This window comes from Acartia tonsa, chromosome 13 (genome assembly GCF_053477335.1).
Source record: "Acartia tonsa isolate MP-2025a chromosome 13, ASM5347733v1, whole genome shotgun sequence".
NCBI lineage: Eukaryota > Metazoa > Arthropoda > Copepoda > Calanoida > Acartiidae > Acartia > Acartia tonsa.
The window spans coordinates 8,302,864-8,424,726 of NC_137272.1; the positions used below are offsets into that span (position 1 = coordinate 8,302,864).

A 121,863-nucleotide genomic window follows, 5' to 3' on the forward strand; every position below is an offset into this window, starting at 1 on the left:
TATAGCTGGAGACAGGCCCCCTCTTGAGCAGTTATCCGCTCAGCAATTTCACCCAATTTAGCTTCATGAAACTCCATGTCCTTGTTTGGGTTGTATAGTGTGAGGGCCAACTCGGTTTCTAAATAACCCTGTTGGTATAGAAGACGGGCTACCTCACGACGTACTTCGTCACTGACATTGTCACCATTAACTATATTGAGAAGTCGTTCATATGTTATTGTCAATCTATTGCGTAGCGGCTGCCACATTTGTTGGTATTCTTCCTCTCCGAACATTTCGTGTCTAAACAATAGTAAGATTTAAACCTCACTAAAGCAAAGCTATAACCAAATTACGCGCGCAATAGCACGCCACAGTCTTTTTTAACATGACCCACTTTCACCCTTTTACCTTCAAAAAGGGGTGGAATCAATGGATTAATGATACGTTTTCGCCTTCCCTTAAAACCCCCTCCCCCCCCCCCTCTTCCTCTCCCATTTTGTTGCCCCATTCACAGCCATGCTGTGACCAGTTCTCAAAACACAAAAATCAGATTCCGGAGGAATCGAACCATACATATTTAGGGACACACTCCCATTATCAAAATACCAAAATCAGATTCCGTAGGAATCGCATATGACCTATTCTTAGGATTTTTTATATCCATTCTCAAAAATAAAAATCAGATTCCGTAGGAATCGAAACCAACCATTACACCTTGTTCACTTAAGTACACGATATGATTATTATTAGGGTATTCTTGTCCTTTTTTGGACTTTTCTTTGGTTTTTTTTTGGATTTTTTGGATTGGACCAAGTGTTATCGCGAAATTTGCCGTTATCCTGTAATTATTGGTGTGGAGATGTCCTTAAAACCCGGACAAAACTCCACTCTATAATGAAAATAATTTGATATAAAGGAAACTGTCTATTTGGAGCTGAAAAGGGATCTCAACGGGAATAGCGACTCCTTATGGAGGTTTTGGTTCCTTAATTGTTCCGAATTCACGCTTGGAGAAGTTGCAACTGATAGTAGGAGGATGTCTGAAATACACAGCAAGATATTGTTTCATTGTTAAGATTATTATTTATTTGCACATATAACATTGTATCGGCTTGGCAAGCGTCAAAGTACACCAGTGGCTCCACAACCCTTAAAGGGTTATGCCAACTATCTGGTACAATGTTGCATGGAATTTTTATTGTAAAATATTGTCTCCATTCAATTTAAACTGGCCTGGTAACTAGGTGGAGATGAAGTTCGGCCAATTCCATGCTAGGTACTTAATAATTGTTATTATGTATATTATTATCTAACCTGCACCAAACACAACAAACCAGATGAATCAAACAAATCAAGCATAGTAACATAATTTATAATATATATCTAATAAAATATGTTGTACCTTTGAGGAAAATAAATCTTATCTTATCTTATCTTATCTTAAAATTACCCAAGCTATTGATCCAACGATAAATAATACGAGGATATAAAACTATGGGTACTAGTGTATTTTACAGTCCAATGTCCACTCCCTCCCTTGGTTTAGGTATATTTTTTACAGATTACTAATGATGCCTTTTTTGAACTGTTTTATAAATACGTTTTCTAATTCGCTGGCTAAAAATCTTTATCAAATCTTGAATTGGTTTCTTCAAACTAGTATTGTCAGATTATAATTTAAATCTACTGAAGCCTAATTTTGTTTTTCGTCTGCATTTGGTATGTACATACATTTATCGTCCATCTCCATTGTCTTATTCCCTAAGATCCTGCAGTTTCGTTAAGAAAGAAGAAAGTTATGGCCTTTATAGGAGAGCCGAACGTTTAGACTTGCCTATAGAGTATTTTTGCTAAAACTACTGCATAACATATGTATAAACATTTACTTTAAATTGGTTGTCTAATTATATGGGGATTTATTATCTTTGAATAATATTAATTCATCTAAATCATTCTTAAAATTGACTTATATTGCCTTATTTGTTGTTTAGATAGTTGTAATAAAGCAATAAGTACTATGTAGTCCGTCCGTACATCCACCCGTCTAAATAAAATATTTTCTCGGCCGCTATGCAAAATAGGGATTTGCGAGGCGAGGGGACATTGGACTGTTAATTACACTGGTACCCAAATTTGACAGCCATGTAATCTTATTTGTTAGCTCAAAATTTTAGATACTTTTATGGAGTTTTTATTGGTTTGTTTCAAACTAGAAGTGTCCTAACATTCCAACCAATTAGGGATGCACATCAATTAATTGTCCATTGCCTTATCCCTTAAGATCTCTGGCTTGTGTATTGGTAAATTTGAGATGCTTCAGCAATTGATATGCTGAGCTTCTAACAAACATAATTATCCTTGTATTTAAATTTATTTTCCAGTATGACTTCAAACCGATTAATAGCCGCTGGATTAGAACCGTTTCTCAACTATACGGAAAACCATTCATAGGCTATAGCGTTGTATTACAGACAATTTTCCATGAAAATCAAAATAAAAAATCATGAAATTAATAACACTTTTGTTAGCCCAGGCATTTTACTATCTGTGGAAAAATGTCTATACTACGATGCAATAAAAGCTATACTATGCGTATATAATTGTCCTTGTATTTAAATATGTTTACTGTGCTTATTCGAGCAGAAAAAGAATTTATATATTCTATATAATCATCTTTTGCTTAGATATTTTTTGTGTAGAATCCTGCATTTTGCGATTGGTGCAACACGAACCTGCCCCCCCCCCCTTTATAAGATGATTTACTCTTGTTGAACCGACATTAAATTCTGGGGGTTAGGCGGTGGGTGCCTTTTAAAGAATTTTAATGATTCACCTAATCCTAATTGTTTTTAATATTCCCCTCCCCCCTCATTCATTTCTCTATTCTACAAAAGCTCCAAAAGACAGAATTTCACACTAGAAGCAAATACTTTTTTTTTGTGAGGGAGAGGTAGGTATAATAGTAGATAAAAAAGAGATTTTAGTATATTTTATAATCATCATACAAAGATATTTTAAAATCACTACACTGAAGAGGGATGGAAGTTCTGACACTCTACAAGTGTTTATGTTCGTTTTTAATACCGTCTAATTTTAGAATAACGCTTTAATGAATATTGTAATCCTTGTTAACATAGATATTACATGTTAAAATCTAAATAAGATCGGACTTTAAATTGTTTTAAAGAACAAATGTCCCTCTTTCTTTCCGATGGATATAAATTATTTCTTTTACTGTTTTTATAATTTGGTACAATTTAAAAAGTACACAATTTGTGGCTTCGCCGTTAGCCTCAGTGTTCGATAAATTTCTTGAGGCGATTAAATACTGCAATATGATATACTTGAGGCTGTGCCTTTAGCATCTAGGGAGTAAACTATCCTTAAACCTCAAGACTTAATGTTTAGGAGGAGGTACTCCACCCCCCCCCCCCAAAAATCAATTTAGTTATAAAAAAGAAAATCTTTTTGTGGGTAAAGTTTTAGAGATGATTTCTCGTGGGAGGTTGGTGGTACCCTACTACAAAATAGTTATTAACCTTCCCTTAACCTAAAATAAGCTTAACTATCAATGAGAGCCATATCAGTCCAGTGGTTAGCCACATCTTCAATGACGTTATAAAAATGAGGGATGAGGAACGGAGGAGTGGGAAGGAAGACCCCTAAAAAAGAGATGGATAATCCCTCGTTTTTAAGACGTAACATGCTGATTTTTTGAGTGACTTTCTTCGTCTTCCACATCTTCAACTACAGACAGACATACAAACAGACACAGATTATGTTACTTTTAATACAAGGATAGTAAAAAATTAGTAATCTCTATTAATTTTCAGAAACTATACATAAAATGTGAAGGGGAAATAAGTGAAAAAGTGAAAATTTTGTGAATCATGGCAGCTAAAATGAATAATAAAAAGGTAAAAATATTGTTCTATTGGCGGCTTCTCTATAATAAATTATGTTTGTTTGTCTGTTTATCAGTTATGTTCTATACAAAATATGTATACCCGCGACCATGGCTCAACACGTAGCGCATCCGCTCGTCGTCGGGAAGGTGATAAGTTCGAATCTCGGTCCGACACCGCGTCATAACTAAAAACGTTAAAAATGGTTCCTACTCCTGCAATGTCTGATGCGCGACATAAATAGTTAGAGTAGGGGGAATGCCTTGGCCCAAAACAGGCGCAACTTATTACTATGCAAAGTTAGGACATCTTAGACAAAGATCGTGCAATAAAAGGGTAGGTTGTCTGATGGATGTTGATACCCTAGGCGATTGAGCGTGTTACATTGCAATTTAAAAACAGAGTATGTTCAAAGATGACGTGGAGGGTACCCGAAGCGTTACTACGCTCCTAGAGTCAATAGTCAATACAAAATATGTTACGGTTTCTCTTAAACTGCTAGTCAAGCCCTCTCCCCTTTTACATTATGGCCACCAATCATGATTCAATTTGAGCCACAATATTAGTTAAAACTTTGAGTACCAATATAATTTATAGTCATTTTTCCCATTAGCCCAGAAAACTCTGACTTTCTTTTAAGTTAAATCTCAAAAAAATAATAAATTTAAACATAGATATAATGGAAAATTGACAAGTTTTATAATCGCCAATATTATTTCCCTTTCCCTGTGTATAATTAATGATATAAATTTTGCAATTTATTTGATATTTTTTGTATGTCCTTTCATAACTGAATAAATTTATAAAATAAATCATCAGACAAAGTAGATGAACTGAAATTTAATTTCCGAATGTGTACACAGTTTCCTCGGTGTTTCCTCATCCTATCTCAATATTTACTACTAGATAATAAACTTCAAACTGTAAAAAAATTTGAATGTTTTCTAGCTTGCTAGTAGTAGATATTGAGATAGGATGAGGAAACACCGAGGAAACTGTGTACACATTCGGAAATTAAATTTCAGTCCATCGACAAAGTATTAAGTAGAAAGGGCCCCTTTAAGAATATCATATTTATGATTAAGATAGGGAGAGAGGGGACATTGAATTTTAAATTACTCTAGTACCCAAAATTTTATAAACACACAATCTTTCTAGTTGGCTATAAAACTTTGGGTACTTTTATTGATATTGGTTGGGTTCAAAGTACTGATGTCAAAACTTGTCAAGCAATACTTTTAATGTTAAGAAGGAGTAATTCATTCGGGATGTATATTGCATATTTATTGATCTTCCATTGTCGTAACCCTCAAGTCCTGAAAGGCATTTAATAACTCTCTTTCTTTTCTGTCAGTCTATCCATTTTTCCATATTTTCTCTATTAGGCAATCCTTTTGGACTGTCTGTCCATCTGTCTATCTATCGGTCCATCTATCTTAATTTTTTGTGTACATCTATCCATCTATCTGTCTTTTTCTGTCTTTCTACTGTCCATCAGTCTGTCTGTCTGTCTGTTTATTAACCTAAAGCCCCGCCTGTCCTTTAAAATGTCGATTGTATAGTAAAGATATTTTATCTATTTTTTTGTTGCAGATTTGTCGGGGCACGTTTTTTGCTTCTCGACTGACTTTTCATGTGAATTTTTATACTAGATCTGTAAAATTTCTGGTCGCTAAAAAGCATTTGTAATACATGTACACTTTAGAAAAAAAATCGGGTATAGTCCCTTTCGTGGCAACGCTCCCTGACGGGCGATTATTCGTTTTTTTCACTGTAGCTTTTCTCCTCTTTCTAGCCCCTGCGGGTGGCTCTAACCCTGCGGGGCCAATTGCCTAACCCTGAGGGGCAATCACCTAACCCAATATAACCTAACCTAACCTAAAAAAACATATCAAAAGCCATTTCAAAAATACTACGAATCGCCCCTTAAGGGGCTTTGCCACGAAAAGGACTATTCCCAAATAATCTAATAATTCCCTGAGATGCCCTAAACCTACAGGGTTACATAATATTCAACATAACCTGACCTAACCTGACCTATAGTAATAAACAAACAAACTAAAAACTTTCCCCCTTCAATTATAAAAAAGGTGGTTGGGGTTTATCAGCGCTCAACAGACTAAATGTAAAAGCCTTGACAATTTTCTCATGAGTAATGAGCAAAAAACAAGTGTAACATCGCTTCAATTCAAGAAGCTGTATAAATCATTTAAATTAATCTTAGCATCCAATTTTCTCGGTTCGTTATAACTGTTTCTCAATAATAAATGATAATTCCAGGGATTTTAAGGGATAAAATAAATTAATGTACTTCCCATCACTTATTTTGTATATTTAAATCTTTGGTTGAATAGTTTGGATACTACTGTCTTTGGGTATTTTCATTTTGATTGCACGACTTTTTCTTAGAATTTTATTTTGATTTAATTTTTTTTTGTAATCAAGATGTATTATATATTTTTTCCTATGTATCTGATTCTTAAATTAATAATATAATTATAATTGAAATTATGTGAGATTTTTTATGTTAAGACCGGGATAGTTTTGTTTTCAATTTATAAATAATTTTGAATATTAAATGCGTTGTTAATGTTTGTTTATCGTACTTTCTAATTTCTTCAGCTTTGCTATTATGGATGTTGTCATCCTTGTTTTATTTGTTTAAAAATAACGCATAAATAAAATCGCGTCTACTACAAAATAATTGTTTAAATGTTAGATCGTCCGTTTTCTGACGATCACTACATAATCATATTATATTTGAATCTATTTTACTTCATATTGACTAAATTTTTATATAAAAAAGCGAGAATTGCCTAAATTTTAATTTTCTTCTTGATAAATTTGTCATAAGTTTTACTTCTTAAATACAAATTTTAGTCTTAAAATCAATAGCGAAATATACATTCTTATTACTTATATCAAATTTCATAAAAATATTTATTAATATATTCTATAAAATTTTTTATGTAATGTAATGTAACACAAATCAAAAGTAAAATTATATATTTACAAAAATCTTTAATATTAAAGTTTTCATATATTTAAGACGTCATAAAATATGAGTTGACTTTCCTTATATTCAGGAATCTTAAGGGATAGGATAATAGACGATAAATTGATATACATCCCAAATGATAATAAACAAAATTACCCTTTCGGTAGAATATAATCATTGGTTGACACGTTGACAAGTTTGGACACGTTTTGTTGGAAACTAACCAATCAAAATTCAATAAAAGTACCCAAAGATGATTTGGTTAACCACATTTGGGTACCAGTGTAATTTACATTTCAATGTCTCCTCCCTCCCTGCTAATATATTTTTTTTTGCATAATCTTAAATATTTTTCTCGTATTCATTCGAATCCGGTGGATAGGAACCGGTTCTCATCCATACGAAAAAACTATGTCTAGCATCGTATTATATCCAGCTTTCTACGAATATAGAAATGTACAATCATAAGATTAAAACCAGTTTTTTTAGCCGGTGCCTCCGGCACTTTGGGGCTAAAAAAATAGTTTTAATCTCATAATTGTACTTTCTATATCCGCGGAAAGCCGTTTATAATACGATGCGAGAAATAACTATTCTCGTATTCATTCGAATCCGATGGATAGGAACCGGTTCTCATCCATACGAAAAAACTATGTCTAGCATCGTATTATATCCAGCTTTCTACGAATATAAAAATGTACAATCATAAGATAGAGACCAGTTTTTTTAGCCCGTGCCTTCGGCACCTCGGGGCTAAAAAAACTGGTTTTAATCTTATAATTGTACATTCTATATTTGCGGAAAGCCGTTGTAATACTATGAAAGAAATAACTATTATTTTCTAGGAGTTTACTGTGGCCTTGCTACTCTTGGCGAATATTTCAGGTAAATATATCTTTTCATCTTTATATAAAAGTAACAGGATGTCTTTTTATATGTTTATATAGCGGAAATCTTGCTAACGGTGCAACTTTTCATAGTTCCAGGAAAGGTTTATACTTTATATTTGTTTTAGGGGAGGGTACTTCCAACACCTAGAAAAATAACCACAACCTTTTTTTTCAATTTGCTGTAAAATAATGGCGTGGGGTCTTGGGAAGGTGTTTTCTGTGCTCGATAAGGAACTTTGAGGGAAATTGCCGGATCATCGACAGAAATTGAAGTAGCGGGTTACGTCGTATTTTCACAGTATTTTTTTCCTATTTCTCTAATCCTGCGGGTTAATTATTAACATTTACCTATCATACCTAAAAAAGCCTATCAAAAGCTACTGTGAAAATACAACGAAACCCACGACTTCGTTCCTTTCCAAGATACAAATAGCCTCTAAATCTTCAAAAAAAATATAAAATGTTATGAAATTTAAAATTTGTATTTCTATTTATTTTTCCGCTTGTTAAATTAAAATGCAAGTAATTGAAATTTTAAAAAAATGTTTCCCTGTTCATAAAAGCATGTCTTGAAAATAAAACAAGGATGACATCATCCATAAGTAGTAAAGCGACATGTTTTGGCAAAAAAGCCCGTTTTTTTCTGTAAGTAAGGTGACATTGGAGGTCAATAATACTGGTACCCAAAGTTTTATAAACAAGTTCTCTTATTTAAACTTAAAACTTTGGCTACCATCATCAAATTTTATTGGGTGGTTCCAACTAGCAGTGTCCAAACTTTTCAATCCTACATTTAATATTCAGGGGTAATTTTGTTTATCCTAGCAACGCGTTATGCATTTAAGAAATTATTTAATTTAATCAATAATTTTCTCAGAAATCTGATGGCTTATAAAATTTATACTTTTTCCTTTTTAGTAGAGCGTTAAAAAGGAAACAAAACCAAATATTTTTCCATTTTCTAATTTTTTTTCGCATAAAATATGTTCGTTTTAATCCATTGCAAAAATAAATGAAAAGAACAAATTGAAATAAAACAAGAACATTAAAAATGAGACAACCAGCTAATTTATTACAAGTAATATACATCCTCAATGATGATAAACAAAGTTAGCCCATCTCCAAATTAAAATTATTGGTTTGAAAGTTTGAACACTACTAGTGTATGTAGAATAAACCAACCAATCAATGAAAGTATTGAGCCAACGGATAAGATAACGTGGTTATAAAACTTTGGAACCAATTCAATATAAAGTCCGATGTACCTTTCATGTCTAAAGGCTGTCTCGACGCATTGGATAGGATACCGCAAGGTTATGGCTCCCCGCAGGGCTTTAAGTTAAGACACAGCTAGCAGGAGCAATCCTGTGTAGTGACAAACAAACATACAGAAATAATAAATTATAGAGTAGCTTCGATGTTGATAATAATTATTTTCATAAAACTTACGGATAAAGGTTGTAATATAATACCCCCTTAATTTTCATAAAGCGTAAAAGTTTTTATTGCAATGCATTTCTTTAAGAAGGTTCGATCGGTCCGTTTACTCGTAACGGATAGCTCTCTGTTAAAATTGTACCTTTGATTTAAAACTGTGCATATATTGGTTTCTAGAACAATTGGGTAAAGAGTAGCAACACTATAATTGGCTTTTAAAGGGAAATTCTTAACATTTTATAGATATTTTGACATAGATTTTTTGTTTTTCTACTAAATAATTTTTTAATTGGTGATTCCTATAACGATTAACTACAAATTTACATCAATTTTTATGGAATGTTTATCAACGGTTGTTTGATTTGTTGAGCTTAGCAATTGTGGATGTTGTTAACCTTGTGCATTCATAATTTGACCCTAATAATAATATTTCCTTTTAAAATTGTCATATCCACAGTAGGGCGGTAAACGCAAACAAACGCATTTTTATTGGTTGAAATCTTAACCCTTACAGATCGGGCCCCAATTCCCACCTTAATAGATCGGGGGGGGGGCTCAAAGAGCCCCCCCCTCTATCTCGGCTCCTGGTACAGATAAAGACGTAAAATTTTTTTCTGGTGGTTCATGTGTATTTTTAGAGAAAATTACTTTTTCTAGTCATAGCAGTCAGACCGCTCCTTAGCCGCTTTTTAGCGGCCAGCCGCTAAATTTTGAAACAGCTGTAGAGCGGCCAATTTTGCAGCTAGGATGACCAAATTTTAGGACGAACTTTTATTTTTCATAACAAAAAAATTACTTTTTCTGATCATCGCCGAAAAACGGCAAACAACGGAAACCGCCATTTTCGGCGGTTACGGCGGTAAAACGGCGGTTGGCGGCGCAAATTAATATTTTTATCTGTTTATTATTGCTCAAGGATTTACCAAAAAAAATTATAGGTCTCTAGCTATGATAGAAGCCACGATATTCATGATTTATATCTGTAGTAAAAGCCGGACAAAAATCGGTCATAAAGTCGGTCAGGGAGCGGTCAAACGGTCATAACACCACTTTTCACAAAAGGTCATTGATATCTAAGTATTCCCCAAAAAAATTTTAGGTTTTTACCTTATACACAAAAGTCATAATGTAGAAATTAAGATTTATTTAGAATTTTTTCTAATTTTTTTTGCTACCCAACCGACTTTGACCGGACACCACGACCGACACAGACCAGATATCCTAATAAAATCAACTCTTGCCGACGTATAATTACTAAACTTAAAAAGTCATGAAGTTACAGCTCTCCATCTTACCTACAAAAAAAATGAGATTGAAAAAACTAGAGGGGGGGGCTCTTTGAGCCCCCCCCCCCGATCTGTAAGGGATAAAGCAGACCACGTCTTCTAGCAGTATCAAGTAGTAAGTTTTATAGGTTTTAAGCCAGTTTTCTGACCAAACCAACTCTCCTCCTCTAAAGGCTATTTCATTTATAAAGAATTTGATATCTTACTTACTGCTATTTTGTCAAATCCGTGACAATAATATTTAGGGCAGGGGGGAAGTGCCTTTCCCTAGGAAAAGGCGTGATTGTTATTTTAGAGTAAGGCAGTAATGGGTTGATTGACCTCCTTTCCTCAAGTGTTCCTGGAGGTCTCTAGGGGCGTATTTGTCTGAATAACAGTGTATTTGAACGAAAGAACATTTTTTCCCTTTTCTGATCAGCTGAAATAAATTTCCTATTCGAGCCCTAGTTTCCTAAAGTGTACAGCAGATAACCCAATTATTGCAGACCCTATTTTCAGCGACTCCGGTCAAATGGAAAAACGATTTAATGTATGAACGATTTATACATTATACATTCAAAAATTTTAATTTTCAAATTTCGATTTTTTTAAAGTTTGAAGCTTTTTTAGCTAGTAGCAAATATTGAGATAGGACGCGGAAGCTACGCACACTTTCGGAAACTAAATTCAGTTCATCCCTTTTCTTCTATATGATAAGTGAACTATTTTTTTCTAAACTGACCAAGCTAAATTTGCTTGATTCACTTCACTAAGAGATGCGATTGATAATGAAGATTTTTTTCTTTGAAATATATTTTGTTATGAAGCAGCAGTAGTTACTAATTTATAAATGTTATGGTTGAGATAGATTTATAATTGTTAAAAGTTTTTTGTTTAAGTTTGACGGAATTGTGTTTGTTTTACCATCTATAGTAATAGATCTATTGAAATCGAAATAATTGATTTTATTAGAATATAATTATCTGTTTATCCCGCCAATTATTACTATTTTTTCCAATGAATGAAAAACTATCATTGCAATGGATATAAAATACGTGGATATTGTGACGGAGGAATTACGTTGCAAATATAGTCCTCAAATATTGGTCAATACGTTTCTTTTTGGTCAAGGATGGGGATGGATGGTAAATTCATATGGGGGATGGAGGTATTAGCCAGCTTGGAGAAATATTTAATCAGGGTACGCAAGAATCTCTTACAACATCCATGTATTATATATCCATTATCATAGCATTGTTGTAAAGATTAAATTTCACCGTTAATATCATACGCATTATTAGTAGAGAAGCTACTCTAAAAATAAGGACAATCTGTTCGTCAGCGTAAGTGAACTTAAATTAGATTTTCTCAGAAAATATAAAAGATAGAGATCTGATTTTTCTTATGTAGATTCTCTTACCTATAGAGCATGTTTGATAATAAAATAACATTGGGAGCCATACTACTTCTTGACTAAGATTCATACTTTATGTTTCACATTATTTATATGTCCGTAATTCTATGGGAAAATGTGATTTTCTCTTCTTCTATTTAAAATAATCTATTGTACTAATTGTAATCTTTATAAAGGGTAATTTAGTGTATCATCATTATAAATGTATAACATTTCCTCAGCCAATATCTTATCCCTTTAGATCCCTGGTAAGATATACTTTACTAATCCTTTTTTAATTCTGTATATAGATATCATGATTATTTATGAAAATCTATGGTGGGGGGGGGGGGGGGCATTGAACTGTAAATTATGCTGATTCCCATCACTTTCTTTTATTCGTTGGTTCAAAAACCTTGAAGGCTTGAATTAAATGATTAAAAAAAAACAAGTGGTGTTCAATTTTTTCCAGCAATAATTAAAGTCTAACTAAATAATCAGAGAATAAGTTATGTATTACAATCAATTTATTTCTCGTATCATTCGAATCCGTTAGATTATATTCAGCTTTCTACGAATATAAAAATGTACAATCATAAAATTAAAACAAATTTTAAAAAAACTGGTTTTAATCTCATAATTGTACATTCTATATTCGCGGAAAGCTGTTTATAATACGATGCGAGATATAACTATTCTAATGTAATAATCCTGATGAATAATCATTTCTTTCCCAAGAATCTAAAGGGATAAGACAATGAACGATAAATTGATATGCATCCCCAATGATGATAAACAAATTACCCCTTCTATATATTGAAATTAATGGTTGAAAAGTCTGGACACTTGGTACCAACCATCATTGGTTTAGTTCATGAATCTCAAGGGCTAAGACAATGGACGATAAATTGATGTAAATTCCCAATGATGATAAACAAAATTATCCCTTCGTGGATGGGAATACTTACAAGTAGATTAAAAGTGTATTTATTAAAATCAAGTAGGTACAGATTTTTTTGAGAAAATAAACGCAAAACCTTGTTTTATTTTGTATGCTGACGACGGTCAAAGTAAATTACATAAAAAATGCACATAGCAATGGAAAAAAATTATTTTGATACTGATATCCCAAAAAAAATTTGAAAATTGGACCAAAATTTAAAAATGGCCAAAAAACCTGCTAAAGGGCAGTCTAACCGTCATGGTTGTTTTCTTTAAACGACGGGATATTTATCTTTGATATCTTTAACTGAAAAAAATTTAAAATCGGACCATAAACACCAACCATATGAATAAAAATGTGATAATACAAAAAAAGCCTAAAACCTGCTAAAAAGCGGTCCGACTGCCATTGATGTTTTATAGTTAATTGGGCTCCTTAATGATGGTAATATTGTCAAAAAGTTTCAGCTTTCTGAGTACCAGAACGGGAAGGCTAATACAATTTACGGTTCATTGTCCTCTCCCTCCTTGTCAATGTTGCGCCACTATTTGGAAATTTTAAAATAGTTATTTCTCGCATCGTATTATATCCAGCTTTCCGCGGATATAGAATGTACAATTATAAGATTAAAACCATTTTTATATTCGTAGAAAGCTGGATATAATACGATGCTAGACATAGTTTTTTCGTATGGATGAGAACCGGTTCCTATCCACCGGATTCGAATAAATACGAGAAAAACAATTTTACTTTTTTTGTTTCAGGTTTTTCTGTGTGCAATGGAGCACCTAATTCTCAAATATCAGGCAACAACAGTTAATAAACATACAGCTAGAGTTATAGAGAAGATTTGTTGTTAAGGATAAAAAAAATGGATGGCAACATCTATAAAAGCGAAGCTTCAAAATAAAACGAATAATAACAATTGTATATTGTCAGAAGTAAATAAGTCTCAACAAAATTGTATCTAAATTTGTTGCAAATTGCAGGCGTTCTTACATAATTAGATAATTATGCCATACAAAAAAATTGTTGTCAAAAAAGTTGATGATTGAGTTAGAAGATAAATTGACGACAAATATTACTCAATGAAGCCAATTAAAAACAAGGATGACAACATCTATAAAAGCAAGAGCATTCAATATTAAAAATAATCTAGAAGTCCTTGCAAATCGGTCTCATTATGCCTAATCGCACTGAGAATAACTTTAACAAATATCAAGATAATAGAAATTATAGTTACTGATTAGATCATGGATCTAATATTATTCTTACGATATTATTATATTTAAGTTAAATATTCCTGTTATTATTAATATTACAAATTAAATTTATTTGCCACAATGAACAATTTTAAGTGATTTGTATCATTTTTACTCATAAATGATTCTTAGAGTGACGCATCCATGATTTTTAAGCTTTCCCTTAAAGTAACTGTCGAGCGATAAAACCTCCTTTGTAATAAATAAAAAATGGGGCGAGAAATGGGAGGGGGGTGTAGTTTTTATGCGTATTGCATAAACCCTGCAGGTCCTATACTTGCGGTGCCCTAACCCTTCGAGGCTCACCAGTGCGAAATATAACCTAACCTAACCTTAGCCCTGACAAACAAATGAAAATTGCCCACACACGTTCTTATTCTTTATCTAAAACTGGCGGTGGGGGGGGGGGGGGGGGTTATAGGGTTGTTCATTACTTAATAAGATACTTTAGAGAAAAAGTCGTTTATAATTTATTAACTATAGTTAATTTATTTTTTATTCTTATATAAATATTAATTAACGTATATATAGGGACAATTAAATCCTGTAATGGTTACAATTTTTTTTAATAACACGTAAGTTTTTACTAGTGGATTGGATCAGGGAGAAAGGGACATTGGGCTGTTTAATACACTGGTCCCCAAAGTCTTAAAATAAAGTTTTCTTATTCGTTGGTTAACAACCTTGGGTCATTTGGTTAATTTAGTTCAGTGTCCAAACGTTTCAACCACTAATTGTAATCTACAGGGTATTTTTTGTATCCTCATTTGGGATGTACATGATACATGCACAATAACAAAAAGTGAATAACCTACAGACAAACATACATCAAGTTTTTGAAAGCGAAGCTTTTCTATAATTAGGGTCGGTCCGTCCGTCCGTAACGCATAGCTTTTTTCATTAATTTAGGCATGTTAGAATTGTCCTATCGATTTCAAATTTTCCATGATGATTCCTTTAGTAGTACGATTTAAAAAGCGTAGCAACTCTATAATCATTACCAAAATTTCCGTACGTTCAATTTTAACATGTTGATTTTTTACTTTTTTAACAACAAATTTTGATGTGATCTAATCATCCGATTGATCTGATTTTTGGTATATTGATTCCTGGGACAACAAAGTATAATTTTTTAAGCAAAGAAACTCTATAATCAAGTCCTATATATGTAAGTATGTCCGTAAACATTATCCTGTATAAAGCAGTTTTTCAACAAATTTACTTACAATTTTGCTTCGACTCTTATACATTTATATTCTGATTATTCAGTTCTGACACTATATAAGTGTTCATGTCCGTTAGTCCTACCGTTTCAGTGCTTCGCTTTTATGGATGTTGTCATCCTTGTTATATTTAATACTCAATATTGAGATAGAAATCGAACATTAATCTCCAATGATAATAGTATTGTCACTCAAATTTAAATTGAAATACGTTTTTGTACAATATTTTAAAATGAATTTAGAGTAAAAAGAACATTTTATTATCAAATATAACTCAATTCGTTTTTTAGTTGTAAAGGTAAGCGTCAATTCGACAAAAATTGGTGTGTCGGTCATTTTGTCGGCTTGTAATGCACGGATGTAAGAAAAATAAAAATCATAATAATAAATTCTTTATTATAATTGTCAATGATTTAAAGCTTTTTACAGGACAAGGCATTACCCTACTCCCTCACTGAATTCCCTGGTGTAGGCCTAACAGGGATCTTAAGGGATACGACAATAAACAAGAAACAATGAATTGAAATATATTATTGGTTGAAAAGTTTAAACACTTCTTGTTTGTAACCAACCAACTAAAAAAAACGATGAATGTACCAAAGTTTTTGAGCCAAAAAACACGATATCCTTGATATAAAACTTTGGGTACCAGTGTAATTTACACAGTTAGGGACTTGAATCCATTTTTATAGAAGCAGAAATATAATCTATGATTATGGTTTGGACCCTCTAAAACTGTAATCTACCTTTCCACTTTCCCCTCTCTTGGTGAAGATATCTTCAATGCCGATACGATTTTTGAAATGTAAGATTCTACTTTCCCTTCTCTTGGTGAAGATATCTTCAACGCCGATACGATTTTTAAAATTTAAGATTCCACTTTCCCCTCTCTTGGTGAAGATATCTTCTACGCCGATACGATTTTTGAAATTTAAGATTCCACTTTTGCCTCTCTTGGTGAAGATATCTTCACCAAGAGATACAAAAGTGGAATCTTATATTTCAAAAATCGTATCGGCGTTGAAGATATCTTGACCAAGAGAGGGGAAAGTGGAAGGGTAGATTACAGTTTTAGAGGGTCCAAACCATAATCATAGATTATATTTCTGCTTCTATAAAAATGGATTCAAGTCCCTAACTGTTACAGTCCAATGTTTCCTCAATCTCTATTAATATCTTAATGTCTTGTGTATGATGCAATTTTTTCTAATGCGGACAACTAGCAAACGTTGATGTTGACTAAATAAACACTAAACAATAATAAAAATTTTATAACTTTGTATTTCATGGTTAGTAATCTTATGTGTTTTTAAAAGCAAAGCTTTTTCTAAAATTAGGGTAGGTTCGTTTGTACGTATTAGCTCTTATCTTTAATTTAGCAATGTTAGAATGATCTAATCAACTTTAAACTTGACATGATAGTTCCTGTATCAACTAGGTATATTTAAAAGCGTAGCAACTCTAAAATCTTTACCAAAGAACCTCGTAAAAGTGTCTGACTATGACGTCAGAAAAAAAATAACAATTAACCAATGAGAAGCCATTATTCACTGTAATTGACCAATGGTAAAATATTTAGCGGTCTCTCATTGGTTAATTGTTAATTTTTTCTGACGTCATAGTCAGACACTTTTACTGGGTTCTTTACCAAAAGGTCAGTATGTCAATTTTAATAAAATCATTCTTCCTTTGTTGATAGAAAAATTTAATAGAAATTACTTTACCTATCTTGTTCTTGGTGGATTTTAAATTTTTATAAAACTTTAAAATGTTGCATACAATGTTTTAGTAAAAATAAATTACTTATTTAAGCAAAGATATAAATAATTTAAAAACACGTCTTAATTTATTTACAAAATCAGCCAAAAATGTCATTCAAATATTATAAATATATTTATAAATACGCGAAGCACAAAACCACATTTATAAATAATAAGGAAAACAAGGATGGAAACGACCATCGATGGAAAATAAACTGACAAAAGGGATCTAAATGGATAAGACAATGGCCGATAGATTGATGTAGTTCCCTAATGTTAATACACAAAATAACATCTTCTGTAGATTTCAATTAGTCGTTGAAACGTTTAAACACTCAACTTTATACCTAAACCAACCAATCAAAATTCAATAAAAGTCCTAAAGTTGTTAAGCTAACGAATAAGTAAACGTTATCATAAAACTATGGGGACTAGTGTAATAAACATCCCATTGTCCCCTCTTTCTCTCTGGATATCATCTGTATCCTAATGTAAAAGGTATCGATGTGTTTGCGTGTCTGTCTGTTTGTACCAAAAGGCCTAACTAACTGCTTGACTGAAACACCTCGCTCTTTAGATTAAGCCCCAAACCCCTCCCCAAATATTAAAGTCCGCCTTGAGGCCTCTTGGGGCGAAGCCGTGAGTTGAACACAAATGATTTAAATTGTAGATAAGGGAAGAAAATAACTGTAGAGATACTTTACTTTTAAAAATTGAATATTTAATATATATTTAAGTTTTAAGCTTTTTATTACTTCCCTGTCAAATATTATTTATACGGAGCGAAGCGACTTTAAAATTAAAAGGGATGTTAAAAGTTTTGCTTTGGTCGAAGTATAATTTATAATTTTCTATTAAAGGTTCAGTCTGTATGTCTGTTGGTCGTTAATTTAGTCTTTTTTGAATCGTTATATTGATTTAAAACTTTGTATGTTAATTTATGTAACAATCTATGTATAGTGAGCGTCGAAATTTTATAATCATAACCATAAAGCCCATATTTAAAACATGATTTTGACAATAATTTTTGTATGATAAAATGCCAATATACTGGTCATACAAAGGATTTAAGCAATTTTTATTTTTGTATTCCCCCTCCGATCCCCCCTAAAAAATACCCATACGCAAAAAAATAGGATTCTAATTGCTGAAGTGGCTTTTTTTTTTAGCTAAAATCATTGAAAATGTTTATCCCCCAACCGCTCATTGGAAGGATACCAAAAAGATTAGGGACGAAGTCACTCGTGTATTATAATATTATTGTTTCATTTACATAAAATTGTTTTCAAACTCCTAACTTTACTTATCCTCCCATTACATAAAAGCTTTTTTTCTGTAGCGAAGGATCTCGCTTCGTTAATCGTTGAACCGAAATGTTTTTCACTTACAATGAAGCTTCTTATAGGTCCTGAGATGGTTTTTAGGCTACTATCTCGGTATGGTTTTATTATAATTTTCTGCCCTTCCATATCCCTACGAATACAGAGACCCTAGAATGTAAGATATCAAAAATTTAATAAAAAATACAAATTCATCAAATAAAGGAATGATTATAACAATTAGCAGATAGATAAGATATGCAATATTCTAACCAATTTTGGTTTTATTTAATTATACGTTTTTTACTATAAATATTTATGTAAAAAGATCAACCACAAATTAAGGATGAAAATATGCAATTTTTAAAACCAAGCATAAGAATAATAGAATCCACAAAAGCGAAGCAGGCTTTGCTGAAATATTGAATTACTAGCCGCTCTTGAGTGAAGGGGGGTTGGAAGTCGACTTTCTATTTAAAAAGGAATAGTAAAGATATTTTTTTTCATCTGGGTTGTGGGTTCTAGGGATAATTTATCTTGGAAGACTAAAGGTAAACTATCCCCAAATTCCTTTACTGGATCTATAGGAAACTATACTGTAACGAAGAACCATATCGGTTAATTGGTTAGAAAGATCCTAAAACATAGTCAAACATACAAACACACGGACATCCTCCTGTTTCTTTTATATAATGTTAGTAAGGTATAGAGTAGCCACATCTAATAAATATATTTTGATGTAGGATGATTGATTCGTCTTAACTGATGCTGTTATAACAATGTATAATATATCATTCAAAATAAATAAAAAAATCGATTGTTGCATTAGAAATTTACTAATATCACCACTGTGTATTGATGTACATCTCCAATGATTCTAAACAAAATTACCCTTTCGGTAGATTTAAATTATTGGTTGAAGAAGTTTGGAACCAACCAATCAATATTCAAAGTACCCAAAGTTTTAAAGTCTTCGAAAAACCCATTATAAAACATTGAGTACCAGTGTAATTTACAGCCCAATGTCCCTTCCCTCCATACATATTTATATTGCTGCGTCGACATACAATAAACAATATGGTTATCGCTGACATAATATCGACTTGTAATAACATTTGTAATTTGTTATTAATTTCTCAGAGGCATAACTTCTTAATAGCTAGGATTTAACTGTCCGTTTGTCCCTCCGTCAAAGTCAATAATAAAAATTAATGTTGCAAACTTAAAAGTAAATTCATAGTGCGAAAATTTTAGAAATAGAAACAAAAAATGTTCAAATCAACAAAGCAAATAAAAACCATATTACTAATATGATGAAAAAGTTCACATAAAGAGAAATCAATCAATTTGTAATTCTAATAATAACTTCTATGTATATTGTTTTTATCAAAATTTGAGGTAATTCTTTAATTATAACTAGCGGATTCGCCCCTAGAACCTTATAAAAACTAGTGGCATCGCCCCTAGCCTCGAGGGGGTATTTTTCATTTTTTTTTTTTTTTGGGGGGAGGGGGGGGGGGTTTGGGGGTGTACCACCCCCCAAAGAAAATAGTTTTAAACCTTCTCGGGACCCGTGAGAAGCTACCCTGTAAAGGAGAACCCGATCGGTTCAGCGTTTAGCGAGATCCTTCGCTACAAACAGACAGACAAACAAACAGACAAACAAATAGACAAACAAACATCGTTCTACTTTGTATTATAGACTAGCGGCTACGCCCCCTAGAGGCCTCTGGTGGCACTTTAAATGTTTTTTTTTATATTTAAATATGTCTATGTTGCGTTTGACGTTTATGTTTCGTTAAACTCTCTTTCTTTAATCGAGAAAATTTGATTTTTTGTGATTTCTCTTGGGAGTGTGGTGGTACCCTCCCCCAAAATAGTTATAAACCTTCCCGGGACCTATGAGAATCTACCCTGTTAAGGATAACCCGATCGGTTCAGCGGTTAGCGAGATCCTTCGGTACAAACAAACACACTGAAACACAAACAGACATCCTGTTACTTTAGTATAAGGATAACAGGATGTTTTTTTGTAATGCTATCTGTCTGTAGTTTCTGTAGCTTAGGATCTTAATATCCGCTCGAGCGTTCTGGTTTTCCAAGGAAGGTTTGAAATAAACGTAATTGAAATACATTTTATTTTGCTTCCAATAGTTTTATAAAAACGCCATTTCTTTGGCTGACTTCAAACTTTGGGCACTTTAGGTTACTTGCATAGGCGTCCAAGGGGGGGGGTAATGGGCCATTTGGCACCCCCAAAATTTTTTGAACAATACCCCCCCCAAAAAAAAATTACCCCTACCTTGGGGGTGCCGTAGGCACCCCCAACGATTTTGGGGGGGGTAATTACCCCCCCCAAAATAAAGGTTCTTTAAAAAAAATTTTTTGGGGGGGGTATTTACCCCCCCCCCCCAAATTGAATGTTCTTAAAAAAAATTTTTAATGAAAATTTTTTTTGGGGGGGGGAGGGAGTAATCCCCGCCCCCCCCCTAAACCATCCCGGGGATCTATGATGTAATTGTACAGCACTGAAGATTCCATAAAATAGATACCTAACTAAATTAAATATTTCATTAAATAATGAAAAAGAATTTCTATAGGCGATTTCTTTTGGGAGGATGTCAGGGTGTCTCAAAACTAGTTATAAAACTTACCAGGACCTATAAGACGCTTCACTTTAAAGTATAATCATATTGGTTCATTGGTTAGTGAGTTAATTATTGTATTTTTATGTTCTAAAGAATGAGATACTACTATATATTTGAATAGTAGTGGCGTCCTTAGCATCTAAGAACTCGTGTTTTCTAAAGGGTAAAAAGGGAGGAGAAAAATAGCCTAAAACCACTCAAAGGATTGACCTATAATAGTGTGGAACCATCATGGGATCTATGTGAAGCTTTCCTAAAAAGGAGAACTCAGTATTAAAAGTAATGAAATCTGAAGCTATAGTCAAATAAACCTTACTTACTACTTTATGTTATAGGATAGTACTTATTAACTTAATAGATTAGGTAGGTGCTTTTTTTACATAATTAAATTACCCCCCCCAAAAATTTTACCCCCGGGGTAAATTAGTTTGGGGGGGTTAATTACCCCCCCCAACAGATTTGGGGGGAGTATTTACCCCCCCCAACAGACTTTAGGGGGGGTAATTACCCCCCCCAATCAAATTTTACCCCCGGGGTAAAAATTTTGGGGGGGGTAAAAAAAAATTTCGGCGCGCTTCGCGCGCCATTTTACCCCCCCCAAACACGAATTACCCCCCCCCAAAAAAAAAGCTTGGACGCCCCTGGTTACTTGAATCTTGATTTGTTGATTCCAACTAGCAGTGTCTATACCAAGGAAGGGAGGGGACATTGGACTGTGAATTGTTATGGTGCCAACAGTTTAGAAAACGTTTGGATCTACTGCAGTTCACGGTAAAATATTGCTGGTAACGAATATTGCCAAAAATCTATGAATTTTAAAGCCTGCTAGCTGCCAAACGGCTAAACGTACAGATCATACCCGCACACCATTTTAAGCGGTATAAGAAGGCCTACAAATAATCTGGAATAGCCAAGATCCAACGATGGACAGGAAAAGCTTCACTAAAAAAAAAACCGGGTAAAATAGGCCTTTTTCGCGCATTTCTCTGCACTTCGAGATAATTATGCATTATTCATTTGTGGCTATTCCAGATTATTTGTAGGTCTTCTTATGCCGCTTAAAACAGTGTGCAGGCATTGTCTGTACGTTCAGCCGTTTGGCAGCTATCAGGCTTTAAAATTCATAGACTTTTGGCAATATTCGTTACTAGCAATATTTTACCGTGAACTGCAGTAGATCCAAACGTTTTTTTTTATATAAATCTTTTTAGTCCTAACATTGTAAAAGGGATAATTTTATTTACTAGCATTAGGGATGAACATGAATTTACCAAAAATTGTCTCATCCCTTAAAAATCCTGATCTATACCCCTTTCTCTCAATTTTTATGAAAATGGGTGATTTTTTATTTAAATGCATTCGTACCATCCATAACCTTATTTTGACAGTAGCCGTTTCTGAAAATAGTTGGGCAAAGCAAGTATAATTTGTTTTCTTGAAACGGATAAATTGGGACCCCCTGCCTGCCCCATCATTTCTGAAGTGAGGTAGGAGGTTAATTATTTACCTTTGAAAGCCTTAATCCTGCGGCTCTATAACCCTGTTGGGCTATCCGGTATCCAATATAACCTTACCTAACCTGACCTATTTCATAAACAAACAAATGAAAAACTACTACACGAAGATGATTAAAGTCCCTCAATGACCTCATAAAAATGAGGGATGAGGAGAGGAGGAGTGTGAAAGAGATGGATAATCCCTCGTTTTTATGACGTAAGATGCTGATTTTTTAGGGACTTTTTTCATGTTTCATGTAATTGAAAATAGTAAATAAACAGGCGAAACTCATTATAATGCACAGTTAGGACTTCTTATACAAAGGTCCTGCAATCAAAGAATTGATTGTCTGCTTGTTGTTACTCAACCTAATGTCCACAATTAGGCATAGGAGAATAGACGTCCAAGGGGGGGGGGGGGGGGTTCAAGTGGGGATTACTCCCCCCCCAAATTTGTTTTCATTTTGCCCCCCCCCCCGTAGGCACCCCCAACCATTTAGTTTTAAATTTTTAATACTAAATATTTAAAAAAATTTAAATTACCCCCACAAAAATTTTACCCTGGGGATAAATTTTAGGCGGGTAAACAAAATTTACCCCTGCCAACAGATTTCAGGGGGGGTAATTACCCCCCCCCCCAAGCAAATTTTACCCCCTGGGTAAAAACTTTGGTGGGGGTAAAAAAAATTTGCGGGGCGATTGGCACGCCATTTTACCCCCCCCCCCCCCCAAATCAAATTACCCACCCCTTAAAAGTTTTACTCCCCCCCCCCAACAAAAATTGGACGCCCCTGCGTAGGAGTAATGCATCCCATTACAAGTGGATGATCACTTGAATTCGAAGGGGAATCCCGCCCCAATTAGATTATGAAATAAATAGCTGCATTATTATCACAAATTTTTTGGTAAGCTGTTATTTTAAGAGAGGAGCCTTTTTTGAGCCGCCTAACTGGAAAATGCAAATCAAAATGAATGATAGAATTACAGGAGCAGTTGTAGTTGTAGTCAGGGAGGGAGGGGACATTGGATTGTAAATTACACTGGTACCCAAACTTTTGTAACTCCGTTTTCTTATTGGTGGGTCAAAAACTTTGAATACCCCACTTTAATCCAATTAAATTTTTTTGGCCCAAAAATAGCAATGTCCAAACTTTTCAACCCATGATTTTGTTCTACATAAGGTTTAATTTTGTTTATTATAATGGGGGATGTATATAAATTTATTTACCATTGTCTTATCCCTTGAGAACCTAGAGTTGTAGTAACAAAACATGTACATTTGAAATTAGAATGTTTCAAATTTCTTTAAAATGCTGAATTTACAAAAAAATATTTTTAACAAGGATCTTTGGGTAAAGTCCCTTTTGTGGCAACACCTCTTAAGGGGCGTTTCGTCATATTTTCACAGTAGCTTTTGATAGGGTATTTTAGGTTAGGTTAGGTTATATTAGTTTAGGTGATGCCTCTCAGGGTTAGTCAATTGGCCCCGCAGTGTTAGAGCCCCACTCAGTGGCTAGAAAAAGGAGAAAATCTACTATGAAAGTACGCCGAAACGCCTCTTAAGAGGCGTTGTCATGTAAGGGACTATACCCGAATCTTTTAATAAGCATAGATGCCAACATCCATAAAAGCAAAGCTTTAAAATCTGTAGGACAAGCGCACATTAATACTTGCAGAGTGTCAGAACATAATAAGCAGAATATAAATTTTTAAGTCTAAACAGAGATGTACATAAATTTGTTGCAAAATTACTGAAATACAGGATACTGTTTAAGGATATAAATACATTTAAGGACTTAATACTTACATAATATTGTACCTAATTGTCTTGGGTATCATAGTTTTGAACCCTCTAATATACAAACTCCATACAAACCTAAACTTCACATATTTCTCCACGAATTTTGTTCAAACAAAGAAAATCAGAAATGCAGTTTCTTTCAGGAGTCTAAAGGGATAAGGCAATGGCCAATAAATTGGTTTACATTCCCAATAATAATACACTAAATTACCCTTTCTGTTTAATACCATAATTGGTTGAAACGTTTTGACGTTTTTTCAACTTAACCAACCAATAAAAATTTAATCAAAGTCCTAAAAGTTGTTAAGCCAACAAATAAGAAAACATTATTATAACAATTTGGGGACTAGTGTAATAAACAGCTCAATGTCCCCTCCCTCCCTGATTTTCTTTAAACAACGTTTTCTTCGGGGATATAGGGAAAAGAAACTGCTTTCTTTTCTAAATCTTAAAAATAGTAATTATTCAGACGAAATATATTATTTTCAATACATAAAATTTAATGATATGGTATATTCTATTATATAAAGTAGTAAGGATTTTGTTTGTTGCTTAAGATTTCGATAGCTACAATACCGATTGAGTTATTCATATTAGAGCAGCTCCACTTAAGTCCCGTGATGGTTTTAGGCTATTTTATTTTTAGATTTTAGTCTTGGTCTTAGGCTATTTTATATTTATTACCTGTTTTTCTATTTCTTTATTTCTGAAATGATTTAGGTTTTGTTATACATGTAAAAGCGAAATGATTTAAAATCACGAAAATCAAATTGGAAGATTTTTCTAAAACAAAAATTAGGTAAAAAGAGTAATCTTTGTTATAGTGTCAATTTTTGCAAGTAACCAAGGATTGGATAATGGACAATAAATTATATTTACATGCAGATTCTTAGGTGTTATCTTTTGTATTTGGTAGCATATTTTATTCATTGAAAGGTATATACCACTCAAAGAAAAACTTTAATATCCGTTCTTTGTAATGAGATTGCAATTTAAGGAATTAAAAAAAAAGATTTGTATAGTTCCCAGGCAGGATTTTAGCCATTTTATGGAGTGTTCTTTTTATTGTCTAATTATTGTGTTACTAATTATTGGGTCTTTGTCACTCAAAGTACCTTGTTGAGCAAAGAAACCCCACATCCCTTTTTTTTTATATTGGGAGAAAACTTACCCTCCCTTACTTTTAATTTATCTTAAAAATACGAGGATGGGGCATTTATTGATCGACACTTCAAAAACTATTTATAAATTACTAAAAAGCGTCAATTAGTTAAAACATACGAAATTTGGCCAATATTTAATCATCATGCGTTGTCCTATCCCTGCAGCAAAACTTTTTTTCCCATGAGTTTTTCGTTTTCAATTGAATCAATGAGAATTTTTTCTGCATGACTTTTGTTTTAATGTAATTAAGCAATACACACATAGAGAATAATCATTATGTGAACATTATGTGAAATTTATATACAATATGCATATTTACTTTTTGTGCAGGGAGGAGGGAGGAGACATTGGACTGTAAATTATAATAGAACTGAAAAGTCTTCGGCACGTTATCATTCATATTATCAAAAATATCATTCATAGGTATTATATAAGTTATGGAATTTTAGCTATCTATCTTAAATAGAAACTTATATAGGTCTCATTTATTAAGGTAATCTCACAAAAAATAAGTCTTAAATAGCAGCTGAGTTTATTAATAACAGGGAGTAGGGGAGGGGACAATGGATCGAATATTCAATTTTTAGGAGTCTCAGACTTTGGGGACTGGCTTAAAGGGAATGTGCAAGAATTTAGCAGTTTCTGACTGAGTTTGGGGACTTGCGCATAGAATGCTGCTACTCGTTATGTATGTTTTGAATATTGCAGACGGGGAGAAGGGATAAGTGAAGTGGGGGGAAGGGAAATAAACACTCGTTGTGTTAGTTTGGAATGTAGCAGACGGGGAGAAAGGAGAAGGGAGGTGGGGGCAAGGGGCAAGGGAAATAAACAGAATAAAAAGGGGCAGTCATATTCTTGCTAGCAGCTGGCCGGGTCCAATAATCTTTTAATATAAAAATCACACCAAAAAACCTCAATATATTTCATCAAAAACAAGTTGTGATTTCACTTTACATGACGCTATGGAAATCTATTATTCAATTAACAATTCCTTTATAATTTCCTACAAATCTATTGGATTAAACTGGATTTCATGCCCTTTCTTTGATAACTCTTATATTGAATTAATTGCCCATTGTCCCCTCCCTTACTCCCTGTATTAATAAGCAACAATTAATTTTTCCCTATGATATTAAATAGCAAGGTTATAGTCTGTCCGTAAAGATCTCGCTAGCGGCTGAATTGTTTGAATATAGGAAAGCTTTATACAAGTCTTGGGCATGTTTCATCTTAAAATTTACATGCTAGGGGCCCACCTGTAAAAGTCAAAAGACGTTGAACAAAAAACAGGTCTCTAGTATAGATGTACAGATAACTACCTGTCCCCCTTTTCCAAGGACCTTTTTCGTCTGCTAGCAAATTGTTTTCTGCTACTTAGCTGTGTTAATATTCCCGACACTATTGGTTCATTTTCAAAAACAATTGAGAGTCGGTACAATGTCCTTGAGATGGGGACATAACGGCATTCAAACCCTTCCCTCTCTAGTGTTTTCTTCTAATGAACTAAGTTACAGACATACAGATATGGAGCAGCTTTTTCAAATGACAAATTTAAATTCACAATTATATTTTGCTTAAATTTAACCATTATAGCATTCTAGTTTAGAAATAGAATTATATAATAGAGTATTTATTACAATAAAAAGTACACAACTTTACTATTGTTCTTATTCCCTTGTTACACTAATAATTTATCTTCCATTGTCTTATCATTGGGTTATGTAATATTCTGCATTTGATAGCTATTTTTAAGGAAAATTGGGGTGTAGACTGTAGATAGGTTTATCTGCCATTGTCATCTCCCTTCTTTAGTATATTTAGGAAGGAGGTCGACATTGGTAACCAAAGTTTTATAAACATACTCTCCTATTCGCTGGTTTAAAACTTTGAGTATTTTTTATTAAAGCTTGATTGGTAGATTCAACCAAAGTGTCCAACCTCTTCAACCAATAATTTTAATGTAAGGAAAATATAGACAAAGCTTGTACATTATTAAATAAGTACTCTTTTTTAAAATTCGATTTTAACCGTATTATTGTCTTTATTGAATAAATTAGAACCCTAAAATGGCCTAGGACGTATTTCTACGTGCCAAATTCATTTGGTGTACATACGATTCAGCAAATAGGTTAGTAATTAAAATAGCTAATGATTCCGAATTTTGTACGTTTAGAAACATCATAAAAAGCTAAAAATTCATCCGTTGAAACTAACCAAAAAAACCTTTTGATGTATTATTTTTTTTTCTGTTCAAAGTGTTTAATGTTATCAAAATTCTATTGAAAAAAATTTAAGGTATAAAATAAGATTTTTGATATATATTGCAATATTTCAATGAGTTTCCTAATACTTATTTATATAACACAAAGCTTTAAATACTTTTTTAGCTTAATAGCAGTGGCATTTTTCTAAAATTTTGCTATTTGGAAATTTAGCTGTATCTTATGAAAACCGCCAAAATTTCGGCTTTTGGAATAATTAACGTGAGGTGTGGAAAATAAATTTATGGAAATAGTTGTTATTCGTGTGTTTATGTGTGTGTGTGTGTGTGTGAGTGTGTGTGTGTGTGTGTGGTTGTCTAGTGGTTGCTAAGTAACGCAACATTTCTAAAATTTACTTTTACTGTCTACTTATTGGTCTGTCTTAACCCAGGGAAGGGGACATTGAATTGTAAATTATAATGTTTCCCAAACTTTTATGAACACGTTTTCTCATTCGTTGGGTACTTTTTAAAAAGCATAATTCAAACTAGCAGTGTTCAATCTTTTAAATCTTCAGAAGGAATAATTTCATCGCTGTGTATTCATCTAATTTATAGAACAATGATTCATAGGACAGCAAGGTACAATATTATATATTCGTTTATCTGATTTTGGAAATAGCTTTATGGATGCAGTCATCTCTTCATAAATACCCATATGTTAAGTTTTCAAATACAAACAGCTTTACTCAATTTTTTAAATTTTTTAAATTTGTCTATTTTTGTTATTCTAATATTTCTGTGCTTTGTTACTTAATGATTTTGTCATCCTTGTTTCTATTATAGGCCCAATGGACGATAGATTAATGTACATCCCAAATGATGTTCAAGAAAAATTACCCCTTATGTAGAATAAAATTATTGGTTTAAGAATTTGGACACTGCAAGTTTGAACCAACCAATCATGATTCAATGAAAGTACCCAAAGTTTTTAAGCAAACGAATGAGATGGATATAATTTACAGTCTAATGTCCCCTTCCTCCCTGTATAGACCTGTAAAAACTATATTATAAGCGGCTTCATAGATTTTTTTATTTGATAACTTGGATTTTGTGGTTTTTGCCATACTTGTTGGTCTAAATGTAGCATAACAAATTCTTAATAAAATTTAATTAGTGTATCATTTGTTAATTTTTAATTGCTACATAATAGGATATTTTTAACCTAATTAGCAGAGCAAACGTGAATTTTTTAATGTTTTATAAAAAACAGTTATTCATAAAAATGCCTTGTTGAGTATAAAACCCCTCAAATTTGCAATAATAGTGATTATTTGGGGGGGGGGGTAGTTTTTCGTTTATTTGTTTATTACTTTAGGGCTGGCTAAGTTAGGTTATATTGTGTACTTGGTAGCTCTGCAGGGTTAGGGCACACGCAGGGTTAGCATAGGAAAAACCACCCACCACCACTTATTTTCAATCTAAAAAATAGGAAGGTTAGGGTTCAGTACTCGACAAGCACTTTGTGGGAAAGCACCAAATATTTGAATGTCCGTTCCTTTAATTTCTGTGCTTCGCTGCTTGTGAATGTTGTCACCCTTTTTAATTGTAATGTACTAAAATCTAATTTTCTAACACCTAATCAAATCTCAATTATTTTCTATTCATCAAAATAAGAGATTTAGGGGTAGATCTATGGACAATTAATTGATCTTCCCTAAATTTTTGTTTTGATTTGCAGTTTGAAGCTTGTAAACATCGGGCAAAGTGTAATTTAGATTAATTTATATAAATGAATTACATTTAGCTAAGGTAATATAAGAATTAATGAGGGTTAAAAAGCTTCAAATTATTTTTTAAAGCTAGTATCTGTCATCTATCTTAACTAGCAGACAGACAGACAGACATTCTGAATTATAGAGTAGCTTAGCAAAAAAATTACCATTTTAAATATGATCGGACGTACGGATAGATCGACCCTAAATGTAGAATATCTTCGCTTTAAAATAAACAAGGATGACAACATCCATAAGTAGCGAAGCATAAAAAATAAAATCATAGATGGTAATACGCACAATTAGATTTAAAGTGTATTTATTAATTGATTTATTGGAAAAACTAAACACGAAACCCTGTTTTATTTTGTATAATGATGACAATCAAAGTAAATAACATAAAAGATGCTCATAACAATGGGAAAAATTATTTTGATACTGATATCCCAAAAAAGTTTTAAAATTGGACCAAAAACACCAAGGAAATGAGGAAATATGTAAAACATATAAAAATAGCAAAAACCTGCTAAAAAGCAGTCTGACCGCCATGCTTGTTTTCTTAAAATGACAGGAAATATAATATTTAAATCCTTAACTTAAAAAAAATTTGGAAAATTGGACTATATACATCAAAGATATGGAAAAATTTAAAAAATAAAAATTTAAACAACAGAAAATTTAATTATGATATGTATAACTGAAAAAATTTTGGAAATCGTACCATAAACACCAAAGATATGGAGAAAAATGTGAAAAATAAAAAAAACTAGCCTAAAACCTGCTGAAAGACAGTCTGACCATCATAGTTATTTTCTTAAAAGGACAGGAAATTTAATTTTGATATCTATAACTAAAAAAATTTTGGAAATCGGACCATAAACACCAAAGATATGGAGAAAAATGTGAAAAATACAAAAATAGCCTAAAACCTGCTTAAAGGCAGTCTAACCGTCATAGTTAGTTTCTTTAAAGGACTGAAAATTTAATTTAGATATCTATAACTGAAAAAATTTTGAAAATCGAACAATAAACACAGAAGATATTGAGAAAAATGTGAAAATACAAAAATAGCCTAAAACCTGCTAAAAAGCGGTCCTACCCCCATCGATGTTTCATACTTAATTGTGCTCCTTATTGATGGGAATGTTGTCAAAAAATTTAAGCATTCTATCTTTTATAGGAGCTGAGTAAATCCCATTTCCCCCATAGCGTTACGGACTGACTGACTGACTGACGGACGGACGGACAAAGTGAATTATAGAGTAGCTTCGCTACTAATAAATAATACTCTTATATAATCTTCGTGATAAAAGTGTTTAGCCAAGACAAAATGGATGCAATCAGAGCTTAAAGGGATAAGCATTTAAAAATATTTTAAAGCACAAATACCCTTTGTTTTGTCTGTTTATGTGCCAAGACATTCTGCCTAATCTTGTTAGCATAACGTACCAGATGCAGCAGTATTTTTGAAATTTTTAACGTCTCTAGTATGAAACAGTATTCACTACCCAAATGTATGCTAAAAAATAGTAGGAAAGTTTTAATGCAATGTTTTTGTTCAACTTTTAGGGAAACTATATATTTTCTAATCCATACTCTCTGTTTATCCTGTTGATCGAATGTATGTCGTCAGGAATGGAAGGGATATTGGTCTGTTTATTTTACTGGTACCCAAAGTTTTACATCCAAGTCATCTTATTCTTTGGCTTAGAAATGTGGGTACTTTTATTGAATTTTTATCAGTGTTTCAAAATGGTATTGTCCAAACCAATGATTTTGATCTACAGGAATGGGTAAATCCTTTTTGGGATAGTAAATCAATTTATTATCCAATGTCTTATCCCTTAAGATTCCCTGGAGAATGCAGAAATATTAAAATAGTTTTACATTTGCCGCTTGAGAGGACAGCACGACAATATTGTCCCTGTTAGACTTTGTACCTTTAGTTGACAAGAAGAGAGAGAGGTGACAATGGGCTGTTTATTACACTTGTCCCCAAAGTTTTTAAAATAACGTTTTCTTATTCGTTGACTTATCAAATTTGGGGAATTTAGTAAGATTCCTTATAAGTTGAGTGTTCAAACGTTTAAACCAATACTTTTACGCTACATCATACAGGATTTCCATCAATTCATCGTCCATTGTCTTATCCCTTTGGAATACGTGGATTTTGGATATTCTCGCATACCCTGATAACATGTTTCTCCCAGCTCCTCATCCCTATCCCTTTATGACTTTACCCAATCCCATCCCCTAACCATGGAGGAATGAATTGGCTAATATCTGAGGACAATATTAGCAACCTAAACGACGACAATTCCTCTGTCATAGTTGTTGACTCGGAATTTTAATGGTTTATGTCGACTTCACCATGACATAAAATTGTGTCCTTATTATATCAATAAAGTATAAAGCTATAATATTATTAAAAGTTCTATAAGTCGTTATTTTGTAAGCCACGACCGATTTTTATTTAAGCCAAATAGTCGACATAATTCCTTAATTTTTATGGATAAAGGAGTCAAGGCTTTCCTAGTATTACACAGTATTAGGTTGATATCATAACTGCATAAAACATAAAAGTTGAAATATTTTTTGGTTGAACTATATTTTTTATAAATCTTAATGTCCGATTTGATAATGATAGGGAGATCCTAACATTGACAAAATCATAAGTAAATCTATCGTAGTAATATGCTTTCTATAACTAATAATAATTGCAAGTTTACTAAAAAGCCCCTTCATCACAAAACCTTTCCCTTTTTGTTTCCTTTTCCCTTGTGTATATCTTTTTACTTTTGTTTCATACATTACAATATAAAAACATGTTTTGGGATTTATTATTGTATGGATAAAACAACAAGAAATAAGGTTTTAGCGAAGAGTATATTTGTTATGGGGGAGGGGATATAATATTTTTAAAAATTTTTTCTCAGGAATTTGTAGGAGTATGAAACCAATTATCAACCCTTCCCTCCCACTCATTATCCTTGCCTTTACGACAAAAAGTGGCTTCAGATAAAACAATTTACTTCATTCATTTATTTTTGTATCTAATTTTATTATTGTACATCTGCATGACTGTGTAGCTTGACAATTATAAGAATTTGAGACAAAAGGCAGCGAACCAGAAAAATTCATTGTCAATTGTGCATCATTATAACACACGCGTCAGAATTGTATTTTGCACTCTCAGCCCAGAGAGTTTTAACCCTTTGCGCAAGAGGTGGATGTTATCCCCCAATTTATTTCATAAGTAAATGTCATTTTTTATGCCATAGATATGCAAATTCAAAATTCATTGTCAATTGTGCATTATTATAACACATGCATCAGAATTATACTTTGCTCTCTCCGACTCAATAGTTTTAACCCTTTGCTGAAGAGTGGTAAGATTTTCTTTTTGTATTTTTTTACAATTTAGATATGAATGGGTATGTCTACTTGCTTTTGTCATTGTATAAGTAGATGTCATTTTATTGGGTCATACATGTACTAATTCAAAATTCTTTGTCAATTGAGCCTCATTCTATTCCTTGTATCATCTGTGGAAGAGGTGAAAGTTTTCTCTCAGTTTTATTTTTGTACCAAATGTTTCACCTGTAATGTAACATTGTTTTAAATGCTGCATCATTATTGTATGTTAGGTTATTAAAAAATTGTATAATTTATCTCGGCCAGGGGAGTTTTAACCCTGTATGAAAGAGTTTAAAGTTTCTCCTAATTCAATTTTATGCTATCTTTGACCTATTATGTAAAAATGTTCATAATACTCATTATTCAAGAACACCCCCCTCCCTCTCCCTCCAACCATTAAGGGTTAATTTCATCAGTAATTATTGTTCTATTGGTTCAATTAAGGGATTGGAGATTGAGACTTTCTACATTTATTCTCTTTATACAACACATTACAATTCCCAACCATTTAGGAGGGGGTATTTACCCCCCCAAACAATTTTAGGGGGGGAAATACCCCCCCCAAAATAAAAATCCTTAACAAAAAATATTTTTACTACTAAATATTATTAAACATTATCAAATTACACCCCCCAAAAAATTTTACTCTGGGGGTGAATTTTTTTTTTGGGGGGGGGGGGGGTAAACAAAATTTACCCCTGCCAACAGATTTCACAAGAAGTAATTACCCCCCCCCCCCCTAGCAAATTTTACCCCTGGGGAGAAAAATCTTTTGGGGGTAAAAAAAAATTTGCAACGTGCTTCGTGCACCATTTTACCCCCCCCAAAAGCAAATTACCCCCCTTGAAAAATATTTTACCCCCCCCCCCAAATAAAAAAAGCTTGGACGCCCTTGGATAATTGAATGAAAATAATTATCTGGCATACCTCCTTAGTCACTATGAAACCTATATACCAGTTTCAAGCAATTACCGCATAGTTTCACTTTTTTATAATCTCTTTGCAATTGGAATCTGACTAAATTAATATTCTTAGATTTTATTTTAAATGTATCCTTTAATGTATTTTGAGATGAAGAAAGTTCACAATGAATGGAACACGCATATAGATATCAATTTATATAAAGTAATCTTTCTTTTCAGTTTATCCTAAATACTTACACACACAATTTGTTAATATAAATTACTGTACTATAACGTAGCTACTCTATGATCATTCCATTCTTGTCTGTATGTCCTTGGTGTAACATGTAGCGCAGCAACTATTTACTTTTAGGAAAGCCGATCTATATATCACTCTATCATCATTGTATAAAATTAACAGGATGTCTATGTATGTGTGTGTGTGATGCGAAAGATCTCGCTTACTGCTGGACCAATATGGTGAAGCTTCCTTTAGGTCCAGGGAAGGTGTATGTATAACTTGTTAAAGGAAAGTTACATCCACTCTACAACCGCCCCTAATGTCTCACTACAAAGAATGGTAAAATAATTGTAAGACATTGTTAGCTTGTAAATCTTGTGCAACTTATAGATGTTGTCGTCCTTTTTTTTCTTACAAATTATTATTAGATAATAGATAAACATTATTAAATATAAATTTAAATAAGGTAATATGCAATTATTTGTAATAAGAAACAGACATCAATTTGGATAAACAAGCTTAATTATGTTCATAAGTAGCGCAGCAATCATGATAATAACATTTTTATGATAATGTTAATAATGCATTTTAGAATTGTACTATCGATTCAAATATAATGATTCCTGCATCAGTTAGATACAAAGCAATCCTATAACCATTACTAGAAAGTCCATATGTTCATTTAAAAAATATAGATATTTCTTAACTCTTTTGATAACAATCTTTCATTTGATATAATTATCCAATTTTTGCAGTAATGATTCCTAGGACGATTAGGCACTAGCTTTCTATATTCAAGTATTTAAGTATCCTGTATTCACGTAATTTTTTAATAATTTTTCACGAAACTTTCTTGAGGAGACTTGTTGAATATTGAATCTGTTGTTACTTTATATTTGTAAATGTTCGTTTGTCCGTCTGGCATCGCTTTATGGATGTTGTCCTCCTTGTTATGTCTATAATTTCTGTGTAAAAAAAGACGTGGCTAACTGTGGTTTTACAAGATTAATGATTAAGATTGTGTTCATACAATTGCGCCAAGCAATGTGATTGCAAAATAACTTAATCATTATTAGAATAGCTGTAACTCAGAGATCTATAGAGATAAGACAATGGCCAATAAATTGATGTACATCCCCAAATTACCCCTTCTGTAAATTATAATTAGTGGTTGAATCGTTTATACACCTAACTTAATGAACCAACTAATCAAATTTAATAAAAGTTGTTAAGCCAAGAATAAGAAAACGTTATTATAAAACTTTTGGAACCAGTGAATAAACAGCTCAATGTATGTACAGTTGTATGTCGACCCTCAACTTCCATTTTAGTTTAAGCAAGAAAAACAAATTTTTTTTTTGAAAGGTGGGAAAATAAATATAAACCTTCTCTGGAACTAAAAGAAGTTTCACGAAAAGGAGAACCGTATCAGTTCAGTGGTTAGCGATATCTTAATCTACACATAGACAAATAGACAGACATACTGTCACTTTTACATGATTAACAGTGTATGGACACATAATGTTATATAATTTGGGAAGAGTGTCATTTATATTCTTGTGTTATTGTTGCCCAGTTTTCTAGGGATAGACCATTGGAGAATAAATCAATCTTTTAAATATATTTTGGAGGAAGAAAGGTCTGTAGATTTAGAAATCAGCTGTCATTGTCTATAGTATTATACTCTGATTAATACCAGTTCTTAATGATCACTTAATTTTCTTTGGCGTTTTGGATTGAAACTTCCTTGTTATATTTGTTTTTAGTATTTTCCGGGGCAAAGCTACTCTATAAATATAATTTGTGTCTCTCTGTTGTTCTGTCTAACATTCTAGGGTGACGCTATTTTTAGCAATAACCCTTCAACAAAGAATATTAAACAATTGCCATAAAGGATAAAAAATTAACAATTTTCTTTTTCTCTCTTATTTCTATATTAACATACATATATTTATATTCTATGTTTGGACTATAATATCCTCTTACTTCTCTGATTATTTCCTTCAATTTTGCAAACTCAAAATTATGAAAACATTACGGATTGACGGACATACAGACTGACATCATATATCCATTAGTTCTGTCACGTGAAGTTCTTTTAATCAAAATATTTTTGTTTCAAAAGCATACAATAGCAAAATGTTAACAAAAAACAATATGAAAAATAAATAGATATAGGGCGAGTGTAAAAAAGGGACATCTATAATGAAAAATTAATGGTAGAAAAGTAAAAAGTAACTAAATTATCATGTTGGTTAAAAAGAAGGGGAAAAGTGACGATAAATATGAATTATAATTATTGATTGATAACAATTATTGTATTTTTTGTACAATTTAGAGCATTTCACTATTTTTTTATGATGACTATTTTTTTTTCATTAAATATTCTAGGGTAGAGGGACAAATAGACCTATATGTAACTTTTATTAAATCGAAGCAGCTGTTACCGAGATCTTAGTTACATGCACAAACAACTAAATAAGAATATAGTAAACTTGTCTATTTCTCATCAATAGTGCTACCATTTAAAGAAAACAATACTAAGACATTTCAAGTATTCGTCTAAAAAAACAGGGGTAGGGCATTGAAAGAAAACAAAATTTTCCCAATTTTTTTCACAAGTAAAAATAGATTTTTACTTGTGAAATTTTGTATATTTTCTGAATGGAATGCGTGTGTGTATTTTATAAAATTTTCCTGGTCATGCTATAAAAGAAAATATATGTATTAAGTATTTATTTATAAATATATTTTTTTTTATCATTTTACATTTTATTATTACTTAGGCCGTTTTTACATCCATTTGTTTTGTTAGTGCTTCCCTACTTATGGATTTTGTCGTCCTTGGTTATAAATTTAGAATTTAATAGACAGAATTTTATCATCAATGACACATCCCCGCGTATTTGTCTGTCTTTATGACAGATTAGCTGTCAAACAAAACTATGAGACAAATCTTAAACCCAGGGAGGAAGGGGATATTATATAAAACTAAACTGGTACCCAAAGTTTTATAAAGACGTATCCCATTCGTCGGCTTAAAAACTTTGGGTATTTTATTACAACTTAGTTTGTAGATTCATACTTTTAAACAATAAATTGTAATTTACAGAAAAGTGATTTTGTTTGTTATCAACGGGGTTGTATGTATAACAATTTATCATTCATTGTCCTATCCCTTTAAATCCCTGCTTATGTATACAATAGCTCAATATTTGTATAGGTATTTCAATCCAATTCTACAAAAAATTATTAATAATATTTTATTAAAAGCGAAGCTTTTCTATAATTAGGGTCGGTCCGTCCGTACGTCCGTCACAAACGGAGAGCTTTTTTCGTTAATTTGGGCATGTCATATCGATCTCAAACTTTGCATAGTGATTCCTGTGGTAGTTAGGTATGATTTAGAAAGCATAGCAACTCTATAATCATTACCAAAATGTCCGTACGTCCATTTGTTACTTTTTTAACAACAAATTTGTATGTGATCTAATATCCGATTGATCTGATTTTTGGTATACTGATTCCTAAGACAACAAAATACCATATTATAAGCGAAGCAACTCTATAATCAAGTCTTAAAAATGTAAGTATGTCCATAAACATAATTCTTTATCAAGCAGTTTTTCAACAAATTTACTTACAATTTTGCTTTGAATCTTATATATTTATATTCTGATTATTCAGTTCTGACTATACAAGTGTTAATGTCCGTTTGTCCTACCGTTTCAGTGCTTCGCTTTTATGGATGTTGTCATCCTTGTTTTTAATTCCATATATGTTTGAAGGATAGCCAACATCTAATAAGTTAGATTAGAATTTTATCAGGATGCTATTGAAGATAGACAGCTGAAATTTATACATTGTTTGTCCGTTTGTCAGTCATGCTTATTTTGAGTTTTTGCATATTCTTACTCTCTCTTTTATCTGGTATTATAACCGATCTATTTGCTCTATAAATCACTTATTCGTTTGTAAATTCAATGGATTTTTTGTGCATCGCTATTCGTCATCCTAGCATTATCAAATTTTAAGAAGGAGAATACAATAGGAAATAAATCTATCTTCGGCAAAATTTATCGAACTCACTGGTAATAATAAAAGCATTGCAATTACTTTGGCAACGGGTGCAACTTATTAACATGCATAGTTATAACTTTCAGATAAAGGTTTTGTGATAAAAGTGTCCCTCAAAGAGAACAGAAAATTGAAAATTTACAATTAAAAAAATTTTAGTGTCTTTTATAGTAAAAAATATGTGTTAGAGAAAGGGTGTATACTGTATAGATTAACAAATTATCCATCATTATCCCCTCCCTGCCCGAGGGTGTGATAACGGATTTATAATGATGTATAATGTTATCATTTGGTCAAAGAAAATTTTGTGTATAATTTTTATAGAAGTTCAGGTGTTCTTTGATTGTAACATCGACAGTCAATAGAAATAGCAAATTATATTTTACAAAGCAGTAAATTATTGCCTGTTATATTTTAGTAGCTACTGACATGATTGAGTTCTCCGATTTAGATAATTGTTTGGATGGTTTTAGGCTATGTTATTATCATCCCTCGTCGAATGAAAAGTCTATAGAGGCTAGTGGCTATCTTTTTTTGTATTTAGAGGGATAAGACAATGTCCTATGAATTGATTTACATTCCCAATGAGGACACACACAATTAACCTTACTGTAGATTACAATTAGTGATTAAAACAATGGATACTCAACTTAATGAACCAACAACCACAGTTGTTGAGCGGACAAATAAGTAAACGGACAAATAAGTAAACGTTATTCAAAATTTTGGGGACTATAGTGTTATAAACAGCCAAATGGCTCCGCCTCACTGATTTTATTGCGTTTTTGTTTGTTTTGTTGTTTTGTGGGGACATAATAAATTACAGACGTTACATAATTGTTACAAAATTATAACATCTCAACTCTTGAGAGTATATCAGAGAGCAAGGGGACAATGGACTGTTTATTCACTGGTTCCCAAAGTTTTATAATAACGTTTTCTTATTCGTTTGCTCAACAACTTAAGTTTGGGGACTATACTGAATTTTGATTGAACAGTTCACTAAGTTGAGTGTTCAAACGTTTCAACAACTAATTGTAATCTACAGAAGGGTAATTTTGTATCATTGGAGATGTACATCAATTTATCATCCATTGTCTTATCCCTTTAGATCCCTGTGAGAATATACTATAAAAGACATTTTTGTATGTAATAAGCATGTCAGTAAAAATATATTTTTTTTAAAAGTCAAGCTATCTTTATTTTGAGTCTGTCTGTCTGTCAGTGCGTAAGAGAAAGCTATTATTGTTAATTCATAGATGTTAGAATTGTCCTATCGACTTTAAACTTCCTGCTGATTCCTCTATCATTTAGGTACAATTTAGAAGGCCAAGTTATAAACCCTGCCTGGACCTATATAAAGCTACATTGTAAAGAAGAAACATATTGGTTCAGCGGTTAGCGAGATCATTCGGAACAAACAAAACAGAGATCATGTTTCAGGAGGAAAAAGAAAATGACCAAAATTTTGACAACTAAACCATACATGAATAAATTATGTATAAAATGGTATTAAGCTATTTACATGATAAAGATACCTGTTCATAGTTTTTTTTGTAATTTCCCTCTTAATTAGCACAAAATCACTTTCCCTTATTTTTTAATACATTATTTTTCGTCTGTTTGTTTGTTACTCTAGGTCAGATTAGGTTAGGTTATATAGAGTACTTGGTAGCCCTGCAGCTTTAGACATAAGAAAGATATACTCTGCTTTTTTTCAATTTAATTCAATAACAAGGGAGGAGGGGGGAGGCAGTGCTAATTAGTCTTATGAAGGGAAAGCACCAGTATTTATTATAAAAAAGTCAAAATCTAATTTAGATTTGGTAATATCCAAATTAGAAATCAAAATTTGAATTATACTTTGTTATCTCAAATAAAAATCTGTAAAAGTGACTCTATGATTTTATGCTAAATATCATTTAACAAGGATAACAATATTCATGAAAGCGAGCTAGGCTGTAAACTGAAGGCTTTGGGAATGGAGTATCTCTATAAAAATCTATCTGAAATATCAGCTGGGAAAATAATCATGTTACGGACCGACGGATTGACTGGCGTACGGATCAATAATGTAGAGTATATTTGATAATTCTGCACCAAAAAATATCAAGAAACCAAATGTCATTTGTTATGATCAAATTCAAATTTTCGAAAAGTCTTGCATTTAATTTTTTTCTCCTCGACCTAATTTTGAAAATTGTGTGGTGCCAAAATGAAAAGCATAGCTAAATTTCTCTGACAAAACTTGATTTGCAACTTCAAATTTTCTTAAACGAAACCCATTCATAAAAAATAATATCTTTTTATGTTGCAAAGCTTCTTTATAACAGATCGCGATTAATGCCCTTCTGTCTGTCGTTCAGTAACGATTTTTTTTCTCTCTCTCGCTTTTTTAACTACCTAGCTGGAAAACAGTAAAAGTGTCGAACTATGACGTCAGAAAAAAATAACAATTAACCAATAAGAAGCCAGTATTCACTGTGGTAAAATATATAGCAGCCTCTCATTGGTTAATTGTTATTTTTTTCTGACGTCATAGTTCGACACTTTTACTGTTTTCACCTAGCTGTCTTTCTTGTGGGTGCATGTCCGGAATTAAATTATAAATGACTTATCCGATCGTAACATGCTTTTCAGAAAAGTTTGGCAATGGTCCAGGTTGGGTTTAGGCTACTTTGTAAAGATGCGTTAGTGCGGAAGACGAAGAAGTCCCTCAAAAAAAATTCTGACGTCATAAAAATGAGGGATTAGGAGAGGAGGAGTTAGAAAGAAAATTCCTAAAAAAGAGACGGATAATCCCTCATTTTTGTGACGTCACATGCTGATTTTTTAAGAGACTTTCTTCGCCTTCGTTAGTTAGACAACTATTAGATTTACAATGAATTTTAGGAGTCTCTATCAATATTCTACGATACTTTGCAATGTTACGTAGGAGTCTCTATTTGAGAGAAAAAAATTCGATTTATTGTGATTTCTCTAGGGAGGGTGGTGGTACCCTCCCCCAAAATAGTTAAAAACCTTCCCGGGAACTATGGGAAGGTACCCTGTTAAGGAGAACCCGATCGGTTCAGCGGTTAGCGAGATCCTTTGGTACAGACACACAAACACACAGACATCCTGTTACTTTAGTATAAGGATGATACTACCACACAAAATTGGTGGAATATTTATACCTTGTCCATTGTCATATGCCCTATATCCCTTTCAAACATGTATAGAGAGTGTGAAATTGAAAGCGCTTAATTTTTCCCATCTTCATTTGCCCTTTCAACCTCTTAGTCAGGGAGGGGGGGGGGGGGGACATTGGACTGTAAATTACACTGGTACCCAAAGTTTTATAACCACATTTTCATATTTATTGCTAAAAAAACTCTAGGTACTTTTATTAAATTTGAATTGATTAGTTACAAACTAATAGTATCTAAATTTTTCAAACAATGATTTTTATCTCCCTAATGTGTATAGTAATGTTGTTTTATATCATCGATCAAAGATACATATAAATGCATCTTCCATTGTCTTATCCCTTAAAATCCCTGGTCCCTGCTTTAAACTAAAGCATTATTCAACATTATTTCTTTATCCAAAAGAAGTATACAACTTAGAGGGGTATTGATGTTAGGTTTCATTGGGTACATGGCAGCCCCACAAGGTTTGGGACCCCGTATTGTCTTATGAAATTTTAAAATCTAAGCTTTTCCATAATCAAGGTTAGCTTTTTTAGTATAACGGTTACTCTTTCCGTTAATTCAAACAGGTTAGAATTGTCCTATCGATTTCAAACTTTTGATTTACAAAGCGTAGTAACTCTATAAGCTTTATCAGAATGTCCATACGTCCATTTAAAACATGTTGATTTTTAACCCTTTAACAACAATTTTTTATGTGTTATAATTATCCTATAAATTTTTTTTTTTTTTAATAATGATTTCTATTACATCAAGGTATAATGTTATAAGCGAAGCATCTGTATAATCAAGTCCTAAAAGGTATGTCCTTAAACAATTTCCCGTATTTAAATTGTGCTAAAATTTGCAATTTTGTTTAAACTCGATCATACATTTATATTATGTTTATTCCTTTCTGACACTATACAAGTGTTGAATTCGTTTAATGTACCATTCCAGTACTTGATTTTGTCATCCTTGTTTCATCTAACAAGTGTATCTCTTTTGTTTAAATGATAACGGTTTGGTCTGTATCTTACGTTGTAAGTACGTATTCGATTAGAATAAAGATATACGTGTATAGATTTATATATTAGATTTATAAATATATGTGGATTGTGGATATAGTGTTTTAATATAGCTGTTTGTTAAAAGCGAATGTTTTTATAATAATGATCCGTAATGGATAGTTATTAACCCAGGACCGTGGCTCAACACGTAGCGCATCAGCTCGTCGTCGGGAAGGTGATAGGTTCGAATCTCGGTCCGACACCGCGTCATAACTACAGAAGTTAAAAATGGTTCCTACTGCTGCTATGTCAGATGCGCGACACAAATAGTAAGAGTAGGGGGAATGCCTTGGCCCAAAACAGGCGCAACACACTACCATGCACAGTTAGGACTTCTCAGACAAAGGTCGTACAATCATAGGGCTTAGGGCTGACAACCCTATCCCATATGCATAAAAAAACTACATTGTTACAGAAACACTGACAAATTGTCAGTGGCCTATGCTCCCCCTGTGGAGTGAAAAGGGCTTGTTACTGTTTTTTTTTTTAATGGATAGTTATTTATCTTAATTTAGACATGTTAGAATTGTCCTGTAACGATTTAACAATTAAAATGGTAAAACAGCTGCTATGTCCGAGGCGTGACAATCATTACGATACAATGCACAGTTAGGACTTCAAGACTAAGGATATATATACAATCTGTTAGATGTTATTTGAAATAATATTCATATTTGATAGAGCCAAATTGATCAATATTTTATGTATTGTTATATCCTTTTATTTATTATTTCCATCGAATATTTGAAAATCTGCTTTTTAAGATTACACTATAGGTCACATCTTTGATTTAAAGGGATAAAACAATGGACAATAAAATAGTTTTAATGACGAACAAAAGAATTTCTTCTGCAGATTTTCAACACACCAGTTTTGCTAAAAATATAAATTTAGAAAAACAATAAAATATATGTAAAAGGTTTCGCGATTTAAAAAGTATAATTGTTTTTGACTATAGGACTTTCTATCCATGCTTTTGACTGTTGAACTAAAACAGGAAGAATACAGCGCAGAGAAGCGGAGGGACAGTTTGATAGATTTGCTCCCATTGACCTAGAAGATATCCAAGACCATTTTTCAAATCAAAATCCAGGTATTTTTATCTATTTCTTCTATCTATCTATCTATCAATCTATCTATCTATCTATCTATCTATCTATCTATCTATCTATCTATCTATCTATCTATCTATCTATCTATCTATCTATCTATCTATCTATCTATCTATCTATCTATCTATCTATCTATCTATCTATCTATCTATCTATCTATCTATCTATCTATCTATCTATCTATCTATCTATCTATCTATCTATCTATCTATCTATCTATCTATCTATCTATCTATCTATCTATCTATCTATCTATCTATCTATCTATCTATCTATCTATCTATCTATCTATCTATCTATCTATCTATCTATCTATCTATCTATCTATCTATCTATCTATCTATCTATCTATCTATCTATCTATCTATCTATCTATCTATCTATCTATCTATCTATCTATCTATCTATCTATCTATCTATCTATCTATCTATCTATCTATCTATCTATCTATCTATCTATCTATCTATCTATCTATCTATCTATCTATCTATCTATCTATCTATCTATCTATCTATCTATCTATCTATCTATCTATCTATCTATCTATCTATCTATCTATCTATCTATCTATCTATCTATCTATCTATCTATCTATCTATCTATCTATCTATCTATCTATCTATATATCTATCTATCTATCTATCTATCTATCTATCTATCTATCTATCTATCTATCTATCTATCTATCTATCTATCTATCTATCTATCTATCTATCTATCTATCTATCTATCTATCTATCTATCTATCTATCTATCTATCTATCTATCTATCTATCTATCTATCTATCTATCTATCTATCTATCTATCTATCTTTTGACAGATCATCGGGCCAACATGAATCCTTAAAGGTATATAAAAAAGCCTATCTCGCATGTTTTTTTTTCCAATGGCCTAATCAATGGACGGGCAATCAAAAGAAAGAGTTGTGAAGTAGCCTCGCTCTTATGAATTTAATTTAGAATATGTGTCATTGGACGGAAATTGAATTTATGGAGAAAAAATATTGAGAAATTTCACAATGAAAGATGATTTTAAATTATTTTCTTTGAAAGAGATTTTACATGGCATTAGACTTATTTTTATAGTACAATAGATTCATGAATTTGTTTAAACTTTTATATACAAATAGGGTAGTTTTGTTCAACATTGTTTTTTGTTTTACATTAATTTATCCCAGGATTTTTACAGAAATAGGACAATTAATTCATTAATACATTAAGTTTCCTTTTAATTCTTTATTTGGAAATTTTGCCTTGGATGTGTTGATAAATAATTGGGGGAGGAAAGGGTTGAAGAGTAATTTAACCCTCATTGTCCCCACCCTTTCCTTTCTGGATAGGACAATAGACGAAAAACTAAATGTTTTTTTTTTGGGGGGGTGGGGGTGGTACATTTATTTTTATTAAATCTACCAATTTTTTCTGGATAAGAAAGATTTTTTCCTCCTTTAAATTCATATTTGTGAAATTAGACCATTTAATTATTGTTGGAGGGGGGGGGGGGGGTGTTAATAAAATAAATTACAATTGTCCCTTCCATACCTAATAATTATTAATCACAAAATATTTGAATTAACCTTCATAATTTATTACGTAATCTAATATTATTCCAATAAGTCAATATTTTTAATTTTAGATTCATTTGTACATTAATTCTAATACGAAGCATTTCTAAGTCATCTAGTCCGTCCGATAGCTCTGATCGCTGAATTAAGCTTGTTAGTATGGCTTTATCATTATCAAACTTGCATCAGGATTTATATAAAACATGCAAAAACTTAGAAGCTTAGCATTTCTATAATTATTAGCAAAAAGTCCTTATATTCAGTTTGCTAACATGATCTTAATTTATTGGTCAGTTCGTTCCTCTTCAGACTATCCACGTATCCGGTATGTATTCTTTTATTGTTGTGGCTATAACCACAGTGTCTAATCCCTAAAAAATGTCCAAAAGCCCAATCATTAAAAATTAATATTACTATATTTTATTTACAGGACAGGAATCTGTGGTGGATGGATTTATGGTCTCTAACTTCCCTGGACAATCTCAACCAGGGATTAATCCTTAAAAATAATCAGTTTTTTTAAGCAAGGATGACAACATCCATAAGTAACAACAAAATTGTCATGGAATAACAAACCTCCTAAGTAAGTTATTGAGCAAATGTTCAGTTGTTTTAAAGAGAAAAGATAGGGGGAGAGAATAGTTATTTCTCGCATTCTATTATAAACAGCTTTCCGCGGATATAGAATGTACAATTATAAGATTAAAACCAGTTTTTTAGCCCTGAGGTGCCGAAGTCACAGCTAAAAAACTGTTTTTAATCTTATGGTTGTACATTTTTTTATATTCATAGAAAGCTGAATAAAATACGATGCTAGACATAGTTTTTACGTATGGATTAGAACCGGTTCTTATCCACCGGATTCGAATGAATACGAGAAAAGATATACTAAATATTATAAAAAAAAACTTTGCAAAAGTAATGTCTTTTAAAGCATGACAGCAAAGAATTCAAAAAGCTGAACGTACTATGAGATGGACAGATTAAATTGAACTATATAGTAGCTTCGCTAATAACAAAAGTGATAAATCCATAAGTTGTAAAACAAATAAAAACATTTTAGTCGGACGAGTTCCTCCCCATTAACCCTCTTCCAAAGACATGTGGAAAACGGAGGTGTAAGGGGGGGTGGGGTTAATTCTCTGTGCTCAATAAGGAACTTTGAGAAAAACTAAGGATTAACCCTTTAGAACAAGAACAATTGCGCTCCACAGTATTCAGCCCCCAGGCACAGCAACAACAACAAAACTCCTTCCCCCCATCAAGAATCCCCCCACCACAGCAGCAACAGCAGGGAGTGACAGCATTCCCACAAGCTTCTGGAAATGGTGGGGCGGGTCAGTTCCCCCCGACACTCCCCCCACTGGCGCAGGGTCAAGCTGGTGTACCCCCACCCCCTCAAAGTTCAAACAGGTATTTTTTAGATTTCGGTAACTTAATAAGATGTCATTAGATGTTTAAGCAATCTTACACCAAATAAATTCTTATGAGAGAATTTTTTAGGTGCTTTCTCTATAAGTGCCTATCGAGCACTGTAACTCCCCCTTTTTATGTTGTATATGCATAATATATAAGGTGTGGGGGGGGGGGAGGGGGAGTATTTTTTCCTTTACCTAACACCTGCGGGGTTCAATGCCTATGCATAAGTAATTAATAAACAAACGAAAAACTACCCCCTCTCCTCTATTATCAGTAAATCTAAAAGTTAGAGATTTCAGTGCTCGACAGCTACACATGCTTCATATAAATAAAGAGGATAAAGGGTTGTATATTACAAAATCATTCATCTATCTTTGCTTTCAACTGTTTTTCTTTTTTGATAGCAAATTTAACTTTTAATTCAAATTCAAACATTATAAATATCTTTTGACTTTTCAATAAATTTTATTAAAAATTTATGAAAAGAAATAAAATCAAAATTAACACTTACATAATTGTAAAGAATTTGTATCAACTTTTTTTTTTATAGCTAGCCGGTCCTTTTAGCAAGTAGTAGATGTAAAATTTTTCATAGAATTCAGATATGCAATCGGTTTTTTTGTAGACCTCTTATTTTTTAAGTAATTTAAGTTTTAAAAAAAAAAAATTAAGTTGATTTTAAGGTACTAAAATGCAACAAAAAAAAGAAAGAAAATGGCCATTATGAACAAAAATAGTAAGATCTTTAATTTGACACCTTACTTTTTTAATTCTGTCAGGTAATTATTGAAAAAATCGATTTTTTTAAACCCACGAGAATAAAAACTTTGAACTCAATTTTATCATTTCACAAGTAAAAAAATATGGGTTCATATATACCTTTAGAATCAGAAAAATATTACGAATCCATTGTAAGCAAAATTGAAAAAAAAAGTTTACAATATAGTATATAAACTACAATAAAAGGAATTATATGAAAATATCATATTATATTGTACAGGCAACGTCTTAACTCTTTAATTGAGTATAAAAATGGGAAGGGGGTATAGAGGGGGTAAAGAGGGGGTAAAAAAGGGAAGACGATAGTGTTGCCAGAACAAAAAATACAATTGGCCATTTTTTAATTTTTTAATTTTTTTACTTTTTTTCAATTTTGCTTACAATGGATTCGTAATATTTTTCTGATTCTAAAGGTATATATGAACCCATGTTTTTTATGTCTGTTTGAGAAAATATTTAGGTCTAAAGTTTTTAATAAACCGAGGTTAAAAAAATAGATTTTTTCAATAATTACTCAACAGAATTTTAAAAGTAAGGTGTCAAATTAAAGATCTTACTATTTTTGTTCTTACTGACCATTTTCTTCTTTTATTTTGTTGCGTTTTAGTACCTTAAAACCGACTTAATTATTTTTTTAAAAAACTTAAATTACTTAAAAAATAAGAGGTCTACAAAAAAACCGATTGCATATCTGAATTCTATGAAAAATTTTACATCTACTACTTACTAAAAGAACCGGCTAGCTATAAAAAAAAAAGTTGATACACCTTCTTTGATTCAAAATGTATTGATTAGATTATGAATATTTATTGTACCCATGGAATTATTACATGTTGGAGTTCAGAAACTGGACTATCCTATTCTATAGAAGTAGAAAAGTTATTTAGTTTGTTTGTTAAGATCTCAATAAATAAGGCTTAGGCTATTTTAGTTTTATATATTAGCCTTTTAAGCTATTTTCTTCTCATACCTTCCCATTTGAATAAAGATATGCGGCTATGACAGGGTTCTAAAGGGATAAGACAAAGAAAGATAAATTGAAATACATTCCCCCATTGATAATAACTTAAATTACCCTTTCTGTGTATATTAAACTTGTTAGTTAAAACCAACAAGTCAATAGAGTCAGTAGAAGTGCCTAATATAAGCCAACGAATGAGACAGAGTCATTATAAAACTTCAGGTGCCAGTGTAATTTACAATGCAATACATTTTCTGTTTTTTAGGTTGTTAGGCTCAACGTCCCCAGGAATATTTGACCAGCTCAAGGCACAGATTGAAAACAATTTAAGATTAAGGTATTCATTTTCATTTAATTACCTGGATAACCTATGCATGACAGTAAATGGTATGTAAACACCATAGGTTTAGGTCAAAATAATGTCCTTCAGACAACCAAGTCTTTGATTACATTACCTTTGTCTTAACTGTACAATAGATTATAATATGTTGAACCTTTCTAAACAAGAAATCTCCCCTTAGTCTGTTTTCAGGTATAAACTACAGGTAACGATTAAAATAATGTCTTTCAGATTACCAACTCTTTGATTGCATAAACTTTGTCTGGAAGTTTTTATTGTGGTAATGAGCTGCTCCTGTTCATGCGGTAAGGTTTTTCTTCCATCTTTTGATGAGAGTTAAACACCATAAAACATCCTTTATTCAATCAACTTTTTGATTGCACAAATCTTTGTCTTGAAGTCCTTACTGCAAAAGGTATTTAGTTGCGCCAGTTTATGGGCTAGGGCATCTCCCCTCCTCGGGATGACCTGTACACACCAAAAGTTAAGGAATATAAAACGTTCATCAGAAAACCAACTCTTTGATTCCATGATTTTTGTCTGAAGTCCTTACTGTACGTGGTAATGAGTTGCCAGGGCCAGGGCATTTCCCCCCTAACTCTGGATGTCTTGTATAATTTTCGGAGCCGGCTCCTCAATTCATGTTGTAAACATTATAGTTAAGGAATATAAAACATCATTCAGACAATCAACCTTTGATTTATGACCTTTGTTTAAAAGTTCTTAAGGTTCATCTCAAAATTAAAATGTACTTAACTCCATTTGTAATTAAAAGTTAAATGTATATCTTAGGAGAAAAGACAATGGGCGACAAATTTTATGTACACCCCAATTTGTTATAAATAAAACTTAATATCAGAATTATTGGTCGAATAGTTTTGACACTTCTAATTTGTACTAACTAATCGATATTTAATAAAAGTACACAAAGTTTTTAAGCTAACAAATAAAACAATCTGTTTATAAAACTTTGGGTACCAGTATGCTTATCAGTTTAATGTTACCTCCTCTCTGAGTTCATTTAGACTAAGTAATCCTAAAAAAAATATTAAACTTTTTTTATTGAAAATGCACAAAATATTGCAATTTCATTAAATTTACGAGAAAAACAAGTATGACAAAAATCTAAAAGCAGTGAAGATGACTAAAATGTTTATTAAAGCGCTACAGATAGACGGACAAAGTAAGTTATATTATGTACATGGAGAAATTTTAACAAAAATTTAATGCTTACAACTCTTAAGGTATAGGAAAAATTTCTCCTTTCAGTCATCTATTTTTAATAGAAGTTGAGAATTGAAACTCACTATATTCCTCTATGTTGCCAATAAACAATGATGGAAACCAATGGTGTGCACTAAGCCCTAAAAATTGGAAAGAGTTTTAATGAATATTATAATAGATTTTAAATCTGCATAAAATTTTAAGGATTTTTTATAAAATTCGTTTTTTATATAATTCATTATTTAAAAGCGCAAATCCAATTTAAGTTAATAAATTTTGACCAATAGGACAGGTGGATTAGAAACTACCTGCGCTCTAATTGGTTGAATGATGTACGTCACTTAAGCTTCTCCAATCAGGGCGCAGATAGTTTTTAATCCACCAATCACAGATGTCAAAATTATTTAACTTAATTTGTATTTGCGCTTATAGATAAAGAATTATACAAAAAACGAATTTTATAAAAGTTTCTTAAAATTTTATGCAGATTTCAAATCTATTATATTCATTAAAATACTTTCCAATTTTTATAGCTTAGTGTGCACAGCGATTCGCCATAGAAGGGTGGGGGGCACTCCTCTACAATACCCTACGGCACACCACTGATGATGCAAACGGACTTACATCGTGAATTATAGTGTAAAAAAATTGCTAAAAAATATTCAGTAATTAATTTGCCTAATGTAGGATTCAACTAATTTTATGCAATTTAATAAAATTTTACTTTCATCATTTTCACTTCCTATTCGTTTTTTTTATGTGTATGTACTTTTTAACAGGGATCTAACAATGACAGATACATTGATGTACATCCCAAATGATTATACACAAAATTACCCCTCCTGTAGATAAAAATTAGTGGATTAAACGCTTGGACACTAAACTGAATGAAATATATAATAAAAAGGTCCTAAAATCCCAATGAATTAGAAAACGTTATTATAAAACTTTTGGGACTAGTATAATAAACAGCTGAATGTCCACTCTCTTCCAGAACTTTTTAAACTTTACACCTTTTCTTTTAACTTAAAGGCTTTGTGCGGTCAGTACTGCACTAAAAAGACTTCGAGTCATCCCACAGAAAACGCTGTGACTTTACTCATACCTATAAAAGGATATAAATGAATAATAAAACCTTCTTCAATATTTTCATTGAAAACGTTAAATACTGTACCAGTACCTACTAATTCTTCGTTAATCAGGTGACATTAATATCAAGGGCAAATGTAAAGTTAGGACTTCCAGACAAGGGTGGTGCAATCAAAGGGTTTGTTGTCTGTTGGTTGCTACCTTACATAATACACCCGCTGTTAGGACAGAAAAGGAAACAATGCTCCTTTTAGTTATTCTTGGTTGTTGAACCTGACGTTTCTGTGTCCAAGTGTCCTTAGAGGTAGCATAGGTAGGCTGTTCAACAAGCAGTCGTTATTGTTATCAATAAAAAAACTTCCATAATTTTGCTCTAGGTCTCAACCACAAGGACAGGGCTTCCCATCAGGCGGCCAGCCGCCAGCAGCTGCCTTCCAGCCACAGCAGCCAGGAGCCTTCCCGCCACCGTCAGCAGCCGGTCAACCTCAACAGTTTGGTGGTGGTGCGGGCAATCAAGGTCAATTTTTTAGTCAGGGCAGAATTCCAGCTCAGTTCTCAGCTGGACAAGGTAATTACAACTTTTAATTTATCTTGAATACAGATGAATTATTAGGATTATGCAGTGATCGTAAGGTATAAGACATGAGATGATATATTGATTTACATCTCCAATTAGGTTTAAAGTATTACAAATCATACGACAAGTCTGATTACGTCCCTAAAGTTTAATATCTAACAAATAGTCTATTAAACTTTTGGTATCATAAATATATTATAGTGCGGAAGCCACAGCCGCTCTCGCCCAGCGGCTTGATTTTTTTTGTATTCACAGCTACTGGCTACTTTTGGTTAGCCGCAGCCGCTAAATTTTTGCCGCATTCAAGCCGCTATGATTAGCAGTTCGAATATTGTATATAATAATACGGTTCTGTATATTAAACCCAGCTGCTTGATTATTAAATCAACACCAGCCGACAGCTTATATTTAGAATAGCAGCGGCCGTATGGACGCTCAGTTGTGATAACGATAGATTATAAGATTCATAATTATACATACCAAGAGACAAGTAACAAGAATAAAAACATCCATAAGCAGAAAAGCACAAAAAAATCTTATAAAGAAATAAGTAATTTTGACTTTTGGAGCATAACCGACGAACCAAATTAATTATACAACGGATATTCATTTATAGAAAGAATCTTCACCAAATATTTCAGCAGTTTTATCATGAATAGCAGCCAACAAAATGTTTCCCACTAGATTTTCGGTCGGAAGGGCGGATGAACAGACAAAGTGAATTTAAATAGACTTTGATAATAAAAATTTAATAAAAATCATGTTACCGACCAAAATCCAAATTGATCGACTAACAAGATATTAATGTGCACTAACAATTAATGTTTAGGTCAACAGCCACCTGCAGCCCCACAACCCACAATTCCTCTACCAGGCAATTCATTCAGAATTTATATTTTTTGCCCAAGAATCCAGTGGTTTAGGGGATAATAAATCTGTTTCAAATCCACAGTGGTAATAATATTCTGTTTCTTTTCTATAATATTAAAAGCTGCACAGTCATCCTATAAAATATGAACTTTAATTGTAGATGATGTCATCCTTGTTTACTAAGAAAAATATCAGATGTATTTGAACATTGTTTTTGCATTTGTTAATAAAGAAGATACATCTTGTCTTGTTATAGCTACGTCACTAATGAACATAATTGTCCATGCTTATCAGGGAGGGAGGAGATAATGGATTGTAAATTTTGTGGGTACCAAACACGCTCTTTTATTTGGTTAAAATTTGGGTACTAGTAAATCTTGATTATTTGGTTTAAACTAGCAGTGTCCAAACTTTCCAACCAAGAATTTTAGTCTATAACAGGTTTAATTATGTTTATTATCATTGGGAATGTACCCTAATTTATCCTCGATTGACTTATCCCTTGAAATCTCTGATGTTTATCAAGAATTCTGTAAGATGAATTTTAACATTATTTTTGCATTAACTAATAAAGAAAAAATATCTTCATAGAAAATAGTGGATATAAAGGGATAAGACAATGACCGATAAATTGACGTACATCCTCTATGACGATACACACTATTACCCCTTATGTACATTACAGTTAATTGATTTAACGTTTGGACACTCAACTTAATGAACTAACTAACTAATTTAAATAAAGTACCCAAAGTTGTTGAGCCAACGAATAAAAAAACATATTCATCTCTGAAGGTAAATAGACTATAATGAATGGCATTCCCACAAACCCATATGTGTAAAATTATCCATTTGGTAACAACAACGAAAACTTTTAATGTGCATGTGAATTATTCGAATACAAAACTAAAGAATTTTTACAAAAGGCAGAAAGGTAGATCCATTCATGAATGTGAAAAATTCAGGAACTTTAAAGGACAAATGATGATTTTACTCACCGATTATGATAAACAAAATTATCCCTGATGTAGATTAAACCAATTGGTGGATTATTTTGAACCCTCTTACACAAAATGTATTACTTAATTGGATTCATTCTTAATCTAACCCTTAATCTAAAGTTTTTAAGTTAACAATTGACAAATTTTGGGACTAGTATCATTTACAGTCTGGTGTCCCCTCCCTCCATGGAATAAGTTAAATATTAGATGAAAGAAAAGACAAATTATTTGACATAGAAAGACGGGAAATTTTTAGGAAATTAGACAGTCATAATGGATATAGTATGCCTGGATATTATGACAGGGAAATTTTTAGGAAATTAGACAGTCATAATGGATATAGTATGCCTGGATATTATGACAGGGAAATTTTTAGGAAATTAGACATTCATGATGGATATAGTATGCCTGGATATTATTACAGGGAAATTTTTAGGAAATTAGACAGTCATAATGGATATAGTATGCCTGGATATTATGACAGGGAAATTTTTAGGAAATTAGACATTCATGATGGATATAGTATGCCTGGATATTATTACAGGGAAATTTTTAGGAAATTAGACAGTCATAATGGATATAGTATGCCTGGATATTATGACAGGGAAATTTTTAGGAAATTAGACATTCATGATGGATATAGTATGCCTGGATATTATTACAGGGAAATTTTTAGGAAATTAGACAGTCATAATGGATATAGTATGCGTGGATATTATGACAGGGAAATTTTTAGGAAATTAGACAGTCATATTGGATATAGTATGCCTGGATATTATGACAGGGAAATTTTTAGGAAATTAGACAGTCATAATGGATATAGTATGCCTGGATATTATGACAGAGAAATTTTTAGGAAATTAGACAGTCATAATATGGATATAGTATGCGTGGATATTATTACAGGGAAATTTTTAGGAAATTAGACAGTCATAATGGATATAGTATGCCTGGATATTATGACAGGGAAATTTTTAGGAAATTAGACAGTCATATTGGATATAGTATGCCTGGATATTATGACAGGGAAATTTTTAGGAAATTAGACAGTCATAATGGATATAGTATGCCTGGATATTATGACAGAGAAATTTTTAGGAAATTAGACAGTCATAATATGGATATAGTATGCGTGGATATTATTACAGGGAAATTTTTAGGAAATTAGAAATTGGATATAGTATGCCTGGATATTATGACAGGGAAATTTTTAGGAAATTAGACAGTCATAATGGATATAGTATGCCTGGATATTATGACAGGGAAATTTTTTAGGAAATTAGACAGTCATAATGGATATAGTATGCCTGGATATTATGACAGGGAAATTTTTAGGAAATTAGACAGTCATAATGGATATAGTATGCCTGGATATTATGACAGAGAAATTTTTAGGAAATTAGACAGTCATAATATGGATATAGTATGCGTGGATATTATTACAGGGAAATTTTTAGGAAATTAGAAATTGGATATAGTATGCCTGGATATTATGACAGGGAAATTTTTAGGAAATTAGACAGTCATAATGGATATAGTATGCCTGGATATTATGACAGGGAAATTTTTTAGGAAATTAGACAGTCATAATGGATATAGTATGCCTGGATATTATGACAGGGAAATTTTTAGGAAATTAGACAGTCATAATGGATATAGTATGCCTGGATATTATGACAGAGAAATTTTTAGGAAATTAGACAGTCATAATATGGATATAGTATGCGTGGATATTATTACAGGGAAATTTTTAGGAAATTAGAAATTGGATATAGTATGCCTGGATATTATGACAGGGAAATTTTTAGGAAATTAGACAGTCATAATGGATATAGTATGCCTGGATATTATGACAGGGAAATTTTTTAGGAAATTAGACAGTCATAATGGATATAGTATGCCTGGATATTATGACAGGGAAATTTTTAGGAAATTAGACAGTCATAATGGATATGGTATGCGTGGATATTATGACAGGGAAATTTTTAGGAAATTTGACAGTCATAATGGATATAGTATGCGTGGATATTATGACAGGAAAATTTTAGTTGCTACAAGTTTAGGTTGCTTTGCTACTATAGTCCTCATTTATTTTGGAGTATCGTTATATTAGCCAGCCGCAAGTAACGTTTTATCAGGGTAGGCGAGAATCTATAACATTATCCAATTGTTTTATATCCATTACAGAAATATAAATATATTCTATTTTTAGGTATAGGCCTCGCGTTGTATCCCCCCCCCCCAAGAGTTAGGCATAGGAATATAATTAAATCCCTCCTTATATTCAATGTTCTAGGAATCCCCAAAAATATTTGAGGGTGGCATGACCCTCTTATTGATTTAATTTCAGTTGATTTAATTTCAGATTTTTTCTCACCCAAGATATGCTTTTTTTTATCCTCCCCAAAATATTCAAGACCCCCCTCCCCACAGCAAAGATTTTTTTGAGGGTAAAACAAACTTTCGGATTGCTTGGCGAGCGATTTTACCCCCCTTACAAAAAAAAGCTTGAACGTCCTTGGGGGATTATTAGTGCTTAACCCGTACTTTGTGTAGAAGCTCCTTCTTTACATGCAAAATATTATATTTTTATATTTAGAGTACATATCCCTACCCGTATTTGACACTGCATGTCTAATCTAAAGAAAGAAGAGATTTAATATCTTTGTCTTTTACATTTCAAGAATAAAGTGAAATTTATTTGTAGTATTTCTTCGAATCCGGTTAATATCCGCTAAGCTAGAACCGGTTCTCAGCCATACTGAAAAATCATGTAATATCTCTCAGTAATACAATACGATACAGGATGGCAGTTTGGATGAGAACCGGTTTTGATACAGCCAAATTAATTGGATTCGGAGCCATACTGGAATATTTATTATCGCATTGTATTATAGACAGCTTTCCGCAGATATTAAATGAAAAATTATAGGGTTGAAACCAGTTTTATTATCTCCGAGTGGCTCGGACTGACAAAACTGGCATTAATTTCATGAATTTTATCTAATTAATATAACACAAATTATAAGAATTGCAGAGAAAAATTAAGATTATTTTATCGTCATTTGCCCTATCCCGGCTATCCTTGGTAAAATTTTGAATGAATGAAAATTTGTAGATGGGAGCAAGAGTTTCTTTGACTCCATTGTCACCAGAATAAATCAGGTATGGGCATCATTTTTAGAGTAGCAATGCTACTTCATTATTTACTTTTAGCTGGAATCTTAGCGGATACGACAAAAAGCGATACATTGGTATATATCCCCAATGATGATAAGAAAAAATACCCTTTCTGTAGATTGGAATTAGTGTTTGAAAAGTCTGGACATAGTTTGGAACCAATCAATCAACATTTTAACAAAATTACCCAAAGTTTTCAAGCCAACGAATAACATAACAGGGTAGGTGTCGACATAGACGTCCAAGCTTTTTATTTTGGGTGGGGGTAAAATTTTTTTAAGGGGGGGGTAATTAGCTTTTTTTTGGGGGGGGAGGGGGGTATTTACCCCTCCAAAATTGTTTGGGGGGGTAAATACCCCCTCCTAAATGGTTGGGAGGGATAAATTTTAAATGGGGGGGGGGGGGGTAAAATGAAAAAAAAATTTGGGGGGATAATCGCCCCATTACCCCCCCCCCCCCCTTGGACGTCTATGGGTGTCGAGTTGAAAATGTTTTATCTTTAATTAAATATTATGAAAATATAGTTTAAACATTAGATGTGCAAAATTCTGACGTTCTGACAAAGGTTGACTAAATAGATTTTTTTTTCAGGGCCACCGTGACAATGCCCGTCAGAACCAGAACAGAGCTCCAGAACAGGCTGCCAGCAGTCCTGCCCAGGTATACTTCTGGTACTTTCCCTCAAACTAACTATTGAGCAATATTTTTCTCTGCGAGCTACCAAGCTAGTACATATTATGTAGACTAATCAAAACTGACCTAAAATGTAGCTGTGTTTAATGCCCTAGGCAAATGTTAATATGTGTCACCGCTTTTGGCCTATATATTCTATTGACGTCTTAATAGAGGGAAAGAGAAAGGAAAGAACCCCCCTAGAAAAGAGATAGGGTATAGGGTAGTTCCGAACGTCAATAGAATAGGTAGGCCAAAAGCAGTGACATATATCCCCATTTTGCTAGGTCACTATTGACAGCTACATCTAACGTAATAAACAAACAAACAAACAACTACCCCCCCCCCCCTTATTGTAAGACAAGAGGTGGGGGTCTGTGCTCGACTTGGCACTTTGAGGTAAAACGCCATATTTCTATCTATCTATTTATTCTAATTTGTGGACTGTCTTATTTTTAAAAGCGAAGTTTTTCTATAATTAGGGTCGGTCCGTACGTCCGTCCGTCACAAACGGATAGCTTTTTTAGTTAATTTAGGAATGTTAGAATTGTCCTATCGATTTTAAACTTTGCATGGTAATTCCGTTAGTAGTTAGGTACGATTTAGAAAGCGTAGCAACCCTATAATCATTACCAGAATGTCCGTACGTCCATTTTAAACATATTGATTTTTTTACTTTTTTAACAACAGTTTTCTTTGTGATCTAATCATCCGATTGATCTGATTTTTGGTATGTTTATTCCTGGGACAATAAAGTATAATGTTTCAAGCAAAGCAACTCTATAATCAAGTCCTAAAAATGTAACTATGTCCATGAACATTATCCTGTATCCAGCAGTTTTTTAACAAATTTACTTACAATTTTGGTTCGACTCTTATACATTTATATTCTGATTATTCAGTTCTGACACTATATAAGTGTTAATATCCGTTTGTCCTACAGTTTCAGTGCTTCGCTTTTATGGATGTTGTCATCCTTGTTTTTATAAAAATCTATTTAGGATAACCAAAACAACGGATTCCCACCAAGACGCCCTACCCCAACCAACCTTTTTAACGGCGGCTCTGGCCTTCCGCCGGCGGTTGATATTGCTGCTGCTGTTCCGCCGACTAATAGATTTACCGTAGAGTCGGCTCCAGGTCAGATTTATGAGTTAAAAAAGACAACCAACCCCTAGATTGTACGGTTCTTTGTCCAAAAAATTAATTGAAGGACAGGCACAGCCTTCCCCTTTTTTCATCCCATCATTAAAAAAACCCTAACAAATCCTGTGCACGCTAATAGGACAGGAATAAGGTATAGCCAACAAGCGAAATAAATATAAATAAAATTTTGGGGGCTGATGAAAAGGTCGTTAATTCTAATATGTGTTAACCCCCCAACGACAGCTAAAATAACGTATAGGTTTCAGGATTTTTTTCCAATTAATTTCGTTGCTAGTAAAAGCTTCCATTGGGGGACAATTAGGAATCTTAAAGGATAAAACAATGGTCAATAAATTGATGTACATCCCCAATCGTGATAAACAAAATAACCCTTTAATTAGATGAAAATTGTTGATTGAAAAGTTTGAGCACTTGTAGTTTTAAGATTTTGAAGTACCCAAAGTCTTTTTTATGCCAACGAATGAGTAAATTAAACAGCTTTAATATAAATTTTTACAAATTATACGTTTGCCATGCTTTATTCATGAGTAAAATTTCATATTTTATTTTTTTTTAATTAAATACCTAACAGGATGTTTTTTTAACTATATTCATAAGTACATTACTTTCTTTAAAAATATAAAAAAAAAATCAATTTTTATACTGTTTTAAGGTTTTTGAAGGTTTATAAGACGCAATTTAAAAGTAAAAAAGGTTCTAAACAAACTTTTTCCAGGATGGGTTGAAACCGATTGATATCGGCTGGATTAGAACCGGTTTTAAGCCATACTGACAAATCATGTATCATATCGTATTATATCCAATTTTCTACAAATATAAAAATGTACAATCATAATATCGAAAACAGTTTTGTTAGCCCGTGCCTTCGGCATCTCGGTTTCAATATCATAATTGTACATTTAAAATCCGCGGAAAGCGATGCGATAAATAACTATTCTAATATTAATTTAAGGAATTTACTGAATTTTAAACATGAAAGATTTGTCCTATCATAAGAATCTTGTCTATTATAATAAATTGTGGATATAAAACCCGCGACCGTGGCTCAATACGTAGCGCATCCGCTCGCCGTCGGGAAGGTGATAGGTTCGAATCTCGGACCGACACCGCGTCATAACTAAAGACGGTAAAAATGGTTCTTACTGCTGCTATGTCAGATGCGCGACATAAATAGTTAGAGTAGGGGGAATGCCTTGACCCAAAATTAGACGCAACTCATTACCATGCACAGTTAGGACTTCTCAGACAAAGGTCGTGCAATCAAAGGGTTGATGGGTGTTGATACCCTAGGCGATTGAGCACGTTACATTGCAATTTAAAATTCAGAGTATGTTTAAAGGTGACGTGGAGTTGACTAGTACCCAAAGCGTCACCACGCCCCTAGAGTCAAGTAAATTATGGAAATAAATGTCCTTGTTGTAATGGTGCAGCTACTCTATAAATAACTTTGCCTGTTCGTCCATGTTCTGTCAGCAGTCTGTAACGCTATGCGGAAATGTGATTTTCTCGGAAGTTGTTTAATCTAGAGCATTCATTATATTATATTCTACTAGCGGCTACGCCCCTAGAGGCCTAAAGTGCCACTCTAAATGTTTGTTTTTTATTTCAAATATCTTACTTGATAAATAATTATCTATTTTTCTTTCAAGTCTCTACAAAAATCGAGAATATTTTATATTTGTTTGTGATATCTCTTGGTAGGGTGGTGGTAACCTCACCCAAAATAGTTATAAACCTTCCCAGGATCTTTGAAAATCTACCCTGCAAAGAAGAACCCGATCGGTTCAACTGTTAGCGAGATCCTTCGGTACAGACAAACAGATATCATATTACTTTATCTGTCAATCCATGTTTCATGGTGTTTTGTTACCTTTGAATGTTGTTATCCTTGTTTTTTTCTTCCAAATTACCTATTTCTCGATATAAGTTTAAAAATAAAATGTTATTTTTTTTATATTCTTTGTGGTGCTTCTTTTCAAAGATATGTAAAATTTGAAGAAAAAGGGAAATTTCCAAATTTGTTGCAAGAAGTAAATTTAGTATTTTCCACATTCCTTGTATTGAAGAAACAGGATGTCTGTGTGTAGCAAAGGATCTCGCTAACCACTGCACTGGACCGATTTGGCTGTCCTTAACAGTGGAGCTTCTTATTGGATGGATAATAACTAAAATTGAATATAAATTGCCCCTAAAAAAAATGCCTGCTCCCCCCCCCTCATTTTTTTTACTTTTTCTTATTAGGACTTAAACTGAGTGGATAGTTTCTAACGTGTGAAGCTTAAGATCTTGGTAACCGCTGAACCGATATGGCTCTACTTTTCAGGAAACATAGCTATTGGTCCAACGGATAGTGAGATCTTTAGCTACACACAGACAAACATCATGTTACGTTTAGTATATTAGTTATATGATAATTTTGGTTATTATTTATTGTTTAAGGTTTACCGCTGAATGGCGAGCCCGAAATTACCACCCGCAGGCCCGAGACAAATGGTCTGGATGTGTTTGGCTCCTCCCAGGTAAAATTAGATAGATACATGTAAGCAAACGAAAGATAATATCAGTACATAATTTTATGCATAATTTGGTACTTTCAAAACCTGGGTTAATTGTTGCAAAAGCTGAAAATACCAATTTAAGACAAACATTTTCAAATAAAGTTTTTAAGGTTTCTAGTTACATCGAAATAAAATAAAAAAATCAACATTTTTAAACAAAATAAAGAAAATAAATAAATGTATAAATTAATGTTATTTACACTGTGATACAATTGGGTTAGAAAATTGTAATAATCTTAAAATTAACTATGACAGATTTAAATCATTTTTACAATATTTACATTATCTACATGACTGTGGTCATATTATATGTCAACTTTGATCATTCCCCTGACGATAAATAACACCCTTCGTGTTGTCTTTAATACCCCGTTACCACACCTCTCTGTTTTGGTATAAGGGGGTCAAAATCGTAAGGGGGGTGTCAAAAGATTAGGTCCAAAATTATCATCCAAAATCATATTATGGGATAGAATTATGTGTGACTAAATATAAAAAATTGTGTCCTTCTTTCGACCATCTCCGATATTAAATCTTTTATTTTTTACTTTAGAACCGTGGCAACGCGCCGTTCACCGCCTTCCGCAACTTCCCTGTGGCCACAACAACCTCCAACAGCTTCAGAACAACAACACCACAACCTCAAACAACACCTTTCCCCATCAGGTATTAGTAGTGCTTTCCCTCAAAGTGGCTATCGAGCACTGAAACCCTCCTCATCATTTTATTTTAAGATAGATTAGAATCATGGGGGGGGGGGGCTTTGGGGGGGGCGTGGTTATGTGTATCAAACACAAAGGTTCTAACCCTGTGGTGCCCAAACTTTAGTGTATTATGCAAAACCCACCATAACCTAACCTAACCTAAGCAAATATATCCAACTCCCCATATTTCAATTGATTTTAAAATAAAGCAGAGCTTCTTGTGATCAATGATTAGACCAATAAGAGGGAAATTGATTTAATTATGGAATAGTGCTGCAGCTATCCCATAACATAAAGGTGTTCGTTCCTCCGACCTTTAGAAAATCACGGGTAAAATGATTTGGTTTTCAATAAAATATGAAACACTGAGTGCTGTGAATGCAGTCAAATATAAAAATATGAACTTTTTAAAGAAAAATAATCATTTAACAATCAATTATTAATTATTAGGACCACAACCTCAGATATTAGAACAACTCCCTTCCCCGGACGGCCATCCCTGACCTTTTCTGGCAGTGTACCTGCCTTCCCCGACAGGATGGCTGTTCCTGCCCGTACTGAAGCCCCCATCAGAGCTGTTCCTAATGAAGTACCCAGAAGTTTCTCAGGTATTCATATTTCTTATAATTTTTGATGACTTTTTACTTAATCCACATTTCAAATTATAATAAACAAAATTAAAACTTCTGTAGATTAAAACTATTGGTTAAAAAGTTTGCTCTCTCTTCTAGTATGAATCAACTAGAGCGTGTTTTTTTTATAGAACTTTGGATACCAACACAATTTGCAGTTCAATGTCCGATGATTATGGGAATAACGGACCGTCATACCAAATATAAAATAAAATTAAACTTGTAAAGTAGCTTTACAATTAAAATTAATTTCTTGAATAGTTGCAAATATTTTAAAAGGTGGCAGCAGCGTGGGTCTGAACCAGTTTTCAGATGAAAACCGGTTTTTAGGACCCCTGTACCAAACCAGTTTCTCCGAGGATGGACGGATCAACCAGTTCTCAACCCAGAGAAATCAACCACAGTAAGAATTTTAAACATGTTCACTGTGCGTGTGTATCAGGGTGTGTATGTATGGGGGGGGGGGGTCATATAGACCCCTGATCTTTCTGACTTTTTGTTTGTCAAAGGAAACTTAACTGAAAATTCCAGTTATCTATCTTTAAAAACAGCCGAGAAAATCAAAATTTCCCAATAGAGTTACGGACTAACTAGACTTCGCTACTATGAACAATTGGAGTTGGGAGATTTCGGTGGTCCGAAAAAAGGTTTAAGGGAAACCACCATTTTTTTCTTTAGATTTCTGGACGCTGAAGTAACAGAATCTGGAATTCTAGAAGATTCTGCTGAGAGAGCCCTCATCGAGGCACAAAAGGTAACATTTTTTGCTGCCGCTTCGCGCCTTCCAATATTTTCAAAAAGTGTAATTTCACTTCTAATTTCACACTCTCTATGCATGCAGTATCTAAAACTACATATATAATACTCTTTCAACAGACCAAATTCAAACACACACACTCGATTTTAACATTGCTTGACTAAAATGTGTTCAACATTATATTTACTAAATATGTCATAAGCTTACACATTTTTATCATTATACATTGACGCATTTTTTGTATCTAAATTGAATTCAAATTAAATATGAATATTCCTTTTAAATAGAGAGTAGAGTCAAATGAGAGAATTTTAATTGTAAGTTTCAATTTAAAAATAAAAGATTTCTTTTGTGTAGCACAAAATAATTGGTTGAAAAATTAAAAATTGGGTCAAGAAATCCAAAGTAACAAGAGATAAAAGTAACAAAGAAACTTATATCTGTATCTATCTAAGACTTAAAGTGGTAAGTTTTTTTCTGAAGCTTAAGATCCCGGAATTTATACTTTGATAAGTACATGTTCTAACCAATAATATGTACGGATAGTTCCTTCACTACAGCCTAGTTCATAAAAGACAAATCGACCTCTGGAAATTTTAGGTCGACCTAAAGAAGCTTGACTGATTTTATAACGGCATTTGTTAGTTGTACGTGTTTAGGTTGACCTACAGAATAAATCGGTCGACCTCTAAAAGTTGTTTGTGAACTGGGCACAAGTTCTTATAGGTCCAATTTACTAAATAGGCATCTAGATCTATTATTTTTATTATTGTGACTTTCTATCTTCGAACGGTGCACAAAAAATTCAAAATAATTTTGTTCGAATATCTTTGACAAAATAATATAAAATTTTGGTGGAATATAGAAGCAATATTAGGACGATAATGTTTAATAGCGGCGAAGATTTAAAAACAAATTGATGTATTATCCGATTATTAGAGAGTTTTAAGCTTTAAAAAACTACTTTTGATGATTACATACATGAACTAATTCATAATTACATTTCCCGTATTGCTTCGAGACCGATTATCATCCGGTGGATTAGAACCGGTTAAGTTCTCAGCATATTAAAAAATATAAGTCTAGTATCATATATCGAGTTTTCTACGAATATAAAAATATAAAATCATGAGATTAAAACCAACTTTTTAGCCCGAGCCTTCGGCATCTTCTGGTTAAAAATATGGTTTTAATCTAATAAGTGTACATTTTAAATTCTCAGAAAGCTGTTTTTAATACGATGCTAGAAATAACTATTTTATAATTATAGTTTTTACTTAATTAAGGTTAGGATAGGTTTATTCAAGGTCATAGGAGTCCAGCAGGGAATATACCCCGCGCAAGGATTCAAATTTGGGGATCTAGACTTCCTATATGTATTCTAGATTTACCTATCAAACATCTTTGTTAAGTCTAAAATACATAAATTAAGAAAATTCCCAGATTTTCAATGTTTAGTAGCAAATCAAGTTTGCAAATCAAAATGTCCGTCCGACATTTTATAGTTAGTTTCGTTTTGCCAATCAAAATTTTCAGCCTGTTGGTGCACTTAAGGAAGGAAGGGGATGTAGACGACCCTGTCCTTTTTTTTAGTTTAAAAAAGAACAAAAACTTTCCTAGACCTTTGTGTAGCTTTTATCATCCTTGTAAAGCAAAATAATTTTAGTTTGATCTGGAGAAGCTGAATGAATCCGAGGCAGACCGCCAGGCACAGCTGGATGAGGAACGGCTACAGGCCCAGCTTGAGGCGGAGAGGCGAAGGAAGGCGGATGAAGAATTGAGAAAACAAAGACTGAAACTTGAAGGTATGTTTCAAGGATCTTTTAGGGTTAAGACAATAGACGATAAATTGAAATACATTCCCAAGAAGCAGCTTATGGTGCCTAATAAAAACATGAATAGAATACAAATAACCATTGCCAATGATAGGCCCGTAGACATTTTACCCTTGACTAATTACAATGTACACTGGCCTATTATTGGTAATTTATATTGTATGACGCCATTTTTTCTTAGGTACTGTAAGCTGCTTCCATTCCCAATAATGATACCATCTCCTGTAGATTCATATATTGTTAGCAAAGCTTACTATGATTATGGAGTAGCTACGATTCTAGCTAATATGTGTTTTTGTTACTTTTGAACAGTACCATCCTTGTTTTTTCATTAAAAAGGGATTTTGATGTAACATACTTTTTCTATTTTAATTTTTAGGATAAGGAAATTACCTGTTATAATCCAGGGATTTAAAGGGATAAGACAATGAAGGAAAAATTGATATAAAGATGATCAACAAAACTATCCTTCTTTATATTTGAAATATTGGCTAGAAAAGGTTCTGCTTCTTTGAATCAACCAGGGTTGGTAAGAAAAGTCCAGGGCAGTTAAAACCACATGGTTTTTTTTCCAGGTTTTAACCACCAACAAAAATCCATAGCAAAAGTCCACCTTGAAAAAATGCTCTTTTCGCCTACAAAAACGGTTATTGATTACTATTTTTTCTTAGGAAACTTTTTATATTTTATTAAAATGCCTGTACACAGAGAATAAAAACATTAGAATTTACAACAAAAAAGACTTATTTTTGGAAAGCAACATTTTAATTAGAATAGTAGAATTTAACTTAAAATTCTGTTTTTTTTCTACTATGTAACCAGTAAACCGGAGTTTTTTGCCAGCCCTGGAACCAACCAATCAAAATTCAATATAAATACCAAAAGATTAATAAAACTTCGGGTACTAGTGTTGTTTGCAGTCCAATATCCTTTCATCCCTGGCTATAATCATAATTTAACAACTAAATTTAAATTTACATAGTTTAAGTATACTTTAACAAGAATTATATCCATAATAGAGAATATCATTAGAGGGAGAAGGGGGTTAAATAACTCCCTATCCCAAGGACCTTGTGCCGACTCACCATAGGGTCTTTGAAAATCAACCAATGGAACACAGTAATAGTGTCTGACTGACGTAACAAAAAAAATAGCCAATGAGAGGCCGTTATTGACCAATGGTAAAATTTATAGTGGCCTCTCATTGGCTAATTTTTTTTGTTACGTCATAATCAGTCAGACACTATTACTGTGTTCAACCAATGGTGTCGGGAATATTAACACAGCCAAGTAGCAGAAAACAATTTGCTGGCAGACGAAAAAGATCATTGGAAAGGGGGAAGTAGTTATCTGTATATACATCTATACTCAGGTTTGTTAAAAGCTCAATAAATTAAATTGTAAAAATAAAGTTTTAAAAAAGTATCAACCATAATCTTAATTATTTTTAAGACGTAATCTTTTGAAAAGCTGAACTTAAAACATTAATCTTTACCTAATTGTCAGTGGAAATATAATTCAAAGAATGAAAGTCCTAGTTTAATCATTTCATGTAAATTTTCATAAATAGACGTACAGATTATCTGACTATTACAGATTTAAGTCAAAGATTAAATCGTAAAAATAAAGTATTAAAAAAGTATCAACTATAATCTTAATTATTTTTGAGACGTAATCTTTTGAAAGCTGAAATTAAAACATTAATCTTTATCTAATTGTCCGTGGAAATATAATTCAAAGAATTAAAGTCCTAGTTTAATCATCTCATGTAAATTTTCATAAATAGACGTACAGATTATCTGACTAATACAGATTTAAGTCAAAGATTTGAATAAATAGCATGATACTTTGATGTCAAGATTTACTATGTAAGCTTTGCGCTACGAACGGACACATTAATTTATATTAATCAAGATATTTTTTTAATATGCAAAAACTTTATGTTTTCTTTATATGATACTAGCGGTTAGGCCCCTAGAGCCCTAAAGGGAAACCGGTTTAAAAGGTGGGGGAGGAATGATAGTTGGGTGGTTCGACCACCCTTTTTCAATTTTAGTTTTAAAATGTAAGTGATAATGAATAAAGAGAAGCCTTTCTTTAAAAATAAATAGAAAGATTACATTCGTTGTAAAAAGGAAAATTATAACAAAGTAAGAAGATTATTATTTAAAATTAGATTTGAATGACAAAAAAATTTTTTTGCATCATTTCTATTTTGGAAAAAGTTTAGTTATTATTAACTTCTACACTACAATTTTGATTGGTTGGTTATAACTACCAGTGTCCAGTGTAATTTTGTTTGTCATCATTGGGGATGTATAACAATTTATCGTTCATTGTCTTATCCCTTAAGATCCCTGCTTTTAGACAGTCTATGAGTATGTCTGTTTGTGTGTAGCGAAGGATCTCGCTAACCACTTGACTCATTTAGGTTCTCCTTTATAGTGGAGCTTCTTTTTGGTCAATGGAGGCAACCTAGATATCTCCCATAAAGGAAAAATTAACCCACTCAAAAAAATACTTTGTAGAAGATCGAGTTCGTCAGGCAGAAGAGGAGGCCAGGAAATTTGAACTGGAAATTGAAAGAAGACAAAAGGATCAGGTACAATATATTCTAAGGAAGCGCAGCTACCCTTTAATTAGGACATGTCTGTACGTCTATTTCTCTTTATCAAAGAAATTTTAAGTAAAATATCAAAGGAGACAAAAGGATAAGGTGTAATATATTATTAGGTAGCGTAGCTACTCTATAATCAGAACATTTAAGATTTCTAATATAAAATTTTCAAATAAATAAACATTTTCTGAAAAAAAATTCTTCTAGCTTCAAAAATAAGAAAAATTACAGCCCTTTAGAATTTAAAAAGTAAAGATTTTGTAGTAAAACATAAAAGAGTATATTGCCGGATAACCGGCCGGATAGTTTCAATATCCAGTATCCGGCCGGATATCCGGCCAAGCAGGACATCTGGCCCAACCATAATGTAAACACATAAATGCCTGGTAAGCAAAATATAAAAAAGCTTCAGCACAAAATTATATTATATCTGAATGGATATAAAATATGTGAATATTGTGACATAAAAATTTTTGTTTTCAATTTAGGCTGCTAATATAATCCTCATATATTACTCAATACTCCATAATCAGGGGAGGGGATGAGGTAAAGTCATAAAGAAAAAGGGGGCGGGATGGGAGGTCTCGTTATATTAGCCAGCTGGGTGAAACATTTTATCAGGGTATGCGAGTATTCCTCACAATATCCACTTATTCTATATCCATTTTGTTATATTAGGAAGAAGAAAAAAGAAAACTTGCTGAGGAAATCGAGAGAAAAAGAATTGAAGAGGAAAAACGAAAAATAGGTTAGTTCAATTTTTAAAAGTGAAGCTTTTCTAGAATTAGGGTCAGTCCGTATGTCCGTAACGGATAGCTCTTTTTGTTAATTTAGGCATGTTAGAATTGTCCTGTCGATTTCAAACTTTGCATGATGACTCCTATAGCAGTTAGGTACAAGTTAGAAGCAACTCCATAATCGGTACCAGAAAGTCCGTACGTCCATTTTTAACATGTTGATATTTAACAAATTTGTATGTGATAAAATTATCCGATTATCGATTTATAGAAAAGCTTCGCTATGATATATGTTTATGCGATAAAAACAACACAAAAATAAGTATATTTGATTTACTCTCTAAATGTTCAATGTATTTTACTTCAAAACAAAAATAAAATTCGTTTTTTTCCTTTATTTGTCAATGTTCCTAGCAGCGAAGCTACTTTATAATATCTCGGTCTGTATGTCTGTAACGCTTTGTCCGTTAGTATGTGAGTCATGCTACATAAGGGTTACATTATTTTTAAAAGCGAAGCTTTTCTATAATTAGGGTCGGTCCGTCCGTACGTCCGTCCGTCCGTAACGGATAGCTTTTTCCGCTAATTTAGGCATGTTATAATTGTCCTATTAATTTCAAACTTTGCATGGTGATTCCTGTAGTAGTTCGGTACGATTTAGAAAGCGTAGCAACTCTATACTCATTACAGGAATGTCCATACGTCCATTTTTAACAACAAATTTATATGTGATCTAATAATCCGATTGATCTGATTTTTGGTATACGATTCCTGGGACAACAAAGTACAATATTATAAGCGAAGCAACTCTATAATCAAGTCCTAAAAATGTAAGTATGTCCATAAACATTATTCTGTATCAAGCAGTTTTTCAACAATTTTACTTACAATTTTGCTTCGACATTTATACATTTATATTCTGATTATTCACTTCTGACACTATACAAGTGTTAGTGTCCGTTTGTCCTACCGTTTCAGTGCTTTGCTTTTATGGATGTTGTCATCCTTGTTATTATTTATCTTTTCGTTCTCTCAATTTCTTTCCCTCAACCACCGAATATACATATACTCTCTAACTCACTTTGTCCGTTTGTCCAACCATGAATTTTAAAAGCTTTACTGTCTAAGGATGTTTTTTAGTATGATTTTTTATTACTTGGATTTTTTATGTTTTCGTATGTGAAACTACAAAAAAAATCTATTTTTATGATGTTTTTATTAATGTTATCATGAAAAAAATATTTAAATCTTTCTCGTTATTTGTATGGGATCTCAAAATCATTGGTCTCCAAAAAGTTTGTCTGCTTGTTAGTTCGTTTGTTTTTTGTGAGTGTAACTTTTTATGCAGCAATTAAATTTCTATCTGCCAAAGTAGTGGGATGTTTGTTTGTCTGTCTAAAGGATATTTTTTATGACCCTATAACAGTATAATAATATTTAAAAACATTTTTTTAAAGTTCTTAAAATAAGCATGTTAGTTCGAAAATAATTTCAACATGTTTTATTGAATTTCTGTACACGAAAGGACAGTAATCTTTTTTTTTATTTTAAAAATGCATCAGATTTGATGAGAATAATCTTGTTTTAGCTGAGGAACTAGATAGGAGGAGAAAATTGGCAGAGGAAGCTCAGAGGAAGAAAGAAGAGGAGGAAAATAGACGCAGACAGGTCAGTTGAGAAAGTGAAAAAAAGCTTAGACTTCCATGTCCCTTCCCCCTTATGATAAGTTCTCCGTTTGGTTAGGGATAACAAGGATTATATTCACGAAATTAGTTTTTTTTGAGGAGGGGTCGTATAGCTTTATACAAGTACAACCTTTATACCATTTTAAGGAAGTGGGGGAACTCACTCTCTTTGGAAAACTTTTTGATAAAACTCTAAGGACCTGTAATATCTGAATTTATCTCAACCTTATTATTGAAATTAGTCTGTGTTACAGTGCAGGGTCCATTTGCCGATTTTGTATTGGGTAATTGAAATCAGATGATCTGAGGTGGTTTCTTAAAAAAAATTGCCCCACTAATCGCATAGTGGGGCAAAATTGTTTTCGTGTAAATCCACCAAAATCACATTAAAAATATACTAAAATTAAACAAAATTATATGTTAATAACCCTTCTATGATTTTAAATTTTTTTTTTTGTAGATTTTTAATGTTATTTTGGTGGATTTTTCACGAAAACAATTTTGCCCCACTAAGCGATTAGTGGGGCAAATTTTTTAAAGAATCCACCTCTTGTCTCTGCCATTTGGGGCAGTTAGTTGTCTGGAATATACACTATACATTTATTGTTACAAGGAGGAAGAGGAGAGAAGAAGATTATTTTTGGAGGAACAGCGAAGAAGAGAAATTGAGGAAGAAAGGTGAGATCTATCCATACATCTCTCTATTTGTCTGACTGTATGTCTATCTATCTGTCTGTCTTTCTATCTATTTTTGGAGGAACAGCGCATCCTATCCATCAATCTATTTGTCTTTAATATATCTATTTGTCTGTCTGTCTATCCTGGAAATTAAGGAAGAATATTGAGAAATTTAAATCTAATATATTTTTGACTTACTTATATGGCCTGTATGGAAACAATGTTTGAATATACAATGTATATTTCTGCGTACTTTGTACCAATACAAAATTGCTAATTGGGAAGAATTTTTTTTTTATAAAATTACTATATCAATAAAATTTGAATGCAAATATCTATCTATCTATCGTCTACTATTATCTTTTGTCTTACTTATGTGGCCTGTATGAAAACAATGTTTGAATTCACATTTATGCATATTACCTACTAGTGTGAGAAATAGTTATTTGGGAATAAAATTTGACTATGTATGTAAATATCTAATTTTTATTTAATTCATTTATAATTGTTGTTCTATTTATTTATTTACACTCAAGAATGATAAATCTAGTCTAATCTAACAATCTATCTATTTATCTAGGAGGAGAGAGATAGAGCTACAGAGAAGAAAAGAGATAGAAGAGAAAGCAAGGAAGGAGAAAGAGCAAGAGGAAAGAAAGGAACAGGAGGAGAGAGCAAGGCAAGTAAATGTTGGGCGTCTCTATATTTATATAATAGCGACAACGCTCATAGAGGCCTCTAGGGGCACTTGAAGGATAGGTTGGGAGTCAACGCTATACTTTACATTATATATTTTATGAGAAAAAGTATAAAAAAAAGTAGTGGAGGGGGGCGGGTGTGGTACTTACTTTCAGGGACGATTTCTCTCAGGGGGATGGTGATACCCTCTCTCTCACTAGTTATAAATCTCATCTGGACCTTTGAGAAGCTTCATTGTAAAGGAGAACCATATCTTTCTAGTGGTTAGCAAACAAACAAACAGCCTCTGAGTTCATGTTAATAAGTTGCACATGCAGTATGAAGCTTCTTTGCAAACACCTTAGTCTGTCCGTTAGTCTGTCCTGCAGGGAAAAACTAGACAAATAAAATATACAGACCATCTAACAAAAGTTATTATGCTTCCAGAAAAGCCCTGGAGGAACAGAAGCTGAGAGAGCTGGCAGAGTTGGAGAAAAAGATTGCTGAGCAGGAAGCCAGGTAGTGCTACTTGGAATCTCGGAAACTGCTGATTCAATTTAGCAGCTTATCTCTAAATTGTCTATTTATTATATCTTCACTAACTTTCATGGCGTTTTCAACTTTTTGATGAATAAAAGAATAAAAAAATGTATAATGTAATTGGATTTACATCTGCCAAAATAGTAGGATTCAATGCTGTCTTAAAGCACTAAAAAAATCTTAATCATCCTATGCATCTTAAAATTTTTGGCTAAAACAATTTTGTGATATTTTTGTGTATGAAAGGTCACTAATCTCTTATTTTATTTCATGAAAATTTGTTAAAATGTGATTTTTGAGACTTTTACATATAATCAGATTATCATATTCTATCAACGCATTAATTTTTCTTTCATTTTCAAATTGTTTAAACTTAAAACACATAATTTATAAATATGATTAAAATCTTACAATTGGATTAAACTTAACAGAGTATATTCATTTACAAAAAGTCTTATAATTTTCTTTAAACCTTAAAAGACGCAAAAAGAGCACAAAGTTACCATTAAGAGTTCATCTTAATTATGGGGTAAAAGGATGGATTAATTAAACATTAATTGTCTAAGGTAATAAATGAAATATCTTACAGTAATTAATGTCTAAAGGGATCTAAAAGGATACGACATAGGCCGATAAATTAATGTACACCCCCAATGATGAAAAAAAATATTACCTCTTCTGTAGATTCGGTTTGTGGTTGATACGTTTGGAAACTCAGCTTAGTGAACCAACCAAACAAAAATCAATAAAAGTCCCCAAGGTTGTTAATCTAACGGATAAAAAAAACGTTACTGTAAAACTTTGGGTACTAGTGTAATAAACATCCAAATGTCCCCTTCCTGCCTTATCTTATCTTTAATTTTGATTTACGTATCCGAGGAACACTTAATTATAAATTTGATTTACAATTGATAAATCCATGTATACATTTAGTAGTTAGAAACCTTTTAAAACTATAATTCAATAAAAAAAACGCGTATTCGTCAATTTGAATTAACTAATGTTTTTTTTTCATTAATTACTTTTTTGCCCTAAATATGTAATTTATTTCTCTATTCATTAGTTCTACAAGATATGGTTCTCTAAAATGTCTTTCATATATTTGAATTAAAAGTCTCAGGTTTTCTGTTTTTTTTCTTCTCATTTATCAATCTATCTATCCAATTTACTATCCATTATTAATGTATTTAGTATTTATCCATCTATTGATCATCCAATATTTCCATCTATCCATTTATCTATCTATAAATTTATCCATCAATCAATTTTCGATCTATCTAAAGATCCACAAATTATTTTATACATCTATCTATCCATTATTTATCCATCCTTTTTCAATCTACGTATTGATCCATCTATATATTTATTAATTTATCTATCTACATTAGATCCCAGAGACTCTAAAAGGAAGTCAGAGAAAGAGAAGAAAAAAGAAAGATTGAGACAGATATATCTATCCATTTATTAATTATCCATCTATCTATACCTATATCTATCTATCTATCTATATTAGAACCCGGAGACTCCAAGAGGAAGTAAGAGAAAGAGAAGAACAAGAAAGATTGAGACAGATATATCTATCCATTTATTAATTATCCATCTATCTAGACCTACATCTATATATCTATCTATACTAGAACCCGCAGACTCCAAGAGGAAGTAAGAGAAAGAGAAGAACAAGAAAGACTGAGACATATTAGATTACAAGAGGAGCAAAGATCCCAAGAGTTTGATGAAATGAAAAGGTTAATTTTTAGAATAATTTTCAAAAATTTACAGTCCAAAACATTTTTTTTTGGTGCTTTCCCTTAAAGTGTCTTGCGAGGGGATACCATGTGCCCAAAAACCTAACATACACACATGATTCAATTTGTTTTAAATAAGGGGGGAGCACTTTTAGGAAAACCGCCATCATAGATATTAAATGATTCTTTACTGTTTTTGGTCTGACTGTTGGTTTGGCTTTTGGAGATATTTAATTGACTTTCTGCTATGATTTCAAGTTTATAAATTACAAATTTAATAGATATTGAACGATTAAATACTATTTTAAGTTTAATTATAAAATCATATCCTATCTTTTTGTTCATGATTCCTTTTTACTTTGAATAAAAAAAAGCCCTAAAAATTTGGCAAAATAAGGATTTACGATTATAAAATTGTATTTATAGACTTTTTGCGTCTTTAATGCCAATATAATTATATAATTTTGAAAATTCCTTTTTTAAAGTACTTTTTGTGTTAATTTGTTTTAAAAAATTGTCTTCTGTCTATTAAAATTATTGGTAGAAAAGTCCCCAAAGTTTTAAAGCAATTTAAAGAGAGACTGTTAATAAATCTTGAGTACCAAACCAAAGTAATTCTTATGATTTTATCTTTAATGCATTGATATCTAAAAAAAAATACCCAACCCCCCACCAAAAAAAAAATTAATCGATTTTTTTTTATTTAGACGCGAGAATGCCATCAAGAATGCCGCAGAAGCTGTCAGGTATAGTTTTGATTATGTTATTGATTGATTGGACATGTTAAATACCACGGAAACTGTTATTGATGTTTATGAATATACCAGGGATCTTCAGACCAAGACTATAAAAATAGCCTGAAACCGATTAAGGCAAATTCTAATAATATTTGATTCACTGCCGTGCAGAAGGGGGACACAGGTGTATCAACCCCTTAAGAATTAAGTGGGCTAAGAACACCCCACTATACCCTTCAAAACCCCCCTTGACAAGAGTGTAAACCCCCTGATGCCAAGGGGGTGTCAGGAAAAATAGGAACACACCCATTAAACTTAAGGGGTGTCCCAGCAATTTATGAAAAATTTAGCTAAAGCCTTAATAAACATAATGAAACCTAAAAGTGTGTATAGAAAATTAGAAATCCGGAAAAAATGCTGTATAATGGAAAAAGGAAAAACTATGAAAAATACCTTATATATCTATTTCTTAATAAAGTGATTTTACCTCAAAACACATTTTAAAGTTTTTATAATTTTTTATATACATATAAGTCCAAGAATTGAAAAACGATACAAGAAACAAGGATGACAACATCCATAAAAGTAAAAAATTGCACTACACATCGAATAGACAGACAAACGAACGTTAACAAATAAAGATTATCAACGCATTGGTCGAGGGGCTTCGACAATCGAGTTTCGAGTCTTGATCACATCGCGATATAGACGTTAAGCATGTTAATACTGCTACTATGACAGGCGTGTGACATTATTAGTAAAGTAGGGGAAACGCCTTGGTCAATAAACAGACACATCTCATTTTCTTGCACAGTCAAAAAACGTGCAATCAAATGATTTGTTGTCTGTTGGATGTTACTCAACCTAATGCCCAAAAAAAGAAGACACTGTCCCCCCTTAGTTATCATTGGTTGTTGGACCTGATATTACAATGTCATGTACAGCAGCCAAACGCGTAATGGGAATGTGTCGATAATAAGGCAATTTATTAAAACCAGTCTTGACGTTTTAAGAGCCAATTGGTCTGACATTTACGTGGATGTTTTTACCAACTTTCAGAATATAATAAATTATAGAGAAGCTTCTCTGTAAATACAACACACCTGTTGCAGATATTCAGGGATCTTAAGGGATAAGACATTTTAAATATAAGGATGTACATCCCCAATGATGATAAACTTAATTACCAATTATGTAGGTAAAATCTTTGGTTGAAAAGTTTGGACAGTGTTTACTAGTTAAAAAACAATTTACCAAAATTCAATAAAAGTACCCAAAGTTTTTGAGCCAACAAATAAGAATTTTGGTACTAAATGTAATCTACAGTCCAATGTTCCCTCCCTCCGTGCAGAAATCCGTCTAAAAATAGACAGAAAATTCACCAATAAAAAGAATAATAAAGTATTGGATAAATCATATATATGTCCAAAACACGAGCAGAATAGAACATTGTCTTATTAAAATTGTATGCAAATTTTAATGTGCTAGCAACTCTATAGTTATATTTTCTTCGGTGGATGGAGTTGTTTTTAACGTCTTTGTATGAATTTAGTTCTTGTATAAGACACCTTAAATCTATCTAAATTTTATTAGATACTCTTTTACGTATATGTTTGCTTCATCCCTACCATCTAAGGTTCTATAATCAAATGGGGGGTTGGGTTGGATGGAGTGGGCAAATACTGTTTTTTTAATGGGGTGGGGGGGGGGGTTAGACTCTCCCCAAAATTATCTGAACCTTCAAAAAGTTTTAATGTATAGAACCAAATCGGCTAAGAGAAATTTCCTTTGCAACTAACAGACAGATATAGACATCCGGCTACTTTCCTTCTCAGGATATATATGTCCTTGTTTTTATAAATATAAACCTTTGTAAGCAACGGGTTCTTATACTTTTTTACAATATTTGATCATCGTTTCTTTTTTTAAAAACTAGTTAGACTTACATGCGATTACCCTCATTAGTACCATAGTACTTTAAAATGGACAAAAATAGAGAGGAGGGTTTCAGTGCTCGAAAGACACTTTTAGAGAAATCACTAGCCTAGCAAAGTAGCAATATTAGAACAGAGTAGAAAATGAATGTAAGTTATAATAGAAGACGACAGAATGCTTAGGTATTCAAACTCCTCAATTTTTTTAGGAGAAAGGTAGAGAAGGGCGAGGGTAGGACCAGCCCCGCCGTTTGGGCGGCTGTCAAATCTCTAACAGGTAATAATTTTATTTTTCATATAAAAAAAGATTTTTTGGTTAAAAGTGCTTCTCATCGTTCTAGGAATGATTAAGACGTATTTGTTATGAACCGCATGGATCTTAAAGGATATGACAAAGGACGATAACTTGATGTACAATCCCAATTATGATAAACAAATTTATCCTTTCTACATTTCTTCATTTTTGGTAGAAAAGTTTGGACACCGCCTATTTGTACCAAACAATTGGGAGACCAGTGTAGTTTTTGTCCAATGTCATATCCCTACCTGGTACTACTAATAAAAAGTACTAGTCGTTTCGCAGGAATATTAAGTGATAAAACAATTGGCCCTCCATAGATCAAGATTATTGGTGGGAAAGTTTGGGCAGAGCTGTTCAAATCAAAGGAATTTAAATGATGTAGATCCCTCATTTTCATAAACAAAATTACCCCCCTAATTTTCAAAAAAATTTTCAGCACAAATAAGATATGAAACTTTGGGTACCATTAGAATTTACTGTCTAATTCTCGGGTTTTTTTTGTTAGATTTACTGTCATTTGAGACAAATACCTTCATTTACTTTAATATAAAGAATTTATACTTTTCATAGAATTTTTGGATGCTGAACCGAAAGCAGATTCTATTCCTAATCCTGTTCTTATGGCTATAATCCAGGTATAAACCTCGTTACCAGAGACGTCCAAGGTGGATTGGGTAAAGGGGTGTATAACCCTACTGTAAAAAAATTAGAAATTTTTCATCCACAAAATATTGTCAAAAATTTTGTTAGGCTATAGATTTATTTATTTATTGTTCTTTAGACATTGGTAAAGTGTTGGATTTTTATTCATTCAAAACAAACTAGTAATACCAATTAAGCTAAAAAGTGATGGGAGGGGGTAGAAATAAAAGGAAGGGTAGCTTTAATTTATTATTAATTGTGCCTTTTTATTTAGTTGACCAACTATCTTGAATCTGAAGAGAGTGAGACAGAACCTGCCGCTGCAAGACCGACCATACAGACCACACCCGCCCCCATCAGACAAAGCACAGCAAGGCAAACTACAGGTACGTATATTTATTAGGGGTTGGGGGGGAGTTAGGAGGGACATTAGACTGACCGCTGCAAGACCGACCATACAGACCACCCCAGTCCCCATCAGACAAAGTACAGCAAGGCAAACTACAGGTATTCATTAGGGAGGGCAGTGGGGGGGGGGGGGGCATTGGACTGACCGCTGCAAGACCGACCATACAGACCACCCCAGCCCCCACAAACTACAGGTGCGTAAAACATATAACGCTGCATTTTTAGGATAGGAAACACTTGGGAGCTGTCTATAATGCCCTAGAAAATGGCGATAGATATCACTGCTTTTGGCCTACTTACTCTATTGACGTCAAAAAATACCCTATACTCTATCTCTTTTCTAGAAGGTTACTTTCTCCCCTTCCTTTCTCATTTCCTATACTATGACATCAATAGAATACGTAGGCCAAAAGCGGTGACATAAACCCCATTTTCCTAGGGCACTAAACACAGCTCCGAACGCTAGATATTACCATTTCTTAATTTGTGGTTAAAAATCCAATTTGTTACTAAAATTCATACTTTGATACATTTATTTTTAGTGCAACCCTTGAGACAAAGCGCAGCCTCCAGAGTTCGTCAGCCAGCTGCAGAGACAGCCTCCCAGCGGCCTCCAAGAAGATTTGTCAAAAAGTTTAAAGTTGTAGGTAAGGAAGGGAAATTAAAGTTTTAGCCATTAGATAAAATGGACAAGAAAAAGAAAGAAACAGGATGTCTGTCTGTATCTGTGTAACGAAGAATCTTTCTAACCGCTGGACCGATATGGTTCTCCTTTACAGGGAAGGTTTATTACTATTGACAGAAAATCTTTTATTAAATTTTTGATCTAATGAATCTTTTCAAATAATATGTACAAAAACATTTGATCATTTTATCGTACTTTTTAATTGTAACTTTTTATGAAAGAGTTTTTTCTCTCCTTTTACTTAAAGAAAAATGAATACTAATTAAATAAAGTTTAACAAATAGCTTGAAGACAAATTATGTACTACCTTTCTAATTTAAACATTATAAATTACAAAAACTTTTTTTCACTTAAAAGAAATTAATTTAAAAATCTAACAGGGGTTAAAAAATATCTATGTAAAAAACTGACAGGGAAAGTACACATATAAAAATGTGTTAATCCTTACAATAAAGTACCAGGATGTCTTTCTGTCTGTTAGTACCGATATGGTTCTCCTTTTCAGGGTAGCTTCTCATAGGTCCTGGGAAGGTTTCTAACTATTTTGGGGGAGGGTATCCTCCCAAGAGAAATCGCATTGTGCTTAAATTTACAGGCTCTAATTGTTTGGTTTAACCAATTTTGTTTAGGTAGAGGAGAGAACAGGGAGCTTATCCCCGCAGGGGGAGATTCTGACTTCCCTCTCCTTAGACAGTTCAATAACAACAACAATCAATTTACAGGGTAGGTAGTTTGCAGTAGCGTAGCTACTTAATAAAAACCTTATCTGTCTGTCTGTACAGATATGAATGCTATTTAATTTTGACCATGTGTTTATTGTTGGGATTCCTCTGACAATTGAACATTTAATAATTAACATTGTCACTTTGTGCAAATTTTTGTTTTGGATTATTTAGTTGTTAATATGTAAATTTTAGTTCAGGTAAAAGCCAATGGCAGATAAATTGTATAAATCGCCAATGATGATACACAAAATTCTTTATATTCAAATTAGTGATTTAATGAACAAACCAATGAAAATTTACTGAAGTCTCAAAAGATGTTAAACCAACGAATAAGAAAACGTTATTATAAAACTTTGGTGACTAGTATAATATACAGCCCATTGGCCCCTCTCTCTCTCTCTCTCTCTCTCTCTCTCTCTCTCTCTCTCTCTTTGATTTTAGTTGGGGGCCAGAGTTTTTTTGTGGGAAGATGGGTAACCGGTTTTTACTTGTCGGTTTCATGAATTATACCAAAATAATATATCTAATTAAAATATTTTCTAGAAGCACCACAACGCGACGCCCCCGGCTGAGATTCGACACCTCCCGAGATTTTGATGATACCCCCACATCCGCTCAACTCCGCCTTGACAATGCGGGCGGAGCCTCCCCAGAGTTGTTACAAATTAGAGATGCCCTACTCAATAAGGGCAGCCTCAGATTTGAAAATTCGGTAAGTACATATTCCAGTATGGCTTTAAACGACTAATATCCGCTGGATTAGAAATGGTTCTCAGCTATAAAGGGTGTGCAAAAAAAATGCGGACTTTTTAAAAATTTAGATTGCGCGGCTTGTGTTAATAGTAGAAAAACGTTATGTATACCATTAGAACCTTTATGAAGTCTATTTTTTGGAAATATAAAAACGATTCCTGTGCTACGTATAGTTAAGGAGCGATGTGGTAAAATGTCCCAACTGCCTTAAAACTTGACTTGCGAGTAAATCATTAAAGATTAAAGTATATAAAAAAATATGTACCTTTTTAAAATTCAAATTGCGCGGCTTGTGTTAATAGTAGGACAACGTTATGCATACCGTTAGAACCGCTATGAAGTCTATTTTATGGAAATATAAGAACCATTACTGTGCTACTTATAGTTTAGGAGCTACGTAGAAGAATGTCCCAACTGACTTAAAACTTGACTTGAGAGTAAATCATTAAAGATAAAAAAAGTGTGTGCAAAAATGCGGACATTTTTAAAATTCAAACTGCTCGGCTTGTGTGCATAGTAGAAAAATGCTATGTATATCGTTAGAACCGTCATAAGCTCTATTTTTGGAAATATAAGTACGATTTTTGTGCTATTTTTAGTTTAGGAGCTGTATTGATAAATGTGAGAAAAGTGGAAAAATTTCATCTTTAATGATTTACTCGCAAGTCAAGTTTTAAGTCAGTTGGGACATTCTAGCACATAGCTCATAAATTATACGTAGCACAGGAATCGTTTTCATATTTCCAAATAATAGACTTCATAGCGGTTCTAATGGTATGCAAAACGTTTTTCTACTATTAACACAAGCTGAGCAATTAGAATTTTAAAAATGTACAAATTTTTATTTGCATACCCTTTAATTTAATCTTTAATGATTTACTCGCAAGTCAAGTTTTAAGCCAGTTGGGACATTTTACCACATAGCTCCTAAACTATACGTAGCATATGAATCGTTTTTATATTTTAAAATAGACTTCATAACGGTTCTAATGGTATGCATAACGTTTTTCTACTATTAACACAAGCCGCGCAATCTAAATTTTAAAAAGGTCCGCATTTTTTTGCACACCCTTTACTTTATAAAATCATGTATAGTATATTCTTACAGAAATTTTCCACGAATATAAAAAAAAGATCATAAGATTTATGCCAGTTTTGTTTGCCAGGGACTTCAGCCCTTCGGGGGTAATAAAACTATTTTAATCTAATAATTTTTCAAGTTTGAAATAACCAATTAATATTAAATAAAAGTAACCAAAGTTAAAAGTATAAGAAAAACTTTGGGTACCAATATAATATCACCCTTCCCCCCCCCCCCTTCCCTGCCTATAATATTTTTTTTCTTAGAAGGATGAAAAGTTTGATGTGCGAATATTGGGATCTGAAGGCCACCTGGAACCTTTGCTGCAAACAGCTGCCAGCCAGCAGCCCATTACTGTTCAGGTATACATTGTTGTCCATCAAATTATACCTATCTGACTATTTATCTATCAATTTATCTGAAGGCCACCTGGAACCTTTGCTCCAAACAGCTGCCAGCCAGTAGCCCATCACTGTTCAGGTATACTTTGTTTTCCATCCAGGTATACCTATCTGAATATTTATCGATCAATCTATCTGAAGGTCACCTGGAGCCTTTGCTCCAAACAGCTGCCAGCTAGCAGCCTATCACTGTTCAGGTATACATTGTTGTCCATCCAGGTATACCTATCTGAATATTTATCTATCAATCTATCTGAAAGCCACCTGGAACCTTTGCTTCAAACAGCTGCGAGCCAGTAGCAAATTGTACAGGTATACTTAATTATCTTTCCAGTACGGCTTAGAAAGCGCATATTAGTAAGATTAGAACCGGTTCTAAGCCATACTGAAAAATTATGTATAGTATCGTATTATATCCAGTTTTCTACCTATTTAAAAATGTACAATCGCGGCGCTAAAAAACTGGTTTTAATCTTATAATTATATATTTGTATAACCATGGAAAGCTGTTTTAAAACGATGCAATAAATAACTATGCCAGTATGGATTCCAAACCGATTAATAATCGTAAGATTAGAGCTGGTTATCGACCATACTGAAGTATCATGTATACTGTATAGCATCGTCTTGCACACAATTTTCCATGAATATAAAAATCAAAATCATAGGCTGTCTATAATACGATGCAATAAATAACTTAATATTCTAAATATCCATCTAGGTATACCTATCTGCCTATTTATCTACTTATCTATCTATGCATATCTCAAAGTAATAGGATGTCTTTTTGTCTGTGTGTAGTGAAGAATCTTGTTATTCGATGGACCAATATGGTTCTCCTTTACAGGGAAGCTTCTTTTAGGTTTCTGGAAGGTTAATAACTATTTTGGGAGGGGTAAAACAAAGCTCCCAAGATAAATCTTGGAAAAAATTCCCCTAAGACCTCAAGGAAATCTTGACGTAGTGTGTATGGGGGGGGGGGTAATTTTATCAGAGGGCAATTTTTCTTGGAATGTTGTGGTTATAAACCTTCCCTGGGCCATAAAGAATAACCATGGCGGTCCAGCAGTTAGCGAGATCTTAAACTACAGAGAGACAGACAATTATATAGACATCTATCTATCTAGATTGTAGAGGAAACCAATGAAGAGCCAGTTCATGAACCTAAAAATACAAACGAAGGTAATTATTTACTTTAGTTCCTCTTTATTAACTAGCGGAAAATGCTCCTAAATTTACTTAAATCTAACAATAAAGTAACCAAAAGTACCTATGAGAAGCTTATCTAAAATTGAGAACCCATTGGGTTCAGAAGTTTTTGAGATCTTAAGCTTCAGACAAAAAGCCTTAACTTATTTATAAAATTTTCTTAATTTAATTTCAGAGTTGGAGGTTTTAGATCTTCTGAACAAGTTCACATTTGAAAACCTACCGATTAGAAGATAATCTAGTTATAGGGTAGCTATGCTACTCAAAAAACAATTTTTTGTAAATAATTTTCATAAAGGCATTATTATATATTGTTGAAATAAAGTATAAAGTGAACAAGGATCATAGCATCCATAGAAGCGAAGCTGTGAAATGGAAAAACAAACGAGCATTGACACTTGTAGAGTGTCAGCACTGAATAAGCAGAATATTAATGCATAAATCCAAACAAAATTGTAAGTAAATTTGTTGTAAAAATCAGTTTTTTTAAATGTACGTATGGACTTTCTGGTAACAGTTATAGAGTTGCTGCGATTTCTAAATCGCACCTAACTGTTATAGGAATCATCACGCAAAGTTTGACATCGATATAATTCTAACCTGTTTAAATTATCAAAAAAAGAGTTAACCATTACGGACGGACGGACCAAACCTAATTATAGAAAAGCTTCACCTTTAAAAATTGACAAAATTTGTGAGATTATGTGATTTTAATAAAAATTATATGAAGTGAAAAATTATAATATGTAGATACGAGGTAAAGGATGGATCTAAAGGAAGACCATTTGGTAAACGCAGGGATCTTAAGGGATAAAACAATGGACGATAGATAGATTATAAATCCTTAATTATATAATAAATAGAGTTTCCCAAGTAATCAAAGTTCAATTAAAGTATCTAGGGCTTGTCAGCCGCGCGTCAGCCGCCTGTAAGACTCAGGGAAATCAACCTTTTACAATTTTTAAAAAATCCCGATTCAATTTTGAGGCTTTATCTCGGCTGCCGAGCCCTGGCTAAAACTAACTTATGTTTAACTAATTTAATTATAAAAAAAATTACGACAACAATGGTAATTTTATTTTTTATTTTAAAAATCATATAAAGGGGTATGCAATGATGCATATAAAGACTAAGCAACCAGGGGTAACTATTCTAAAAATCAATTCTACAAAAATTCACGAAACCTTTTAAAGTAAGTTGAAAGTATATGTTGTTTTTTCATGTAATTGAAGAAGGATGGATAAGAAGGGGAGAAAAGGGGGAAGGGGTTGTGGGGGAAATTTTCCTTTAGAATTGTTTGTCAGAATCACATTCCCTTTTCCCTGCTAAGCAACAATTAATTTGAACTTTTTTTCGTGTAATTTTCAAAAAAATTAAAATCTCAATAAATTGTAATTTTTTTTATGTACTATTATTATCTTATACCATGTACCTAATTTTTTATAAGGTTATTATAATAATTATAAAAGAAATAAAAAAGGCTCTTATATTTTTTTTAAAAAATACACTATTGAACATTTAAATAGTCCCATTTTTGTTCATTATATTTTTAGATTTTCAAATCAAGGACTTTGAATGAATCTTCACCAAATACTTTGTAATTGAATTATAACAGCTTTCCACGGATATTAAAATAGAAAATTATAAGATTAAAACCAGATAAAACTGGTTTTAATTTTTCATTTTAATACCCATGGAAAGCTGTCTATAATACGATATTATAAATAACTAATATGGTATCCGAAGATAAATATGTTTGCTTAAACTTTTCCGCCAATGAAAGTAATAATTACTTAAAATATGGATTTGATTTTTTTATTGATAACAATTACACCAGTGCAAATATACAGAGAGATGCAGATATCAGATGTTAGATGTAATAATAAAATTTTTTGATTGGCGGATAAGTTTGAAAATCTTTCTACCTGTCCTGTTCTATTATCAAGGAATATTGAAATATGTTTTTTTTTATGTAATTATTTTTTATTAATAATAAAGATGTACATATATTGATAACAGTTGTTATTTTTTAAGGAGGGAGGGGACATTGATCTGTTTGTTACACTAGTTCCCAAAGTTTTATTATTACGTTTTCTTAATCCTTAAGATCAATGTTGTACACCAAATGGTAGGTATGATATATTCAAAAAATTCGCATTATATAATCTATTAATCACAGTGGTCCTCAAGGCGAAAGAAGTTTGACAAAACCCACCAGAAAAACGGACTATATGGCCATCAAATATACCCATTGGGGGGCCAGGAACTGTTTTTTTTTTAAATCATAGCTGTTCCTTCTTGGGATTTATTCCATTTTAAAGATAATAGACCGAATTCCTTATAAAATTAAGGTTGTTTGTCACTATTTTTGTTGCTTTGGTTTCAGAATAGGAAAAATCCTTTTATACCCTTAAAATCTGGCTCAGGTAGATTACAAAAATTAGTGACCCAAAATTTTACCCTCTGTGGCGGAAAAGTTAGAGCACCTCAAAGTTTTTTTAACCATGCTCTGGTGTATTGGACCCTGAGGCCCTCCCAGAGGAGTTAGTAGAAATATAAAAGTACCTATAGAACCACAATGGCAAGCTCTAACTATGATTTAAAGTTGCCGGAGACAATGGCCGGCCTCCTTCCGGCCTTTAAGTGGCGGCAAAGTTAGTGCATCCCAAAAATGGTCATTTTTTGACAAGTTTTTTGCAGGCAGCGCGGCGTGTGTTTGGGGCACAGCCATGTGTATTCCAACTTTTTTGTAGGCCATCCCAAGCCAATTCAGCAGGTGTGCAGCCGGAGACGGTCGGCCCGGCCGTTTGGCCGACAGCGGCCATCAAAGGTCACAAAAATCATCAAAAATCGCCGTTTTTGCGGATTTTCAGCAGGCTGGTGCAGCCAGACCGTGCGGCCAACCAGTCTAGGACACATATCCCTGGATACACTGGGCCATTGCCCATCTTTGCTATTTTGCACAATTTTTTTCCCAATTTTCCCGCAAAAATGGCGATTTTTGATGATTTTTGTGACCTTTGACGGCCGCTGTCGGCCAAACCGCCAGGCCGACCGCCTCCAGCTGCACACCTGCTGAAACGGCTTGGGATGGCCTACAAAAAAGTTGGAATACACGTGGCTGTGCCCCAAACACACGCCACGCTGCTTGCAAAAAACACGTCAAAAAATGACCATTTTTGGGATGCACTAACTTTGCCGCCACTTAAAGGCCGGAAGAAGGCCCGCCATCGTCTCCGGCAACTTTAAATCATAGTTAGAGCCTGCCATTGTGGTTCTATAGGTACTTTTAGATTTCTACTAACTCCTCTGGGAGGCCCTCAGGGTCCAATACACCAGGGCATGGTTAAAAAAACTTTGAGGTGCTCTAACTTTTCCGCCACAGAGGTTAAAATTTTGGGTCACTAATTTTTGTAATCTACCTTAGCCAGATTTTCAGGGTATAAATGGATTTTTCCTATTCTAAAACCATAGCAACAAAAAAAGTGACAAACAACCTTAATATTATAAGAAATTCAGTCTATTATCTTTAAAATGGAATAAATCCCAAGAAGGAACAGCTATGATTTTAAGAAAAACAGTTCCTTGCCCCCCAATGGGTATATTTAATGGCCATGTAGTCCGTTTTTCTGGTGGGTTTTGTCAAACTTCTTTCGCCTTGAGGACCACTGTGTAATATGTTCCTTTCTTCTATTCAAGAATTTACATGCATTAATTTATATTAATGGATATATGACTACTTGGATGTAGCACCAGAAATGCATAAATTCTAAGTTATATTTAAAAAACAATAACTGTATTCACCTCCTTTAACCTATCCCTTCCTCTCCTCTTAGATGAACTTACTGATAAATAAAGAAGGTCTATATTATCAAAAAATAACAAATAGTCCACTGTCAATATATCCACTTATTCTACAGGGTCATTCAAGATAAATGATTTTTTTAAAAACTTAATTATGCATAGAAAATAAAATAATTATTTAAAATCCTTTGTATATTTGGAAAACCTATTTTGGGACATTTATGTTTCAAATATTTAACATGGATGACAACATCCATAAGTAGCGAAGCTCAAAAATTATGATTGTATATCAGGAAAAAAATACTATAAAGCAGTGTCATATAATAAATATTAATATTGGCTGGCAAAATAAGGAAATCATCACACCTTTAAAATCACGCAACCTTATAATCATGAAAACTTAAAATCTAGGAATCGATCTAGCACCGCATTTAATAGACAAATCTTAATGAGACTTGATGGAAATATGTAGAACATGAGCATACTCAATCCCTGATAATTTCAACCGTCAACATTGAATAGGAATTGAGAAAACCATGAAAACCTAAAAAATCTAGGAATCGATCTTGCACCCCAATTAATAAAAATATATTATTAAAACTTAGTGAAAATATGTAGAATATAAAATTAATTAATCCCTGAAAACTTCAGCCCTTTATCTTGAAAAGAAGTTGAGAAAATCACGAAAACATAAAAATCTAGGAATCGATCTAGCACCCCAAATAACAAACAGACGGACAAAACAATGTATATATTAGATGGGCATATATAGTGGGAATCTTCACTAATAATTTCAGCTGTCTATCTTGAATAGGAGCCGAGAAATTCACGTTTCCCCCAATTCATAAACTAAGGACAGACGGACGGACATTGTGAATTATAGAGTAGCTTCGCTACTAAAAATGGTTATTTCAACAAATTATGCCCTAAAAAGCGGTTTTTCTAAAGGCCTTTTTTTCGAAGATTTACTAATTCAAAGGTTGTAAAAAAATGCCCGGTTCCATTGGAATTCAGTCCACACGGGATTCAACCCACGGAATTCAGCCCAGCGGGATTCAACCCAACGGTATTCAGCCCACACGGGATTCAACCCACGGTATTCAGCCCACACGGAATTCAGTCCATACGGGACTCAACCCACGGAATTCAGTCCATACGGGACTCAACCCACGGAATTCAGTCCATACGGGACTCAACCCACGGAATTCAGTCCATACGGGACTCAACCCATGGAATTCAGTCCACACGGGATTCAACCCATTATATATCTAAAATTGCCAGTTTTCAAAAATATTTTTTTTTTTAATTTGAGAACTAAATTTTTAGAAAATTAAAAAAAAAAGTTTTGAAAAAAGTTTATGTAATTTTTTTTTACTGTAGAAACTATTTTATAAAATATGCTTTATAAAAAATTTTAGAAAAAAGGAATTATTTTCTAAAAATTTTTTTCTCAAATTTGAAAAAAAAATATTTGTTTTTAAAACTGAGAATTCAGTCCACACGGAATTCAACCCAATATATATATAAAATTCTCAGTTTTAAAAACAAATATTTTTTTTCAAATTTGAGAAACAAAATTTTAGAAAATAAATCTTTTTTCTCAAATTTTTTATAAAGCATATTTTATAAAATAATTTCTACAATAAAAAATTTACATAAACTTTTTTTAAAACTTTAAAAAAAATTTTCTAAAAATTTTGTTCTCAAGTTTTAAAAAAAATATTTTTTTTCAAACTCGTAATTTTACATATATAATGGGTTGAATCCCGTGTGGACTGAATTCCGTGGGTTGAGTTCCGTATGGACTGAATTCCGTGGGTTGAGTCCCGTATGGACTGAATTCCGTGGGTTGAGTCCCGTATGGACTGAATTCCGAGGGTTGAGTCCCGTATGGACTGAATACCGTGGGTTGAATCCCGTGTGGGCTGAATACCGTGGGTTGAATCCCGTGTGGGCTGAATACCGTTGGGTTGAATCCCGCTGGGCTGAATTCCGTGGGTTGAATCCCGTGTGGGCTGAATTCCAATGGAACCCTTTAATCCATAAATCTTTGAAAAAAAGGTCTTTGAAAAAAAACTAAAGATCTCAATATCAACTGAACTGATTGAATAATCCATTTAAGTACTTAAATTTGCTCCTGTGATAGTTTTAGGCCATTCTATATGCACTGATAAGTAGAAAAATAGCCTAAAATCATACAAGACTTATTTATAACAAAATATAGCCTAAGACCATCTCAGGACCAATTAGAAGCTTCAATGTAATTGAGAACCATATCGGTTCAGTAGTTATCGAGATCCTTCACTACAGACAAAAAAGCCTACTACCTTATATGATACTAGCGGATTCGCCCCTTGCCTCTAGGGGCTTGGGCCCCAAGAGGTTTGATAAAACCAAATTTTCGTATTTTAGATTCAAAATAAGAATGTAAAAAAAAATTTGTTTGGGGGGGGGGGGATTTTTTTAGGGGGGGAGGGGGTAGTCCACCCCACTATTTTGATTTTAGTTTTAAAAAGAAAAAAAAATTTTGGAGGGGTATTTTTCATTTTTTAGGGGGGTTGGGGGTGTCCCATTCCCCAAGAAAATAGTTATAAACCTTACCAGGACCTATGAGAAGCAACCCTGTAAAGGAGAACCCGATCGGTTCAGCGGTTAGCGAGATCCTTCGCTACCAACAAACAGACAGACAGACAAACAAACAGACAGACATCGTTCTACTTTGTATTATAGATATATATATTTAAACACAAGTTATTTTTTAACATTTTATTAATGGAAGACAATTGTTTCACCATTGAATAGATCATCAGTTCCAATTAAGATGTATAAAATAAGAGTTAAAAAATATGTCTTTGCATTTTGAATCCTTTAAAAAGGACTTTATATAATAGGAGTTACAAGCTTTTAAAGCGATTCTAACACACCTAAATTTACGATCATAAATATAAATCTACAAAGTTGTGCGTACAGACGGGCATACACACACCAATGAAAAACAACTTTCTGGCGTTTTGTATAGTGAAAAAACCACCTCGGGCCCCCCCTTATTTTTGATTTTCTTCATAATTAAGGGTGAGGGGGTTAAAAACTACCCCCCCCCCGCCTTATTTTCGCTTTTTGTTCAAAATTAAGGGGGGGGGGGTAAAAACTACCCCCTCTTATTTTTGATTTTTTGTCGAAATTAAGCGGGGGGGGGGGGGTTCCGGTGCTCCGGTCTTCACATGTAGGCAAGCACCAAAAAAATCTTCCGCGAGAAACGCTCGCTCAGCCCAGAAACTCCGTGGATAATATTGAGAGTAATAACGGAAGAAGAAACGGAGGTCACCCCCCTACACTTCAATATAAGATGGGACTAATCCATAATTCCATCAATATTTTGGTAACCATCAACGGGTGTACACATTCCCATTCAACTTCTCTCTTAAACATTAATATTGATACATTTTAGAAGATTAAATTTATGTGAATCAAAAAGCACAAATTATTTATGGTGAATTTTTAGTTTAATAAGATGTGCCCCTAGAACCTTGTGGGCATAAAAATAGCCTTAAACCATACTAAAACCGTAATCTAAAAATAAAATAGCTTAAAACTATACTGGGACCTACATAAAGCTTCTCTAACTGGAGAACTCATCTGTTGAGTAGCTGTTGAGATCTTAAGCTATAGACAAAGCAGCCTTACTTCTTAATGTAATAGGATAATAATTTAAGGCCTTTAAAAGAACATTTATAATTTTTTTTCTCACAAATATACTTAAAAATGGATATAAATTTTATAGATATGATGTTTTGATAACTAAGTTCGGTTTAAATGACATAATCTTTAAATCTTTATTTTTCAGAGATTAAAAAGGTCTAGATGTTAAAATTGTTATTCTTTTCTGCACTATTTTCTGTAGGTAAGACTTTTTCTATTATGACCACGAATCTGATTGATTAAAACAGGTTTTGGGCCATACTGAAATATCATTTATAGTATTTTAGAATATTTACTATGAAAATTGCAAAAACTGAAAATTATAAAATTTATTTTATGTATTGTTAACACGGGCCTTAGACTCATCGGGGCCCACAAAACTGGACTTGGAACATTGGATATTAAATTACACTGGTACCCAAAGTTTTTTACATGCATCTCATTTTTGGCTTTGAAACTTTGATGACCTGATGGAATTACACAAACTTTAGGTGTCCAAACTTTTTCACCGATAATTATAATCTAACAAAGCGGTAATTTAGCGTCCATTGTCTTCTCATCTATAATCCCATAGTTTTTGTCAGATTCTAAATCTACAAAATTTGCGCAATTAATTTGGTTATAAGTTCGAATCTCCTTGCTACCTACGTCATAACCAAAAAATAAAAAAAAGCTATTCCTCGTTATAGCAGGGGCTAGTATTAAGATTAAGATGAATGCTTTGGCTAGTTAACAGGTGCACATATAGGACTTCCAGATTACAGTTAAACTCTCAGGGTGTTGGTTGTCTGTTGGATGATGGTTGAAATAACTTCTAAATAACATTAATATGTTTTGAGTTTTAAACATATTACAATATCTGATAGAAAAGCCGACATTTACAGTAACTCAGTGATTTAAAGGGATAAGAAAATGAACGATTAATTGATGTAAGTTCCCAATGTTACACAAAATCACACCTTTTAAGTAGATTCGAATTAGTGGTTAAAACGTTTAAACGCTTAACTTAATGAGCAAGTTTAATAAAAGTCCCCCAAAGTTTTTAGGCTAAGGAAAAGGAAAACATCATTTCAAGACTTTGGGGACATTGTGCCCCTTTCTTACTGAAAGCAACTACTTAACTCAGTGCTTCCCGTCTGTCAGTATTTTTGTGACAATAGTTTTCTTTTTTTTAGAACTTGCAGATATTGGGTTTGCTCAGGGCTTTGATTCCAACGATATTATTCCAAGCTTTGTCAGGAGAAAAGAGGTAATTGTAGCACTGCTACTCTGAAACCAAAATGTTTCCATACGTCTTATATTGTACATTGTCCCAGTTTGGTTTGGAAACCGATTAATATCCGCTGGATTAGAACCGGTTGTCAGCCTTACTGGAAATCATGTATAGCATTGTATAACAGACAATTTTACACAAACAGCAAAATAAAGATTAAATAATTTTTCATTTTAATATCCGCAGAAACCTATTACAATGCGAAAAAAAACTATTTAAATATAAATAAATCCTGATAAACAAAAAGGGTGTATCTAATAAAAATGTAATAATTATTAACATTTCCTGTTAAAAATTAATTGTACTATCCCTTTTTTTTGTCATAAAACAACAATTATGTCTCCAAATCTGAACAATTTTTGTTGGGTAGGAACCGATATTTAGCAATACTGAAATTTTTTAAGTGTCATAATATGCAGTTTGACTTAAGGAGAGTGTTTGATATTTTTTTATATTATATTGAGAAAATTGGCATTATAGAAGTAACATTTATTATATAGATCTTTATAATATAAAGGCTTGTAAAATGGTGAACGAAAAAAGAAATAATTTTGTTATGTAATGATTATTGTGCAAATGGGAGAGAATATTTCCTCTCATGTTAAATCCCTTTAGTGCTCAAATAGATAATTTGAATGAATTTCCACTAAGATTTGATACGGAAAGTGTGATGTGTGACGTCATAAAAATACGTCAAAAAAAAAGGATGAGAGGAGAAGTAGGAAAGGAAACCTTAAAAAAAAGAGATGGATTTAGCGTATTTTTAAGACGTCAAATATGATACTTTCCATGCCCCCAGATTTAAGAAGAGATAACATTGTTATTTTCTAGGAGCTTCCTCGGTGTATCGGAAATTCTATCTGCGGATTCCTACAAGCAAATGATAAGGTATCTATCTATTGGATATCTATTTATCAATCTATTCTATTCTCTATTCTATTCTAACGTTGGATATCTATCTATCAATATATCAGAGGATATCTATCTATCTATTCTATTTTTGGATATTTATCTATCTATTATATCAGTGGATATATATCTATCTATTCTACCTGTGGATATCTATCTATTATATCTGTGGATATCCATCTATATATTCTAAGTTTCTATCTATCTAATATATCAGAGGATATCTATCTATCTATTCGATCTTTGGATATCTATCTATCTACTATATCCGTGGATATCTCTCTATCTATAATATCTGAGGATATCTATCTATCTATAATATCTGAGGATATCTATCTATCTATTATATATCAGTGGATATCTATCTATCTATAATATCTGAGGATATCTATCTATCTATTATATATCAGTGGATATCTATCTATTCTATCTGCGTATATCTATTAATCTATTAGATCTGAGTATATCTATCTATCTACTATATCTGTGGATATCTATCTATCTATAATATCTGTGAATATCTATCTATCTATAATATCTGAGGATATCTATCTATCTATAATATCTGAGGATATCTATCTATCTATTATATATCAGTGGATATCTATCTATTCTATCTGCGTATATCTATCAATCTATTAGATCTGAGAATATCTATCTATCTACTATATCTGTGGATATCTATCTATTCTATCTGCGTATATCTATGAATCTATTAGATCTGAGAATATCTATCTATCTATCTATTCTCAATGCGGAGTTCTACAAGCAAATAATAAGGTATGCGAATTATTGGTTAATTCATGTATTTTCGCCAGCCAACCCTTTGATTGGTGTACATTTGTCCTAAGGTTCCTTAATTTTGACTTAAATAATACTTTCATGTCATATTAAAGGAGAACCATATCATTAGCAATTAGCGAAATACTTGGCCTCACACACGTAGTCAGACAAACTTCCTGTTACTTTACATAAGGTTAAAAAGAATTAGAAAACCTGAGCTCAAAAAAGAAACCAATAATATACCAATCAGTCATAAAAGTTCAGATGTAATCTGACTTTGAATCAATAACTCAATATTAAGTAAAAAGAAACAAATATTGTCTGTCTGTTTGTATGTAATGATCTCGCTAACCACTGAATAAATATGGTTTTTCTAACTCCTTTACAGTGAAGCCTACTCTTGGGAAGGACTTGACTATTTATAGTAAGTGATCCCACCCTTCCAAAATAAAATCACTCCTAGAAAATTATCAGCTTATACCAATACCGTAATTAATTCGGGGAAAAAACCACGAAACGTATACGTGTTTTTCAGATGTCGTTGGGGGGCAACACATCGTAAACCTCTCCATTTGCCCCCCAAATATTATCTTAGATTTATTTCGCTTGTTGGTTATACCTTATTCCTGGAAAATTATTTCCCCCTGTCACCTAAGTGCTTACGTACAACCATACTTATGTAAAAGGTCATCTTTTAACAAAATTGAATAAATATAGTAAAGATTGTGCAAAGAGGAATGTAATTTTCTCAAGATATTTGTATTTGAGATTACATGATAATATAATATTTTTATATCAAAGTACAATTATAAAACGCATGTTGTGCTTTCCCACAAAGTGCCTAACTATCATTAATCCCCCCCCCCCCCTTGATAGTTATCTTTTTCTCCAACCTGCAGGGCCTATACCTGTTGTGTGCTAACCCTGCAGGGCTACCCAGTATCGAATATAACTTAACCTAAACTAAAGTAATAAACAAGCATACGAAAAACTAAATTTATTTTAAAATAAGGAGAGGGGGGTGTTATGTGCTCGATTAGACACTTTTAGGGAAAATGCTACTCATCTCTTTGGACGAAGCCCAATCTGTCCCACTGTAAGAAAGACGATTCCTATATGACGTCATGTAAAGGAAAAAGAAAAGGAGAAAGGGGAGAAGAAAAGATTGGGCTTCGTCATCTCCTTGCAGCTCCCCAAAAATAAAGTTCTTAGCCGACAAATACAAAACCTTCCTACTTTATTTAAAAAAAGAAATAGTAATTTTCTGCTTTTACAATTTTACAATCTGAAAGTGCATGTAAAAATAATTTGAATCATTTTCCAATAAATTATAGATTATAAAATAATGATTTATTCAACTATGTAATTTATAAAAAAAAACATGAAATCTATCGATATATGTTTGTATATGTCTATCTATCTATCTATCTATCTAGGGCCTGACAAAGCTGCAGTATTGTGAGTGTGGAGGAGGACTGGAGTGCCCCATGCGCTGGGATCAGTTTGATGGACAGTCACTGTCACAGGCACAGGCAGATCAGTATAAGGTAACAACCAAACAGACAGACAGACATTATTTCTGAAAATTACATCACAAAGTAGTCTAAAAATTCTTTATTTGCAATAGTATTAGTTGATGTTTTAATGTAAAAAAATTATTTATGCATTTTGAGGTTATCAGTCTCTTGATAATCCTAGTGCCTCTATTCTTTCGAACTACTCCCCTAGAGGCCAATAAGTTAGAGGGGGAGGGGTATAAAAAGCAATTTATCGTTTGAGGATGGTAGTTCCCTCCCCAAATATAGTCATAAACCTCCCCAGGACATATGAGAAGCTACATAATAATTTCTAAACATATCGGTTCCGTGGTTACAGAGATCCTTCATTACAAACAGACAGACACACAAACATCCTGTTACTTTTATATAAGCATGATATATTTAGTACTGTGGGAAAGCCCCTGTGGTACCTGAATGTACAAGTGGAGAACAAGTTGCCTACACAACTACACAAAAGTTTCATGGCGACAAACAAGTCTCTTTAAAGTAAGTTTTCCAATGAAATTCTCTAAAGGGGATGAAAATCAGAGTGAGACAATGGGCTGTTTATTTCACTAGTCAGAGTCTCCAAAGTTTTAAAAAACGTTTTGTTATTGCTTAAAATCTTTGGGAACTTCAATGAATTTTAAATGGTTGGTTCATGAAGTTGAGTTCAAACGTTTCAACCAATACTTTAAATCTAGAGAATGGAAAACTTTGTGTATCATGATTGGGGAATGGGATGTACATTAATTTATCGGCCATTGTCTTATCCCTTTATGTCTTATGTCTTTACATTTTTTAAATCACTTATGAAAGGAGAGTTTGAGGTCCAAAAATATTATTGACAAAAATTTGTTGGCTTAAAATTTTCAGTTATTATTTTTAAATCTTGATTCGTTTGTTCAAACTAAAAGTGTCAAAACTTTTACACAAATCATTTTAATCTACAAAAATGTTATATTTTTAATACTTGTGGGTTTATTTCAATTTTAAGTCCGTAGTCTAATTACTTAAGAAATACAATAATTGCTTAGAATATTAGAACCAATCGAATATCATAGTTTTCTATTTACTTAATCTTATTAATCCCTTTACATAAGAAAATATTAATATTTATCTATATATAGCAGCCCAGTTTTTCTATAACTATATAAATAAAATTATTCTGGTTGAATGTCGCATTTTGAAAATTTATAAAAGAAATTTGTCATATATATTGATTTATTGACAATAAATGAAAAATCATTTGAGGTATCCTTCTTGTTATTTATGCTTTTTGGAAGTGTCCACATTTTATCTTGAATTTGAGAAGTTTGTTATTACTTCGCTTCTTATGGACAAATTTGTCCTTATTACAGAAATAATTAATAATTGCTTTGTATTATCCTATTGACGTACTTTTTGTCCGTATAGTATTATAAGTATTTATTTTAACCTTATATTCATGAAGACTGGTTTTTGTAAGATTATCAATGCAAAACAATGTACGTGGCATAATTCCCATATATAAATCAACGACGACATTACAAAAATAGAATCAATATTTAGAGACCAATAAGTTTTGTTTTTTTTTTGGGGGGGGGGTAGGGGGTTTAAGAGGCAATTTATCGTTTGAGGGTGGTAATTTCTTCCCTAAATATAGTCATAAACCTTCCAAGGACCTATGAGAAGCTACATAATAATGGATGAACATATCGGTTCCATGGTTACATTTTAGTTGTTTGCTAGGTTGTATGTAGTGTTTGTACACAAATGTTACATTTTCTGCGGCATTGTAACTTAGTTTCATTGGTTAAAATTGATCCATTTAAGCAAAATGACCTAGCTATATTAGTAAAGCCACCTATTTTTCTAAAATTGTAACATTTTTTTTTTTTTTAGGGATGAAATCCATTGTCGATGTCCTTTTGGTAGCTCTTATCAAAATACATTATTTGATTCCCAGGTATGCACAAGGAATTTCTTTATTGATTACGATCACAACAATGGAAATAGGATATATGGATATTATATTATGATAAGGGAATATTGTTGATAATTTAAGTTGCAAATTTAGTCCTCAGATATTGGTTAATAGGTTCCCTCATAGTCAGAGGAGGGGATGTGATAATGTCAAAAGGGTGGTTGGTTCAATGGGGTTATCTTTATATTAGTTAGCTCGAAGAAATATTTTAGCAGGGTATATGAGAACCTCTAACAATATCCAAACACACTATATCCATTATCACAGCATGTTGAGTAATATAGAATTTTTCATAATGATTATGATAGAGGAGCTTAGTTAAACAATTGAACCCATTATTACGTTTTTTTAGATGCAATGGACTAAATTTTGTACCTTGTTTGATAATATTTTAGTTTAGTTAGTCAAATTCTTGCTTTAATTTGAACAATTATGTAAATTTTTTACAAAGAAAATCTTTATAACCAAGTTTTATTTGAACATTTCTTAGAATATGCAAACTTAGTCTTCATTCATTAAAGTTTAAGAAGCATATCTACTCATTAATGTGGCACACCGAACAACTTCTGTTACCTATAAATGTTTTGTTCATTGACTAATTTAAGTATTGTTGAAAGTAAAACTTGCTTGAAATTTAATTTTGAATCTTTCAGTAATGTCATAATTGCAAATAAGCTGATTAAGTTACCACACCTTCCAAAAATGGACATCAATAGGTTTATTATACTCTACATAGTATTCTTTAACAATTTACTTATTTAAAATTTGTTGATGTGCTATTATAGACATTGTGGTCCTTTATAATATTTATTTCTTTTTAGTATGAAGGGGTGTTTGAGATTTTGAAGCTGAGCTATTTTTGTATGCCTGTAAGTACTTTTAACTAATTTTTTAAAAAGAACTTTTTCAAAATGATATACGTTTTCTGTAATTTGAATAGCCTGATATTTTCATATACAATATAACCGACAATCTGAATATTATTTCATCTATCTAACATGATTTTCATCAAATTGTTTTTCTAGTTGCCAACTTGTAACAGAACATCTGTGTGCAAAGATATAACAGAGAGACCTGATAAGTACATTGTTAATCCCAAGTGTTTGTGTCCTACTGGTATGGCCTGCCCTAGTGTTTCTCCCCAACATTCAGACACTATTAGGTAATTACTTTCATTAGTTGGTTTGCCGCTAGAAATCTCATTGGTTAATGAAGCATATGTTACAAATGTGGACCAATAACATTTTAGCAAAAGCAAGTAGTAAGTTTTAGATTATTATTAGTCTTAGTGTTTCATCCACAACATTCAGACACTATTAGGTAATTATTTTCATTTGTTGATTTGCCGCCAGATATCTCATTGGTCAATAAAGCATATGTTACAAACGTGGACCAATAACATTTTAGCAAAAGCAAGTAGTAAGTTTTAGATTGTTATTAGTCTTAGTGTTTTATCCACAACATTCAGACACTATTAGGTAATTATTTTCATTAGTTGGTTTGCTGCCAGAAATCTCTTTGTTCAATGAAGAACTTGTTATCTGAAGCTATATATATCTTTAATGACTTATTCGAATGAAAGAAAAGTGCTTTTAATAATATAATGATATATTTATGTAGGCATAGGGAATTAAAGGATTTTTTTAATGATGCTAATCTTGGCAGACTAGAGCTGAGTGTTATTCATTCATAAAATAGAATATAAAACACTGTTTTTAGTTAGATGTCTCCCTTTTAATCTATATATCCAAATGCTTCATATTTATCTCTCTAACTTTGAAAGGACTGCCATAATGTTTGAAACCATGGAAGTTTCCCTAACAGTGAATAGCAATAAAAGAACCCCCCTTTCCTTCCAAAAAAAAAGTTTCTTTGATTTCATCAATCAATCTATCTATTTTAGAATGGGAGAAACCTTGATCCACCAAGTGCAGTGTGAGAGCCCCAAGTCCTGGAGTATGCGCCCTCTCCCAGATTATCTCAATAACCTCAGATCCGGCCACGGAAAGGTAATAGATTTACTAAAATAGATGGTCAGCAATTTAGTCACATATGATTCATTCCAGTCATACAGGCAACTAAAATTTGGATAATATGATTGGTTGCTGATAAGAAATACAACTTTTTTATAGCAAATTTGTTATATCTGGATTAGATAGAAAAAAATGCCAAATGTGTATACTTTCTGACCTTAACTTAGTCGGATTGGTTTTACTGCTTTTGTATTAGCTCATTTAGATTTAGACTCTATATTTATTCTATATAAATTCGCAATTTTCGGAAATAACTGATTCCTGCAACATTTTTCATGATCTAATTATAAGTAAGGAAGCTAATTTTTTATTCATTTTGTATGTCTGTTCATCAGACTATAAGGCTATGGGGGAAATGTGATTATCTCAGCTGCTTTTCAATATAGATGGCTGACTTGATCAGATTTCCTATACAAATAAACATCCAGTGTGTAATTTACTTTGTCCATGAGTGTGTCAGTCGTGCTCAAAAATATAAATATTTAAAAATATAAAAAAAAACGTGAGCAAAGTTTCGTGATTTTTAAATCTACTTGTCCGTACCCCATCCATGGTACTTTGCTACTTATGAAAGTTGTCATTTATGTTTTAATTGAAAATTTATTTAGAATATAAGACAACCAATGGGGGAAGATTTGTGGATGATGAAACGATCAAATGGTAAGATTTTTCGGGTATAGTCCTTTTCGTGGCAACGCCTCTTAATGGTCGTTTCATCGTATTTTTACAGAAGCTTTTGTCCTATTTCTAGGCCCTGTGGGAGGCTCTTACCCTGCGGGGCAATTGCCTTACCTACTCAAAAGCTACTCTAAAAATACGACGAAACGCCACTTAAAAGGCTCTGCCACGAATCCTTAAATAAAAGTAACAGGATGCTAATCTGTTTATCTGTGTGTGTTTTACTGTAGCAAAGGATCTTGCTAACCAGTAGACCGATAAGTTTCTTCTTTACAGTGAAGTTTTTTGAACTATTTACTATTTTCTCTAATATACTCCTAGAGGTTCGAGTGTTTCAAGGTGGAAAAGGGGGTTATTATGAGCAAGGAAAAAAGGAAAGTGCTTAGAATTGAATTATATACTGTAAAGTGTAAATATTTTTATTTTGAATGCAATCTCTGTGTAAACACTTTTAACACTTAAGTGTGTATTAAATGGGTATTTTTTGGAGTATATTCACTCTAGAATTTCATTCATTTTTCTTCTATAATAACGTAGCTACCCTATAGTTCAAAATGTCCGTCCGTATTTATATAATTGTCTGTATGTTTGTATAGCATATTCTAAACATGATTTTCTCGGCTCTTAATTAAGTCAGCTGATTTTATTTGTGAAGATTCGCTAACTTATATCCAAATTATATTTAACATTTTGGGACGGAGAAATGTAGAGACCTATTCTAATTACAGAGTAGCTGCGCTTCCTAAATGTATTTTTGACGTCAATGGTTGCATTATTTTTTCATCCAATATTTATTTATTTTCTTAATTCCTTTACAATTCTAAGTGTAAATAAACACATTAAACATGAATTACAATTTTTTCTTCTCTTTTTACTTCTTTTTAATATTATAGGTAGATTTTATTCATTTTAATAAAATAAAACAAGATTTGTAAACTTTGTACATATTTGATAAATCATTATTTAAAATCACGCAACCTTACAGAAAAAAAAGATTTTGTTAGAATTGACGAGTTACAATGTTTCCAGGGCTGACGGTGGTAAACAAAATTAGCCCTTCTGTAGATTACAAATATTTCTGAAACCAACCAATCAAAATTTAATAAAAGTACCCAAAATTTTGAGCAAACTTATTAGAGAAAATGTTTATAAATTTTTGGGTACTACTTATATTTAAAGTCAAATGTCCTGGGTAAGATATGCATGTTAGCAGCTTATAAACGAAGGATCTTAAGGGATAAGACAATGGACGATAAATTGAAATACATCCCCATTGATAAACATATTTTATTGAATATTTTTGTTCAGGCAACCCGAGCAGATTACCAGTTTGGCGTAGAATCCGGTGGGGCCCCGCTATTGGACTATTTGGAAACTGGTAGATTTAGTAACAACAACCCGTCAAGACGCGCCAATGAGGGATACAGACACTTGTAGAGAGACAAACAAACTAATAAAAATATTTTCTAATATGAAAAAAGATTATAAACTGCTGGATAATAACCGGTAAATCTATCGTAAAACTATCGTAATACAGACAATTTTCCACGAATATTAGAATAAGAATCACAAATTAAAACCAGTTTTGTTAGCCTGGTCCTTCGGCTCCACGAGGCTAACAATAGTGGATTAATCTTATAATTCTTCATTTTACTGTCCGCGAAAAGCTGTCTATAATACGATGCAATAAATAACTATTTCTCTCCAAATTGTCAGAAATTTAATTAAGTATTTTATAGAATTTGGGATCTTAAGGGATAAGACAATGGACTATAAATTGAAATACATTCCTAATGCTGATAAACAAAATTATTCCCTCTGTAGATCAAATTATGTTGGTTAAAAAATTAAGCACTGCAAGTTTGCTAAAAACTTCCTTCTAGCTTCAAGAGGGAGCTAATATCAATAATTTCTTTTAAAAATCATATTCAAAATAAAGTTTAACTGAAATTAAGTTTTTCCTATTCTTGAGTGAAAAAATTTCGGGAATATAATAATTTTTCAAAATATAAATTGCGTATACTAATTTTAAAAATGTGTCTTTAGCAAAATAATAATATATTAAGTGGAGCTTTTAAGCACTCGAAGGAACTAGGAATATCAGGAGACTTAATTACTCAAAATGCACCGCTAAACTTTTGAACAAAAAGCAATACATTTATATGTACTATCGGCTACGCCTCTAGGGGCACTTGAGGAGGGGGGAGTTGAATCCCAAAACCCATTTTTTAAAAGATTTTTTTAAAAGTAAAAAAAAATTTTGTGGGGGTTTGGGGTTTTCTAGGGTTGATTTTTTTTCTTCGGGGGGTTGTGGTACCCTCCCCCAAAATAGTTATAAACCTTCCCGAAAGCTACCTTGTTAAGGACAACCCAATCGGTTCAGCGGTTAGCAAGATCTTTTGGTACAAACAGACAGAAAAACAAACAAACTTCATTTTACTTTATTTTAAGAATAAAATAAGTAAAACTAGGCTTGGGCTAATTAAAACGGTGCATTATGAGTATTATACCAGCTTTGTAAACCTAGTTCCCCATTTTCTTTGAGTTTTTTAACATTCACTTTAGATTTAATCATTTTGCTCTATATTTTGTTATTTTCTTGTGACGTATACTTTAATTAAAGCCCTATAGAGTAAGGACTTTACATATATACATGTACATTTGGAGGAACAATACAAAATGTACATACATAAAACTAGTCCTCAAAATTGTTCATTTCAAATTTTTGTCATCTTGCACCCTTCTCTGGAATACCAGTTTGAATTCTGTTAAAAAAACTTAAGTTTGGAAAAAATTTTTTTGAAAGTTAAGGTTGATAGCAAAGCATTGTAAAACAAGGTGGACATCATCCAATATATGCGGAGTACACATTTCAAGTAGACTAATAGATGGACAGACGAATAAGTAATAATCAACACTAACAGTAATTTTTAAAAAATTACAACATAAAATCACATTTCCTCTATGAAAACTAAAATGTCCTCTAGCGCATTATTGACTGACTGACAAAATAAGTTCAAGAATCTTCACAAAAATTTCAGCCGTCTATCAATATTAGAGAATTTTCGTTTTCTTAATAGCTTATGGAGGGACAAAGGGACAAAGTAAGCTATAGAGTAGCCTTACTCCTTAACAAAACTATAATTTCCTTACTTAATTTCTTTTACAAAGTTCAATTTATAAATCCAGTAGGGGGTCTTTATCTAGATATATGAAAAATCGCCCAAAACTTGTGTACTTAATAAATATATTATTATCAATGTTATAATCTTCGTAAAATTTTAATAAATAAATAATTAAATATAAATATGTTTATTGTAAATAATTATTTGATGTATAAAACTCATATATTATTATCTTTAAATAAATATTAAACTTTTTAGGTTTTTTTTATAGATTTTTAGTAGTGCAGCTACTCTTTAATTTCTATCCTTTTATATAAAGCAGTTAAGTATGTTCTCCTTAAGATTTCAATAACGACTGACTGGAAATTTTAACACCCCCTATTTATGAAAATGGAGGGGGTTGTGAGCTTTAGAGGGGGTGTAATATAATACAGACAACAAAAAGGTTTTATTTTATTATCAGGGGGGTGGATACGCCCCAAGAGGTCCACTTTCCTACATAATCAAAATACAATTTTACTGAGCTGGAACTTTAAATCATTGTAGTGGTGAGCTAAATCGGAGTGAGCGAACTTTCCACCAATGAGAGCACAGCACTTTATGAAATGCCGCGCTGTGATTGGCTGAAATTCGGCGCACCCCGATCTGGCTCACCACTAAAAAGATTTAAAGATCCAGCTCTGGTAAAAATAATTTAGTTCTCCATTTTAGGTAAGCTTCAACCTGGGATGGTTTTAGTCTATTTTTACTTAGATTTAATTGCTATCGCTTTCCCTTTAAATAGAGATACCCTAGATGCTATGCAATGGCTTGCGGTAGGGGGATGTATGAGGGTGTCTACACCATCCACCCCCCCTATTAAAATTAATATAAGGAAATTATTTTGTTTTGCCCAATTTCTAAGCCCCTAATGATTACACCTCCCCTTGGTCAATCGTTGTGCACGCCACTGGATACACTGCTGTTTATTTTTAGTAGCGAAGCTACTCTATAATTCACGTTGTCTGTCCGTAAGTTCGTAACGCTATGGGGGAAACATGGTTTTCTCGAGTCCTATTAAAGATAGACAGCTGAAATTTTTAGTGAAGCTTCCTATGATATATGCTCATCTAATCTACACATTGTATTGTCCATCTGTCTGTTACTTGGGCTGTTAGATCGATTCCTAGAATTTCAAGTTTTCCCGATATCCATTCAAATTTTTTGAGCTTTGCTACTTGAACAAGTTGTCATCCTTATTTTTATTTCTCTGACTTAAATTCTTTTTTTTTGGTCCGTGGTTCAGGACTAAGATGATCATTACGCGGATAGACTGACATACGAACAGGATGGACGGTCATTTAAGATTGTGTAGTTATTTTAAAGCAGGATCAAGTGCAGTTCACGCTAAAATGTTCCTTGTAACGATTTTATAAAAAAAATCTATGAATTTTAAAGGCTAGCTGCCAAATGGCTGAACATACATAGCATGCCCGCACATCGATTTACGCGGCATAAAAAGGCCTACAAATAATCTAGATTATGCCAAGATCCAATGATGCACAGGAAAAGCTACACTAAAGAAAAAAAATGCGTAAGATAAGTCTTTTTTGCGCTTTTATGTGCACTGCAAATAAACGTGCATTATTGATTCACATAATTTTGGAGCATTCTACCTTGAACTGTACTTGACCCAAAAAGTTTGTTGGTCGCACTTTCCAGTGCTATCTATGTACAATTTCCCCTTAAATTTGTATGAATCTTTAAAACTTCTGTACATAGAGTATAAGAAACTAATCTATAATTATCACGGATACACGAATAGGACAATAGAAATTAAATATAGTTTCCCCTCCCCCTCCCTCCCTCTCCTCCCTCGAAAATTCCGATAAAAAGACAATTGGACTTAATTTGTTGGGGGAAAGAAAGGGATGTGGATTAATTTAAGCACTATTGTCCTTTTCCTTCCCTGCAATAGTGGTAACAATACACTTTTTCCTAAGGATGCCTCGGGCGATTTCTAGTTGCTTTAATATATTGTCATCAGAGATAAAAGGTTTGGCAAAGGTGCCTATAATAAGTGGACCTGTCTGTTTGTCTGTCGTCCGTTTGTAACTTATTTTCTGTCTTTTATTCATGTTTTTCTTCTCCCCAATTTATTTCTTTTTGTCTCCTATTCATCTCTTTCTCCTTCTCTCTTGTATTTCTTCAAATTTACTTTGCCTCAAAATAGGTACTTTTACTCAAATCTATTGGTTGACCACAAAACCCGCCACCTCCTATTTTGGATTTAAGAAGAAAAAACTTGTTTCATATATATATGTCAAACTTATTAACAAATTGTCATTATTTATAATGATTTTCTTTTATATTTTACAATTGGTTACCTATGTTTTCTTGTTTTGGAATTTACTTTCTTTTATGTTCTATACCTTTCATCTAGAAGTCAATTTTCTTAATCCATCAAAGATTTCTCGTCTGGGTGGAAAAGGGGCGGAGTTACTAACCATTTTAATTAGAGTTGAAAAGGGGGTGGAACGTTTTAGCCCCTATTTCCATAATCAAAATGAGGTGGTTTTATTACCTAAATAGTTGCCTATTAGACAAACAAGCACAAATTGTGCGAAAATGTAGGTGGCTTTTAAAGTTCTTCGTTGATTAATTATCTGGATAATACTCTTCCCTTTAACCCTTGCCTATGGTGTGGAAGCACAGAGAGGGGAGTGGGAAGGATAGCTCTCCCTAAAAATACACCACCGCTGCATGCATCTCTATACCTTTATCCCTGTCCTATGGTCAGGCACGCACAGAAAAAGAAGAAAGGAAGGGAGGGAAATCAAAGCCCCCCCCCCCCTCTAACTATGCGTCAGTACCACTAAAAGAATCTCGTTTGCTAACGGTTGTTCAGAAAATGCAACCAATAATGTTTTATCTTTCCGCCTGTGTGCAACCTTGCCCCCGTGTCGCTCCTGTGCCCTTCCCTCCTTGCCCCAGTGCCTCCAATAATCTTAAAAAAGCTATCATAATTACCTTTATAATTGAACACTTTAAATGTTTTTTAAATAAACTATTACGAAGGTGTCTAAATAAAACAAGGATTAGATTTCATTTAAAGGCAAATTGCAAAAGCCTTTCTCATTTATTAGTCGATTTACAGCAAATCTTTAAAATATTTGCTGTTTTGAAGACCATACCTTTGAAAAGGTTGTTATATACACAAGTGTAGTTTTATGTATGTACATGTTGCGTTGAAATTTTATGTGTATTACTTAGAGTGCTGAACATCTTTAGAATAAACCGTCCATCTACACTGGTCTACTGGTCTGACTGCCAATATTAATAAATGAACAAACATGCACCAGAGTCAGGGGAATCTACACTAGAAAATTCAAACCTCTATCGTTCATATCCTTTGCGAAAATCTCAAACAGTTGGACGGACCAATTCTAGTTATAGAGTAGCTTGCACTATTAACCTACCTAACATATATAAAGATTCATTCAAATAAGAACCTCATAGTTATAGTGGTTTGTGAGATCTTTTGGACAAACAGAGAGACAAAAACACACATACACATAAACATTTAACCTCTTCAATGAAATTCGAATACGTATTAATTTCAACCCTCTCCCCCCTTCTGTAGTGATTCTAATAAATATGTGTTTCTATTATCGTGCGCTTTATATCGACATCCACTGTTTAGTTGCTTATAATACTTGTTACTGTGTGTTTTACTATCAGGGAGGGAGGGGACATTGGACTGTAAATTACACTGGTACCCAAAGTTTTAAAACCGCGTTTTCTCATTCATTAGCTCAAAAACTATGGGTAATTTTGTTGAATTGTGATTGGTTTTCTACCAATATTTTTTATCTACAGAAAGAGTAATTATCTTGTCCCATATTATCACTAATTTATCGTCCATTGTCTTATGCCTTAAAATCCCTGGGTAAAAAAAATAAAATTGTACAGAGAGTGATTTAAATGATAATAAAGTATTTTCAAAAATAACCTTTTTAACAAGATTATTATTTCAAGAAAGAAAAACTAAAATATTTGTTTTAGTTTTTTCTTTCTTTTTTTACTATCTGAACTGAACATCTGCTCTGTAATTCACATTGTCTGTTTGTCCATCCATGATTTTTGTGCTTCGCTACTTATATACGTTTTCATCCTTGTCTTTAATGTTCAACTTTTTCTCATAAATACGTTTGCATGATTAGAGTAATTGTTAAAAACTTCAATTTTGGATTTTTTTGTTTAAATTAAACTTAATTTAACTAGCATTTTTAGAAAATTTATCATTTATTGCCGACAACCAACCATTTGATTGCTAGCCCTTTGTCTGAAAAGATACCTTTCTGGCAATATAGTATATATAGTTTTTAATGTCTTTAGCATGCCTCATTGTGAGTTAACATTAAACCTGAAACATCTCCAATACCTTTTTAAGTGAATTTTTAAATGTTAAAATATCTTGAAAGTAAATTACAATTAAAATCTTGAAAGTAAATTACCAAAAAATTGGGGCCCCCATAGATATAAAGCTTTATTAAAAGTAATGATTTTCTACATAAAGGTTCGATTTAACCACCCTTTTATCATAAATACATGTAAGAATCGTCCTATCGATTTAAAACTTTTCATACTAATTTCTGTTATAATAAGGTACAATTTATGTTTAAAATATCTATTCCAGTATGGCTTCAAACCGATTAAAATCCGCTGGATTAGAACCGGTTCTTAGCCATACTGAAAAATCATGTATTGTATCTAGTTTTCTACGAATATAAAAATTCGGCATCTCGGGGCTAACAAAATTGGTTTTAATCTTATAATTGTACATTTTCACATCTGTGGAAAGCTATTTATAATACGATGCAATAAATAACTATTCTCATGACGATTGGGAATTATGTTTTACCAGAGCTCTTCTTAAAATATTTCAAAAACTTATAGAAATGCATCGCATCTGCTAAATTAAGTTTACTAAAAGTTATACAAAAGCAATATAAATACTTAATCCAGGCTTAAATAAACATTATTTACAAAACATACATATTTGCAGGGATTTTAAGGGATAAGACAATACAGTATGACCCACGAAAAAGTATCTTTTAGGGTATACAGCCCTTATTTCTTAATATATCATCAAAAATAGCATATGTCCGTGTTCTCTGTACATTTCCACAAAAGCATATATAAAAAAATTTATTTTACCTCCATAAACACTGGATATTTTTAGAGCTAAAGTTTTGAAAAAGTGTCTGAGCAAAAAGTAACTTTTAACATAAAACGACTTTTTTGGCAAAATCAAGATAGAAATCCTATTATTTTTGTTACTAGCAGAAACTTTATACAAAAATGAAATAAAAAATTTAGGTTTTAAGTTAAAAGCATTTTTTACACATATTTTTTTAGTCTTTTTAGTGTAATGATATTTTAAAAAACTTACTTATGAGGCAAAATTGTTTTAGATTAAAAAACCAAAAAATTCTTTATGAATATAGCAGAAAAATTGTTTTTGTTTCATTATCCTAACTTTAATAACAAAAAAGTTGTAAGGAAAATAAAATTACATTATAATGATTTTTTAGTATAATAAGCTTAATTAAACCCCTTTTAAGTGATTGAGATGTCAAAAAAGGGGGCGGAGCAACTGTCATAATGAATCCTTTTCATAAATAAGGGTAAGTAAATAGCCTGAAATTTTCAAATAATCAATTCATTCAGTAGTATTTTTTGCCATTAAAAATTTATATTTTTTGGTGGAATAAAAAAGAAATAATTAGTTAACTTGTTTTTCTTTGTTTATTATTCTTTAGTTACCAGAAAGACATAATGTAACCATCCAAAAATATAGTGGGAAACAAAAAAAAATTCTTTTTCTCAGTCACTTTTTCAAAACTTTAGCTCTAAAAATCTCCGGTGTTAATGGAGGTAAAATTAAAATTTTTATATATGCTTGTGTGGAAATGTACAGAGAACAAGGACATATGCTATTTTTAATGATACATTAAGAAATAAGGGCTGTATACCCTAAAAGATACTTTTTCGAGGGTCATACTGTAGAAAATAAATTGATGTACATACCCTATGATGATAAACCAAATAAACCAACTTACTCCTTAGAATTATTGGTTGAAAAGTTTGGACACTCATTATTATAAACTAACCAATCAAAATTTAATCAAAGTTTTTAATCCAACTAATAAGATACCATTATTATTAATATTTTTGTATACTAGTGGAATTGAAAGTCCTACATATGTTCCCTTCCTCCATGCATATTTGGAAGTATACAAATATTTTACAAGTGTTTTGAACAAATTTCTTTGCTTTCTTTAAACAAGGAAAATTATGTCCATATGTAGCGAAGAAAATGGGAAATAAAATAGAAGCGCGAGACATGAAGAGAGGATGACAACATCAATAAAAGCGAATCTTCAAAATTCTAGGACAAACGAACATTAAAACAGTTTAAAAGTGCGAGAACTGAATGAGCAGAATATTAATGCATAAGTCTAAATAAAATTGTAAGTAAATTTGTTACAAAATTTTTAAATGAAGGATACTGTTTAAGAACATACTTACATTTTTCGGAGTTGACTAGAGAGATGCTTCGATTACAACTTTGTACCTTGTGGTAATAGGAATCAGTATTCCAAAATTCAGGATAATTATTACATACAAAAATGTGTTGTCAAAAAATTAAAAAAAATCAGCATGTTTAAATATACGTGCAGGTAATGATTTGTAAATTTTATTTGTAATGATTTGTACTGTTGTAATAATGTGCAGTAGGTGCAGTCAATATTTTTTATTCCTTGGAATGATATTGCAGAAACTTTATTAAAGACAGTTAAATAATAATTCATAATTTAAAAAAAATATTTTATTATATCAAATTGATATTAAATCACACTTTTCTTTCATCTTATCTTCCCCAATTAAAAATGTCTTATACCAGCTTTCGTCTGCTAAATTTTAAAAACAATGATATAAAATATAAATCACCAGGGATAAATGTATGAAGAAAAAAGGATTAAAATATATTTCTGTAAAATTACAATCTTTGAGGAAAGCTAATTCATACTGCAAAATTATTAAAGTGAAAAAATTAAAGATTTACCTTTTTTCCTGGTTCATTTATAAACAATATAGTTATTTTGATCTAATATTATTTTTTTGTATTTAGTAAAATTTTTTTGAAAGTTATTGAATATGAGACTAATTGTAGAACATGTTTTAACCTATATTAATTTTTTTTTATTTAAATATTTCTTTCTTTATTGGCGACAATGTCCGTTGAGACATGAACTTTATTTAAATACTTTTTCCTGTTTTAAGTTTTTAAACGTAGATTTGTCGCAGTTTTTCGTTATTTGTATTCTAATAAGACCTAAAGCTACTGTTTTAGTACAACTTATTACAAAAATTATTAGTTTTAAAAACCCGATGTTTTTAGGCGTTTCATATTGAGAAAATACACTTTGAAGATAAATGGCAATTAAAATCCTTATTTGTAATATCAAAGGTAACTTCTGCACTATAATTCCAAAATTTTTATTTATTTTAATGAAAATTGACTTTTCTTAATGTGCAGTGCTTATTATTTCTGAATACACAGCAAAAAATGAAACATAAACGAGCTAATAAATAAAATTTTGAATTCATGTAAGGTTATGTAATTCACAGTGGGATCCAGTGGGACATCCAAAAAATTTAAAATTGACTTTTATCTATCCTAGGAATTAATAATGGCTGTAAGTAGACAGATAGAAAAGAAATTTTTAAAAAATATTAATTTTTGGCGGATTTATGCCATTTTTAAAAAAGGTAGTGAAAAATTTCTTTTCAGTTTTGATGATTTTCCAGATTTTTTTACACAATTTTTTCAAAGCAACAAAAAATACATTTATGTTCATCTTACGAAAATAATTTTTGATTGAGGTACTTTTCAGATACCTGTACCAATGTCTAATTAGAGAAAAATTTAAAAAAAATATTTTTTTGGTGGTGTAAATTGACATTTTGTGAGAAAATTTCACCAAAAATATTAAGATTTTTAACCCCAAAAAATCAGTTTTCTCCATTTTACCCAAAAATGGCCGGGTTTTGCAATAATAATATTAATATGCAACATGTATTGTGTTTAAAACAGTTTTCATAACCTGGGGCCTCCCGGCCGTTTTTGAGTAATTGAGCATTTTACATTGCATGGTTTGAACAATTTCGTTCTTGTTAATTTGAAATTTTCCCTCGTTAGAGGGGGAAGGAGTCATTTTAGAGCCCAAAATCATCTCTGCAATGTTTTCTAACTTTTTTAAGCGGAACTTTCTTTACTTATGCATTATTTGCCTCCGGCCAACCGTTTCGCCGTTATTTGCCACCGTAGGTGTGATTTTTAACGATCTTTGCCGTTCTCCCGGTTTTAATGGACATTTAAGGGAACAAGGAGTCCTTAAAAAAAGATGACTTATAAATACTTTTATTTTAGCAATTAAATTTGCTAAATTTCATGTTTTCTGAAAAAAATTGTATTTCTAACTGGTTTTGGTTCAGCAGAAATTCAAATTCGGGGATTAATTATAATATTGCAAAAACATTATATATACGTCTGAGAGAGAGAGAGAAATATACGTTTGAGAGAGAATATAATATAAGGAATTATGTTTATATTCTTTTACAAACTTTAAATGAAGATAGCTAGACTTAGAATAAAGGTATTAACACAAAATCAAAAGTGTTTTGAAAATTATGTTATTGTTGTTTATATCTGTAAAAAAAAACATTAGAAAACATGCCTTATTAGTGTCCTATTTTACTTATACTGGACCTACCTAAAAATGCCGGGACTCGAACTGGGTGCACCTGACGCTATATTCATGTTCACAAACATTGTTTGCACTGAAGAAATATTTACATAGACGTTTATTTTGTTAAAATATTCCTATCCTAACTAAAGTTATGAAGGTTTATAGATTTTTTAAAAATAGGGTAGCTTCGCTCCTCCAAAACCGCCAGACGTACTTACCAAATGCACATTAGAAGTTAACAGGAGCAAAATTTATGTTATTTTTGAGTTAAAGCAAAAGAAATTACATCATTTCGTCAAATACAAGCTTTTTTATTGATGTTTACTTTTGTCTACCCTTAATGTCCCGTTTTTTGGCAAAAGATCCCACTGTGTAATTTCAATTTTTGGTATCATAGCTGCTCCATAATTAGACGGCTGTATGTCACAACAATGGATATAAGATTTACTTGGAATGTGACACGGGAAGAATTGTCGTCAATTTAGCTTGTTTACATTGACATCATTTATTGGTCAGTTCGTCCATCAAATAAGAGGTGAGGGTATGGGGTAAAGGGGGTAGATGGAGAGGGGATCTTTATTTTAGCCTGCTACAAGTTTAGCTTTATTAGAGTACATAATAATCTGGCGTAATATCCAAGTAATAATAAATATTAAATCCATTGTCACAGCGCAGTGGAGGTAACGTAAAAATTACCATGTTACATGTATTTAATTTATAAATTGTCAAATTAAATGACAGTATTAAGAGCTGCGCTACTTATAAACACAATTGCCCTTGAAATCATGCCCTAAAATCCATTTTTTGTTTTGTTTTTGTAATACACTATTTTTCCTTTCAAAGTTCAAAAATCTCATGATTTTTTGTTTATGTCTCAAAAAAGTATAGTTTTGATATGATATAAAACATATATTTAAAAAAAAAAAATTTTAAACTTTTTGTAAATTTACTTACAAATATTTTTGGTCAAAGTTTAGAATAAGTAATGGCTTACATTATTTCTAACCACAAAATTAGGAATAAGCAAAATAATAACGCACAGAATGGGAGCAAATTAAAAAGTGCTTACTAAACGCATTAATGCTGGCTGCGCACTCTTTAACTTTCTTTGACTTTTTTTGCGCTTCACTACTTATGTATTTTGCCAACCTTGTTTTTTAGTTGAAATCTTTCTAAGCTTTTTATTTAATAATCTTACAAGTTATGTCTTTCTACGAAATTAAAAGATGAATAAACGCAAATAAAAATAAGAAGGTCGTTTCTCAATAGTAACACTGTTTTTTTAATAGTAAATTCTAACTTAATCTATGTATGCTTTAAGTCCGATTTCATATTCTTAGTTTACTATGCTTCAGTATAGAACTTACTTGGTTTGTTAGTATGTCGATCATGCCACAAAAGACATTAATAAAGGTCTTTTTATTTTATTTTTTTTCTGAATATTTGTATGACTACTTATCATCTGATTTTTTACTCTTGTTGACCGTTGGTCCATTAATAATTTTTGTTAGTTGCTACTTATGATTAGTGTCATCCTTTTTATTGCATTTATTTATCCAATAATTGAAATGTTTTTATACTAAATGTAAACAATCTTGAAAACAGATTAAAATAATTTTAGATTTAGATTTTAGATGCGTAGCTCCTATACAAGTTTAGCACACGACTTGAGCCTTAAGCGTTATAAATAAAGACGTTAAATATTGTTCCCTATGCTGCCAAATCAAATGCATCAATATTTTTCCATGAAATAGAAAGATATTTCTTAACTGATTACTTGGGCTTGTAAATAATCTGTTTCAATATCTTTGGTCGAAAATGGTCTGTTTTGTAAGCATTTTGGGAGAAGCTTTATACATGGTCAAACATATAAAAAACGGACTTTATAAGTGTAAAAATAGTATAAGTTATGAGTTTTCTAAATTATAGAAATGCTACACTTTCTAAATTATACCTAACTTTAACAGGAAATTTGAAATCTATAGTACAATTCAAACATGCCAAAATTAATTATGAGAGCTATCCGTTACATACTAGCGGATCCTAGATGTAGAAAAGCTTCGTTAACAGGAAATTTTAAATATATAGAGCAATTCAAACATGCCAAAATTGATTATGAGAGCTATCCGTTACATACTAGCGGATCCTAGATGTAGAAAAGCTTCGCTTTTAATAATGCACTAATATAGTTGCATTTATCTAACAAAAATAAAAGTGTCAAAACTACATACTAGCAAAAGTACGATCTATAAAGTAGCGATGCTACTTAACTACTATTAAAAGATATGACAAAACCCGTGGCCATCATTATGAGAATAGTGCCTTATAGCTGTTATAGGAAGACTTAATTAAGGTTGGTCTGTACGTCAGTCCGTCCCACACAATGGCACGTCCAGACTGTTACACACAGACACATTCGTCTCAAGCAGGCCTATCATTGAGAGGTGCTTTTTCTAAGAAGCACCTATAAATCTCCCTCACTCCGTATTTTTTTTAATAAATTGAAAGAGGGTTGGATTTATTTTTTTAATGTGCCTATAAGCAGTAGGGGGCTCTACACTATACCCAATATAATATAACCTATAAGGACTAAAAATAAAAAAAATAGACAAACGAATAACTACATTCCCCCTCCCCCTTTTTTAAAGTTTATTCTTAAAATAAGGAGAAAGGATTTCTGTGCTCAACGAGGGAAATCGCCAAGACATGTTATTAATTTTGTTCACAAAAATGATTGTTTTTACTGCGCTACTTAAAGACTTAAAACTGCTTGTTTTATCACTTTCACACATGCCTTAACAATCTTTTTATCCATCAAAACATTTTTAGTTTATGCTGCAATTAATTAAAAAGTCTTCAAAATAAATGCAAACATCTGTAAAAATATTGTCAATAGCAAGGATGACAACATTCATGGAAATAAAGACAGATGGACAAAGTTAGTTGGTTAGCAGAATATTTATAACAAAAAACAGTCATCTAACTGTCATGGCAGACGAGAAAAAAATGCTTTTCTCTAAAATAAACATGAAGACCAACAGACAAAGAAAACTATGGAGTTGTTGCTCAATTGTTAGCAAAAACCTTTTAAAAAAAAGAGACGTTTATCTTTGGTAACAGCCGAGTAAAAAGATCTTGACAGATACGGACCTAGTGATGCCCTTAAGTAAGAAGAAGCTTTACACAAAATTTCAGCCGTCTATTTTATTTAGCAGATAATTAAATTACATTTCCCTTATAGCTTTACGGACTGACGGACGGTCGGACATAAAAAGCGAATTAAAGAGTAGCTTTTATACTTAAAATAAATTCACTCAAGGACAAAGATCATTAAAAATAATTATGTTATGTAATTAATATATTGACTTAATGACAATTGATTAAGTGGCCATAGCTGACATTTTATCCACATTTTGTGATCCTGGTTAACGTGATTAAGCACAGCAAATTATGAATTATAGAAGTTTATTGATGTACTAACACAAAAGTTTAATAATTTTAGGTTAAATTGAAAAGAAATATTTCGATGTTTTAAAGCATACTGAAACCATTAGTATATCCTTTACTTCAGTTTATAGTCCTATTTATTCAGGTTTGCTGTTTGTTTTTTAAATTAGAATCTTTAATTTACCCTAATTCTAAGTCAATTGATGTCTAAGGTTATTTCTGCCCATTTCCTTACCCTTCCAATACAAAGCCCTTAGATGCAAGGATCGTCTCTAATTCACATTTGAAAGATTAAAAGTTTACAAAACTTCCAAGAGAAACTTTACCAGTCTAGCGCTAGTTATAAGAAGGTGAGACATGATTTTCTCGGCCGCTATTAAAGACAGAATTTTATAATTTTATGACTTCTTGATCTTGTTCTTTTGCATTGAATAATCATCCCCACCTATGGATGTTGTCATCCTTGTTAAAAATATTAAAACAAATATACTTCAAACCAAGGATAACAACATCCATAAGAAGCGAAGCACCAGACCAAAAGTCATGAATAGATAAACGGACAAAGTGAATTAAAAATCATATGTTCAGTAGGGATAAGATAAATGATATAAAATCACGAGACCTTTACATATCATTGTCAATGTATGAACGTCTTGACCAACAGACTGACGAACAAAGTAAGTTGTAAACTGGATTCTTTCTAGTTAAAGGGTCTCCTACCAAAGAAATTAGCAATCTATCATAAATATCTGCCGAAAAGTTCCCCATAGCATTTCGGAAAGACGAACAGACAAAGTGAAATGTAGAGTAACGTCGCTATCATTAAATTTCCTCACCCTCCATATATAGTGCTAAGGGCATTTGTTTAATTACAAGGACATTTTTTCTACATGTAGCGCAGCAATAATAAGCTATTGACGGTTTTTATTAAAAACAGTGATAACAAGGATGACAATTTTCAGGAGAGCAAATGGTCAACTTAATGAATGGTCGGGCAAACAGACATTATCGGAGTAACAACGCATTAAAAACAACGCAAAATTTTGAGGTCTCAACGAAAATTAATTTTTATGTATCCCAAACTTTCTTAAATACAGGACTCTTGAAATGAAATAAAAATGATATAAGACTTAAGTATTAAGATATTTCACCTATAACATTATGCCTAATCCTCCTATGAATCATTATTCTAATTATCAAGCGAACAAGATTATTTCATCATATTATAAAAAAAGCATAATATCATAAATGGACATACTGACTTTCTGATAATAATAATAGAGTTGCTAAGCTTTCCAAATTGTACCTAACCGTATCAGGAATTATCATGCAAAGTTTGAAATCGATTGCCCATTTCTAACATTCCTGAATTAACGATAAGAGCTCTCTGTTATGGTCTAATTGTTGAACAGCTTCGCTTCTGAATAGAAAATGGAAGACTAGGACAAACAGACCGAAAAGCCAAACTAGTAGAGATGCTTCTCTACAAGTGCAGTCATTGACATTTAAAGGGAAAATTAGGGAGTGCTGTTTACTATGTGCATGTGTGTACGTGTGTGTATGTGTGTGTGTCTGTGAGTGTGTGTGTGTGTGTGTGTGTGTGTGTGTGTGTGTGTACATGTTTATTTAAAAGAAGGTATATTAAAAGAGAGATGGACAAAGGAAAAGGCAATCAAACTTAAAATCTCTAAAATGAGTAAATCAAATCTAATTCTATTGATTGAATTACCTAATTAAGAAAGAAATAAACAAGGATGAAAAAATTCATAAGTAGCTAACCACTTATATTTATAAAGCAGATCTTCTGTGTTCATAAAAAAAGGGAGAGTGGAGAAATCACAAAATCTTTTATCTTAAAGCAAAAAATCCGCTGTCTAACCTTAATAACAGATGAAAAAAATCACATTTCCCCAATAGCATTGCAGAATGACTGGCAGACAAAGAAAATGATAAAGTAGCTAATCTATAAAAAAAAATTTTTCGTATTCATTCGAATTCGGTGGATAGGAACCGGTTCTCATCCATACGAAAAAACTATGTCTAGCATCGTATCATATCCAGCTTTCTGCGAATATTAAAATTTACAATCATAAGATTAAAACCACTTTTTTTAGCCGGTGCCTTCGGCACCTCGGGGCAAAAAAATGGTTTTAATCATATAATTGTACATTCTATATCCGCGGAAAGCTGTTTATAATACGATGCGAGAAATAACTATTCATCTGAAAATAAGAAAGGGGGTGTTCTATCATGGGAATAGTTTTGTAATAATTGTACGGTTTTTTATGATCTAATTATGTAATACATATGCGAAAGTAAATACCCAACTTTTTAAAATAACTTATTTCATTTTCCCTAAATCCAATAATTTGTGTGTGTGTGTGTGTGTGTGTAATTTCTTTATTCATTTCCCATGACGCTTTATTTGCGTATATCTTAATATTTCAATACAAAAATCGATAAAAATTTCCAGGGGCGTCCAAGCTTTTTATTTTGGGGGGGGGTAAAATTTGCTTGGGGGGGGTAATTACCCCCCCTGAAATCTGTTGGCAGGGGTAAATTTAGTTTACCCCCCCCCCAAAAAAAATTTACCCCCGGGGTAAAATTTTTTGGGGGGGGGGTAATTTAAATTTTATTAAATATATAGTATTAAGAATGCGCGCGAAGCGCGCAAAATTTTTTTTTATTAGAGATTTTTTATTTTGGGGGGGGTATTTACCCCCCCAAAATTGTTTGGGGGGGGGTAAATACCCCCTCCTAAATGGTTGGGGGTGCCTACCCCCCCCCCAAATTTTTACCCCGGGGGTAAAATTTGCTTGGGGGGGGTAATTACCCCCCCTGAAATCTGTTGGCAGGGGTAAATTTAGTTTACCCCCCCCCCCAAATTTACCCCCGGGGTAAAATTTTTTGGGGGGGGTTATTTAAATTTTATGAAATATATATTATTAAGAATGCGCACGAAGCGCGCAAAATTTTTTTTTATTGGAGATTTTTTATTTTGGGGGGGGGAAATTGTTTAAGGGGGGGTAAATACCCCTTCCAAATGGTTGGGGGTGCCTACCCCCCCCAAAATTTTTACCCCGGGGAAAAAAAATTTGCTTGGGGGGGGTAATTACCCCCCCTGAAATCTGTTGGCAGGGGTAAATTTAGTTTACCCCCCCCCCCAAAATTTACCCCGGGGTAAAATTTTTTTGGGGGGGGTAATTTAAATTTTATTAAATATATAGTATTAAGAATGCGCACGAAGCGCACAAAATTTTTTTTTATTGGAGATTTTTTATTTTGGGGGGGGGGGGGTAATCGCCCCATTACCCCCCTCCCTTGGACGTATATGAAAATTTCTTTTTAGTTAAATATTTCATCGTTTATATGTCCATCAATTTAAGTCATTTTCCTACATAGACTATCTAAAATAGATTTTTGTTTGTTAACCGAGTTTTTTTTATCTTTTTTAGACACTAGCAGCTGCGTACCTAGCATCTAGTGGAGGGAGGGTAGTAAAATAACAACAAACAATCCTGGGACCTATGTTTTGTGAGATCTTAACAGACAACACAACAACCTTATTCATTTTATAGCATACTAGTGCCTGCACCCAAAGCTTCTAGGAGATCTGTATAAAAGGGGACAATTGATAGCTTGAAATCATCCCTAGACTTAAATTTAAGAATTGATTAGTCAAAAACTAATTTAAGCTTAAAGGGCTCAATCGGTTCGGTAATTAATAAGTACTCAAAGTTTTAAGGCAGCAAATAAATGAGATTATAAAACTTTGGGTACTAAAATAATTTACAGTCTAATGTCAGCTTCCCCCCCCCCCCCTCAAAACCTAAAGACAGAAAGACTCCTGTATGAAATACATATATGAAAGAAAATAGAAAAGATTCTTACTATTAAATGTAATTGTTTTTTTTTTGTTTGTTTGTATTTATGTTATGGCCCCATGAATGACTGGTAGATATTTCTTAAGCAACATTTAATAGAAGGTGTGTATTCACTGCCGAACATTATCACATCCGCATAGTGTTTCTTAATTGTCAAATTTGTTCAATTGCCAATACTTAGGACGATTGCATTGTTTAATTATGTTAGTGAATCAAAGTGTGTGGGGTAGTTTGTGTACTAGTGGTCATGACAGGAATGACAGGATATTGGACTTTATTTTACACTGGTACCCAAAGTTTTATTATAATGTTATCTTATTCGTGACGAAGACCAAAACACATAACTTTTGTGTCACTTTTGATTCCTGTGACGTCATATAATGAGGAAGATGAGAGGAGAAGTGGGAAAGAAAACCTAAAAAAGAGATGGAGAATATGACGTCAAAAGTCGTACAAAAGTTATGTATTTTGGTCTTCGTAATAACTTTTTTTTTTCATGATTTTAGTTGGTTTATTCCAAACTAAAAATGTTTAAATTTTGCAACCAATAATTGTAAACAACAGAAGGAGTAATTTTCTTGATCATCATTGAGGGTGTATATTAATTTATCATCCATTGTCTTATCCCTTTACGGAAGTGATTGCAGACCTGAAGAAAAGAAAACATTATGATAAATACATATTAATAGAATTTATTACAAGGAAATGACAATGGGCGATAAATTCATCATTCCTCTCTCTTCACTTTTTATAGATAGATATTGGTAAAAAAAAGGGCATTGTCCTCTCCCTCCCTGATTAAAAGTTAACTTATATATGAATATTCTTCCTAAAAGCAAAGCTTTTTTTCAATTCTTATTAGAACTCTATAATTCGCAAAGGTTCTTCTGTTTGACTGTCTGAAACCCTGAATGGGAGGGAGTGAATTCTTCGGTTCCTTAAAATAAAAAAAATCTTTATTATAAAGTAACAGTATGTCTGTTTGTTTGTCTGTACCGAAGGATCTCGCTAACCGCTGAACCGTCGGGTTCTCCTTAACCCTTACAGATCGGGGGGGGGGCTCAAAGAGCCCCCCCCTCTAGTTTTTTCAATCTCATTTTTTTTGTAGGTAAGATGGAGAGCTGTAACTTCATGACTTTTTAAGTTTAGTAATTATACGTCGGCAAGAGTTGATTTTATTAGGATATCTGGTCTGTGTCGGTCGTGGTGTCCGGTCAAAGTCGGTTGGGTAGCAAAAAAAATTTTAAAAAATTCTAAATAAATCTTAATTTCTACATTATGACTTTTGTGTATAAGGTAGAAACCTAAAATTTTTTTGGTGAATACTTAGATATCAATGACCATCTGAGAAAAGTGGTGTTATGACCGTTTGACCGCTCCCTGACCGACTTTATGACCGATTTTTGTCCGGCTGTTACTACAGACATATATCATGAATATCCTGGCTTCTATTACAGCTAGAGACCTATAATTTTTTTTGGTAAATCCTTGAGCAATAATAAACAGATAAAAATATTAATTTGCGCCGCCAATCGCCGTTTTACCGCCGTAACCGCCGAAAATGGCGGTTTCCGTTATTTGCCGTTTTTCGGCGATGATCAGAAAAAGTAATTTTTTTGTTATGAAAAATAAAAGTTCGTCCTAAAATTTGGTCATCCTAGCTGCAAAATTGGCCGCTCTACAGCTGTTTTAAAATTTAGCGGCTGGCCGCTAAAAAGCGGCTAAGGAGCGGTCTGACTGCTATGACTAGAAAAAGTAATTTTCTCTAAAAATACACATGAACCACCAGAAAAAAATTTTACGTCTTTATCTGTACCAGGAGCCGAGATAGAGGGGGGGGCTCTTTGAGCCCCCCCCCCCGATCTATTAAGGTGGGAATTGGGGCCCGATCTGTAAGGGTTAACAGAGTAGCTTCTCATAGGTCCCGGGAAGATTTATAACTATTTTGGGGGAGGGTAAGTTGGTAACGCCACCCTCCTAAGATAATCACAAAAAATCGAGAAAAAAATTTAATATTTACAGAGAGACTTGAAGGCAATATAGAAAATTATTTCTTAAAATAAAAAAAAATTAAAGTGCCACTAGAGGCCTCTAGGGGCGTATCCGCTAGTAATATATATAATGGTTTTAACATTTTCAATTTTTTTATGTCAGGAACTTTTGTGCTTTGCTTCCTTTGGATGTTGTCATCCTTGTTTTTGTTTTTGTCTTAGCATGACGTTTCTTTTCTAAATTCATTACATTTTACAATTTATAATGGTTTCTGTCAGGGAGGAATGGGACATTGGGCTGTTTATGATACTATTCCCCAAAGTTTTATTATAACGTTTTCTTATTTGTTGGCTTGACAACCATGTGGACTTTTATTGAATTTTGATTGGTTGATTCATGAAATTGAGTGTCCATTCGTAGACTTGTTTTCTAAATGTTCTTTTTTTACGTCGTCATTAAGACCAACAAGAAGCTTCTCTGCAAAGGAGAATCTTATCGGTCCAGTGGTTAACGAGATCTTTCGATACAATCAGACAAAAACATAGACTTCCAGTTACCTTTTACATAAGAATTATAACACACAATTCTTTTTACCAATTTTTTATTTCAAAAAAATCCTCTAAAAATAAATTTAAAAATCCACAAAATGCATTTTTAGGCATTTAAACATAATTTCGGCTTTACTGGTAATATGCATTATCGTTCTTGTTTCTTTATTATTAAATCATAAAGAAAATATAAAAAAAAATCAGGGAAGAAAGGGATTATGTCGCTTAAATTAATCTACGATCCTTACTTTCCCCAATACATACATAACTATAGGTCCAATATAAAAAAAATAATTCGGGTTAAGATTAATTTTTAATCTATTGCCCTATCCCTAATGACATGGAATATTTACTTCTAACTTTTTTGTTTTGTCAGTTCTCTTTGATGTATTCAATTGAAAAGTGAAGAAATTTATTACGATGTTATTAAAAAAAGCGAAGCTTTTTTCCTGCAAGTGTAATGCTCGTACGTTCGTATGTATATGATAACGTACGGATATCTTTAGTGTGGAATTGAATTACGTATGTTAGAATCGCCCCAAAACGGATTAAACCTTGTATGAATTAGGATTTAGGAAACGATAAGGTATAGTTTCAGTATTTTGGCATGTTAAATTAATAGTATATTTGTATGTCTGCAGCTAAAGATCTCGCCAACTGGCGAACCGGTATGGTTCTCCTTAACAGTAGGGATTCTTCTAAGGACGTTTTATGACTGTTTTGGATCATATTCATATCTAAATTTGGTTCTTTTAATTTTTATCCATTTTTTTTAATGTCTTCGCCGCTACTTGCTTAAATGGTACTTGTTTCAATGTGTTTTAGTGTTATTTATTACTATGAAATACTATATTTTACTCAATTTATTTATTTTCATTGAAAGATTAATCCTATTATATAAAGTAGTAAGGGTTTCTTGTCTGAAGCTAAAGATCTCAATAACTACTGTACCGATTGATTTCTATATTTTGGTAAGCCTTACAAAGGCCCTGGGGTGGCTTGAGGCTATTTAGATTTATATTTAAGACTTCCAACCCTTCCTTCAATT

The 121,863-nt window shown here is 32.4% G+C and overlaps 2 protein-coding genes and 1 long non-coding RNA gene across 3 annotated transcripts; all 3 read left to right on the forward strand.

The window, feature by feature from the left end:
* The first annotated feature begins 3,813 nt into the window (after positions 1-3,813).
* Positions 3,814-45,520, forward strand: LOC145304445 (uncharacterized). Its single transcript, XR_013874083.1, has 5 exons — positions 3,814-3,899; positions 7,731-7,770; positions 13,578-13,619; positions 43,336-43,431; positions 45,447-45,520. It is a non-coding gene; the product is annotated as an uncharacterized LOC145304445 (long non-coding RNA).
* Positions 45,521-45,545: 25 nt separating this feature from the next.
* LOC145304446 (uncharacterized) lies at positions 45,546-84,354 on the forward strand. Its single transcript, XM_080146325.1, has 31 exons — positions 45,546-45,561; positions 46,207-46,429; positions 48,442-48,513; positions 51,207-51,397; positions 52,236-52,280; positions 56,396-56,442; positions 57,049-57,117; positions 58,131-58,269; positions 60,736-60,815; positions 61,408-61,520; positions 62,009-62,166; positions 62,470-62,593; positions 62,869-62,944; positions 64,614-64,752; positions 67,311-67,384; positions 68,078-68,147; positions 69,725-69,804; positions 70,435-70,499; positions 71,080-71,178; positions 71,625-71,696; positions 73,355-73,462; positions 74,170-74,208; positions 76,343-76,410; positions 77,005-77,069; positions 77,351-77,462; positions 78,027-78,131; positions 78,799-78,892; positions 79,438-79,606; positions 80,995-81,090; positions 82,257-82,311; positions 82,514-84,354. Exons 1-31 carry the CDS (start codon positions 45,546-45,548, stop codon positions 82,573-82,575), a joined length of 2,925 nt encoding a protein of 974 aa, XP_080002451.1. The 3' UTR covers positions 82,576-84,354.
* A 5,630-nt stretch (positions 84,355-89,984) lies between these two features.
* Positions 89,985-102,328, forward strand: LOC145304172 (U-scoloptoxin(11)-Sm5a-like). The gene is made up of 11 exons (XM_080145940.1): positions 89,985-90,043; positions 91,017-91,090; positions 91,946-92,002; positions 94,243-94,353; positions 94,751-94,851; positions 96,229-96,292; positions 97,132-97,179; positions 97,336-97,472; positions 98,214-98,319; positions 98,952-99,003; positions 100,330-102,328. Exons 1-11 carry the CDS (start codon positions 90,004-90,006, stop codon positions 100,401-100,403), a joined length of 864 nt encoding a protein of 287 aa, XP_080002066.1. The 5' UTR covers positions 89,985-90,003; the 3' UTR covers positions 100,404-102,328.
* Positions 102,329-121,863: the final 19,535 nt, after the last annotated feature.

Bases quoted from the DNA above. Each gene is read 5' to 3' on its own strand.
- LOC145304446 (XM_080146325.1), top strand. The intron at 77,070-77,350 runs GTATAAACCTCG...CTTTTTATTTAG, and splicing joins TTCTTATGGCTATAATCCAG to TTGACCAACTATCTTGAATC. The intron at 77,463-78,026 runs GTACGTATATTT...ATTTATTTTTAG, and splicing joins CACAGCAAGGCAAACTACAG to TGCAACCCTTGAGACAAAGC.
- LOC145304172 (XM_080145940.1), top strand. From the start codon at position 90,004: ATGTTAAAATTGTTATTCTTTTCTGCACTATTTTCTGTAG. The intron at 91,091-91,945 runs GTAATTGTAGCA...GTTATTTTCTAG, and splicing joins GCTTTGTCAGGAGAAAAGAG to GAGCTTCCTCGGTGTATCGG. The intron at 94,852-96,228 runs GTAAGTTTTCCA...TTTTTTTTTTAG, and splicing joins GACAAACAAGTCTCTTTAAA to GGATGAAATCCATTGTCGAT.